Here is a 118,409-nt window from a genome sequence, read left to right as displayed (position 1 = left end):
TTGCCCCCAGCATCGGCACGCCACCCCTAGGCTCATCTCTAGCGAGCCTGGTTTTATCCCCTTCCCCCCTCGAACCTAGTTTAAAGCCCTCTCAATGAGCCCTGCCAATTCATGAGCCATGATCCTTTTTCCCCTGTGAGACAGCTGGACTCCGTCTGTCACCAGCAGGCCCGGTGCCATGTAAACCTCCCCATGATCAAAAAAACCAAAATTCCTCCGATGGCACCAGCCCCTGAGCTACATGTTGATCAAGTGTGTTTTCCTGCTCCTTTCAGTATCCTTCCCTGCCACTGTAGGGATAGAGGAAAACACTACCTGTGCTCCCGATCCTTGAACCAGTCGCCCCAGTGCCCTGAAGTCCCTTTTGATCACTGCAGGACTTCTCTCTGCAACCTCATCACTGCCAGCCTGTATAACCAACAGCAGGTAGTAATCAGAAGGCCGTACCAAACCAGGGAGCTTCCTAGCGATGTCTCTGACCTGGGCCCCAGGGAGGCAGCAGACTTCCCTGTGGGACAGGTCCGGTCGGCATATCGGGCCCTCTGTTCCCCTCAGAAGGGAATCGCCTATGACAATTACCCTCCTTTTTTTCTTAGCGGCGGCAGTCATAATGCGTGGGGCTGACTGCCTCACCCTAGGCGACCCCCCGGATGGACCTTAATCTACATCCTCGTTTGCCTGGCCCTCAAGTTCCAGGGCCCCATATCTGTTGTGTAAAGGCAACCGGGAAGGTGAGGGAGGCCGGGTGGGGGTTCGCCTGGTACCCCGAGCAGGGACCCGTTTCCATCCCCCCCCCGTCGCTTAGGTCCCCTCTTTCTACCTGGTGGCAAGAAGGCAGGGGATCCTCTGCCCCTCGCGGAGCCTCCATCTGCTGCCTTTGCCTCAGGGACGGTAGGGTGCGGCTCCACCAAGGTACTGGAGGGTCCGGTCTCCTCAAACCTTTGGGTTTTGCTCCCTCTTCAGATGGGTCAAGGGTATCCCTTTGTAATGAAGGTACCAGTTCATTCTCCCGTGCCAGTGTGCTATCAGCCCTGCTCTCTAAGGAGTTGCTCTCTGCAGAGGACCACCACAACTGCTACAAAATCGCACTTTGGGATCCAAGACCGGGAGTTGACTTCTTTTTCCCACACAGAAGAAAGCTTCTAGCAGGCAGCGGAGACAGCGTGCACACCGTGTCTGAGGTGCAGTGCTGCCACTTGGGGGGCAGTCACCTCCACTTAGAACCCAGATGTTATACCTTCAGTCACTCCAAACCCAGAAAGTGGTTTTATATACACACACTTTCTTCTGTCACTTCTTATCACACATGTGATCCGGAGTCAATATTGCCAAAGGATTGTTCAGGTAAATTAATTCATATAAAGACTGTGATGCTTCTATTAAGATAATGAGTGAAGGCTGCCATCAAGATCAAGGTCTCCATTGTGCTGGGTGCTGTACAAACCCACGCTGGGAGATACCCACTGTCTCCAAAAGCTTACGGTCTAAGTAGGCACCTGAATGTGGAGGGAGACTGAGGCATGTGAAAGAGGAATAATTTATCCGTGGTCAAAGGCTGAGCTGGAATTAGAAGCCCTGTGTCCTGAGCGGGATCTGCTATCTCCTCTTAGCATCACCAGCTACCAATGACTGATACAGTTTGTAGATTAGATATTAGGAAAAATTTCTTCACTGAAAGGGTTATCAAGCACTGGAACAGGCTGCCCAGGGAAGTGGTTGCGTCGCCATCCCTGGAGGTATTTAAAAGACGTGTAGACGTGGTGTTTAGGGACATGGTTAAGCGGTGGACTTGGTAGTATTTAGGTTAATGGTTGGACTCGATGATCTTAAAGGTCTTTTCCAACCTAAATGATTCTATGATTCTATGATAATAAAAAGCCTCCCAGAAATAAGACACACTTAATTCCTGAGGACATCTTGTTCTTTCTCTGGTTACAAGCCATGGGTGGGTAAGGGCTGTTCCACCAGCTGCATGCAAGGCTTTGGATGTAGCAACAACAGGCGGACCATGGCTGTAAGAATGACTCCTGTCATATGCAATCATCTATCAGCACACCCTATGGTGCTAATAAAAAAAGCTCTTCACAGAGTGCACAGTGTGTATTATTGGCTGAAGTAAGAGCTGAGGCAGCATCGCCATCGCTGAGTCGGAGCAGGAACTGCAGGGAAAACACATCCAAAGTTGGTGCCTTCAGTGCCACTGTGCGTTACATATTCCTCTTTGATAACCCTGGTGGCATGAGGTCTGAATCATGTTGCCATATTTCTGAAAACTGAGGAGAGGAGGGGTGGGACTCTGCCTCCAGACAGGTACTGCAATGAAATCTGACAGCAGAAAATCTGGGAGTTAGCACATCTTTCACAGTGGCAACAGGTAAGGACAAAACTACCCAAAGTACATCATTCCAGAAAATACCGCCCAGTGATGGATTAATATGAACGTTAGTTTCTTCTAATGTGGTGGCGGTTGGGGTTTTTTGCCGCCTTCTCTCTTGCTGTGGCAATGAATGCTTTGTCCTCTAAACACAGGGCTGATTCCTACTTTGCATGTGTTAATGTGAAACCAGTGCAAACATCGCTGTTGTTTTTCATTCGGAGACCAGATGCAGGTCACCGTATAAACTCTGATGTTTGGGAAGAGCTGACGTTATACAGGATCCTCATTTGCTCCTGATGGGGTGCCATCCCAGTGTACTGGGGTCTCAGCCCCCAGCAACCTCTGGCCAGAAGCCAGGATGTTCTTGCATCTTCTTCGGTAGGGTACCCCCCTTCTCAGCATTGACATGTCGTAAGGGTACCCTCAGCCCCCTCTCCCTCTCCCTAGTAGCAGGCTATGCTCTGGTCTGTTTTCGGCTCAGATGTATCATATGATACACAATCTCGCTGCCTGAGTCTGGGCAAGTCATTATCTGTGCCATGCCTCAGTTACCAGCCTCTAGTCAACAGCTAACACTTCGTAAGTGTACTGAGAGGTTGCAGTAGACCGTGTCCTGGGATGCTGCAGTGATGGAGGTCAGATAAGGATGACTTTGTAAAACATTCATACAAAGCAAGCTTGACTGCTATCAGTTACAAGAAATGAATGTAACCGGCCAGAACAAAGTTCGCTGTCATGCATTGACTCCCCTCAGCAGCGCCTGACCAGCATGAAGCCCTCTTTCCTAGCTGTGCTTCAACAGTGGCACTCAGAAAAGGGTTGCTATTTCTAGCCACATTTCTCCTTCCTTCGCTCTCTGGGTCTTTATTTTTTAGGGTTCAATGGAAAATCTTGATCAGGCCACAGACCATGCTCTTAGCCTGTAACCAAAATGTCTGGTCCTTTTAGACAGGAAAAGAAACACCTCCTTCAGAGAGTGTTATGCTTCAATAAAGCACCTCTTTGTGGTGGCCCTCATCAGTGGTGAAACCTCATCCAGGTTGACAGTATGACAGCCAAAGGGGCTTGTCCCCAACAGGCCAACAAAAGTGCTGCTTTACTATTCATGCAGCAGCCTGTTTCTTGGGACGCTTATAAAAGAGGTCAGGGTTGTCCAAGAACAGAGTGTCCGCAATATTTTTCCAACAACCATCAGCAAAAGTGCCTCATGCTTAGGATTTTGACAGGAAGCTGGATTCTGGCTCTGTCAAGCAACGGCATTTGCAAAGGATTGGTGATAGATTTTGTGGTGCCAGTTTACCCTGACCATCTTGAAGCTGTTTCTTCATCTTGGGTGTCTGATTCAGCCTCCAAGCTCCTCATCATCACCATTTATTGGGACTGACTGACTGTTTTGGCAGAAGAGATGGTCCCAGTCAGTGCAGATGACACTAGGGCATGCTGGAGCTGGAGCCAGATCCTGAGCCCTGGGTTTTATTGGGAAATGATTCAGCTTTCCTTACAGCTTGCTGGGGGCCACAGCACCCCATGGGCTGATCTGATGCTCACCACTGAAATGCATCCACTCCCAAGGTGAAGAGTAGCAACAAGTAACACACTGAAGGCCAAGAGAAGTTCTTGGCCAAGGACAGAGCAAAGAAGATCCAGTATTTTAATGTATGAACACTGAACATGTGAGATCTCTTGGGCAAACAGCAAGGACTCACGCTCAGCAAGTTTTGGACAACGCAGAGAGGTCCTACGTGCCTTCTCAGCCTCGCTACCTCCTGTAATTTATGGCAAGCCTTTTGACATTCGGTGTTCATTAGAAAGCCCAATCACTCGCAGCCCAAGACTCTCAGCTTGCCTTTCATGCAAGAGAACAGCATGTTCCTAGCCCTGCTGATTCCAGAGGAAACAAGCCTCAAGAGTACCTTAAAGGCTTGGACACAAATAGCTCCCACTGTGTGTTATTTTCAAGCCAGTCTCATGATTTTGCAGGCCTGACTCATTCCGGGTAAATGCCGAGGGTTAGTCGTGTTAGTCATCCATAGGCAAAGAGGAAGGACCTCACTGGACTTACGCCAGCGCAGTTTTTACTGGTTTTAGGGCAAAGAACTGAGCCAGATTTGCAGGTCCCTGGCCTTGGGATTTGTCCTAGGACCTGTTAGGGGGCACACCAGTGAAAAAGTGTGGATCCAGATCGTCTGTGCATACCGCTGATGGCTTTACATCCATCTCCTTGCTGAGGGTTGATGAGCACCTGGTCTTTCCCGAGTTAAGGCCAGGTGTCGGTAGAAGACTCAGCGGCTGCCACGGTGGCTGGCCCACGGGGAAGTGTGCTGCAGCGCACGAGTGGCGGCTGCACCCCGGTATGCTGCGGCAGAGAGCTCACAGCAGGGTGCTCCAGCCGCCAGCGGCTCTGCACCACAGCTGTGAACACTGAACCATTCATGATCATCTCTGGTCTTAACCCATGCTGAGGCCTCAAGGTGCTTGGTCTGGAGAAGGAGGGAGGAGGAGAGGAGATTTTTTAAGCCTGGATCCCCTGCAGAGCCTGTTGTCTGTGCTGGACACGGCAATGCCTGGCACAGGAGCGTTTCCCTGCACGCCTGTGATCCAAGGATGCTCTTCAGCAGCAGCGCTGAGCCCCAGCCCAGCTGCAGGCCAAGCCGGGAGCACCATCTGCCGGCTGCGAAACAGCGAGCTGGCTCACCAGAGGGACAAATTACAGGGTACGGTCATTAGACCGCGTAGCAAATTAAGAGATGAAAAAGATCACAGAATTGTGTAAAACCCTCAGCTAAACCTCCTCCTGTCTGCATTACAAAAGGCACTCCAAACCAATCTCTCTGCACTAGAGCCAAGCAAAAGCGCTTGGGTGAAGGATAACCAGTTGTAAGTCAGCTGGAGCTATTTACAGCTCCTGCAGAGCTCGCGGACGGTTTCAGCTAAAAAAGATCAAAGCATGTCGCTGGGCAGTTTTCTTAATAAAAGGGCTTGATTTTGTTCCATTTGAAATGCGGTTTTGTTTCCAAATATTCCTGATAATAATAATATTGAGGGGAGCACAGGGAGCCCGAAAGGGAAACAAAATGTATGACTCTGGTGCAACAGTGGAGCCATTTAAGCAGCTCCCATGTAGATTTCTCTTGGGTTCCTCAGGTCTGCCAAAGACCCAAGCTAGCAATTATTTACACCGCACTGCTGAGCCATCTTTCTGCTTTACGCACCTCATCCTCTGGTCCACTGAGCTCCACACACCTCTCAAACCCATAGCCCTTTCCCCCTGCAGCTACTAATCCTTCTGGCCAGTACAGAAGGGTGTCTCTGCCTTTCTTCTTTTCTTTTCTTTTTTTTTTTTTTCCCCATGCCCCAAATCTTCATGTGCGGGGGCCAAGCATGTTTCCCCCTTGAGAGGCAGAGCCCTCGTGGGTGCTGAAGGGAGGCTCCTTTTGCAGAGCTGCCTGCATTGATGCCCTGTGACCCTGAGCTTGTCTGTGGTGGCCCGAACAAGGCTCTCTGAAGGATGGTGGCTGTGTCCAGGATGAGCAGTAGCATGTGGCCTGGGCTCCTGGTCCCCAAAGGGCCGTGCTGGGGAGAGCTGTAGCCACCGCTCTGTGTGGGGGGTCTGGCTTTCCTTCGAGGTGCACGGGGACAGGAGCGAGGTGTGGCTGGCAAGCGGCCAGGGTATGTTGCTAGACCTGGGAGCTCAGTATGGCCCCTCTCACCTCCGGGGTTATCTCGCCTTCTGCCAGCCAGCCAGGAATGTGCTTCGACTCGCTCAGTCCTGCTCGTCCTAATTACACCTTCCTGGAGTGCTATACATAATTTCCCTCCCACCCTCACAGTCCTTTTTCTCCAAGGTGATCCTGCTTGTCCTTTAACGTCATACCACCTCCTCACTTTCCTTTGATTTTCATCCCCAGATACCCCGCCTCTCAGCACTTCTGTCCCTTTCCCTCTCGCAGCTCTCAGCCGCCTGGTCGGCGGGTGCTGAAAAAAGATGCCCCGGACCCATACTTGCTTTCTGGACTCTCAAAAGAAATACTTTTTTGGCCAACACAGCGTGAGCCTGTGCAAGTCACTGCCATGGCAAGTCAAGACCATTCAGAGGGAATATCCTCTAGTGCTGTAACTGAGAATCTGTGATAAAGGAATCATTGTAGCCCAGGCTAAGGATGAACCGGAGCTTTTGAAGTGCTCTAAGCTCACTTGCTCCCAGGCACGGCCAACTTCTACGTGCCACGGCTAAAGAGGATGTTTCCTTAGAGACCTTTGCCTTTCCCTTGAAACTGGCTGCCTTGAATGTCAGACTAGGCAGATGGAGGCTGGGGCCAGCGTAAGGCGCAGGAGGCTGGATCTATCCCCAAACTGCTGCCCGGCTCCAGGCCTCAGTTTTGCATCCTGTAAAATGGAAAAAATGGGGGAGCTGTTTCGCTGAGGCACTTTGAGAGCTGCAGGTGGAAAACGCTTTGCAGGTGTCCGTGCCTTGAACCTTGAACTGACCCTCTATAGCCATTGCAACATTTCTGTCCCTTCTGATGTGAAATAATTTTCTTGGTTTCTTGTGCACACCTTAAGCTTTTCTCCAGCAACTGAAGAACAGCCTAAACGTCTGACCCTCCTGCCTTTCCCCACAGTTTGGCAGAAGTCACTTCCTATGAGATGTGTGATGGCTGTGTCCAGTCACACAGTTCACTGCAGTAGGCAAGGATCCCCTGAGCTGTCCCTGCGGGAACCGTAAGGAGAACCTGCAAATGCGAGGATACATTCAGTACTGGTAAAGCGCAAGCAGACCTTACGGGAGGCTGCTCAGCATGCGTCACCCATGCAGAGAGCAGCGTTGGGGAACATAAAGGTTACAAAGTCAAGCTTACAGTGAAGAGATCACGCAGCCGTTTGCGTGTCCTGGTGTGTCAATACCATCTTTAACGGCACAATCTCAGATTGCTATAGATAAAAAAAAAAAAATAAACAGACGCTTCTGGGCACACCAGCACCTTTCCTGCCTTTTCAGAGCCAAAATGCTCAAAACACCTGTTTGCTTCTTCCACTGCATATCAGTCAATCTAATAAAAGTTATTAAATTTCCCCAGCCTTTGTCTGGCTTTGTTTCTGGAACCATTTGACTGTAGGAGCAGAATAGCACAGGGCATGTTCAATACAGGATTGCAAGCAACATTTAGACTTTCTTGGGGTGCTGGGGGATGTTTTGACGGGCATTAGACACTATTGAAGCTGTATTTAGCTGGTGCAAAAGGCAAAGCTGCAGTCAAGTGAGTTGAAATCTGCTTACTGCACTGGGAAGCCAGACCTTCTTGAGACTTTTTCAGCTCTTTCAGGGTTGAATTCTGTGTGTTCCCTAGACAAGATTAATTTCTTTTTATTTTGATCTCATACCTTTTGCATATCTTTTAAAATAAGAGACTTTGAATTCCTTCTTGACCTTTTTAATGGCCATTTTGTTTTAAAAAATCTGTCCTTTGGGCACTTTGCATTGACACAAAGAAGCTTTTGAGATATCTGTGAGCCAGACTTGGAATTTTTACCCCCACTTCTTAACCTCATTTTTCAAATCCATCGGTTGCATTGGTACCAGGGTGGAAGGCAGCAAGAGCATTAGGGGCTTTATTTTTTACTCTTTCTGTGATTACTTGTACAAGCTCTTTAAGGACAGTTCAGATCTTCTCTGTACTCTGGAAATTAAACCTAGACATCTTATATTAATGTTTTGGTTTGTTTTTTTTAAACAAACTGGAACAAATCACCACAGATGGTGGTGGGTTCTCTGCTTCCTGTTGTCCTCAAACCCTGCCTGCTGCTCTGGGAGATGAGCAAATAGTCAAACACACGTTACAGCACTCAATGCAAAGGTCAACAGAGATCTGTATTGGCCAACGGGTCAGATGGGATAATATACCCGTCCTTCTGGCCGTAAAATGTATTTTAATGCTCTCTGGGCCCATTTTAGAAAATTTACAGAGCTTTCGTCTGTAACAATAACAAAATTTGAGGAACATCATAAACCAATTTTGCATCCCATTTCTTTATGAGAGTACCTCACAGAGTCTATTAAACAGCCTTTGAGAGCTGTAATTAAGTGCTTTAAAACATGTTTGGGACAGTTTTGTTTCAGGCTTCGCCTCCAGCCTCTTTGGCTTGAAAAACATGCTTGTTTCCAGGAAAGTGACTATTGCGTTTAATTGAAACTAGAAGTTGACTAGGGAGGCTGCTGGCTCCGAAGCGCCCTGGTGCTGCTGGTGCTTCTGTGAGCTTGGAGGAAGGCCCGGCTGCCTCTTGTAACAGCTAATAAAAAAATAAATTCCTCCTCTTTATTTTGGAACCACCTACAATTATTTTTTTCTGCATTTTTGCAATCCCCTTATTTAATTTGTCTTGGAGTAAACAAAAATAGCTCACCCCAGCAAACCCAATGGTGTCCGTCCTTTCCAGTTGGTCAAGACATGTCTGAAGTGTCGCATGATTTAAAATGCTGTCGCTGCTGGACCTGAGGAATGAGAAAACTCTGGTTCAAGAGTCCTGAAACAAACATTTGGAGACTTACAAAAAACAACTGTAAATTCTTCTTCTTCCTGCCATTGGAAATAAATGCCAAGTGCAGGGTGGCAGCATCCCCCGCATCCCACCAGCGCTGCCCCGGTGGGGCTGAGCCCCCTCAGGGCGGGCAGCTTCTCGGCCGCCCCTCAGCTCCCCTGGGGCAGCATCAGCCCCTGCAGCTGCTCCCTACAGCAGGTCCAGGACAGCCTCTTCTGGCAGGGAGAGCACGGCCACCCCCAGTACTTGAATTAGGCCACCAAAACCATTGAACTGTGCTAAACATCACAGCATTGAAATTCTATTTCAATATGATAAATAATTAAAACAAATAAATAAATAGATAAATAAATAAATGGCTTATTTCCCTCACCTTTCAGTTTCTGGGGTTTTATCATCTACTAGATAAATTTTGAAGTTTTTTCTCAGCGTACATAACACCTTGTTTTTTAAAATGCTCAGGGCTCCGGGAGCTGGGGCTTTAATTAGTGCAAATACCGTCAGCCTTGCTGTAATAGGATGCAGCTGGGAGGCACAGCTGGCCCTGGGATCAATTGCTGGCGGCTGCATTTTCTCCTCACCTAGGTGCTTGCAAACCGCCCAGCCACCCCCCAGGGCAAGGGGCCCCGTTGGCTGGCTGGGCAGCGCTTGGGACAAAGGTGGTGTTTTGCCAGCGATGCCCTGCGTGCTGTGCCCCGCATGCGCCCGGCTGGAGCTCCCTGGCCTGGGCAGAGCCGGTTTTGGCATGGCCAAAGTCTGGCTGAAAGCAAATCTCTGCCGGGCAGGTTTCCCTCCTCGAGACTGCGCAACCCAGGAGGCCCAGGAGGGACGTTTCATCTGCCTGAGGTGGCCCTGAGCGAAGCTCAGCCTCCAGCCAGCCCTGTCTGATGGTCCAGCTGTGGGGTCTCGCTCCCTTTCAAATCTTGCCCTGGTCCAGCCCTTCTGCCCAGCAGCTGCACCCCGAGTGAAATGAGTTTGACTGGTCTCAGGCCACGTTTTAGCTGATTATGTCCGCAGCACGAAAATCAGCTGTGCAGCGCAGAGAAGATGCTCCTATGGCTCTGGGACAGGGTGGCGCAGCTGGTCCTCTTGACCTAGGGCTGGTCAGAGTGGCCGTGGTGGGCAGTGTGACAGTAACTGGGATGTCCCACACGGCCAGGAGGCACAGGCTGGGTGCACTTCTAAGTAGCTCCAGCAACTCTTGGCCTGGGATACGCTCTCGTTGAGACACCACTGACCCTCCCAAGCCAAAGACCCCCTCCTGTGGACTTCGTAGGAAGTCCCAAAAGCAAAAAATTAAGGGGAAAAGGGAAGGTTTAGTTAGAGGCCTTTCTCCTGGGGTGCGGGTGGCGTGTTGCAAAGAGGAGGTGGGAAGAAAGAGCAGGTCACTGTGATGAAGGAGGAGCAGATGGAGGTAGGAACTTGTCCCGATTCCCCTTAAACACCTGGGGGAGTCTGAGGCAGAGACGATGTTCACATATATGTTTCCCAGCCTTCTCCCTGAAACATGCTGCATGGCCTCCAAGCAGTGGGCGCGGGTGGCCCGAACCCAAGCCCCCATCCGGAGCACCCAGCGCACCCCGGCCCCAGCAATGTCTCCAAGGCAGGAGGAGGTGAGGGCACACCAAAAGCAGCCCTTCCAGTTGCCTTTGCGGGGGATGGAGAGGCAGGGCAGTGCTGGTGGAGATTGAATCTAGTGATTACTTTAAGGGATTTGCTGTCTCTTTCTTTATCCCTCTCTCTCTCTCTCTTTCTTTCTTTTTTTTTGTTTTCCCCTTTTCCCTCCCTCTTATCCCTTTCGTGGTGCATTTGTCTTCGAGGAACCTGGGGTGTTCTTTTCATCAGTTCAATCTCTCTCTGGCACTTGAGTCCTGATTGGCTGAAGGACTTAGGGAAAAAAAAATCTTTAATTAAGTAGATAATCTCTTCTTAGGAAGTTCTGCGGCTCCATTTCACCAACCCCCTTTAGCTCTTACTTTAGGATTGGTTACCCTTCGCAGAAGTTGGGATTCAGGGGGCATACGCCTCTTCATCACACCAGGAGCGCCGGGTGGAAAATAACTCCATCACTTCCCTAATTTTGTTGTGTTTCTTTTTTCTTTTTTTTCTTTTCTCTGGTGGTGGTGGTACCCAAGGTTGTTTTTTTTTAGGATCTCCTTTCTCCCTCTTTATTTGGATTTTATATTTCACATGGACCCTTATCTGGGCATCTTCTTCCTCACTCCCTTCTTCCAATCCTGCTGTGCCTGGTGAGTATCGAGAGCACCTCAGTCTGTGTCACAGGCAGGTGCTCTTCCCGGACACCCTAAGGAAATTCCTCTTCACCTTCCTAAATGTCCCCTCGTTTCCACTTAGCGCAATTCTGGTCTTTAATGGGACCAGATATTTAACTAAGTCCCAACACACTCATTGGCAGAGAGGTTAGATCTGAGCAGAGAAAGTCCCCTTCTTCCCCCTCACCTCCCAGCAGTAACTCGATGAGCCAAATCCTGAGCTGGGGTAAAATAGAGTAGAGGAGAGCGGAAGATCTAGCCCCTCACTTCCAACTGGGAAGATAACCCAATGGCAGAGCCAGGGATTTCTGTTTTTGCAAAGGCTCACAGTCTGCTTGTCTCTTGTCTTAATCAAATCAAGTGGGGCCTCTCCCATGCTCCCCAAAGAAGACAGTCCCTGATTAAGAGCTCAGAGCCAGCAGGGGTGAGTTAGATCCACAGGACCATCACTCCGGATGAGCAGGCTGAGACCCGGGCTCCTTGGCAGGCACAGGGTCAAGATTACACACGTCTGAAATTCATGTATTAGCGTTTCCTGGGGAGAAGCTTTCGATATGGAGATTGCTACGGCTTGGTTCCCAACCACCTGGGTCCCGTCAGACCAGTCCCACCGTGCACAAACCTGCGGTCATCTCCTGTGGGCCTCTTGCTCTGTCCTAAGGGTGGTTTTAAATTTATTTCCAGAAATGTTTTGTAAGGGTGAGCAGAAGGAGATTACACTTGCATCAAATCTCATATCATTCCTTGCGGAATATATCTATCCCATGCTCAAATGGAGATGGACTCAAATGACCTGGCTCTGTAGGTATTTTTTCCTATGTGATTTTTGCCAAGTACCCTAACTTTATTCTCCATTTCTGTGATGCCCTCGGGAATCTGCTCAGTGCGTTACAGACTTACCTCTAACAGCAAGGAAAGTCTTTTGCTGTTCAATTACTAAAATCCCCTGCCTCCCCCACAGCAGATCTCCAGGGTTATTACCATGGATGGAGAAACCAAAATTACAGAAAGAGAAACTCAAGAGTAAATGAGAACTCATTCCTGTTAGGCTGGGAGTGAAATTTATGTTCTTTCAGAGATTTTCTACTCCGTTAAAAGAATGTGCAACAATTTGTATATGTCTAAATATACAGTAGCAAACTCAAGATAAATCTCCCTTCTGGAACAAGAGGAATATGTATGTTATGCAGAGAGGCTAGGCAAGAACTCATGCTGATTTTATTTTTATTTTTCTGCTCTTCCCGTGTATGTCTCTTGCTTAGAGGTGTAAAATACATTAAAAGATAAAACAAAATCAACATTTTAAAGAAACAGTTCAAAGGGGAGAAATTTCAGAGCACAAAGTAGAGTTAAATACAGAAATCCCAGGCGTTTTCAATGGAAGTTGGATGTCTAAATTCCCTGTCTGCCTTTCAGAAGTTTTTATCTAAGAGAAAAGTTTATAGATCAAGACAGCCCTGCTTCTCTCCGTGTGTTGCTCATAGGTCATGATTTCCTGAGAGAAAGGAAAATTGCAAACTTTATTCAAAATGATTGTATTACAGACTCTGTCCCTTAACTTTTGAGGAGAAAAAAGCAAGGTTTGTGGGAATCATGCAATAATCCTGCTTGCAATTTTTGCTGGTCATCTTTATCTGATCCAACAGCTTAAAATGCAACAAGGTTCTTTTTTCCTGTAATTTAATCATGAGAATTGGGAGCAGGGGGCAATATAGATCAACAATAACTTTTTTTTATAGATATGTATGTGGCCACTTCCCTTCTGTGAGTGTGGATTAGATTCTGCCGTGTCAGCTAGGTTGAATGGTCAGCGTGTTTCTAGATGAGCAAAATTTCAGGGTTGCATTTAGGAACTAAAAAACAAATAAATACAACAAAATAGAGAGAAATGAAGGGGAAAAAAAGGTAAAGCTCCAAATGTTAATGAGTTGCCTCCCGGTCTCCTATCCTGTGGGAATAATGTAACAATCTCTAATACAGCAGCTTGTTTCTAAATGTTTTTTTACACTTCAGCTGTGGGATTGCCTTTAGTTTCCAGTGTCACTGGTTTTCTAAAAACTCGGGAGAGTTTGTACTTGAGAACGAAACTCAGATCCAAAGTGAAATTATATCCATTTTCTGTATTTACAATAATGACAGTAAAGATCTAAGTACAGCTTCATAATTTTCTAAAGAGCTGAACCAGCAGCACAGTAGCATGAGTTGGTGATAAGGTATCAAACAAATACTTTAATGGGAGATTTGATAAGGCTTTTGGGGCATATTAAACTGAGGAGCGGGGTGCTGTTATTGGTTAAAGTTGTAACTGAGCAGAAACTATCAGAGGCTTATTAGTATTTGATAAGCGTAAAATATAATGGGACAGCTGCTTGGCAGCGTTGTTTACTTTCGGGTTCAAGAAAACTATGATAGAGAACTCCTGCTATAGATATTCATCAGCTTTGAAATAATTTCCTAATATGGGATGCAATGAAAATCACTTGCCCTAGATTTGCTTTTTACCTGGATGCAATGAGGGAAGCAGCGTGCCCTGCCCAGGGCCCTGCACGGGCTGGGGAGCGGGCTGGAGGTCTCGGTCGGGCTCCTCTCTCTACCTGCTGAGGTCTGCCTCTGCTCCGCTTCAGCCCGTGTAACGCTGTCCTGAAGGTGTTTGAAGGTGGAGGGAAAGGGGTTTAGATAGCTAGAAACCCTGTAAGCTTTGTCGGAGGAGAGAAATAATTTCAAGTGTTTCCTTTCATGTGTGTGGTTTCAAAAAGTTTTAAATCAGCGTGGTGACACCGAAGCCATGGCAAGTGGGCTGGTTTACACCCATTTGTGGATGTAGCCAGCTAGTTAGTTTAGAATTGCATTCTTTTTCCTTTACAGTGGTATGGAAAATTAGTAAAAATAAATAAATGAATAAAAATCACACTACAGAGACAAAAATGAAGAGAGATTCATTTTCGTAGTGATTCCTATTTGCAGCACAGGGATGATTCTAGTGGCATTGTCACTACATCTGTGGAACAAATGGCTGCATTACTCTCTGTCCTTGCTGGAGCCTATATCCAGATTAGAGATGCATTTTTTCTTAGCTAGATCATATGGGCAAAGACAAAGCGCACAGAGCTGGTCTCCATTATTATGTTTCCTTCCCTCTCAGCGTAAATAAGAAAAATTCCAGCTACCCTCCAGCCATACGACAGCCCATTCTGCAGCACACAGCACCCTGATATTCAAACTGTCCCATCTCCCCTTCTCCTGAAGCTACTTGCAGCTGCAAGAGTTAAATGTGGGGGGTCAAGTGTACCAGTCTAAATGAATCCTTTACTTGTCTAAGTCCTACAAACCCGCCCAGCAGCGTGCCTGCCTGTTGATCGGAGAGCTCAGGGAAAATGCCTTCTGTCTCTCCGACTTAATAAAAATGTTTAGAATATCCTGCTGGGAAATTGCTACTGTACCATTTGCTCAGCTGCAGATGGTGAATTGGTATATCCTGAACTTGGCCTTTTTGTGAACCTTGAGGTTTATCCCGGGAGGAACAGATCCTCTGCTTCAATGCAGTTATGTCAATTGACACCTGCTGACAGGCTGGTTTGCTGTAAACCCTGAACTTGTGGATTACTGTCCTCCTCCTAAAGCCACCCCTGCAACTGCTCAGCAAGGGTTTGAAACAAATCCTTCTTGCACACTGTGAATTTGGCTTTTCCTACCCAGGTGGGAAGCAATGCAGATGGGATGTATCTCTTGTTTTGGCCACAATGAGAGCACTTGCAATTCTCTAGATCTTGCCTACACAGGGGCATTTTACCAGAGTTTTCTCACAGCTGCTACCAGGGGCTCAGATTCACGCTGACACCATCCTGAGTGTGGTCCCCATAGCAAAGCGCTTAAGGTCAAGGCAAAGGACAGGAGGGAAACCAGATGGAAAAATGACTTGTTCATGCTGCTACCCAGTTGCGTTAGGATGGGGACCCATGGAGCTTACACAGTCTGAATAGCCCCAGGTTCATGGCCCTGTATGATTCAGGTCACCCGATGCTCTAATCACCCAGCTACAGATGCCGTCTCTCCAAGTCCCAGGAAATATTTAATTAGCTGTACAATGCAGAAGCAGCTCCCAAAGGAAAATTCCTCTGCAAAACAGCCATCGACTTCGTGCTAAAGTACCCACAGGGGCTGGAGCGCAGCCGGGTCTGAATCCCAGGCCTGGAACAAAGGGAAAGGATCTCCTGCTCTTGCCGTGCCCTGGCACAGCCCTCTCCCTCCCGTTTTGACCCAGGGGACTCTTTTCCAAAGCAAGCTTCATCAAGATGGACACATTTCCACCAAAAAAAAAAAAAAGTTAGACTTGCCAGAGTGAAACTTTGCAAACTAGTTCTTTCAACTCTTTCTAAACTGTGAGTAATAGCAAAGATCAGGTTTCTTGCAATTTTGACCAAGCTAAAATAACAAGACCTTTTTGTGGTGTACCTCAGAGAGGATCTCTGTGAAGGCAGTTCTAGCGGAGGTGAAATGGGCTCGCTGACTGCAGGAGCGGTTTTCCAGGGCAGGGAAACATCCTCTCTAAATCTCTCGTGTCTGATGTCTGGGCACCAGTCCTGCCACCCTGTCTGCCTGTGTCCGTGGCAGGGCTGCAGCATGGCTAAACTTTGTCCTCCAGCTTGAGATGGCAGTGCCTGCTTCTGCCTGCGCTCGAGCTCACCCTGGGATGCCCCTGCACTCTCTGTGCTGGATTTGTAGCACAACAGGGCAGTGCTTTTCTCCCCCTTACCAGGGATACCCGTGGCTCCAGACAGCATCCCTTGAAAACACACAGGGAGGAAAAACCATACCCTAACCTGCAGCTTTCTCCCCCGCATCCAGCCATCGTCTGCCCAGCTACTGGGATTTTCAGGGAATGGAGAAGAGCTAGAAAAGCAGCAAGCATCACTGCATGCCAGGTAGTGCAACCGCAGAGTGGAGCATGCCGCTCCGCTGAAGGGACAGAGTGCGGGTTAAGGCTCTGGGAGGGCTAGCTGAAAAGGAGAGGCATCCTCCACTGGGAGACATCCAGCATTTGAAGCAGAACATCATCTCGAAAAGAAGCTGAAGAGCCCAGTTTCTCTTGGTGCATGCTCTAGCTTTTTCCCAATCACTCATTCACTGCAAGGTCTCAATCCACTCATGCTACCTCTCTGGCCTCAGTGTCCTCCCCTGGGGATAACAACACTCACCCATCTCTCTGGAGTGCTGGGGTGCCGGCAGGGGAGGCGCTCCGGAGACTCACCAGAAACAGTAATGAGGGTTATTTTGCAAACCTGGAGAGACTGGAATGAGGTGTTTGTAGGAGAAACCTCCCTTTTCTTGCTTCATTTCTGGCTTGGAATATTTGGGCTTGGCTCTTGGGCCTTTTTAAAGCCTCAGTGCTTTCTGCCACGACACAGCTAAGCTGGATTCACCCAGCCATCCTCCAGATTCCTAATGGTGATCACTGCACCACATGGAGTCCTAACGCTGACTGACCATTTGCACTGAAACAGTCTTTCTTGCTGGAGAAAGAAATCTGCCAGCAGCAGCTCTGCAAGCCCCTGGGGAAGAGTTATGGAGACCAGCCACGCTGCATGGTGGCTCTTGGAGATGATCCCTTCACACCTGCAGTGGGAACACCAGAAAGTTTCATTTTGGCTAGGACCACCCCCCCACCCCGTACCCCCACTCCCCCCCTGCGCAGTGCCCAGGAGGACGGGGAGGACAAGTGTGTTTGTGCACAACCATCATCATAACGTGACCAAGAGGAGAGTGTGGGCAGCCAGAGCTGGCACCGCAGGAAAACAAGGGACTGTGAACAAGGGACCGGGGGGATGCTGCCGGGACACACACTATGAAGGAGCAGCGGTGTGACCTCCTCCTTCCCTTGGCATGGTCCCACAGGGAGAGCGGTGCTGGCACGTGGTCCAGCTCCTGGGGCTGGGGGCGACACTACCCTGAGTTAAGCCGAGCAGCAGTTTGGTCAGGTAAAAGCAAGGCTGGGGGAACAGGAAAGCACTAAAAAAAAAAAATGGGGGGATTGGTATGAAGGGCAGTTGTGTGGAGGAAAGCAAAAGGAGGGAGCAGCGAGGGGGTTGCAGCCTGGCACAGCCTGGTTGGGGGAGCGCGGTGGTGGGAAGGAGAAGGTACCGTCCTGGCTTGCAGGGAGAGAGACCAAAGGTGCCTGCAGCCAGGAGACAGGCAGGCTGCAGGGAGCAAGAGGAGAGTCCTGGGATGCCAGGCATTCCCCAGGCGCCTCCGCTGTCACCCCCTCCCTGCTGACACCGTCTCTGTCTTCCAGGTCAGTGAATAATTTCCTGATGACGGGCCCCAAGGTAAGAGAAATCCCTTTGATCTCTGTCCCTGATTCCACTAAACCCAGGGAGGGAGGAGCTCCGCCTTCCCACTCCTCTCCATCCAGCCTTGGCCAGAGCTCCCCTCACCCCCAGGTTTCCAGCAACAAGGCAGAGGAGGGCCAGGAATGACCTGCTATAAGCTGCAGCTCCTTGGGACACATTAGCCCTGAGCAAAGTTGGCGTGGGGTCCTTTTAAGCTGGTTGGGGCCAGATTTTGGAGATCTGTCTATTGGCACCAGCTGAGGCTCTCACCTGTCATCTGTTGTTCCTGATGATCAGGTTAGCATCAGGACCCACATTCATCAAGCTGGAAAGGTACTTTCTGTAGGTCCTGCAAAAAATACTTCCCCGAGGAGCATAACTGGAATTGCCAGGACCTTGTTCAGTATTTTTGACCCCCTGCCTCCTTGTACCCCTCTTTCAGAGGCTTTTTTTCCAAGCCAAGACCAGTTGTAAAATTCACCCAATTTTTGTTCTGGCTGTTCCCCAGGAACACCTCCAAGCCCATCTAGCTCTTTCTATAGCTCTCAATGCTCTGGTGAAGCAACCTTGCCCCAAAGCACTGGCTGTCTTCCTGGGGCTGCAGTAAAGGAGGAGGCAGGCTGAGGCACCTGCTGGCCTGGAGCTCCCCGGTCTCTGAGGAGAAGGCTCTGCCTCCTCTCATGCTGGAGAGATAAGGGGTTCCCCATTGCAGGGGCTGGCTGGCATATCTACTAATGTGGCTAACAGCCAACAGCTCAGCCTTCTCCCCCTGGGAGGCTCAGGCTCTGACCCAGCACAGCAGAAAATGCATTTGCTGCTGCTGGTGTCGAGCTCCACTCCCCAGGGGAGCAAAGCCTGAGAGACCTCCTCAGCTCTGTACATCTTGTCTCTGTAAGATGGCATGCAAGTTATTTTCAGTTGAATGCCAGCCTCCTTGGGAGCCTGTGGCCATGTTCTTCCTGGTGTTTTGCACTGTGCTTCTCCATCCATCTAGACCCCAAAGCAGCAGGACCCACGATATGCAGCGCAGGGCAGGAAAGCTACGTCTGCATCAGCCCCACCGCTGTGTGGGAAGCGGCTGTGGCTATACCAGCTTTGCACTGCCTGCGATGGAAACTAGAGCTGCTGAGTGACTCTCCTGGACCCTGGGAGTAGCCTGGGGACATTCCCAGCCTGTCGCTCACAGGGCTGTCCCTGCATGCTGGCCAACACACCCTGACTCAGTTTTGCGAGTTAATGCTGGGGGAGGCTGAAGCGGGGCAAACACCATCCCCTCTCCTGATCTGCTGCTCTGCTCCTAGGCCTATCTCATCTACTCCAGCAGCGTGGCGGCCGGGGCACAGAGCGGCATCGAGGAGTGCAAGTTCCAGTTCGCCTGGGACCGCTGGAACTGCCCCGAGAGGGCACTGCAGCTCTCCAGCCACGGCGGGCTGCGCAGCGGTAAGGAAAGCATTGGATACCACTACTGGGACCCCCTTGCTACAGGTTAGAGCCCCTCTTCTCTTCCCAAGTGCCTCCTTTTCTTCCCCATCCCCACCTGGGATGTGCCTCTCCCAGAAGTGACCCAGAGGGATCTTTACAGAAGACCCCTTCACCCATCAGCTCCCAGACACGCCCTGGGATCTAGCCTTGCAATGCCAGCATCGCCTCCGGACCCGCCGAGTCCCAGCTTGCGCAGGACAGGAGTGTCCCACCAACCCTCACATAACTGGCTCCCCACAAGGATGCACCACCACGACGTGCAGCATGGGCTGCTGGACACATCATGCCTAGGTGGTGTCTCTCGCCAGGGTGTCCCAGGGAGGCTGAGAACCAGCACGGGGTGGTGGGGTAGCGAGCAGAGGGATATGGCTAAAGGGACCAGGAAAGAGTTCATCAGTGGCTGTGCTCTGGCCAAGAGGCAGGAGAAAAGCCTTCCCACAGCTTCCAGATGTCAGAGTCACCTTGAGCAGAAATCCAGCATCCATGACCTGTGCCACTGCAGAGCATGGGGCTGTGGTCATTGTCACTGTATCCCATTCCTTACCCGTTTGCAGGTGCCAGGAAACGTTTCAGTGCATACCTGGTCCTCTAGACCCATGTATGATGCTGGGCTGAGCTCATACCTGCCCTGTGCAGGCAGGAGCTGGATATGGAGGAGAGCCTCAGGCCTCTGGTGGGAATGGCAGCAGACGAGGGACCAGGGCCCCAGGCAGAGGTGGACAGAGGTTTCAAAGTGGGGCCTTGAGGAGGCAATTGCAGCGCAAAGTAACACTCCGGGACTGGGAGCAGGTCCCTGAACCATTCCCGTCAAGGTTATCTGCTCAGATCCAGACCTTGCTGGTATTAAATGAAAGCCAAAGGCTCAGTGAAGTCAGCTGATGGTCACCACACCGATCCTGGTGGGTAGGTATAGTCACTGTGCTGAGCCCTGGACAGTGTCCAGCAGAAGGTAAGGCTCGAGGGGGCTGTGGGGAAGGAGCTCTTTGATTGTTGGAGAGGGCCCCTTCCCCTCTGGGGTGTATTGGCGAGACGTGGGGAACATTTGGCTGTCTGTGCTGTATCCCCACTGCTGAGCTCCCACAAGGACAGCCAAGTGCTAAACTCATCCACACCTCTGGAAATGGCACAAGTCAGTCTGGATCGAATTTGGGAGCTTCTGTCTTTGTGCAACTCAAGCCAAAACTAAGCTAATCTGACATGTAGGGCCTGCTCTCCACCCCACAAAGCCCTGCTCATTGCAAATCTCTTCCTACGCAGTCTCCTGCATGGCAGGAGTCGTTTCTAACACTGGTCTCACCGTGAAATCTTTAGCACATCTGCTCTCCTTGTATTCCCACTTGACAGCAAACCGAGAAACCGCTTTTGTCCATGCCATCAGCTCTGCGGGCGTCATGTACACGCTGACCCGGAACTGCAGCCTGGGGGATTTTGACAACTGTGGCTGTGACGACTCCCGCAATGGACAGCTGGGTAAGGAGAGACGAGCTGCCGTCCCTCTCTCACGTCCCAGGCGGCAGGAGGCAGCTCTTCTCCTCTCCTCCGCTGAGGCCTGCAGAAACAAATCCTCATCCTGGTCCCCACACCTGGAAATAATGCCCAGAGCAGAGCTGTGCCTGGCTCAAACCAAAGTAGCTCTGTGGAAGCTAATGGGGCCACGTCCAATTTACACCAGCTGAGGCCGAGCCCTCGATGTTTTCCATTACTTTCTAAATGAGCAGGAAAGTAGAAGAGAGTTGCAGTTTCCCTGGTTCAAATCAAGGCCAACTCTGTTTAAGCTGCTGGAGGAAATGACTGTATCATGCAGGCAGAGGAGAGGATCTGATGCCGTGCGTCTAAATGGCAGGTCTGGTTAGAGCAGCGCTGATCAGGGACCTCAGGGCTCCCAGGGTCTGCAGGACCAGGGTGGCTCCAGAGCAGAATTAGCGGGAGGGAAAGCAGGGTGGCATTCATAGACCCCTCCAGCGTTTGTCAGCGTGGCAGGTACACGAGAGCACAACCAGAAGAACTGCTGTGGCAGCACACAGCCTTCACCCCGTTCCTGTCGCAGCGGTACCCAGGCCCGCAGCTGCTAAGGCACCCCTGGGTGGGGAACCCCGCGCTGCACCGCCCCAGCTCTCTGCTCAGCTTTCACAGAAAACATTGACATTTCGGTCTTTTGTTTTGAATGGAAAGAGGTCAAATTTCAAATTATCAAAATCTTTTAAAAGCCATTCCCCGCCCAGCCGCACTGGGCAGTCAGTACGTGTCAGTTTATGACAAAGTCCTCTGGAGTGTCCAGTATTTAGTAATTTGCTTTATTGGCTAATAGTTTTTAAAACAGCCACTGCTTCTTAGGTGTCCGAGGGATGGGATAGCCCATCTCCAGCAAAGCAAGACTTTTGGGCTATGACACACCAAATTTTGTCTTCTCTGGAAAACTGAGTTAGTCACGCTACACTTCTTTTCCCCAAAACATATCTGGTTTTCATGAAAATTTTCCATTGTGAACTTAAAACCTTGGAAGGCAAAGGAAACTTTTGGGCTTGTCCAAAACAGCATGATTCAATTCTAAATGCCGTTGCACTGAATCCAAGTTGGTGAAAGGTTTCCATTCTCCCTCCGGTCCCAGCTCTTGATTTGGACTTCATCATCCACTGCAGTTATCCACCTCCCATGAGACACCCCTGCCTTTCCCTGGGAGAGGGGATTGCCATGCTCTGGGGAAGTCTGGGCAAGGGCCGGGCCTTTCAAGAGAGGCACAAGGCCATTAAACCACAAGTCCCAAGATGTACCGTCAAGGCACGTTAGGGTCAGAATGTTCCAGATTCCAAATCTTCATAAAGATTTTGGCATTTTTCTCTAGGAGGAAAAGAAGCAAACAACATGATGTGTTTCCAGTCAGCCAAGCTGTTATTGAGCTCCCATGCAGTTAGGAAAAGTACCCTCCACATCTTGCTGTGCAGTATCCCAGTTCTGTGCTGACTCCTTTGGTTTTTTATGATAATTGGAAAATCAGACCCTTCTGAGATGCCAAACATCATCCCAGGATTCTGGGTGTACCAAAAAGAGGGCCTTCTTGATACATGTGTGCCAGGCTTGGGTTGTTTCCCAGCGGAGGGGAATCTGTTCCCTTTGACCAGGATGCCTCCATCAGTTCGCTACTCCATGTTAGCAAGATGCTGTCCCTGCAAGTCAGACTGAACCAGTTCAAGTCAGGGTTTGAGGGAAGGTGATTAAAGACCCAAAGCCTTTTCTATATGGCTGCTAATGCATGATAATTAACAGCTGCTGAATCCTGCTCTGTAGAAAGCCTGGAAATCCCTGGGTTTGTCACACAGGACATACCCCTTCGCTGCCTGCATGAGCCATTTACTGTCCAGGCCTCAGTAGAAATGGCACGAGCCCAAGGGGAGAGAATCGGGGAGTATCGCAAGGCAAAAGGCTGGATTTGCCCCACAGCCTCTGTTCCCTCCCATCACTTCTGAGACCCTTTCTTGTCCCCAGAGCCACAAGCCAGGCAGGCGAGGGGCTGGTTCCCTGACAGCACACATCTCATCTCCTTTCCTAGGGGGGCAAGGCTGGCTGTGGGGAGGCTGCAGTGATAACGTGGGCTTTGGGGAAGCCATTTCCAAGCAGTTTGTGGATGCCCTGGAGACTGGACAAGATGCCAGAGCTGCTATGAACCTGCATAACAACGAGGCAGGTAGAAAGGTGAGCCCCTCTCTCCCTCCAGACCCGACAGCGCGTACCAGATTGGCTCTGGCCGTTCACTGTGGAGAGTCACAACTTGCTGTGGCTAAAAGCACGTGTCCAGAAGAAGCAACTACCTTGCCGAGGAGAATGGGATGGCAGCAGTACTGACGTGATGGGTGGTGTTTGTTCTGAGGTAGCAAACCTTCCGTGATTACAGTTAATGGCTTCCTGTTGTCCTCTTTCTCCCAGTTCAAGTAGGGGAGTACCATGGAGAAGCAAATCTGCGAGCTTTAAGCCGACAACCCCTGGGCAGGACTAGTGTGCAGGGAGGGTCGATGGCAAACCCCTCCACAGGCCTGGAGCCATGTTTCTCCACGTGCTGCAGCACAGAAATGACCCCTCTGGGCTTTTTCCTGAATCCCCTCTCTCTCCTCACCCTGTAGGCTGTGAAAGGGACCATGAAGCGGACTTGCAAATGCCACGGCGTGTCGGGGAGCTGCACCACCCAGACCTGCTGGCTGCAGCTGCCCGAGTTTCGGGAGGTGGGCACTTACCTCAAGGAGAGGTACCACAAAGCCCTGAAGGTGGACTTGCTGCAGGGGGCAGGGAACAGTGCTGCCAGCCGGGGCGCCATCGCCGAGACCTTCAGCTCCATCTCCAAGAAGGAGCTGGTCCATTTAGAAGATTCTCCTGACTACTGCCTGGAGAACAAGACGCTGGGGCTGCTGGGCACGGAGGGCAGGGAGTGCCTGAAGAGGGGCAAGGCGCTCAGCAAGTGGGAGAAGCGGAGCTGCCGGCGGCTGTGCGGGGACTGCGGGCTGGCGGTGGAGGAGAGGCGAGCCGAGATGGTGTCCAGCTGCAACTGCAAGTTCCACTGGTGCTGTGCCGTGCGGTGCGAGCAGTGCCGCAAAAGGGTCACCAAGTATTTCTGCGTCCGCAAGGAGAAGCGGGAGCGGAGCGGGGGTGGCGGGGCCAGCCGCAAGCTCAAGAGAAAGCTCTAACTTGCCTCTGCTCCTCCATGGTCCTATCTGCCCCTCTCCTCTCCTGCCCTCCCCATCTCCCCAGCAGCCCCCTGGCACCATTCCCCTTGTCTCATTCCCAATACCACCTCACTGGGGCTTGGGCACTCCTGCGCCCCTGGGCCTTGGCCATACAGGGCATTTCCCATTAGTGCAGTGGGTGATGACTTCTGGGAAGACCCTCAAGTGTTGACAGAACAAGGTGAGATTTGGTCCCTTCAACCCAGAGTCACTCTATCCAGTGACTATGGTTTTATCGCTGAAAACACAGGTGGTCTCAGTGGCTCCTGCTCTTTTGAGCTTGTCTGTTCCCCAAACAAGCACCTGCTCTGAGCTTTTGAGCAAGCGAGATCAACACTTAGGAAAGCATGAGGAAGCTGAGATGGCACCACCAGAGTTGGGCAACTCAAGAGCGGTAATCCCAAAAACAGAAGAGGCTTCTAGTACCCTAAAAAAATAGAGGCACTAAAATAAAATTGTTACTGCCTTTTATTAAGCCCTACACTATGAGGGAATAGAAAAGGTGTGCAACTACTTCCTGCAGCAAGCCAGCCTCCAGGAGGCCCACAGCATCACTTCCCATCCTTTGACAGCTTTACTGAGCTCTCTAGTGCTTTACTTTGCATTTGAGATGGCAGCCGCAAGATTGAAGATGCTGCTTGACCTGCCCATTAAACAGCTGTCCAAAAGAAGAGCCCCATCACTTGCTTTTTACACGCTTTCTCTGTATCTTCTAAGCCTCCTGGTCTGGTCTTCCTTTTCACCCCAGCGTCCCTGCCAAAGCCCTTGATTGATGCCATAAAGATGCCCTCACACTGCTCGAGTCCCTGTTCCCTCCCAAATCTCTCCCAGAGAGGAGCTGCCAGCTGAGCCCATTCCCCACCTCCTGGTGTACTTGCCGAGCACTCTTACCCTGTCAGCTAACTAACTAAATACTTCCTCCTAGTCTGAGAAAATAATGTCAGTTACTATTTAATCGTGTTGTAAATAGGAAAGTGAAGCACTTTGAAGTTTAATTTATTGCACAGTTACTGTGATGTATACATAACAGTTTTTCCTCTACCGCTTATTGTATATATTCTATAGGCTAAGCAAGCAGCAGGAAGATTTGGTTGATGCATCTCTGTTCCCTTGCCATGGTTGGGGAAGGGAGGGAAGAAGCTGCCAGCTGCAGGACCTGGGGAAGCTCACTGCACCATCACAGTGATCTCCCTTGGGCTGTGAGGTTATCGTCTACTTTGCTGTTTGAAGTGTCCTTTAGACAGATGAGAAGCCAGCAGAGCTAAGTTACCGGCCATTAGACCTGTCTTGTAGCCAATATTTGTAAACCAATAGCCAATGCAATAAATCAGTAGCCAAGTGCTTGCAAAATACTGTTGTGTCTAAGTAGTTGGGTGGTTTTTTTCATCCAATTGCATGTGTGGATGTACGTAGTTACAGTTCCGGTGACTAAAACCCAGCCGCTTACCCATCTGTTGAGCATAAGAAGAGCTGACCAGTTCCCTCCATGCAGCACCACCTCGGCCCCTACCAGGAGGGGGACAGGCCTGCTCTCTCCTGGAGCGAGCCTGAGGTTGCATCCAACTGCAATGCAGCTGCCAGGGGTAAAGGGGATGGGAGGGGGGCAGACAGGGGCCCAGTTGCCCATTTCAGAGATGATACATTAATACAGGCTCAGCAGTCTGTGTGTGTCTCTTAGTTATCAAATACCCCCTCAATCCCAGGACTACTTCATGGGGGGTGGGAATTTGGACCTACAGCAAGCTTGGGGTCTCACCAGAGCAAGAACATTCACGTCAAGCAAGAACAGTCATGTCAAGCAAGAACAGTCATGTCAAGCAAGAATCAAGCCCTTCAAAAATTGCAGGAAACAATCTTGGCCCATTCTCAGGGAAAGCTGTAACACCCGCTTCACACACGAACCACCAGCTGTTTGCACAAAGGTTCTTATTAATACAGTGACCCTGCCCTCGGTCTCCCTTGCATCTCCACCAGCAGTTCCTCCGCCTCCCTGCGGTGGGGATGCATCCCTGGGCAGGAAAGCAAAGAGGTGGCGAGAGCCTCTCACCCAGCAGGGAAAGCTCCAGCACGGGCTGGCTTGAGGACCACTGCATGGCAGAGAGGACAGCTTCTACCCCCTTGGCCCTCTGTGCCCCCCATTCCACGACCAGCTGGAAACACAAGAAAAGGAGAAGATGTGGAAGCTGTTTCCCATTTCCTTCCCCTCCCCAGCACATGGCAGGCTGTGCTACCCTGTCCCTCACCTGCTGACACTATTGCCCCACACGATTGCCCCGTGAAGGCCACGGCACAGCCCAGGATGTGCCCGCTGGGCGCAGTGACGCCTGTTGGTGAAGGGGACATGCGGGGAGCATTACAAGCGGGAGCCCCACTGCCGCATGCTTCTTTCTCTGGGAGAAAATGGCGACACCGCAGCTGCAAAATGTGCTGACCTCAGCAGCGGGTCAGGGCCCGGAGGGGTCCCCCCTCCCCGGCACAAGGAGCCCTTAGCGGTAAAGGCACTGCTGCCATTGTGCGGCAGGATTGGATGCTTCCATGTATTCATTTCGGTTTAATGAAGGCGCATTCCTCAGAGGAGAAATATTTACATTCAGCTTCCCAGGTGGTCACCTTCGCCCAGATGACACACAAACAGGCAGCCCCCCGCTCCTTTTTCCAATCCAAACCTCTTTAGAGGGCTCAGGGAGGAGGGGAGCAAGGGGAGGGGGGCTGCTGGGGGAGCAGAATAGAGAAGGGAACAAAATGCTAATAAATCAGCCAGCCAGCCCTTTTCCCCTCTCCTCTGTGGAGTCAATGGAAAGTGTCATTTCACATGCTAATCCCCCTCCGCTCTCTTCACAACACCTTTTCCGAAAAGTGTTTGGGAAAAGTCCTTGTGGCCCGTTTACAGCTCCCTGCCGCTTCGGATTCCTTCTTGTCTAAGGCCGCGGCCCCCGTGTGGGTCTCTCCCTCCAGCAGGGCTCCTTACAAAAAAATCTCAACAAAGACTTTGGAGTTCATCAGCCTCCCACTGAAATTCACAGCTGCTGAACAAACTAATCCCCTCTCTTGGCCTTTCTTCCTTTCAATGGGTTCTTGGCTTCAAAGACACTTTGGGAAAGGACTTTGTGGGGACTCACACTGCTCCCTCAATAGAAGTTAGTGCAAGCATTATCTTCAGAGCAAGTGGCTTTACAAACAAATACTGCCTAACAATCTCTGCCCCTCCAGCTCCCCCAAACACACACAAGCCTAGCCTGCAGACATGATGTTATCTGCAACAGGATTAGAGCTCTGCTCTCTGTGCCCAGGGATCCTTTCCTACCGCCCCCCCAATTCTTTGTCAACCCAAAGGCCGCCTCACCCAACAGAAAACGCTTGCCCTGTCGAGCGGCGCAGGGATGCTGTGGTAGCATGTGCCCACATACGAGGAGGCAATGCCGAGCAGCCGCTGTCCGTAGACCAGAAACTTGTTACCAGCCAGCAGAAATAGTGCTATAAATGGAGGAGCGCTTTCCAGTGGGGCTTGCGAGGACACATACCACACCAGGGCCACAGAGACGGGGCTTCCGCCACAAGCCCCTCAAAGAGCCTCGAGTGGGTCACCCCACTTCCCCCTGCCTGGTTTCCCTACCAAGAGTTTTAGGGACAGTGCTCGCTGGGGTAAACCTGAAGCAAAACTGAGCAACAGTGGGACAAAGGGGCAAGCAGGAAGGACTCGCAGCAAAGGCAGGATAAATAGCCAGTCTCTGCATGAGTCCATGGGTAGCGGGAGCTGTGCGTGCCGGAGGGAACTGAAGTCAAATGCATCTGAGAAATACATGGAAAATCCGTGCTTATTTCTCAGTGGTATAAGCGGCCTGAGTTAAAGAAAGAGAGGGGCTGGACTGCACAGGGTACTATAACTGGATCCAGAAAGGCAGAATCTAAGAAATACCAGGCTTGTTAAATGATCTTAGAAAGCTAGGACTTTCCTTATATGCTCGTTAAGCAAATGTATGCCTCCGGGGCTACCTGCTTACTCATACAGCATGAGAAGGGGTCGTAACACAAGTGCTGCCTTTGAAAACCAGCTTGCATCTCCCTAATGGGGGACGGCTGGGAGGCCAGACTGGTTGCTAACTGCTCCCAGACCAGGCTGCAAAAGCTCTGCAAGACTCCCTTAAACTTGGTGTTTGCCAGCAGCAGAACTAACAAAGGCTGGTTTTGCCTGAACGCGTGTGCTGTGTCCGTAACACCCCAGAACCCTCATAAACCCTGGTCCCTTCCCAGCAACAGCCCTTCAGATCTTCCCCATCCAAACAATCTCTCTCAGCCTTTACTTCCTCCCAAGTCCTCCAACCACAAGCCAAGTAATAATAAATAATAATAATAATAATAAAACCACAGTCCTGCATATTTCAGAGTTTCATGTGTGTTGACTGGCTGGCCTGTACATATATACTGGCTAGCCAGCTGACAGCAAATGGAAAACAGAAATTTTTTGAGATCACATCAGTCTTTTTGCAGAAGCTAGTTTGGTTCCCCCTCAACTTTATCTCAGTACAGATGTTTCACTTCACTCTTACCTCCTTAAAAGCTTAACTGAAATCAGCCAACAGATTCAGAAGTTATTAACTAATGGTAAGAACCGACAGTTCAATGGTATAAATCTGATTTCCACACAGCTCAGATCCTCATCCTAGTTTAAGTGGCATGGCTTCACTGGTATAACACTGATTTCCAACAGGAGAGGATCTCATCAAGGGCTCTGTGTTTACTTACTGACATACTTGCGACTCCCGATATCAAGTGTAAAATCCCCAACACTGCTGTGATTCCCCAAGAGAACCTCAGCCATCCTGGGGACCTTCTTGTGTCTGATGCAGATGAACAGTCACAACTGAGGCGGGTGATCTGGAGAAGATCAGTTCTCTGACCCTGCAGCCTTAGGGAGTGGGTAAGGCCTGAGATCTCACCACACCAGGACGGTTGCTGCCCACACCAGCAGAGCCCAGAATCTGGTTTGCCCCACACCGTTCTCGATTGCCCCCCTCACCAAAGCTGAGAACTCCGCTCTCAGTGGGTGGCCCTGCAGACTGAGGGAAGTCCCCTGTAGCCAGAGGTGACAAGCCTATGAAAAAAAGCTAGCAGCATCACAAAACACAGCTTTTATTTCACTGTTCTGTAATCTCTCAGTGCATCAAACCGCAGCAATAGAAACAACACAGCAGCAACAAGGAGGCACTTTGACCTGGAAAGGAGAGAATGAGACGTGTCCTCTCCCTCCCTTCTCTGATTCTCCTCCCTCCTAAGTCTCATGGTAGAGCAGGCTGATTTGTGTAAGTCACTGAACCACAGGCCCACGATGGCATTATCACTCAAGCAGCAAGCAGAGGAAGCAGGGCTGGCTGCAGCCAAATGTTGGGAAGAAGCCTTGCTCCCAGCTAGGGCCCAATGGTTATGCTGCCTGGTTGGCATGAAAGAGGTTGAGAGAGAGGAAGGCAAGGAGGGAGGAAGGGAGGGAGGGAAAGACACACACACACCACACAGATATGCCCTAAAATCCCATCTGCCGTCCCAGACTTCTTCCCCCAGGACAGATATGTTTCATTCATCTGTTTTACCGCAGAGGAAATGCCACAGTGATGAAAAGCCTCAGCACAGCCATATCTCGAGACCTGACAGCATCACCTCCTGCAGCATACTCCTACCACCATAGTGCCAAGGGGCCTTTGAGAACCACCTTTGCATGTATCAGTTACTGTAGGCAGAATGAACGCCTACAATTGCACCACGCTTGGAGCAATGAGCTGTCTCCCCCTGCTCAAGTCTGGGGTGGTCAGAGTAGCTCAAGGGGATTCTTTATGGGACCTGAACAATCCCTGCTGCTTTTAAAGCCCCTAGACTGTCTGAAAAGCCCGATGTAGGAAGCCTTTAGATAACACCAGTGGGCAAAAGGCCAACTGTGCTAACATAAAGGAAGTGAAAAAGGCCAGGAGCCAGAGAGAGCGGCTTTTAGCCCAAAACCAGGATGCGACCGGCTCTGGGGAGCAGCGCACAGAGCAGTTCAACCTGCTAGCGTTTCTGAATGGGAGACTCCCAGGAGTTGGAAGGGGGAATCAGCCCTGGGCCTGAAACATAAAGGGCTCAAGCCCACAGCTTATGGGGGAAAAGCTATAAAGGAAGGGGGATAGAGGGTAAACAGGAGACTTGACTATGAAAAGAGAGGGCTGGGTGAAGAAGAGAGAGAGAACCAAAGCTAGCCCAGAGCAGGCTGGTAGTTAGCCCTAGTTGTAGCAGGATATGGGTGCAGGGCGGTGAGAGTGCGAGTCAAGGATGAGAATGAAGAGAAAGGAGGAACCAGAGGAGAGATCCTCACTGCAGCCCAACAGAGCCGGGACACCCCAGCTTAGGTCCCAAGGGAGCCCAGCTATCACTCAGGCAGTTTACACTGCAGCAGGGAAGAGCGAGGCTCTTCTGTCTGGTGGCGCCGCAGGTGCCAGCCCTGTTTGTGTCCTAAAAAAAAATAAAGCAACGTCAACCTGGGAGGGAAGGAGTTTCCCCTTTGTGCCAGGGATACAGGGAAGAGGGAGGATCTCTGTGCAACCTGGACAGCCTGAAATTGCGATCCCTGGGCTGGGAAGTGGCCTCGGGGTAGTAAGAAAGAAGAGAGAGAAAGAACAGCTTCCAGAGCCCCAGACACCAGTGGGCTGTCTGGAGAGTGGATGGGGCCAGGCGTGCTGGCCCAGCACAGTTCCGGGCACTGGCACAGACTTATTTCTCCAGAGTCAGAAGGAGAGTCCACAACCTGCAGTACATCAACAGGTGAGGGAGTCCACCAGCTCTCAGTGTGCGCTGTTCCAGCTGCTCCACACTTTACACGTTCAGCTTGCCAGCAATGGTCATGAGGACTTTCAGGATGGGCATGAAACCAGACACCTCACTGAAACTGCTGCTGCTCACCACTTGGGTGTGAACCAGGAGACCCTGCTGGTAGTTCCTAGCCTCAATGCAGCGGGCAATTTCATGGAGACCCATGAGGATGGTTGGAGAGAGCTGTGGGGAGGGAACAGAAAATGAGTCAGCATGCTCAGCACTGTAACACAGGCCCCCCTCCCTCCACACCCTTCCCTCCTGTTCTCCACCTCATCCTCACCAAACAGCACCTACACAGTCAAGCACTGGCAGGAAGGATAGCCTGCTTCCTCCCTCAGTTTCTCAGCCTACAACAAACATTCATTTAATGCCCAGGCTGGGTTACAGTGAATGCAGGTCCTAAGTAATGACATTTCAGCATTAACTGAATATCTGATGTATCTGAGGAGGTCAAAGGTCCATCTAGCATAGAATCCCATCTCTGTTCAGGCCTAATATGGACACTCAGGGAAAGGGTGTATGTTAAAAGGATTCTTCCCTTGATAGCTATCCCTCCAGCAATTTGCATCAGCAGTTTCAGAGTTTTCCAAGCGAGAGGTTACACTAGGTTCACGCTTAACACCAATTGCCCCTTCCCATCTGGAACCTGCCTATATGCCAGTATACTTCCTGGGGGTAAAAGCACCCTGCAAATACCTCCCCAGCTTTTCCTTACACTATGTCTGGGCCAAGGTTAAGGAAGAAGAGATAAGGCTGGCTGGATTCAAGGTGCGTTATAAAGTTTGGCAATCCCCTAGCTTTCTCAAGAGGATATGTGCTGGTAACACTGGGACAGACACAACCAGTGCAAAGGTGGGATCAGGAACCCGGCTGGATCACAGGGGATGGTGGCATCTACTCACCGCCTGCTCACGGAGCTTCTCATACAAACACTCCAGCCGCTGCAATGCATCCTCCAGCTTCCTTCGGGTTTTCTGAAGTGAAACAGGTATTGCTAGCTCTGCCACAGCTTCAAAGCCACCTCTCCCAGAACCAAGTTGTTCTCGCTCAGTCCCTCCCCTCCTCTGTTCTTCCCACAGCACCTTACAATTCAGCTGCATCTCAGCCTCTGCCAGCCAGGGACTGTGATACAAGCCAGCCATGCCCTCACTGTGCACATACACATGCACACGTTCTCTCCCCAAGATGGGAAGATGGATTTGCCCCTTTTCCCATCTCCCAGCCTAAGCGTTCCTCCCTTCTGCCAGTGCTTGCAGACCACAGGACAGAATGACTACTTCCAAAGACTGAGAAACATCCACTAGTTGATCCACAGGGCATTCAGACAGCCTCACCCTGGCTGACCTAAGCAACAGCTTCTTCCTGGTCTTGAGGAAAAGGGAATTATCCTTCCCACTCTAGGTAACCACCAAGGAAAGGGCCTGAGTACTGAAGCTCTGGTGGGACTGACCCCATTAACCCCGCCTTGAATAATCCACTCACAGGTAAATTATACCGTGGATAGAAATGCCTGGCTCTGGGCAACACTGGGACAGGCCTAGCAGCCTTAGGAGCTCAGGTGCATTGCACTGCTGTACCAACCCAGCTATTCAACCTCCATGTAAACCGAGTGCTTAAGCCCAAACCAACAGGCCTTTCTGTCCATAGAGGGAACCTTTAGGTTATCTCCCAGAAATTGCTACACTGCACTCTCAGAAAGCACAGAGCAAACATGCCAAAGCTGCTGCTACACACAAATTGTCTGACTCTGGGATAGCAGTTTGGGCTCAGTGCTCGTCCCAACACCCACTAAGCAGAGGTATTCCGGAAGGCTTCATGGTGCCCCCAAGCTCTGGGAAGACTAACATGATGCTGCAAACACTGCTTTTCTGCTTCCAGACAGTCTGGCCTGATACATTCACACAACGTGACATGTAGGCCAACAGTCTTCCAGCAACCAGGGTGGAGAAATTACAGTGACTCGGACACAAAGATTGTCTGGCTTTCTCTTCCAGCCAGGATCTCTCAGCCTTTCCCTCTAAGCTCTGAGGATAGCTGGTAATACCAGCTCTGCAGGAACTATCTCCAGATCAAGTCAGTGAAAAAGGAAGCTGAATTAGCTGGGTCATTTTTTCTACTTTCCTCAGAGAAAAGAGCCAGGAGGACAGAACCATTGCTCTAGAGGGGCAATGAGAAGCAGTGGATAAATGCTAGAGAATGCATCTCAGTTCCCAAGAGATGGACAAGCCTACGGCCTAAAAGAAGGAGGCAGATGGAGATTAACTTGGTTATAGGGACAAGACTCTTCCTCTCTTTTCCCAACCAAAAGGAGGAAGCAGCAGTCAAACATCTATGAGGGCAAAAAAGCCAAAGATCAGAGAAGGGAGGACTTACTGGATCAGTGGCGACAGCAGAGCAGCGTTGCACCAACCCTTCAAATGTGGCCTTCAGAGCCTGGTGCTCAGGGGGCACCTCCTTCCTCTCAACCTTCTCCATGGGTAGCTGGTGATACTGACAGAGAGAGAAGCAGCTGAATAAATGCAACAGGAGCATGAAAGGCTGGAGCACGTAGAATCCCCTCCTGCAACTATGAACAGAAAGAATTTCACCCCTTTGCAAACCCTGAAAATACCTGAAAGCAGAGTTAGACTGACATCTTCAGACTGTGGTATAGCTTCAGGCCTCTGTGGATTCCCAACTCCCAGCAGGCTGACAGCCTGCCTGGCCTCCCTCCCTCTCTCCCAGCCATACTCAGGTGTCATTTTCCACCCTGGCAATTCCTCTAACACTCAGGCAGAGATGTCTTACAAGGGCTAGGGAGCAACATAAACCCTGCAGCTGCCAAGTAATAAGAATCTCAAAGGCTGAGTTGTTTTTCTACTTGACAAGGAGCTGGTGGCTGGGAAATGCCCCACTTTCCCTGGGTACCTGTAGGCTGCCTTCCTTGGGTGCTCCTGGGGGTGACTGGCCAGATTCTTGCAACCTGGACAGCTGAGGATGGATCCCTTGGGGCTCAGCGGGCAAGCTCATTACTGGAGCTGTGATGGGGGCTGGAGGAGTAAATTTCTCGGGCAACTGTCAGCAAAAGGAAAGAAAAGAAAATTAAAAAAAAAATCAAGAAAACCAAGTCCAAGGAAGGAGGGCTGGTTACACTCTCCGCAGTCAAATTCAACTTCCTTTCTAACTTGCAGAATGCCCAGTTCTCAAGACGATGTGTAACACAACCCTGTTCTTTCAGCCCCCTGACACAGAGCGTGGGGCCCTTCCTCTTGCATCCTAGATGAACAGTCAAAGCGACAGCAAGAAAACTCCTCTGGAATTGTTCAATCAAACAGATCCGTTGCCCCTGAAAGCACTGGTCCTCAGAAAGCTGCCTTGGCTCTGCGACGGCACGAGTCCTGAATGTAGAGATTAGCAGCAGTAAAGTGTCCAACAGAGCAAGTGTTGGGGAAAATCCCACGACATGGGGGAAGAATCCTCTTGCAAACACTTCATCGTGCCCCTGCTAAGCCAGAGAGTCAGGATAGATTCGCTCTGACGGGGCTAGATCAAAAGGAGATGGCTTTAACAAGAGGCTAATCCTGTTGTAGTGAGCACAGCCTGAAGCAGGTTCCCAGCTATGCTGCCAGAAAAAGGGCGAGAAGTCTGTTCCAAGCTAAAGAAGAGGAGTGGGGGGTGGGAATGGTGCCAAAGAAGCTTCTCATCACACCTGCCAGCAGGCAGCAGTGATAGAAATGGGGTACTGAGAGCATCTGTTGCAAAAGAGCTTAGCTCACAGGTCCTCCAGTGCAATCACTACAAGGCAGAGAGCAGCAGGGCCAACGTGGCAGGCAGCTCACAGCTACACCTGTCCCAACTTCTTTCAGAAGCATCTTACCAGTTGGTATCAGCATCTGAGGAAAATCACTGCGTCTCACTGTGCTGAGGGGAAATGCTGCCCCCAACTGTCAGGTGTGAAGTGAGCGTGATCTCCCCAGCCACTATCAAAAAAGGTATGTGGGCCAGGGGCTAAGATTAAATCCTTATTTCTAGCAACAAGTGACTATAGTCAGCCTGGGAAGTACTGACAGAGGATGCAGCATCACAGATGATAACCATGTTCCAAAACAGCCACCCTGGAGAATGGCATGCGAGTTTCGATGGCAAAGGGTCAAGATGCCTTAGACTCCAGTCCTATGCATGTAATGCAGAAGTAGACAGACCAACATGGAATGAGACCTGCTGAGTGAGACAGGGAGCATTTATAGGAATGGATCTGTTGCATGGAGCTCGCTGGCTAAAAGACAACCAACACACGTTGCAGCTGAAAGCTTACCTTTTTCTTTTGAAGGCCTCCTCTTACAGCAGAGGGATCAGTCCAAGATTCCTGAGCTGCCAGGAGAGAGAACAAGACACAAATGTCAGACTTTGAGAAGGTGGCCACAGCAGCAATTCATGATTGCTTGAATAGTTTGGAACTTCCCTCAGCGAAAGGGCCCATGGCTCCAATTCCCCCATCACTGCACCTTCAGTTCATTTCAACCGAGGAATTTCAGACCCAGCTCACAGGCCCAAGAACTGCTCTTGCTTCCCTTTCTCTTTCTTAATTACATTCTTAGCATCCGAGTACGTGCACAGGCTTCACGAGGTTATGTCTGATCAGATTGAACTGGCGCACACCCACTCCCACACAGAAAGCTTTTTCGCAGCTACCTGAAGCTTTCCACATTCTGCACAGGCTGCGGAAGTCAGCCTCAGAGTCAGGACTGAACCTTGGTGGGGACCTGCATGTGTGTGCCCATCAGGGTTCAGGGAGCTCCTGAGGTTCCCCAAACAGAGAATCTAGCGCTGTGATACCACGGCGAGGGCTATGTTATGGGTGAGAGCGGGCTTCTCACCAACACTCGCAGGAGTGCCTCATGGTGGCAGTCCACAGCAATGCAGGTTGCTGTGATAAAGGAGGGAGAAGTTAGGGGTGGGTTGAAATTTTCCCCTTCCAAAACAATGTTCAGAACCAAAGCTTAGCAAAATTTGCTGGCTTTCCAACTAGAAGGGAATAAACTTAACCAGTAAATGCCTTGGGAGCAGAGGGGTGTCTCAGCAGATGCTTCTGTGGTACCTAGCCTCTAACCTCACTCCAGGTAATTAAAAATCCATCAGACAACATGACATCAAAAGACTTGTGATCACACTTCATTCTGCGAAGGTCAAATTCCAACTACCTTGTCTGCTGCTGTCCTGTAAGGGTACCTGCATCTCTAGACAAAACCCCAGTGCTTCTTTTGTCACCCCCCAGTATTAATAACCTCAAGCCCATGAGACAGGAATAATCTGTGAGAAAGTAGCATAATTCTAAGGGGCAATATCAGAATTGCTGGAGCTCAGTGCAACACTTAATGAGCCACTGATCCTGAACTGAGCTTTAAAAATCACAGGGGAAAGATGCAAAAGGTGCTTCATTACTTTAATTACCTTTATTATTAAAATTCTGGCAGCCTCTTTTTGCCCTCCCTTTTCCCATGATTTCAAGACTCACTCTCTGATGAGTTTGGATCAGTAGTTTAATTAAGTTGGCACTTACTTCTAGCTTGGGGATTCTGTGCCCTAGAACTCTGCTGGCCCCCACCGAGCCTGTGGACTAGCAGTCCTTGGCACTATTCCAACCCAGTGGCACTCTGAATCCTCACAGGAAACAGCTATTTAAATTATAGCCTTCAAGCCAGGCACTTAATCATCAGACATGAGACAGCAGGACCCTGCTGCATTTTGCTGGGATGAAACTCTGACTATCTTGCCTATGCTACTCGTGAAATAGGATTTCTCACCAACCCTGAAAGGAGTGCCCCACGGCGGCAGCCTCCAGCAATGCCTGTCCTAGAAAAAACAAGACCATCACAGGCTGGAGTCAGGGATTATACTGGCCATAAAGGAGATCAGCCAACATGCTGCTGTCGTTCACCCTGTCCCTAACACTCCCCAGGAGGGTGGGATTTCTACAAGTGGAGATCTCTCTTCATTGCACTAGTGAGAATGTGTTCATGAGCTGTTCAGATCATGTTCAAGAATTTCCAAAGCAAGCAAGTTTGGCCAGTCAGATTGAGTGATCTTACAGTCCCTTTCCAGGCTAAAGAAAAGTACCCATCAAAACCAGAACAATAACAGCAGGCAAGAAAGCACTCTCAAGGAAGCCCGTTTGCACTACTGATCTGGGCCTGCCATATGCTGCCATTAAAACGGGGTAAATGCTGCCAGGAGAAGGGAACTTCCCAGCAGTGAATTCCCACAGGGCATCTTCAGCCTGAGGAAGTGATTGAAATCCTTGCCATGGAATCATCTTTCCTTTAACAGGGAAACACTGGGGTCTTTTGTTTCTCTGCCGAAGGGACAACTCCCTTTCTAGAGTCCCACTCCACACAGCAAGGCTTGCTTGGTGGTTTAAGTGGCTACTGAGTACTCGGATTTCCTAAATAAAGCTGAGACTCCCTAGATAGTCTTTTGTGCCTGGCAGACGGTCTTTAGTGCAAGCAGCAGTCACTGCGCAGAGACAGCCCACTAAGTCATTGAGCCTCACCCCACTGACAATGTGGACTGGAAGATACCTAGTCTTCATCATCAGTGAATCCCAAGGGGAGAAATCAGTACAAAGCATGAGTCAGAAAACCTCTACGGTCCAAACTCTCCTCAGCAGATGGACTGAGATTCAAAACCAAACCTTGCCCTGTAACTAAAAGCCAAAAGAGCTTTCCGGTTCCCTTTGGAATAGAGCCCCCAAATTCTGCTTGGGAAGCTCTGCTCCACCACTGCTCATGCTGGCACCCACCTCTTCCAAACCACCCGGGGAAAGCACAAGCAAAGCCATGCATAAGGCACCATACATAAGGCTGCGATTGTAACAGGGAGAAAACAAGAGATGAGTTACAACCACTGGCCTGTTCCTTGCCTAGAGAACCAAGAAAGGAAAAGGGGCTGCTTCCCTGTCCTGCTGCCCCAGCAACTGCCTGAAGAGACACAGAGACTGAGAATGCTCTAATTCCTCCAGGACTGGAGGAAAGTAGAGAAGGAAGAAGCTGGAGCGCCTGCTTTCTGTACCCAAAATCATCAGTAAGAGCACAGTGCTTTCATTTCACTTCCAACATCCCCAGCTGTCACTTGCTAGTCCTCAGGACAAGTATGTCCACTACCCCAGCTGCATAGCTCCCCAGGCATGCAAGGAAACAACAAATAGCAATGAGCATGCACACACAGTAAAACGTGCGCACACACCCCACATTTCACTGGAAGCAGCAACATTGCCTCCCCCACAGGTCTGGAGGCTTCTCTGGGTACTACCTGCATGATCCATGTCGGGATCTAGCCAAGGGAAGAAACCTGAAAATCAAGGCAAGGTGGGAGAGTCATCATCACCAACAGCTTTTACTCAGTGAGTAATGTCCCTGGACTACTATCCCTGATAGCTTTTCAGAAGGAATTTGTCCAGCCTTAGCTCAGAGCCTTTCTGTGTAATCCCCACAGGCTTCACACAATGGGATTTGCTATCCTTGGTTAAACACGGCTCAGCAAAGGATTCCAGGTAGAGGCAAACCTCAAAGCCTCAGTTCCTTCACTCTCAGAATACTTATGGCTTGGAGAAGAACCGCTCAAAAACCTAAGGATTGTCAGCCTTGTTGTTAGGGATCTCCACAGCCGGGCTAAACCTGTCCTGTGAGACAGCAAAGAATTAACAAGCACCAGATGTGGTGATGTTGTGGGAAATACAAAAAGGGAATGCCCATCCACTGGGAACTAGGTCCAACAACACTTTCCTTTTCTTCATCATGCTAGGAAGGACTTCACAGTACTTGCAGGCTGGGCTGGATTCAAACTACAGACCCAGAGGGGAAAGGCTCCAGGTCTAGAGCACTGCACAGAGGAATCCAGAAGGCAAGCACTTTATAGCAACAGGAAAAAAACGGGGAGAACTAGAACACAGCAGACAGAGGAATTTTATCCTGAAGCTAAGCAAGGGGTATCCCATGGACAGAGAAGCAGCACCCTGCTCTCCCAGCACGTCAAATGCACTTCTTGTGTAAGTTACATAAGCAGGGTTGAGATCAGCAAGCCTTCCAGCAGGCATTCCCTGGGACCACCACCCTTTCAGTCAGAGCAGATGCCTCTGGAGTGGATGCCTACTCAGGGTGCACTGGGGACCTGAAGAGACAGCATCTTGTAACCACAACCTGGGGGACAAAGCAGCTGAACAGGCTGAATGAAACTGTCATCATTGCTGTATTTCACCACCACAGCAAGACTCAGCACAATGTGCCTGTAAGGTTAGCCTCAGCACCACATCCAGCCTTTATGGTGACAGACCAGACCTCAGAAGGTCCATGTCCATTATGTACTGCAAACCCCGTCCAGGAGTGTCCTGGACACACGAGTCACACAAGCAGTACTTACCTGTGGGAGGAGGAGGAATGCTGGCTGCTGGCAGGGGCTTAGTAGATGGAGCTCCAGGACCTCCCTGAGGGTAACCCATGTTCATGGGACAGTTGAAAGGTGCTGAAGAGAAACCTAGAGGAGACTGGCTTGCCAAAGGGAGAGGACAAGCTGCAGGAAACTGAGATGATGGGACTGAGGCTGGAGCGAAGAGGGCAGGTCGGGGTGGTGGAACACCAGGAGATGTCATGGGCATGGACTGTCCTGGCAGAGAAGGCTGGCTGGGGAAGGGAACAGGACCAATAGGTCTAACTCCTGCTGGTCCAACTCCTGCTTCTCCGAATGGCTGAGACTGTGACACAGCTACAAATGAGAAAGAGAGTGTATCAGCATCACTTGTTTCATGTGCAAACTACTCCTGATGCTCTCCTTCATGCTAGTAAGTCTGCCCTTCTCCAAGCCATACCCTAGAATATCCATGCTAGGTGTATCCCCCCATAACCCAAGCTACATCAGTCAAACTCTGCCACAAAGTTAGCTGTGGCTTCTCCACCCCTATATATGCTTAGTATCAGTGAACGTGCAGCAACAGCTGCTAGAACTAGATGTGTCAGAAGCACTGAAAAGCCTCTCAGACAGCTGACTTGTTCTTTGCAAGTACAATAGGCCTGTGAGGAAGAAAGTAGAGCAGCCATCCATGTTGAAGGCTTTAGTCCAAGAAAACCTGGAGAATGGTTACGACTATCAGACAATGCTTACCTGGCCCTGAAACAGTTGCTGGAACCAAGCCCAAGTTGTACTGTGGGTATGGGGGCCCTCTGGAATAGACACTTGTTTGTGGGCCCGTGCTGGCCTGGGGAGAGGCAACGTGGTGAGGTGTCATAGACATCGCTGGCACTGGCTGAGGCATGAAGAGGGAAGGCACTGAAGACTGAGAAGGTGCTGAAGGGGCAAATGATGACTGATAGTTGGGCTGCAATTAAAAAACAAAGAACTTGCAAATGGCTGACACGGTCATGTGCATACACACACAAGCAGATGCACTTTCTATCCCTGTCACTTCTCAGGCAAGAGAAGATGATGCTGCTGTCAGTGCCCTGGATGGATTGGATCAAAGGCCTTTCCCACCACATAACTTGCTCAACAAGCTGGGCACCACACTTCAGAGTACTCTCCGGCTCTCAGAAGAATTAGTCTTCAGGAGCCAGTTCCCATACAGTGACTTCCTGGAAGCACAACCAGAGGAAATAATGAAGGGACAATAATAAAGTAATAGAGGCTGGAAGCAAAACTTCCTGAACAGTCTTCTTGTGCAAGAACTGAGATGAAGCCATACTACACTAATTTTACTGAGATATGAGGGTGAGATGGGCATAGGAGAGTGAACCACAGCCCCCTTTTCCCTCAGTATGTGAGACCTCAGTGGATCACTGCACCTGTAAGTCTCCTCCAGTGACTGCATGTGGGACAGGGCTTTGTGAAAAGATGCCAGACAGCCTACTTTTGGATTATCACAGAGCTTGTGTTTGCTCCAGTGAAGGACATCACTCATGAGTTCCTCATGCCTGCAATCTGCATCATCTCATATTACTTCATGTGCCTTCCACAACCCGGTAGCCTTCCTCCCTCTCCCCAAGCCATGAATACCTGAGTTTAAGGCCTACCTTCTCTGGATGTCTGGGACCCGTTTTGTGGGCTGCTCCTTCAGGGGCGGAACCACCCTTGGCTGCTGGAGATGTGTGTTTAATGACACCTACATTGACACGAGTGTAGGGAAAAGGGGGTGGCTGCTGATCACCCACATTCTCTCCTTGAGCATGGAAGAGCCGGTCTCGGAGCTGTTCAATCAGGAGCTGAAACAAACTATGCTTTAGGAGAAGTGTCTTGGGAGTCTCAGATGGAAGGTGCTGGGGAGGCATTCAAAGCAGACCCTGACCCAAAGCACTGAGCATCACCCTGCAAAACTAACCATTTCCCCAATAGCCACCAGGAAAAAAAAAAAAAACTGTAAGTGACAATCTGGGACATCACCTGCCATATTCCCAGGCAGATGAAGTCTCACCGATCCTTCCTCCAGTCTTTAGAGTATTCCCTCACCAACCCCTACCCACATTTGGGCACTAGACAGATTTGTTTCAAACTACAAGGTGACCTCCCCATTCCCTTCCTCTACCAGCTAGTTTCAGGAATAGATGCAGCTTCCCTGGGGAGCTGCTTCCCAGCGTTGTTCTCCAGGAACCATTTTACAGTTCTATAAGCTCCCTTCCTTTTCCCTGAATCAAAGGCACTACAAAGAAAAAGCAAATGAAGACAAAAGCTGTGTGCTACAAAAACCCCCACACCTCTACTCTCAAGTTACCATTCAAGTTACCACAATTATGGTGAAACCTTAAGTCCTGAGGCATGTCAAAACCCAAGCTCGCTCTCACACAAAGTATCATTTTTCCTCATATGCTACTCTTTCCCACAACAACCCGTTTCTCACTCACCTCTTTAGAGCTGCTGGGTAGGTAATTCATTGCGGCTGCCAAGCATCCTTGTGATGCCAGGAGACTGGCATATTGGGTGATTCGTTCTGCCAAGACCGGGCCTGGCGCTGGTCCTGCTGTGCCTCGGAGCATCTCAATGGACCTGCTCAGCACCATCACCTTCTCTATGAGATCCTGAATAAGCCAGGGGGAGGGAAGAAATAGACCACTCAGAATCTGACTTGCTTTACTGGTCCATCTCATGCTGAGACAATACCAGATGGCTCTCCCCACTTTCAGCTGACATCGGGTCCAACGTGAACAGAAGTTACTCCACTCTGCACCAGATACTATCACTGATGACCATTTCCTCAGGTGCACTCCGTGGAGAAAAAACAGGAACCAGGAAGCAAACCCCGACACCGCTACTTTTATGGTAAGGGAAAAAAGAAAATCAGAAGCCACAAGGACATTTCAATCAACTGTGATCTTTTTACTAGGAAGATTACTACTGTAGCTCTAGGAGTTACAAGCTATCAGCTTGGAAGAGGAAGGATTAAAACCATACCAGGAGAAATTCACTAGGAAAAACTACTGCTGACAAACAGACCAGAAGGTTTTTAGTTATTCAAAGCTCCTTCAACTCCTAGAAATCAAATTAATGTTTATAGCTGTAGCATGATACATGCATCACTGGCTGATAACTGATAACTGGGAGAAGGCCAGTTTCAAACAAAACCAGGAATGCTGAAGATGCCTTTTTGTTGCTGTTATTTACTAGTGGGGTTGCAAAACCAGGGAACTCTGTAGCAGAGGGCATTATCGGCAGATATCTGAGTGGAAGAATTGTCTGGTTCATTCTAGCAAGTGATGGACACAACAGGGGTTAGTGACTTAGCTAGGACTTATTTAAGTGTAACAGGTAGGTAACAACACTAACTTAGAAGCCCTGATTCATCTGCAAGCTGTTACTTCCCATACATGATCATTCTACTTGTAGCGGGAATAATACAGTCTAGACTTTATTTTATTTTGCCAGAGGCTGTTCTGAAGGTACAGCCAGATAACTGGAGCATTACAGTTAGACGTGATAAGCACAGCAGCAAATGTACTCCCAGGCAACTACCAGTAGGGAAACAGGAACAGTCTAAACTTCCCTGACTAAAAGGAAGCTCAGAGATGACATCAGTATACAAAGACAGGCAGGTAGGCCATAACTCCTGTCCATGGCTGCGTTTACGTGCAGTGTAATCAGTACTCTCTAAATACACAAACCCTTAACGTTTAAGAGTGCAAGCCTCCTTTAGATGTAAGCCCATAATCCAGGCTAGAAGGAGATACCTTGGTGACTACGAACTGGTCTCCACTGTTTGCTGGAAGCCAGATACTCTGTTTGACGGGATAATGCAAACAGATCAGGGCTACCAGACTGGCCTAAAGAGGAGTCAAACCAACATTATAGCACCTGTACCTGCAGGGCAAGGGGTGACGAAGTCTCATGGTTTTTTACCCAGCATTCCACCAACCTCTCCACATTGCCTGATGAGATATAGCAGAGGCAGGCATCATTGGACAGGGCTGCATCTCCCTCCAACTCTAGCCGGGCACCCAGCATGTCTAGAGAGGAAGAAATACAGCCAACATTTAACACGCTCTCTTTTTGAAGAGCTCATTAGCCCCAGTGCTCATCTCTTAGCAATCCTACTCTGGCTTGGCATGAAAAGGTGTTGACAGCTTTGGACCTGCACCTAATTAGAATCATAGAATCATTTAGGTTGGAAAAGACTTTTAAGATCATCAAGTCCAACCGTAAACTTAACACTGCCAAGTCCCACTAAACCACGTTCTCTAAGTGCCACATCTACAGGTCTTTTAAATACCTCCAGGGATGGTGAGTCAACCACTTCCCTGGGCAGCCTCTTCCAATGCTTGATAACCCTTTAAGTGAAGAAATTTTTCCTAATATTCTATCTAAACCTCCCCTGGCGCAACTTGAGGCCGTTTCCTCTCATCCTATCACTTGCTACTTGGGAAAAGAGACGGACACCCACCTCGCTACAACCTCCTTTCAGGTAGTTGTAGAAAGTGATAAGGTTTCCCCTCAGCCTCCTTTTCTCCAGACTAAACAACCCCAGTACCCTCAGCCGCTCCTTATACGATTTGCTCTCTAGACCCTTCACCAGCTTCGTTGTATAATTCTTGGATAACACAGAGAAATGGGCATCACTAAGGAATCCCAAAGCCAACTTGGTTGAAAAAAGAAGTATTTTTTTTATACATCTGCCAATTTTTGTATGTCTGCCCAGACATATAAGAGAAAGAAAAACCCTTAAAAATGACAGATTAATTCAGTGAAAAAATCCAACGCTTTTTTTTTCCAAAGAGGTGTGGGAATCTCCAGGCAACAGTAGTGTCCAGTACCAGGGACAGATAGTAATCTGGTAGTTGTCAATGTTTAGCAAATGCTAGGAGGTAAAGGTGAGCTGGAGCTATCTCACTATCACCACCTCCACAGCCACTTTCCAACCCTACAATTTGGTCTGTAAAAGATATCATGTTTTCTTGCATTTCAAGGTGTGTCATCTTACTTGTATAAAGGGCTGGCATTTCTCCAACAGCACTTAGCTGTTCCCGCCAGCCAGGAGCTAGTTCCCAGCTACGCAGCATGAGTAACTTCATCAGATTCAGTCACTAGATTGCCCCCTAGCTCTGACTCTCAGAACAACCAGTTGCTGAGCATGTTGGACTATCAACAGGACTGAGGAAACTACTGAAGCCATCAAACGTTCATTAACCCCTGTTTCTGAGCTTAAAAGGAAGGGGAATGTGCTGGAAGGGGAAACCTCTTTCAGATGGAGTGAAGCCACCTGACCTTTTACTGTCAAGGAAATCCCTTTCTCCCAGGAATAAAATAATAAATATCACCCTCTTAGTGTCTCAGCCTAGTGCCTATCCTATTTTCTCCATGGCATTGGTAGAGGTGACAGGAAATATTAGCATATATAACTTTACACCATGATTCTCAGCTACAGTGTGCATCTATCATTCTCCTAACTCAACAGCCCACACTTATTAAATAAGTTCCAGCTAGCTGTAATGAGTAAGGAGTGCTTTCCTTCCTCAACTGTATCCACTTCTTTCTGTAAGCAGTCCAGAGGTGCCCTCCTCTAGGGGAAATCGTATCAAAACATAGTATGCTGCATACCACAGAGCTGGGTATAGTCCTCATGCTTTGAGTATGTTAACAAGATGGCCAGTGCCTCCTTCCAGCTCTGTAGATCACACGTGCAAACAATATCTTGCCAGTTCTGCTGCACAATGGAGGAAAGCAGCTGTAAGGGAAGCAGAAGGCCTGTCAGTCACTGAACACAAAGATAAGCTGACTGCTTAAGCAAGTGCATCCGCAGGGTAGCTCACTTTCAGGCACACTTCCCGCTATGCAGCAACTACCTCACTGTACATTAAGGTCCATCAATCCCAGCATCCCAATGTTAACAGCAGTTGGAACCCAATGCCTCTAAAGAAAGTAAAAAAGCCCAACAAAGCACTTAAGAGAATATGGAAACAGCCGCACCAGGCAAGACTAAAGATCTATCTAACACATATCCTGTTTCAGAGCAGCTAGTATCAATGACTGGCATATATAGTGTTAGGATATCCCAACCCCTGTTATGCTTCCCCATTTGTAAATTAATAAGCTAGGACCTTCCTAGCTGAGCTGTAAAGGGGCCGTATGCTCCACAGGTTACAAGCACGGGGAGCTGAGGCAGAAACCATTAGATTAAAAAAAAAAAAGGAACAGAAAACACAGACATTCTAGGTGGGCAACATGAAGTTGTCATAAAACTACGATAGATATTAGAGTAAATGTCAAGTCAAGAGGAGATGCACAGATTCTGCTGACATTCTATTTCCTGCCAAAGCATTTCCACATATATTCAGACAAACATCTGCCAAGATATCGCACACCTTCTCCTGCGCCGTGGGTACACAAAACTGTCACTTACCAGGGAGAGTTTTGTCTTCCGCTTGGCAAAGTAGCGCTTCTGGGTTTCCTTTAGGAGGTTCTCCCCACCAGCTATAGCTAAGATGATGGCATCAGCAAAGCGCTCTGCTCGCATGCACAGCTCCACTGCACCCTCAAAATTCCCCAGCAAAAGGGCTTGGCTGATGAGTCCATCCGTATCTACAGAGGTGAGAAGCAGAGTCAACCCATAGGGGCATCGTCCAGATGCATTGATGATGCTTGTTTTAAAGAGTAAAAAAAAATAACATATGGAAGCCCAGCTAGAAAAAAATTTGGAAACCCAAATCAGGTTTTGCACTTCAAAAAAACCACTGACTTGACTGTAAGTCTTCCATCATCTACAAGATTCTCCTATATTTTTAATGGGTCTTTTATCTGTGCAGAGTATTTCTCTGCACAATGCTGAGATATGCTGCATGACACTGAGAGGGGTCGTGTGTTTTAAAAGTATCTATCTGCTGGAGCGGACCAGATTCTTCCTGGTCTCTCTAATTTTCTGGTTTTCCCTCCTCTCCCCTTTTCCTAAGAGGGCAGAAACACACTTCATGTAACAGACCTTCTGTGACAGGAATCTCCAATGTGCTCATATTCTGTGGGATGAGGTTGTCAAAAAAGGCTGAAGAGGAGGAAACAGCAGCTACATCATCACTGGAATTTATCAAAAGCTGTGCAAAGAGTGCAAGAGGTTAATTAATTCATTGAACACACAGATCCTACCCAAAACAGTTTAGTGGATTACAGAGTGGGATGGGGCTGCTCCCCATTTGGCTGGGCATGCTCATATAAATCTGATTTCAACTTGGAAACCCATCATGCCTCCTGTCAGTGCTCTATCGACCTGCACAATTTCACCAGGGCAGCAACAAGAGCAATACTGCTATTGACAAAGCTTAGGATGGTATAAGACATGCAATGCCAACAGTATTGCTGGCCAGCGTTCATCAACTCAACTGCCAGCTCTTGAGCAAGCTGAACAATTTTGGATGGAAAAGGGACAAGCCCAGCAAGTGATATCTGTAACTAACAGGTAGGATCACAGCCATGCTTGGTGGTCGTCTATTGGAATGCAGGACACGATTGCTACCCCTAGAATATCTCAGCCAGTGTTTAAGGTTTGTGAAGAAGATTACTAATTTGAGGATAGCAGTTTTAGATACCTTAGAAGAGCAAAATTTACAGTGCATGGTGAACCAGGCCTTGGAAGGCATCTGAAGATGGACATCCCCAAATCATGTGAGAATACATTTCAAAGGATAAAGGTGAAAAGGAAAGAAATGCAAAAGAAATACCACAGCAGAAGCTTCACAGAGGAAATCCAAAACTGTAGCATAAAGTTAAGATGAGGTGAGGCTAATTCTGTCACTGAAGAAATCAGCACTGGTGAAGCAAGCCTTCTTGCAGTGTTCACAGATAGGAGTCCATCTTTCATCATTTGCTGATTTGTTTTAAAGGCAGAAGGGACTGCTATGATCATTTAGTCTGACCCTGTGAGGGTCGACAGGCCTGTGAACTGCCCTCTGCAATGCCTGCATTGAGCCCAACAACTTGTGGCTGGAATTAAACCTTGCTGTTCATTCTGCCCTCCACTGCTCTCCCAGGCTGGCTAGATGTACAGGACATACCTGATCTGGCTGTGCAGTGTTTGTCTCATCTGCCTCAGGAAGAGGCTGTTTATCTGGGATCCCATTACTCAAACATGAGGCGATCTAGAAAGTAACAGACATGCACAGAGTGAAGCCCCTGTCAAAGTTAAACACCCAGGCAGCAAAGCCACCAAGTGACTGGCAAGACCCAGACACAATTCCCCTGGCTCTTTCACCTGTTTGAAAAGTTCCACCTCTCCCTATTCCTGGCTGGCTGCCTATCAGAGGTTATTTATCCTTTTCAGAGCATTGTCCATGCTGCTGCAAGAGTTTCCTCCCCTGCAGCTCCATCAGTGCTATGCCAAACTGTCTTCATCTGTCACCTTCTTCCTGGCTGAGGAATCCCCTGAGATGCAGAGCGCTGGATGCTAGAAGAAGCTCTCACAACTCCGCTGTTGTTATACACTTCCCAGACACCAACAACTGGAAGCAAGATAACTGGGCTCAAGACCCCTTTGGTTTGATCCAGTACAGCTACAGTTATACCCTTACAAGTGCCCGTATTTCCTTTTTAATGGGGGGTACTTGAGGTGCCTCTCAGCTGAAATTTCATACGGTTTGGTCTTTTGTGTGCTGTCAGATCACTTACTCATTTCCGGTAGGGACCCTACAACTCTCCTGCAGCAGCTTTAGTCCTGTAAAGGTTTGTCTCTATTGGAAAGACCCTTTACCTTTTTTTGCAGTTCCTCTTTACTGTAGCCCAGCAGCTTGAGGAGTTTAGTCCTGGACTCCTGCTCCAGATTCACCTGAGTCCCAAAGGATATTAAAAAGACAAGAAAATATGTAAAATCCTAGACATCTACACACTGCCAACAGTTGGCTGCTTCTGGTAGCAGCAAAGTTTAGAGTTCAGTTTATAGATAAGGAACTCAACTATGACACATCCACCTAATGACTACTGTGGGAAAATCTATGGAATTTAAGTTATAATCATAACAAAAGGGTGAAATTCAAGTTTGTCACAATAGTTACAATTGAGGTACAACTGCGTATCAGGGCTATGACTGTATGCATACCTAGTGTACTTGGCCATTAATTCCCTGGATGGCCTAGGAATTGCCAAGCTAATCTCTGCACAGACACAATGGACTGATTTGAGTCCAGATGAAACTGAGACAAGGTGGTTGCCTGAACTCCTAGCTGGCTTCACAAAAATTAGTTAACTAATTGTTACAGAAGCTCCCTGGGTGGGAATTTCAGACAGTCCCAGAGATTCCCACAGGCTGCACGCAGCCTAATTGATAGGTGCTATTTGTATGCTTTAATGCGTGATTAACATTCTGCAAGGAGAATCTGTCCGTCTCAGTAAGTCCCAGGCTGTTCCTGCTACAGAACTGATCAAACCGTACATGGATAAGGCACTTGTAAACAGTCAGTAGAAACTGTTCTTGCAGATGCAGAAATGGTCATGCAGGACAGTCTTTTGTACAGAAGCTTGGTTTGTAGTTTAAGACAATCAATAGTAATAGATCTTGTATGTGCTGGAGTGGTCTCACAGGACCATGGGCCAGCTGGATTATAAAAATTCACTAGTACAACAGTTCAACATATCTCATCCAATGCAGCTGAAGACATTGTTGCAATGACCCTTGCAATGGAGACTACTGTCACCACCTAGACAACACCCGGCCATCCTATTCAAGAGATATGATTCCCCATGCAAATGTAATACTATGGAAAAGACCCCAGTATTTCGCCCCACACACAGTTTGCCTATGAGTGTCTGTAAACCACTACTAAGGCTAAGCCCTGCCTCTCCAGAAGGGCGGCCACTCCTTATTACCGAACCCTCGTATTACCATTGACATGGTAATATGTCAATGAAATATGTCAATTTCATTGACATATTACCAAATTGTCAACGAAACCATCGTCCTACGTAGGACTACAGTCAGTCCTCATGCCACCGCAGCTCTCTTCCCTTATTACTGGGGAATCTCATTGCCCATTTGGACTTTGCCTTGAGAAATAATAACGGTAGAGCTCCACAGGTAACAGGCAGATATAGCTTGGCAGTGGGTTGAGATGAGAAAATCCTGTTTAGCACCTTGACAGGAAGCCCAAATGAGTCCACTGAAAAGACCATTCCTACTGAAAAATAAGACAACCTCCAAGACCTCACCTGCAAAAACTTTTCTTCAGGCTAGTTAGTTACTTGTCTATTCAGTTCCATTTTATATCTTAAAGAACAGGAATATAAAAGGCTAGAGAGGACCATAATGAACACATTCATCATGTGGACCGTAAAAGAACTGACCTCTGTGTTTCACCACAGCCATCCTACCTTCAAGAAGTTCCAAAGGTTCTCATCAAATGGCAGCTTGGCTGTGTGGATCTTGCCCTGGCAGTAATCAAGGAGGTTCCCTGACTGCAAGGCCATCTGCAGTTCTCTGGATCGAAGCAGGAATTCAGTTTCAGTAGTGACTTGACTGATGAACACCTGGTGTGGATAAGTCTGCTGCATTTGCTGTCCAGGAGCTTTGGTAAGACCAAAGGTAATCAGTTTTCCTCCAAACTGAGAAAGACAGAGGGAGACACAGTAAGCATTCTTATAAACGAAGGTAAAAGCAACTCACTTAGTTCTTCATTTAGCAAGGCGGACTCAAGCTCCAGCTGTGATCACAAGGAACCCAAACAGTTTCATGTGTATGGATGGTAGGGACTTTGAGGGAGTTCACATCACAAGCCCTTCAGCTGAAGGCTGATAACCATGACACTTGTGTATGCGCTATCAGGCCTAGCCAATTGCAAATGCCAGAGAGGCACAGAGGAAAAAGTACCATTTGGAACTGTTTGTTCTTTTCTGACATGGAGAAGCAGGCTGCAATGATAAAAACTATCATACGAATGGCAGGCACTAAACAGGCAGAGAATGAGTCAAGCCACAGGCTAAAAGAACAATTCAGCCTTTCAATTTAGGAGCAAAGAGGTGAAGAAAATTAAATACCAGGATAGGAAGGAGAAAGAGGAGAATGGGAATGCATGTCACAGCCTACAAGGACAGCTTTTATAAGTCTTCCTTAGCTTTGTTAACTCCTACTTATAACCTCCCATTCTCTGCTACAGGACTCTTTCTTGTTGGAAATATATCTGGATGTTGAGCAAAAGACCTTCGCTCACTGCACCTTAAACAGGCATTAAAACAATAGCAACAGGAAGATAAAGGTTTCTCTAGCGAAAGAAATGGATCATGTCACAAGACAACACATCTATTGCATTTTAACCTAAGGATGCTCCATTCACTTACTGCAAATGAAACCCCCACAGGTCTGCGAATCCACTTGGGTGGCTTTTTTAATGGTGGAATCAAGGTGGTCTGAGCTACTTGCTCTGGCACTTGCAGAGGAGGAAGGATCTGTCCTGTGCCAAAGGGATCCAGGTTATTGAAGGAGGAAGAGATCTAGAATCAGATGGAGAAAGGAATAACATATAATTCAATTCCTCTCTGTACGGAGTAAGCACAAAAAACTATTGCTTAGTAATTAGTTACTTTCCTCGCTGATGAAGAAAGAGGCTATTACAGCACCTCTCCCTGGAATACCACCAAGCCCCTATGTGAGACAAATGGTATTTCCAAACAGTTCCAGAAATTATTTCTCAAGAAAGCTTCACCTTGAGAGATTTTCAAGTAATTTTTCCTTAGCAAGATGAAAAGTCCCTAACAAACACTGCTTGGCCTAGCACCCAGCTCATAAACACAGGAGTTACAAAATTACTTGTTTTATGCAAGACAGTGACAACATATGGTCAAAAGTTGTCCAACTCATTTCTTGTTTTGCTCACAAAGGAATGCTGACTCCCTTTCTGTTGCTGGGGTCTTTCAAATGGGCTAGTTTTAAGGACTGTCTCAAGCTTTTATAGCTTGGATGCGGCTGGTGAAATAATGTCTCCAGACTTTCTTGCCTAGACAAGTGAGTGTCAAAAGTAGCCCCTGATCTGGATTTCTGACATTTAGGAAGTCAGTGAGCATACATATAATGCTGTTCACAAGCATTCTTAATTTTTAACACTGTTGGCATACATTTGTTGTTTGCTAAAAATAACCCTGTTCAAGTTTGACTGGACCATAGGGCATAACTACAAAATACAGCCTACCACCATACCTGAAAGGAAGCAACATAAGGCTGATCAAGCTAAGGTTGCCAAACAAAGAATCTCAGGCAAGACCTACATGTTTCGTCTTTCAAGTCTTTCTTGAGGGGAAACCAATTCCAAAGACAGACCGTTTCCTGGAGGAACAGCTTAGACCTAACAGATCAATCACCCTAAACCTTCAAAAAATAAATACACACTACCAGGGTACCAGTAACATCAACCGCCAGGTCTTCAACAGAGTTTCTGTCCTGATACCATGGAATCCAGAGGAAAGAGACCTCTTGGTCATGAACTCCCCGCCTCCATAATTGTCATTATCTCCTCCTATTTGTGTTCTTACTTGTTATTCTATTTATCTAGGAGTTATTCTACCCTACTGTTCTCCAATTTTGAACAACGGAAGTGTGGTGCATGCACATGAAGAATGCACAGAAAGAAAATTCTCCATGGGTTAAATAAATCCTTAATCTCCTACAGCTGTTGCTTGATAAAGTATTTTCTGTCTCTTGCAAATCCTATGAAGCTGAACTCAGTCAGCTGTAAATGACTATATAAATAACACTTAAGCCAGCTCATACGTATTCTCTTAAAATCTGTATTGTAAGGCATTTGTTGGCTGGGAGAGAGGGAGGGAATTAAAAGACTAGACACCAGATTAAAACTAAAATTTTAGACAGTACTGACATTTAATCTGTTCAGAGTTTGCCGATCTATTCATTGGCCAAGTAATGGGTTTCAGTATCAAATATTAACATGCTCCAAGTTATAGTCAATTGACTTGAGGAAAATTGCTAATAGTGGCGTATAAGCTACTTTTTAAAATTCTCTTCTGAACTGATAAAGAATAACGTATTGTATTAATTAGTATCAATGTATTTAATTTTAACCTAATGATAAGACAAGCTTGTTGCTCTAACAGGTGTGCTGCTTTATTTTTAGTCTAGTAGTAATAACCATAAAATATATATAACATCAAAATTACACTTGATCTTGGTTCTCTTTACACACTTTAATGAATTTTACAAGAAATACTGAGACACCTTTGTCAAGAGGCAATGTAGTCCCTTTGGGACTTGGTGGATATTAAGTCCCCACACAGGTAGCTTCTGGTTCCCACACCATACAGCTATACGTCCTGGTGGGTGGGACAGACTGCATTGCATAAAAATCATACTGTTATACATGTGCGCTTCTAACGGGCTCAGAAGTCAGGTGAGTAACTGCCAATCTGTCAAGCCATAACATGTTCACGGGACTTTACCTTGTCAGCCTGTGTCTTCTGCTGAGCTTCTAAGTTCCCACCCATAACAGAATAAATGTTGATCCACCCATCGAAAGTGGCAGCAGAGAAGACCGAAGGATTCCTAGGACACCACTGGACATCAAAGCACCACTGACTCCGAATGGGCAACTCATAAACCACCTATCACAGAAAGAGAGAAGGCAGAAGCACAACATGAATAGTCCCCTGCTTTCCCCAAATTACTTGCCAACAGCAAGCGTGGCACATTTTATTTACATATCACTATTGTATACAAGTCTCTTATTTTTGCTTCTTGAAGGACGCATTTGCAACCAAGTTATAGCACATTGAGCCCAAGCAGCAGAAAGCCACAGACAGCTGCTATACAATAGGATTCTGATTGTAGAACAAAATCCAAAAGCAACAAGTCAGTTTTGATCTGCTTTCTAAGTATTACTGTATCAGAGTACTATAGTATCATCGCACCTGCTGTTAACCAAGGGAGACACACCAGAAAACAACACAAGAAAAACAGGAGCCAAAAGGCAAGAAGGTGTCATGAGCAAGAACATGTAAACAGAAAGAATAGTCTGGAATAACAAATTTGACAAGGAAAATAAAAGCCTACAGAAAGAAGTAGAACAACAAAAGAGGTCCGTAATAGCTACAGATGAACTATGAAGGATATTGCAGCCAACAGGTTTCTGGTCCAGCACTCAAAAATCCAAAGTTCAATTCATAGCCCAGTCACGGACTTCCTCCCTGATGTTGGGCAACTCACTAACACAGCCTTGACTTTGAACCTCCAGTTTGTAAAATGAAGAGATTTCCTTTATGCTTCACAGGCACAAAGCACAGAGAATCACAGCTTCCTTCTCTATGGGAACACGATCTGCATTTCCTGTTCCCAGGTATGAAACCTTGCATTTACTTATATTAAAATCTAGATTGCTAAATTAAAAAAAAAAAAACAAACCAAAAAAACAACAAAAACCAAAAACCCCAAACATCCCCAAAAAACAAAGAGAGCAGCCCTTCCCCCAAACTTACCAGATCAGCCATTCTGTATAACTGTACTGTCCTTACTACTGAAAACCTTCCCAATTTTTGTATCACCTGAAAATTTTCTGTTCATTGGTACCAAGTCAAGAGCAGCCCCCTAACAATAGTTTATGCATGTCTAACTTGAATTTGGACTCTGCAAATCTACAGCAGCATGCATAAAGATGAACCAGCTGCACTAAAATTGTTGTTTTACATTTTTCCGCTAAAACACAGTGAAAAGACTTTTGTAAAAATTAAACATCAACAATGTTTCAGTCTGATTCTCTTCTAACCACTAGACATCTGTACAGAGTGAGTGTCAAATCCCATGAAACCACAACAGCAGCATTCCATGCATTTTATGAAAATGAATTAATTTTTTCCATGCCTCCAAGGCAAAGGGGGTCAGCTAAGTGAAATTGTCCCATGAAATGAACCCAGCCTGGGGCTCCCAGCTGGACTTGTACAGTATTGTTAGAGTACTTTCCCCATACTATCATCAAGATCAACTGCGTGAATTTTGTTCAAAGTTCAAAATTCAGTTCTACCCAAAAATTCAGCATTGAATGAGTAGGTGTGCAGAAAATTTTTTTACACAGTCCTATTTTAATTCAGGTGATACCTAAATATTTCAAAGATGGTAATTTTGAGATACATAACTAGATAAGAACATACATGTGAAACCACTGTACTATGAATAAAGTTTACACACATATTTAATTACATTGTTCCCCTCTCAATGGCCCTAACAAATGGTCCTCATTCTCCTTCAAGTTTCCCCCCAAAAAACATACGACCCTAGGAGAAGGAAGAAGAAGAAACAAATGGACACAGAGAACACTACATGCGTGAGCGTAGCAAAAGTAATCATAATTAGCTGAAACTAGGTTTTAGTTAAAGCTTTCTTCCCTCTATGACCTCTGGATGCAGATATATCAGAGAAAATCTCTGCCTGTCTCTGTTGTTTTCAGTCTGGATATGGACAACACTCTCATTCACTCCAGACAGGAAGAGTGCAGAAGACGTACTGGAGGAAATTACATCGGCACTCCACCGGGATACAGAGAAGGGACACACACATAGCATAGCACACAGCTCTATAAAGCAGAACATGTGTACTTGTAGCTGTGGTTATGTACCTCCCCCATACTTGGGTTCCAGCATAAGATCCGGTTGTCTTTGGCGCTACTCAACAGCAGTTCAGGGTCAGCCTGGCACCAAGAGACAGAGAGAACTCCCCTAAGATAGAACAGAAAGAAATCAGTCATATTTCATAGCCAGTCCACTCTCCCACCCTGTCACCAAGAAAGCAGCATGCACCAGCACTTAAGCTCAGAAATGCTAGTTCTCATCTCTACCCTCAACCAGATTCATCTCTGAAACAAAGCAGGCCTAGCAAAAAATCATAGTTCTCCTAAGTCCAGTCTCCCAGATGTCTGCCTTTTACACATAGAGATCCTTGAAAAGGCAACACAACAAGCAGGCCCTCACCTCGTGTGCCCTTCCAGCTGGCTCAAAGGAGAGGTAGCAAAACGTAAGTCCCATATTTGGATCACTGGCAAGCGGTCATCCTCAGAGGAAAGGACTAGCTGGGTTGCAACTTCTGGATGCCAGGCCATTCCTGAGCAATGCATCTACGGACAAAAATAGCATAGGCTGAAAATTCAGCAAAGCAAGCTGGCAATAGCACAAACGGCTTAGAGCCACATCATTCTGCACTTAACTCGCCTAGAATGCTTGACATAAAGCAAGTCTAGCAATGTCTTGCTGTGGGAAGCACGTATTTCTACCTTCTCTACACAGCAAAAAACCCACTAACCATACAGAAGTTGAAGGACTAGTTCAAAGTTGAACTCTGAAGACAGTTGGGATTAAAACACAGGAGGCTTCTCATAAATGAGCTGTGAACATAAAAATTGAATGCAAGTGTGCCCTAATTTTAGGAACAGCTACAGGTCTTGTTTCTCCATTTCATTAGGGGGAAAAGAAGAAAAAAAAGACAGAGGTGCTTTGAGGCTACAGCTCCAAGAGAACCAGTCCCAACAGCTCCCACAATAAAACCACTTGATACCAAGAGCCTGTGCCACTGCTTTGCAGTCACGTGTGGCATGTTGTAAGCTCGTTAGAATCACAGCCTTTCCTCCACTCACTCTGTTGCTGTGGTCACTGACTTTGATGATAGGCTCATTCTTCCTGAGGTCCCAAACCACAGCCTTGCCGCTGGGGTGAGCAGAGGACAGGATATGCTGCACCTGCTGATTCCAGGACACCACACTGATGTCTTCATGAGGCTGCCAAGACAGGAAAGGCCACACATTCATCATCCCCCTGTTGAGGGAACACTAATCACAGGATTCTGTCACTAGCATAACTATGGGATTTGATGATTATATAGATTCCTCTCTTCAATCACTGATCAGCTAACTGGAAATATCAGCAGCACTAACCAGAAAGACTAGGGAGCATGGAAAGCCCTTTACTCACAGAGTACAGCGGACAGTCAAATTCTATGGGGGAATGTCACCTGGAAAAGCACCTTTGCATTTTGGAAGCAGGTACTGGATTCTGCATTGGCCAAATGTGTTATAAATCAGTCCAGAGAGAACTGCAGCTGAGAGAACATAGATGCTTCTACCCTGACTCCTGGGATGAACTTAAATGGAAAGATGACCTTGTGCAACATTTTAGGAGTGCAGTGAGATGGAAAATGATGAAGCATTCAAGGCTAATTGTCATTACTGTATCTACTGCAATGCAGGAGATAGGCAAGGAAACAAATAGGCTTATTGGAGGAAAAACTTGGCCTGCTTTTAGGCAAGTTTACTATGATTTTTCCACTTTCAGGAGTTGATTGCCCTGAATAACATAATCAGCATCAGAAGATCAGAAGCTTCTTCCTCTTCAGACTCAGGAAACATTATCTAGGAGTAATAGCCAAGATGCATTAAATGGCTCACTGGCTCTGTTAGGGATATTACTTTCATGAGATATGAAAAGCTTCAGCTGAAGCATGAAATAAATTCATTCCTCAGAGAAGGTCCAATAAACCTTCTTAATCCATGACACATGCCCCAGCTGGATCACAAGATAACATGGTCAGTTACTTGATTCAAATCCACAAAGAGCTTACCCATCCAGGCAAAGTGCATCCTTCCAGAGCTTGCCAGCCTACCTCCCCTCCCTTTACAACACTCTTTCCACCTCCCCAGAATGAAGCCGATCAGTCACTTCTGGTTCATTTTTCTCCTGACAGACATCAAGGTCATTCCTCCCTCACAGACTTACTAGACCAGGATGACTCCACACACTCACATCTTTTTGCCTTGCCTACTGAGATATAAAACTGCAGGGGTATTGCCCAGAGGAAAACTCATTTACCTGTGATTTAGCCCCTGGAGTCATAGGCACACTGAAGTTATTCAAGTCCCAGATGAAAATTTCAGAATCATTGGCTCCAGAAGCCAAGAGGTTACTCTGTAGGAAAAAAAAAAGCTCACCTGAGTTTCCTGCTCCCAGGGAAAGAGGACTGATATCTTAAAAATAAATGTAAGCAAAAAACCCAAAATCTTCCGAAGTCAGACGAGAGCTGCATTTCACAGCCACTGGTAAGCAGAAAGATATAACCAGACTATAAACCAAGCACATCTCTGGCCTCTGTGCCTTCAGCTCTGCCATGGTACAGACCTGTTTAAAATTTGTCTAGCAAGCTGTATGTGCAGGTGGCTGCTGTTACCATCATGAAACTCTACCACAGGCCTGGAAGCCACTGTCTCTGGCCAGCTGAGCCTTTGCCCTGCATCCTGGCACCAAGGACATTTCTTCTGAGAAGATGCAGGCTTCCCACAAGGGTCTGCAGACAACTTTCAATTTGCCTTTGTGCTACCATGAGAACTTGTGTTCTGTTCACTACTTGCTTATGTTGCAGTCCCTTCAAGTGTGATCAGAGACCCACTGAATTAGACACCAACTGAACAAATGAAAACAAAAGAAGTTCTGATTTCAAATGGGTAATGGTCTAACATGTAACAGTACTACAAGACACGTTTTTACAGAGAGCTAAGAGACTTGATCAAGGTCACAGGGGAATTCAGTGGCAAAGCTGCAAACAGAACCCAAATCTGAATCCCAAACCAGCCTTCTGTCAAAACTACCATGCCTCTTTCAAGTTAAAAAGTGTTCCTTCAGTTTATAAATCTCTATACACAAGGGAAAAAATGTATTTTTTAACACGGAAGTTAACTTTCGTCTGGTTATAAGTATCTTAATGTTGCATACCTGGAAAGGGTTGAGGTCAAGGGCTCGAACAGGACCTGAATGCTTCTCTGTCTGCCCAATTACAGGCTCGCTCTTTGAAGCCAAGATGTGGTGCACATTGTACATTGTCAGTACACCATTATCCCCTCCACCAATGATCACTCCAGAGGACTCCGGAGAACCATTTCCAAAGTTACCCCAGATCAGCTTATGAAACCTAAAAAATAAGAAAATAAAGCTGGCGTAGGCCACAATATTTGGTGGAAGTCAAGACACTCTCTGCATTACCAAAAACCACATCCATGTTCCGACCTATCAAACAGAACCATCAGTCTGCACCTTAACCATTTCCCTTTTAAGAGGACTGTGGCTCTTGCATGCAAAAACAAAAAAAAAAAAAAAAAAGAGAAATGAGCTTCCTTCCAAAGACTTTTAAAGGGAACTTCACAAAGGAAGAGCTTGTGTCTCTTTGTTTTGTTTGTTTAAAATGTTTAGGACCTCACATGGGATTTGGTGGGTGAAATCCTCTAACCTACACTATATAGAAAATTAGATTAGAGGACTATGTGCCTTCTTTTCCAGAGCTGTTATCTGAAAAATATGTTTACCCCCTTTAAAACCTGCTAGTTAGAAATCAAGGCTGTGTTTTATACTGGGTGCAAATCTCACCCACACTGATAAGCCTAAGAAACCACCTTGTCTTAAAAAGCTGGAAGATAAGTTTCACTCTGCCTCTAGTGTCTTTATTGCAAATCATTAGCTGCAGCAAATTCACATGATACAGAATGACTCTACTGACTGACTACCACATAAGTCCTTTCAGATTTCTCCAATGGTCCAACTGCTCTACTTTTACACCCAACATGATCTGTGTCGACAAAAACATTCAATTCTTGAAGACAGAGGTCAACTGATCCAAAAGGTCACTTTATACCCTGAAAACATGATCTCCTCCTCTCCTTTCTTGAACCAGAAAAGCCCTTTTCAGTTCCACTGACTGACACATCAGTATGAGCCTCTAGTACCTGTTTGAGGCAGGAAGTGTTCCTTTCTGCTTCATGTCCAGGGAGGGATCCCTGAAGTCAACCTCAAATATTTCCAAGGTGGCATTTGTACTGAAGGATGCATCCAGTTGCTGGGCAGATGTTCCTAGCAGAAGTACAAGGGCAACACAAGTGGGCACTTTTTTCAAGAGCACAAGATACAAAAAGAGCAAGGCACTGGAAACCTACTTTTCGTAGACAACACAACCTTGGTGTTGTGCCCGTTCAAAGAGAGGACATGTCTGAATACCTCAGAAAGAGGAACCAACGATTATGACAAAGACTTTGAAAGAAATTAGAACTTCTTCAAGAAATTCTGGGCACCAGGGTCACTTGCACAAATAATTTTCTCTCTTGGGATAGATAGAATTCATATATCCTCTTCCAAGCAACCACAGCTTCTGATATTAAGTCCTTATCTAAATTACAAATGTAGTCGCATCATGAAACCCAGCTACAATTATGATCCCAAATACTTCTGTATACTGCTCCTCAACCATGACCAGATGTCTTGATCAGACCTTCTAAACCTAGTCTACAGCTAAAGTTCTTCAACCTTAGCCAACCAAACACACCCCAACGACCCACAGACAGCTAGCAGTCACACAGTGGTGGCTTCCTTCCTTCTCCCTAGCTTACAGAATAAAAGCTAAAAATTGATTTAACGTTGCCTAATGGGACACTGCCAGGCAAATAGTCACCCAGTTACCACAGGGATGCTTTGTAACTGCCTGTGGCATAGAAAATGCCCAAGAGACTATTAAAAAGCGGTACAAATTATGAAACTATGCAGTTTCTGATCTAAAGCAGACTGGAGCCAAGACCTTTGGTCCAACCAAAACTCTGGCCTTATTAGCGAAACACAAAATAGACTATCTACCCCAAAAATGGTAAAGTTGCTTTTAAGGCAACAGTTGAACTTTTGTCACTTTCTTTTGACAGTCATCCCTGGGAAAAAGAAAAAAAATCAAAACAATATGGCAGTGCTGCACAACCCAGGCAGGAGACAGAGCTGACCAGTTCTCATATTGGGCAGACAACTGTGGTGGGTTGACCCTGGCTAGACACCAGGTGCCCACCAAAGCTGCTCTATCACTCCCCCTCCTCAGCTGGACAGGGGAGAGAAAATACAAGGAAAGGCTCGTGGGTTGAGGTAAGGACAGGGAGATAACTCAGAAAGTACCGTCACAGGCAAAACAGACTTGACTTGGGGAAATTAGTTTAATTTATTACCAATCAAAATCAGAGTAGAATAATGAGAAAATAAAACCTAAATCTTAAAACACCTTCCCCCCACCCCTCCCTTCTTCTGGGCTTAACTTCGCTCCCGAATTCTCTACCTCCTCCCCACCCAGCGGTGCAGGGGGACGGGGAATGGGGGTTGCGGTCAGTTCACCACACGTTGTCTCTGCTGCTCTTTCCTCCTCAGGGGGAGGACTCCTCACACTCTTCCCCTGCTCCAGTGTGGGGTCCCTCCCACAGGAGAGAGTCCTCCATGAATTTCTCCAACGTGAGTCCTTCCCACAGGCTACAGTTCTTCAAGAACTGCTCCAGCGTGGGTCCCTTCCACGGGGTCAAAAGTCCTGCCAGCAAACCTGCTCCAGCGTGGGCTCCTCTCTCCACGGGGCCACAGGTCCTGCCAGGAGTCTGCTCCAGTGCGGGCTTCCCGCGGCATCACAGCCTCCTTCAGGCATCCACCTGCTCCAGCGTGGGGTCCTCCACGGGCTGCAGGTGGATATCTGCTCCGCTGTTAACCTCCACGGGCTGCAGGGGGACAGCCTGCCTCACCATGGTCTTCACCAGGGGCTGCAAGGGAATCTCTGCTGGTGCCTGGAGCACCTCCTCCCCTTCCTTCTTCACCGACCTTGGTGTCTGCAGAGTTGTTTCTCTCACATATTCTCACTCCTCTTTCTGGCTGCAGTTGCTGTCGTACAGTTGGGTTTTTCCCCCCCCTTCTTAAACATGTTATCACAGAGGTGCTACCACCATCACTGATGGGCTCGGCCTTGGCCAGTGGTGGGTCCATCTTGGAGCCGGCTGGCATTGGCTCTGTTAGACACAGGGGAAGCTTCTAGCAGCTTCTCACAGAAGCCACCCCTGTAGCCCCCTGCTACCACAACCTTGCCACGAAAACCCAATACAACAACCCAAGCTGTCAGTTCCACACAGACACTAAACTCACCTACTGCCAACTCAGTGAACCGACTGACTTTGTGTTTCAGGAAATAAAATTACTATAATAATAGTGAATAATGAATAATATCAACAAACTGCAAATTTAAGGTTTTGCAGAAGTATTGAAAATTGAATGTTAACCAAAACAGGCAACTTTAGGGAGAAGAGGTTTCTATTATTTGATTGTCAAGCCATGTGATAATGGCTGAAGACCAACAAAAGTAAAAGTGAGCTTAAATGAACATAACTAGAACGAATTTTTTTTCCCCCACAGACATACCAAGTATGTAACCTTATTTTGTTTTATTTTTCATAGCAAGCAGATGTTGGAGTTCATACAGACTTAATCAGAAGTTAGATCAAAAAAGCCACGTATTCACGCTTTGAAAAATCACTGGACTTTAAGGTGTCAAAGTTGGACATAAAAGTAATCCTCTACCGACCACTTTAAAAAAAAATAAAGGCTGTAATGTTTTCGGTATATTGCTTGTAAGTTTGCCAGAGATTATTAAGGCGGGAATTGTTGAAAGTTAAAACCAATACAACTCTACATAAAATCTCTCTGTGACTCATACTTTAATATTCATGAATTGCGAAGAACTTTACCTGTTGCTAGATAAATGGGGTGGTTGTTTGCTGGACTCCATGCCTGGACAGCTGTTCGCTCAATTTCCTTTAGCTTCATTTTCTAGGCTCTAAAAGAAATTTCACACAGTGGTTAGAACAGCCAGATAAAGTCAACATGAAAACAATCACACCAGTAACAAGATATCCCCCTTACCAAGATACCACAAGAATAAATCGCTCTCAACAGGAAGAAGTTACTTGCCACTGAGGTAGTGGATACAGTTTTACTGGAACAAATTAGGCTATTTTAGAATTCATAAAAAACCCCCACAATCCCAGCCGTCTGACCCCAGATTTTCTTTCATATATAGCTCTCTTTTTCATATACTCCAATTACAGGAGAGTTTCAGAAAAAGGAAGGGGATCTAAATTAAACAACATACTCAAGTCTTCAGTCCAGGACGGTTTAAATCAGCTGCAGAAATTAATTTAAACAAATGTATTTGCAAAGCACTAGTTGCTCTCTCTGAACAAGCTGATGTCAGTATATACATAGGCAAAAAGGGAGCAGGAGGAATCTCAGGGCAGGCTAAATTCTAAGCAGAAAAGTGACGTGGCAACAGAAAACAAAGTGCAATGCTATCATGTGCCAATTCAGTTAATGTACTTTGTTCTCACTCCTATGAGAAGCGAAAGGAAAAAATCATTTGACTTTCTGCTTAAGTTTGTAAATGGTAGGAGAAGGTGAGAAGAAGTGATCCAGAAGTAACTACTGGGTTTCAATCTCAGCTCTGACAACAATTCTTTTTATTTACTCTGGATAGATCAACCGATACCTGTAAAAGAGGAACACAACTTCCCCATGTCACTGCAGAGAGGTTAGTTGCACAATAATGAAGCAGGATAATTGAAAGTCAAACATCAACAGCAGGCAGCCAGGAGGCTGCAAAACTGAATATAAATACTAATTATTGTTCCACGCAGGATCCCATTCTTGCTGAGCAGAAAGCACCCAGCACCTCCCCGTCCCAGACTATGCCCAGGCCTTCTAGGCATGTCAGCAACATAAATGATGTGTGGACGTATCATTCACAAGCTAGCGGGGTCACTCTCATGAGCAGTTCCTAAAACCTTTCGAGCGTGGCTGCAGTGCAGTCTTTTAACTCTAGCTGAACAGAGCTGCTAACTATGCACTCAGATGATATCATGCTGAATAAAGTAAAACTGTCAGCAGGCAGCACAGCAAAACACTCTGCATCTTGCCAGCTCGCTGTGATTAACCTCTCCTGGTTACTTGACGCTGTTCGTGTTAGCCAGGCTGACGGTTAAACCACAGTCTGCATCTCGTGGCCCCCTGTTCAGATGCAGGGCTACAAGTGTCAGCACTTCAGAGTTTGGCCTTACTCAGGCCAGAGTATGGATGATTATTAGTAACCAAATTCATAAAGGTAGCTTGCTGTGGCCAGCCCACTGTCTGGCCAAACCATCCAAAAAAAAAACCCAACCCAGTTTTGAAAAAGCCTTCTGTCATCTTGTGGCTTACATGAAGCTATGGCCTCCCGAGGCCCACACAAGGGGAAATCTGGTTAGCGTTACTTCTTGGGCTTGGACCTCCTGGCTAATAACTCCACACCCTTTTTAGGGTTTCTTCTCCACCACCAGTCAGAAGATAAGGACATCCTCTCTCTCCCCCATGCACTATCAGGATATGCTGTTTGGTTAGAATTTATTTAATGCTTTTTAGCATTAGTCTGCAGCAGTATCCCCCAAAGCTCAAACTGCCTATTGCTATTCTCACATTAACCTTATCCCAACTTAGCTGAGGCCCTGAGGGATCTGAACAGAACTCGCGTACAATAGAACAAGTACAGCTCTTTCCTCATGCAGCCTAGGAACAGGTGGAAAAGTCATCTCCTCCTCATCACCATAACAGACCTCTAAAGCTTAGTTTCCAATCTTCCAGCACACACTTTGTGGGGTACTCATTAGGGCTCCATCACATTCTCTCTGCCAAGAAGTTCCAGCGCCTACTCGTCTGTCTCCTGTACTAGTGCAGGAACATTGTCCGGGTCTCCTGCCTGCATCAGCAGTGGGGGAATGAAAATATCCCCAGGAGGAGTCAGGTGAACCTGCTAGCAACAGCCTACTGCACAAGGCACTACCTGACTCCACTGATGTGGGGGAGCAGGACAGCTGGTATGATCCTTACCAGTCCCTTTCTTGCCTCTTCCTCCTCCAGTTACAATCCATCAGCTGTAGGAGCTGGCTGTACATACAGGCCTCACTGCTTGTTGTTTTTTAAGAGAGCAACTCCCCTGTGAACATTATTAGACAATGGCCAAGAGACCTCTTCCCTCTAGTAAATTAACTGGTAAGAAAACAATGAAGAGTGCAACCATCACAAACTTAGCCAGGTGAACGGTACAAGCTCCCACTCCTTACCCTCTGTCCTGGACTGACTGCATGGCTGGTACAATTTGCATTTAACACGCAAAGAAAGATAAGCCACAAAAAATGGGCAGAGCAGTATTGATCAATTGTCCAGCTTTTCTTGTCAATAGAGCATTTTGCATAAGAAAGTCAACATTACTGTTCTCTTTTCACAAACTTAAGTCAGGACAGAACGTGAAGGTAAAGTGTCTTGCCCGTAACTCACCTAGACATAGGAAAGCAAACAAGGCACCATTTAGAGTGGCTCAATATCAACAGAGTAACTGTAGAAGTGCTGGATCATAAGTATTGAACAGGTACACTGTGTCCCTGGTCCTCAAGGCAAAGCAGCAGTAGTGCCAACAGACTTGAGAAGGCCCACAGGAGATGCGTAAGAAGCCAAAAGATCACAGTATCACACCATCTCTTAAGCACCTCCTATCAGTTCAGCTCCATTGCAGCTGAGGTTCTGCAGGGATGCAGCAGCACCTCCTACTTAAGTCAGTGGGCTCTGAGTTTGGAAGGGGAAAAAAAAAAAAGCCTGATTTGAGTCTTACTCTTAGAGAAGTGATCCTTCTATACACTGTGCATGTCTATATCCAGGGACAGGACTCACGATCCTTAAAGCAGGAAAAAGTCCTTCTTTAGCAACCTCTTGTGGCTGCTTGAGAAAAATTCAGAAGTATTGAACTCTTCCACAGGAGAATTTTTAGGGAGAGGTTGCCACCTGCTGCCATCTCCCAAAATAGCATCTAAGACTTCTGAGAAAGCTCGTGCTTTTCTCAGGACCTCTAATTAATTAATCATGACAATTCTTCCTCCTCCTCCTTCTACAGACATCCGATTACAGATCTAACGTTTTAACGAATCTCAGCCCCAAAGGGAGTCGCAGGACAGAAGCAGCATTTCCCCACAGCCTCCCCCAGCCATGGTTTCCTGCACAGTGCCCTTAAAAGGCAAGTGCCTGCAAAGCAAAACCCAGCAGGCCAGAGCGCTCCCCACCACTGGGAAATGGAGAGCACACAGCTAAACAGTGAAAAGTAAAAACACATGTTCTCAAATCGTGATGGACCATGCAAACAATGCTGACAGAGGCAAGAAATTCCTCACCTACGTTAACTTGAAATACTTGTGGCTTTAGAGTGCATTGCAAAAGACCATGGTGGTTGTTGTATCAGCTAATTGACCCTCAAAGCTGCCATGATAATCATCCCTGGTATCACTCTAGCGAGGCCTTCTCTCTCTTGCACCACCCAAATACTGTCAATCAGAAATCCCCTCCTACTGACTTTCCCAATCCTCCTGCTGCCACTGGGCACCCAACCATTCCTCTTCAAACAGTTCCTGCTGATACTGGACTTTCAGCACAGCACAAAAGGGAGCCAATAGCCTGAACCCCCCTTAGCTAAAGGTGAAACTTGGGCAAAACAGAAGAGACTTGTCCAAGGTCACCCAGGTGACAAGCAGCCACCCTAAGAATTGAAAAGGGCCTCTCAGCCATGACACAATGGTTGATACACAAACCGCCCTACAGCCTCCATATCCCAGCGTCAACTTAAAATCTTTGTACTGCCCCTTCCCTTTGCGTTGCTCTGACACTCTCCTTTCGCAGCTCCCCAATACCCTATAGCCAGGCTGTTCTCGTAAGCACTTATTATAAACCCCGATTACAGAAGGCAGAAGGCACAGAGACGCTAATCTCAGCTAATCATTGGTGTTTGCAAGGTGGGGTTGTTGCAGGGCACGGCTCAGCACATTCCTCCATGACAGCTCCCATAGCATATAAAGAAACTTCTTGTGCTCTGAGCACTTTCAAAAGCTATTGCTAAGTGCCACAGCACTGTACAGATGGGAGTGCGTATACACGTATCTAGTCAGCTTGCTCCGCACAACAGCATTACGCTGTATGATAGTGAAAAAGAGGGGAGGTCTAGGAAGAAAGCATTGACCTCGGACACCGGGTGTCACAAACAGGCTCTCGGCTACGCCAGAGGCCTCTCCGCGGCCCGGGTCAAACAGCTTAGCTCCCCCCAGGCGCTCCTCGCCCGCCGCTGCCCAGAAGCCGGCCCGCCGGTGGAGGGGAAACAAGCTCCGGGGCTCCCAGGGCACAGGGGTAGGGACAGAGCCACGGGACCCGGGGACGGAGCCGGCACAGCGACGCCGGGGCGGGCAAGGTAGCAAAGCAGGCCTGGGCTAGCGGGGGAACGGGGGCGAGGAGCCCGGCGCCGGGCCGCGGCAGGGCAGGGGTTGCCGCAGGCGGGGCTGGGCTGGGCCGGCCCGGGGGCGGCTCCCGGGCCCGGGCCCCTGCCCCTGGTAGCGGGGCTGAGGGGCGCGAGGGCCGGGGCAGGAGCAGCCGCTCGCGTCAGGCCGAGCAGAGCGGAGCGGAGGCGGCGGGGGAAGGAGGGAGGAGGAGGCGGGCGGCGGCCCTTACCGGCTCGCTGGCCGTCCCCGCCGCGCCGCCGACCCGAGCCCGAACGGCTCCTGCAGCTGAGCCCTCGCGACGGTGGCCGCCGGGAGCCGAAAAGCCCCCGCCCGCGGCCCCGCCCCCTCGGCGCCGCAGGGAGCGCGCGCCGCCCGCCCCGCCGCGCCTGCGCAGGCTCCAGCCTCAGGCGGCGGCGGGAGCTCTCGCCGCTGTGGTACCGCCGGCGGCCCCGGGGCCGCCGCGCAGGGCGGGGGCCGTCACCGCCGGCAAGGTGGGGGAGCCCGTCCCCTTGGGAGTTTGGCCACTACCGTCCTTCGGGTGCGTCCCGAAAGTGTGTGTGTGGGGGGGGGGGGGGCGGCTGCTTTCAGTCTCTCCTGACCAGGTTCAGGGTGTCTCTTCCTCAGCCGCGGCACCACGACCGGGGGCCTCAGCACCGCGCTCCCAAGCCAAGAGGCTCTCGGGCACCTTTTCTGTTTTTAAGGTGTTTGAATTTGCTCCATCCGCTCGTCCAAAATGGTTCATGCTGTAGGCCAAGGAACGCCATAGCTAGCCTCAGCTTTGCCTCAGCTACAGATTTAAGCCTTCCTGAGAGGGCACGCAGAAGGGAAAGGCGCATGGCTTAGGAATATATTTTCCTAAAAGCATTTTAGTTGCCAGGGAAAAAAAAAAAAATGCGTAAGGGCCCAGACCTCCTTCCCTCACCTCTCTCCTGTTCTGAGAAAATTTGCCTACACTACAAACCCCATTTTTAAGGATTTCTGAGCCCTATTCTCTGCCCAACCCATCATACCGTCCCCATGAAGAAAAACATCATTAAGTTACTGGTTAGGCACGGACTGGGTGTGAAACTCCCCAAAGGAGGAGGCAGCAAACACTGCTGGGGCAGGGCAGCTGTGTGGTATGCTGTACAATAAGCTGGATGGGCCCCAACCTGCCTCTGTGCAACTGCTGCATTATCATTTTACGTACACCAAGATAAGGCTCCTATTACTGCTCAGCTCATTTTCATTTCACTTGAAGACTTACAACTCTCACAACATTGCATGTAGTGCTGTCACATAACTGCTGTGGAATGGTAATTCCTACTCAAGTATCCCTAAGGAGTGGTTTCCTCTGCTTAAGACTTTGTAACAGAATTCAGTTTCAAGGTCCCCACAGCTCAAAAAATACTTTTAAACCCCTTCTGGGGTAAAACATCATTGTCTGCAATTTAAAAGTAAGCAATTCTGTAACTAGAAGAGAAGGTGACAGCTTACAAAAGCCAGGAGGAATTGTGTTTGTTCACCACCTCCAGAGAGGTTAGTTTTATTTACACATACATATTTGTATGTCCTAGCATTCAATCATGTAACTCCCTTGAACGTACACCCTTATAGAAACCCCTACACAGAGATCAAGCTAACTGTCCTTTAGCATCTGGGGTTAAAAATCTTCATAGATTGAAAAATCATGAACCACCATCTTCAAATACCTGCTTCTCAAAGCACAAAACTGAGTCATGACAGGGTGTTGAGAGCGGAGCACAGCATCCAGTTTATAGGAAGCTCCCAGAAGAGCCCAAGCCCTTAGCCTGTGATCACCCACTCCTGCAGCCAAACAGTGGGGTCTGAGACATAGCACCGGGGAGTTGAGAGAACTTTCACCGTAAATCAGTACTGAAGGCACTGTCTCCTTCAGTAACAAGGGGAAAAATTTATGTTAAGGGAAAAGCGGAGCTGGAAAAATCTAGGAGCTTAATAAAATTGTATGTATAACTTTCCCAGACAAACTGCCGAAGCAGCCATAGGAGGCCCTAGATCAGTGGTTTGCAGCAAGACAGGCAGACTTCATGGGTCAGAAATAACTCCAACCCTGGTGGATGAGCTCAGGCCATACAGGAGCAACCCAGGCATCTGTGCGCTTGGACCAAAGCCCAGGCACAGCAGAACAGGTCTGGCCGGAGTTGGACTTGCTCATGAGCCTTTTCGTACCGCTACCATCCACAGCTCTGCTGTCAGCTTCAAGCGATACGCTGCAAAGCTCCGTGTCTCACTAGTGCTCCCTACTGCTTGTGCAAGCTTCACTTAAGAGGGCGTCTAGACCAGGAAGAGATCAAAGCCAAATCCCAGTAAGGACGGACAGTTATTCACACAGTATGAGTCTCCCAAGCACTGGCGCTTGCCAGTCTGGTTCTGCCTGTCATTTCACATTAAACGATAAAACTCTAGTTCAACTCCAAGCAGCACGGGCAGTAAGCCACTTGGTAACAGGCCATATCTCCTACGTAAACAGGCTTAGCTAAGGAACGTTTGTGCACAAGGTACATAAGCTAGCAGCAGTCCTAGGACTGCACTCAGAACTTCGCCCCACAGACACTAGCCCATTTAGAAAAATGGCAAAGGTCATTCAATTTCATTGGCCATTGTTCAGCCTTCTCAAACCAACAGAAGACAACTAGCACAGTAGGTATCATCGATATATTTCACTGCAGTTAGTGGTTGAACGTTGAAGAACAAGGGTTAACATATGCCACAGTGAACACTAGAGAAGATGCCATCCCCAGCAGAGCTGACACAGGAGAAACGTAGCACTTCAACAACTTTCAGATTTCATAGTGCGTCACCACTGGTGGCTCTTTATTGGGGTCTCCTCCTCTCTCCAGATACAGGTCATTGAAGGGATATTGCTTCGGTCCCTACAAGCAGAGATAAAAGAGCGGCAAATTCACCACATTCACCAAGAAAATTAAGGGGTAAGGGGAAAATGTCTCATCTCATCCCATCCCCACCCAAATCAAGGCTTGTCATTTACGACTTAAATTTCTATTTCTTAAGTGCTTCAGCAGGAACATTAGGCTACAAGGAAAGTAAATTCAGAGATAGAGTTCTTTGTATAAGCCCATGTCCTTCAACAGAAACATCAAGGTGGTCCTGCATTTAATCTTAACCAAGAGTTCATCTCACAGCATGAGGAGGACATATTGCATAAGCTGTTTGTGTATGCAGATGTTATTTTTCAGAAGTACATTCCAAATGATCCAGATCGTGAGATATAACTAAAAACACAGCGCAAGAGAATGAAGCATCTCCCTCAAGCAGATGCACACAGGGAAGGAGACTACCTAGACCAAAGAAGGGATACTGTAAGAAGCATAGCTTAAAATTAGTGCCCCGTGAACAGGAACCGCTCACTGTGAAACAGAACCTGTGAGCTGAGCCAAGCCGGTCAACAGAACAACTCAGGCTGGATGAGGCCACAGGACATCCCTTGGCCCGTCCCCTGCCAGCGGCAGGGTTTTGCATTCACACTCATCACTCGGCTTCAGCAAAAGCATTCTTCTGGGCATCGGCAGCGACAAGAAACACAGCTGCTTTTCCTCCCTTTACCCAAGGGTGTCACTCACCACAGGCCTGTAAGACGGATAGATGCCTCCAAGACCAAACATGATCAGCATGGTACTCAAAAAGACAAGGAAGTGTTTGCGCATGGTGTGCCAGGGAACTGGAGTGGGAGATGTATCAACACGGTTCCGAATATACATGTCAAAGTCCCAGTGCATCTAAAGAACAAAGGAAAACCGCTGCACATTTACCAACAGTGCTCAAGCTGCTTTTATCAAGGGAAGGAGTGCTTTACAGTATTCACAAAACTGCCAGAAGCGGTTTCATCTCCTCATCGCAAGTGGAGATAAAGCCACAGAGGAGAGAAGTGATTTACTTACAGTCACAGCAAGTTGTCACTTACAGTAGAACTCAGGACTCCAAATTCCATCCTACACTATAGCAGGCAATATGCTTAATTATAGGATAGCAGCAGCTTTTATTTATATACATAATCACTCCACCTTACATTTGTTCCCCAGCACTGCTGAAAAGGCAGTATAAAGGTATAAATCGGTACCCTCATTTACGGAAGTTCAGTCACACACCCAAACAGAAGTTGCAGTGTTATTTCAAACAAAGAAACAACTGCCTGCCACTTAGAAGCTGGTTCCTCAAAACAGGTAGAGCACCTGCCGCTGTTGCTCCGTGACAAGAGCAGGGCTGGTAGCAAGCTAATGCCCTTCCTGAGTGAAGCAGAAGGGTATTTAAGCTTCTGCCTTGAAGTATACCTAGGGAAGTCCCAAGCGTGTTCTGCCTATAGTCTCCTTTCACATTAACGAAAGCAGAGAACTCATTAATTCGCAGCACAAGTGCTGCCTCTAGCTCCCCAGCTTTCCCCTTTGCACACAGAGCCCTTTGCTATCAAACCCAGAGAGCCAGACTGAGCAGATTTCAGTTGTCTCAACAGAGGCATCTGCTGACACCTGGAACGCACCAGTATATTCCACTCGGTCCCCACTGCCAACCCCCTGCGCAAGGGTACCGATACAAGCCTTCCTGTACCGAGCACCACAACAACACAGAATCACCACGGGTGTTTTCATGTGCTTCTACGGTCATTACAACATGCAGTTTACTGTGGTACACGTGCTGTGATGCTCTGGCATGTTTATACTACAATATATTACATAATCTCTGCTTTTAGTAAGGAGAGCTCAAGCCAATTACCAAGTTCAGTAATCACAGTTAGGTTGCAGTCATTCACAGAAAGACCATGCACTAACTGAAAAGTTACTCCTGACAAGGAGTTTGAGGAACTTGGATTTTGAAAGTTAACATAGGTGCTCTATTCATCCATTTCTCTTAAGGATATCTTGCAAACTTTCTTCAGAGAAAACCTCCTTATTTGTATTCTATCCCAAAACAACCCTGGAGTAATAAAGCAGCAATAGCTACTTCCATCGTACTAAAAGGACTTTAGTCAAACGATGGCTTCTTTGCTAAGTGATTCTGAACTAAGCTCTCATACTGAGTCAGATCAGGCAAAGAAAATGCATGAGACTTTCCTATTCCTACAGAGAAACTTAAGTTTGCAAAGTCTCCCTCCTCGTACGTAGTAAGATGTCAACATTCCTCAGCACTTTCAAAACATTTACCCTGACGGCCACAGCCCAAGTTTCCCTCCAACTGACTGTCCCTGCTTGCACTGGCAACACACACCTGCACTTGGGGATGCAATTGCACAAAGGATTAAACAGAAAGCACTAACAAGATGTGCACGTTAGCATTTAGTAACAGTAGCACTGCAATCATAACGAAAAGTGCTACTAGCATTCCTACCGGCTCTCCCCAGTTATGCCTCACGTCCGGCTGGTCCCACTGGTACCAGGGGTCTCTCTCATGAACGGACTTATCAGGGAGCTTGGGATAGTCACCAAACCTGGGAGAAACAGACAAAAAACCAAACACGCAAGAAATCTGTATTAATTTAGATACGTTTTGTAGGAGACACCATAGGATAGGCCTATGGAAACAGAAGAGTTAAACTTTACTTTGTTTTTATAGCTCCTATGTATATACATTTTTTAAACGCATACATGTGGCTAGCACAACAATCATCACCTTGATACCAGTCATTGCAACAAACAGCGTTCCTCAGAGTGGCCTTTTGGGGCTATACTAGCTAGAAGAAAACGCAAGCTTAACTGAAATACAGAACCCTAGTCGCCTTGCATTACAACAGCGCACAAAGTCCCTCATACAGTGTCTTATTCACACAGGCCTCCAACTCATTCCACTTGTTCCAGTTTTAAAACACCCATGCGTGCCTCCAAAGCCCTAAGCTCACAGCACAGCATCTCCAGGCGTTCAACAGAGACTACCAGCCTGCAGCACCTCCCCACAAAGCCGGGAGGTGCTGGCCTTGGCCCGCTCCCCGGCTGCAGGGGCACGGGACTCCCCCCAGCTCACCCAAAGCCGTCGTCGGGGTAGGGCTCGTAGTCTTCCACCCGCATGTTGTACTTCTTTGCAGCAGCCGCCCGCTCCTCCGGTGTCCGGGGGTACGGCCCGGGCATCAGGTCCTTGGACATCTCCGAGGCTGGCGGGAGAGCAACAAGGCGGGGTGGCCGCGGGCCCCGCCGGCAGCCGCAGCCAGGCCGGGAAGGTCGCGCCGCCTTCACACCCCGGCCCCGGAGCCGCCGGCCCGCCGCCCCGAGGACACCCGCCCCGCCGCCGGCCGAGGCCCCCCGCTTCCGTCTCCCCGCTCACCCGCCCGCGCCCCTGGGGGCGCCGCCCGCAGCCGGGCGGCCGCCCGCTGCCAGAGGACACCGCGGAGCCCGGCCGCCGCCATCGCCTCCACCGCGCAGGCGCGGCCGACGGTGGCCGGTAGGGACAGAAGAACTCGGGGCGGGGCTAGCGCGGGGGCGGGGCTAGCGCGGGGGGCGGGGCGACCCCAGCCACCGCCTGCGCTGCAGGGTGCAAATCCCCGTCCGGGGCATTAATTAACCGGCCGCTGTTATGACAGTATTGACGTAAGAGCTAATGGGCGGAAAGGGCATCGGTGCGATATTTCACTCTGGCTGTCACCGTCTGAAGCGGGGTAAAGGGAATTTATGACAAACCCCACGGAGCCCGGCTAGCTCAGTCGGTAGAGCATGAGACTCTTAATCTCAGGGTCGTGGGTTCGAGCCCCACGTTGGGCGTCCCTTTAACGGCTGGAGGCGGTGACCTCCGCGGTCTTTTCCAACCGGAACGATCCGATGATTACCTTCCAGGCGCGGAGCAGCCGGGTCGATGCTCAGTCGGATCGATGCTGGGGCCGGTGGCGTTATGCAAATTGCCTTCTTTATATCAGTATCAATATTATTAAAGTTAACAGCAGAATGTCATCGCCTTACCTCCGTGGAGCCAGGGAAATGCAAGCGGCTGAAACGGCATGTTGATTTAGTGACGCTATTCTTCAAATGCAAGCGATATATTATCGTAGATAAAATCGATATGAGCAGTAAAGGATTTTGCAGTTTACTTCATTATGTAAACTCTGTGGTAGTTGAACTCATTTTCCTTCAGTTATTCACACCAGCCGTAATGGGCAATGTCTCTATAACGATCTCCATTATAAACCTTTGTAGATCAAAAACTATCATGGACAATTTGTCATTAAAGTCATTCCTTCTAATAACAACGTTAATTGTAAACCCACTAATTGAATGAAGATAGTGATGAACCACAGAAATATATCTGAGATGGAGCGTGCCTGAGGTGGGGGCACTGTCGCGGGCTAGAATAGGATCCTTCCGCTTATCCCAAAGAAAGGCCTCGTCGTGTCGTTTTAGGGACGATGTCTTAATTCAGCCACCTCCCTTTCAACCGAGTGTGCAGTGAAGTTAGTATGTCAGTTAGCTATTCAATGAAGTTACTAACCCGGAGCCCAACCCTCCAGTGCAGAGGCTGCTGGTGTTTTCCGTGGAGCAGCGCTGGGCGCCTGTCCCACCTCTGCAGCGCGCGGCGCTTTGGGGACAGCAGCGTCGGGCTGGAAGTGGGGACCCTCGGTTCTCGGCTGCGGTGTCGGTCTGGGCTCAGACCTCGCTGCAGGCTCGGGTCGTGGTCGGCTGCTTCTTACATCGGCTCTTCACCACTGGGTATTTACTTTCTGGCTTGATGCTTGAGTCTTCCGCAGACGTGGCTCAAGCTTCCTAAGCACCCAAATACGTTTGCAAATGCGTTGTGAAAATTTTGCTTAACCCGTACAGGAGTGGTGCTGTAGATTTAAAGGGCGAGCGGGCACTCGTTTTCCTAGAAACTAAGCGTATTAGTAACTTTTGGAAGGACAGAGGAAAACAGATTGCATTATTCTCATGAAGGCAAAGCTCTACGCAGCTAGAACACCAAATCCATCTGCTGCAGGATGAAAACCACTGAATGCCAGAGACCAAAATTTTCTCAAGCGCTGATGCCTCATGTGGTACTCACGCTTGGGAAAGAGCAATCATCGTTCCCGCTGCTTCCAGATTAAAAGCAAAATGTAGACTTTTTCTCACGTAATAAACATACACTAAGAAAAAAAAAATTCAGTGGCTCTGGCCCTAGGCACGCAATTCATGAAATCCCGCTGAAACGGTGCAGTCACACGATGCCCGTTCGCCATCGGAAGGCAGCGGCGAGTTACGCTGAGCAGCAGCTACGGATTTTTTTTCTTGTAGCCAGCGTTAATTAAACTTCTAGTTTCCAGGCGCGAAACACGGCTGTACACTTCCCCTAGACGGGCTGAGGACAGCGGGCAGCCGGCCGTTTTCGCTGGGGGCACGGCAGGGGAGCAGCCCCGGCGGAGCGGCGCCCGTGCCCGGCCAGCTACCGGCGACCGCGCGGGCGGGGTGGCGCGGGGCCGGGCCCCGAGGGCCGCGAAGGCCCGCACGAGGCTCCACAGACGTGCCTTTCCGCGTTTTGGGGTGGGCTTTTCCCCGGCTGTGTTCCCAGCTCCCACCGATGTCCAAAAACCTTGGAAAGGGGCAAAAGGCGGAGGGGAGCGGAGGCCGCCCCCAACCTCCCCCCGCGCGGGGGCGCTGCTCGCCGCCGCCGCCGCTCCCTCCTGCCCTCTCCATGGTGCCCCCCCCCTCTGCCTCCCACCTGCTCCCTTCGCTTCCGGCGCCGCCATGGGCGGGCAACTTCCGCTTCCGGCTTTCTAGTTCCGGGTTCTCCGGTGGAGGCGGCGATGGCGGCGGCCTCCTCCTCGGCGGCGGCCGCGGGCTGCCGGGAGGGCTCGGCGGTAGCGGCGGGGCCCGGCTGGAGCGACTCCCAGTTCCGTCGTTACTCTTTCGAGACGCGGCCCATCCCGCGGCTCAGCCACAGCGACCCCCGCGCCGAGGAGCTCATCGAGAACGAGGTGCGGTGGGCAGCGGCGGCCTGGCCCGGCCCGGCTCGGCTCGGCCCGGGGGCTGCGGCGGGGCCGGGGTGGGGGGTGTCTGTGCTTCGCGGCGCGGGGGCTGCCAGCCCTGCCCGTCAGGCCGGGCGGAGCAGGGCCCGCTGAGCCGCTCTCAGGGTGCGGGGCTCTCCTGGGTCCTAGCGCCGTCCCGGGCGTGCTCTCGCCGCCCCATCCCGGCTCTGTCCCTCCGGGCTACCGCGCTGTCTGCCGCGGAGCGCCCGCCGTGCCCCCTCCCCGCGCGGGCTTGGTTGTTGCCGTTGTGCCGTTCCTCTCAGTTGTAGCGGACGCTTCTTTTCGGTGCCACGGCGTTGAGTGGAGAAATCTGCAGGAAACGTTTGCTTTAAGTGCTTTGTGGTCCGGATGGAAATCGTGGAAACGTTGTGTAAAACCGTGGGCACACCTTCGTTATTTCCTAAGGGAGAGTGGCCACAGATGTGAAGGTTGCCTTGCAGTAGCGGCTCTTGTGTTGGTTCTGGACAAGCTCAATCTAGTTTCGGTACGATTGCTAGTTGTTTTTTTTAAAAGAAAGCCTGCAAGAAGGGAAGTTGTGCGTGCACGGCTTAGAAACACAGCAGCTGTCATTCTTGTTTAGGTTGCTTACTATTTATAGGCGATGTCCTTTGCCATCCTTTTGTAGTGGTTCTTTTTTTGGTGTAGAAGAGATGGGGTAATCTCATTTTTTCGATGGCTGAAGGTTATCTGCGATGTTCTGAGAAGAGAGATGAGTGCTGTCTCTGTTTCTGGATTCAGAGGTATCTTTCTGCCAGCATTTACCCCTTCATAGCTGAGGCTGGAAGTGACCAGACAGAATCTACTGTGTCTCCTTGCTACGTGGCAGGACCAAGTAGGCCTAAAACTGTTCCCAGCTAATGTTTGTCTAACCTCACGTGTTGAAGATTAGCTAAGTAGATAGTGGAATCTGTCCCGTTGCTACCAGGAGCTTGCTGTAGGAGCAGGCCACCACTTTCTTAAAACTTCCTATCGTGTTTTGCATGGTTTTGTCCCCAGACTGAGGTATTTGATTACTCTAAATGCCTTTCCCAATTCCCTGTTTTCAGAGAGAGTTTGTGTGGTTGCAGTAATGAATGTGATCGTTCTCAAGTTCAATCAATTGAACCAATAAACTTCCTGTTTCTCTCCAGGAGCCGGTGGTGCTGACAGATACGAATCTGGTTTATCCTGCTCTGAAATGGGACCTGGACTACCTCCAGGAAAACATTGGCAATGGGGACTTCTCAGTGTACAGTGCCAGCACACACAAGTTCTTGTACTACGATGAGAAGAAGATGGCCAATTTTAAGAACTTCAAACCCAAGTCGAGCAGGGAAGAGATGAAGTTTGCTGAGTTTGTGGACAGACTCAAAGAAATACAACAAAAAGGGAGTGCTGAGAGGTAAGTGGTACGTGGAGGTTTCTCCATTTCTGCAGGTCTAAGTAGGGGGTAAGTTTCTCTTCAGCGAGTGTTGATGATTAAAACCTCCCAAACTTTTCATTTTTTTTATAGCCCTGCTGTTCCTGCAGGGCTGCTACTTGACAGCAGCCTTGTTACCTGATAAAAAAAGTCATACCATTAGTTTATCAAACTGTTCACATTGTCTGCAGAGACTTATTTTTCTTCTTCTCTGTCCAAGGCAGCGTTTGGATAGAGAAAGCCTAAAGCTTCACTTTCTTTTGGCAGGCTATGGTATTGGTAGAGGAGCTTAGTTATCTGATTAAAAGGTACAGGCTATAGCACTCAGCCTTTTTTACAGAATACCAAGGTAGCTGGTGCTAACCCTCTTTCAGAAAGGTGAGAAAAGGTTGCATACATGCAGTGCATTTGTTGGTGGTGATGGCCTATACCACTAGCAGAGCTGTAAGTTACTGAGAGGAGCTTCATGTTTATACGGAATATAACTATTAGCAACTGTACTTAAACCCTCAGTTAATTTTATCAGTCACCAACCCTCTAAAAGGATTTATGGATGCTTGATTGTGTCTTAATTGGAAGCAACTCTGTGTCCACGTTCATTTGTCGTCTGTGCCTTTCTCTTCTTTCTCAGCTTTGGGTGTGCCTTTTCCAAGAGAGAAGGCAGTCCTTGAGCTAAAAAATGCGTTTTTCTTCCAGCATTGCAGACAGTAGTCTGTAATACCGCAATTGTTAATACAGACGTTTGATTCCTCTGATCCTCTATGTCTAAATGTAAGAACAGCTTTAAAGTAACTTGATACTGAAACGTGCTGGGTTTCCCGAGCCCTTTTTTGCCCTCACACACTTTTAATAGAAGAGGTAACTCTTACCGCAGATGAGTTAAAGTGGTGGCATTTATCGGGGGATTATTCATGAGTGTGTTTGATATTTGATAGTGGCCAGTCTATTTACACTTTCCTCCTCCTGCACCGTGAGGGGGTTGTTCTTGCTCTAAAATTCTCTTTTTCCCTTGTGATTGTTAAAGCAGAACTGAGTTCTGTTCCCTTCTGTACCAGGAAATCTTTCAGCAAAATTTGGGGACTCTTTGAAACTGTTTCCTTCCACAGTTGTTTATGGTGTGTGGTGATAGAACAGAATCTCTACGAGTTCTGTCTCTTTGTTTTGAAATCTTTCTGAAGAGATGCAGAGGTATGTCTTTATGTTCATGACAAAGCTTAATACTTAATTTCTGCTTGTCTCTGGGAAAATACAGGCTATATCTGCAGCAAACCCTGAATGACACAGTTGGAAGGAAGATTGTGGTGGATTTCCTTGGCTTCAACTGGAACTGGATTAACAAGCAGCAAGGGAAACGTGGCTGGGGTCAACTGACTTCTAACTTGCTTCTTATTGGCATGGAAGGTAAGCAGTTTCCTCTGACTGGAGGAGAAGGGGAGAAGATTTGGTCAGCAGTTCTGTATTTCAGTTCCGGAAGGTCTTTCAAATGGATTTCCCACTAGTTTCTAAGTGTTCCTTCAGAGCAGGCCATTTAGAGCTTTGTGTTGGGAGGGGACTGTTGTCACAACTTAACTTGGGTTATAGAGGGAAACAACCAAAGGAATAGCTTGCGTTTCCCCAGGGACGTACTGTGAATGCCTGGATGTAGTCTGCTCATGAAAAGGCTCTGTGTGATGCTGGTAGGGCTGTGTTTTCAGTAATTGCTAATCATATTCTGAGACCTGTTTCTTGTTTGAATGCTTCAGATGCTGTCGATTCAAAATGCTCAGTGTCTGCAGATCTAAAACGCAAAAGGGTTTGCAAGTTGAGGCAAGTTAGTCTTCTGCGCTTTTCTTAGCATGTCCAATGTCTACCCAGGAGGAAATGTTGATTATTCTGTGAAGCATTTGTTCTTATTTGAGCTGGTACACTGTGGCGAGGAATTCTCTTTCAATTAAGAGCTGAATTTCTTCTCGGAAGGTTAGAGGGCACTGGAGAGCTTGGAAGATGGATAAATCCTAAAAATATCTGGATAGAGCGGAATCCCAAATCCATGTGGAGACTGACTCATAGGCAGGTGCCTTAGGAGACAGAGGTACTGCTACGCTGTTAGAAAGGACAGCATTCTAGTAGAAAGTAATCTCAGTAACTGGGCAAGGAACGTACGCAGTTTTGTGAAGTGGGATGGCCTATAATCAGTGTGGCCGTCACATCCAATTATAATTGTCCAGTTATAATTACTTGGCAATTCGTGGCTGTTCAGTTCTCACAGCAGATGTTTTTTCCCCTTTGCAACAAGTCATACTCAACTTATGGTAGTTTGCCACTTGTTTTACTAGCTGAGAGAAGAGAACTTCATATAAAAGCACTGCACCAACACTGCACCAACGCTTCCCTACAGGTCATAATATGATCACTAAAATCCTATTATCCACAGGTTATGCACAAGAACCAAGGAATTGTCTTGAACCAGTGTGTGCTAGAAAAAGGAGTGTCCTTACAGGAGCACGTGATTGTACGATCTATTTAATGAAGTTACGGGGTTAACTGTTATCTTAATTCTCTTTAGTGAAAATACATATAAAAAGCAAGCTAAAAGAGTAATAACTGAATTGGCAAACAGCCTGAAAAACGTAGTTGTAAGGGGTACAAAATGACCTACTGTATTTAAATATTTGATTAAATTTAAGACCTAGTGGTGACAGTCAAGCTTCATAACTGTTAATCAGACTGAAGAGGTGCTATTGGAAGCCCCAGTGACAGAGATTTGTTTACTTGTTTTCTTGCAAAACTACTAGGACTTTTTTCAAAATCGGACTGTTAGACTCCTTCTCTCTAGACTAATAATTTTTGAAAGTCCATTCCACAACTTGTCATCTAAACAGCATTTTATGAAAAAGCTTCCTGTCAACATTCACCATCTGCTGTTCATGGAAACAAGCTGGAAATCCTAATCCTGTAGAGCATAAATTGCTGAACATGGATTTAGAATGGAAATTAAGTGGGATAGCAACTGCTCAATAAAGGCTGAATGATAGAGTGATCAGTTTGTAACGTTCCTATGGTCATTTTCCTTGTTTAGTTTTCTGAATATGTGGGAGTGTATTTACTGTCAGTAACAAGGAATATAAGTTGCTTCCGTCTTTCATACCTGTACGTGAGAGTGTCTTGATTATCGTCTTTTCTCTCTGTGTAGGCAATGTGACACCAGCTCATTATGATGAGCAGCAGAACTTCTTCGCTCAGATTAAGGGTTACAAGAGGTGTATCCTGTTCCCTCCTGATCAGTTTGAATGCCTCTACCCTTATCCTGTGCACCATCCGTGCGACAGGCAGAGCCAGGTGAGAGTAGCAGATCTGTTCTCTGCTCCATGCCAAAAAAGGGCATTTGTGAAGATGCTAGGTGGGAGGAAGCTGCACTGGAATTAAAGCTGCATACCACTTGCTGAGCTTTTGCAAAACCCGTGTTCAGATCTGTTAACTGGTGAACACGTTGAGAATAGCCGGAAGGGCTGGTGGTGTTTCTGTTTGTGTCTGGTCCTGACTTGCAAGTGCTAGGGCTATACACGTCTCCTTGCTGATAGCACAACAGTTGCTGCCTTCTCTGTTCTGTTTCACTGATCACTTGGTCAAACACAGACTTGCTCAGAGACAAACTGCAGGACTCCTGTCTAAGTTGGTGGTACTTTGGGGGTACTGCAGGACCTCGCGACGGAGTTAAGACAGGAATGGGAATGTACAAGCCACATAGGGAAGATCAGGAGGATTTGATACTGAGAGCCAATAATGAGGACTGTCGTTGCAGGAAGTTATTCTGAGTTTCTTAATGTTTTCTTCCGTTAGGTGGACTTTGACAATCCTGACTATGAGAAGTTTCCGAACTTCCGGAGCGTGGTTGGCTATGAGACGGTGGTGGGCCCGGGAGATGTGCTATACATACCTATGTACTGGTAAGAAGGATGGTGGGACTGCACAGTGACCAGCAAACAGAGGTTTAAAAGGTCTTCTGCTTAAAGCGTTGGGTTGGCTCTTAAAGAGAATTTTGTTTGGACTTCTCCAACAAGTGTGATATTTTCTGTGATATTTTGGGCCAATCTGCTTCTACTTCCTATCTGTTGGATGGGAGCGGTAATTCTCCCTGACACTACATTATTGTGCGAGTAATCCACTAACGTGTGCGAGAAAAGGATCTGTATTTAAATTAGGAGAACTTCCCGGAAGTTCTGAGGTCTTGATGATGGAGGTACAGGGCAAGGCTTGTCTACTGCAGTCTGAACTCATCCATCCAAGGTATTTCTCTGTAAGCTACAGCAATAGTTTCTTTTCTTTTTTGTGTGGTTTCCGTGCAGGTGGCACCACATTGAGTCTCTCCTGAATGGGGGGATTACCATCACTGTGAACTTCTGGTACAAGGTGAGTACAAGCACCTTCCTGCGCAGCTTGGATAGCTCTATCCCAGAGGATTTTTTTCAGGTAGACATTTATTAGCACATGTTGTTAATATGAGAACTTTGTTGCACCAAATCCTTTGCTTTAAAGCTGAAAGCTACTTTCTCCCTTTCGAGTGGCGTGTGAAGAACTGGGTGGCTGGGAAAAGGTGGAATAATCTGCCAATTCAGGAAGCATGCAATGAGCTATTTTTGATATTTCAGGGTGCCCCAACCCCAAAGAGAATTGAATATCCGTTAAAGGCTCATCAGAAAGTGGCGATAATGAGGAACATTGAGAAGATGTTGGGAGAAGCCTTAGGAAATCCACAAGAGGTACAAAAAAGAACCATATAGTCACTGCTGTTGAAATCGTTGTGGCTTAATGCAAAACTCGAGATGCCAACTATTTGGCTCTGCAGGTGTCACAGTGAGGGTAGGAGAAAGCAGGGTTGCTCTGTTGCTGTGAATGGTTCTTCCTCCCGTCTTCAGAAGGTCCTTTGGCTACAAAAAGGCAAGCTCTTTAAATTATAATTCTGGAGAGGACCACTACAAACAATGGAGTAATTGTTCTTGTATGTGGGGGAAGGTGTACTTTGGCTTTGGGCACTGCCAGGGAAGTGTTACTCCCAAACTCTCCTTAGCCTTCTGTGCAGCAACAATACCCAGTATTTGCCAAAAAAATGAAACTGTTTTACCTGTTGAATGCAAATCTCTTAAATAAGAGAAATCTTTTCTATTAAGTCATGCGCTTCCCCCTTAATGCACATCTCGGTCATCTCTGAATTCTTTGCAATTTTAACCAACGGGTATTTCAAAAAAACAGATTGAAGTACTAAGAGTATGCTTTTGAAGATCTCCTGCTGACGTGAAAGTGGAAATACTGGATGTGAAAAGAAATGTTCTCATGGTCTGTAACCCTTACCACTGTGCAGGAACTCCTCTTTAACGCACTCATGTGAGATCATGCCTCTCCCCTGAGATTATCTTAATGCCATAGCATGCTGAACTTCCCTCGGTGATCAGGCAGTGCTGAGAAATGGGAGTGGTCTTGACTGAAAACAAAACCTTAGTAAAATTGTTAGTCCTAGCCTTCCTTCCAAGTGACCCCAAGGACCAGAGAAGATTCAATGAGTAAGGATGTTCCTTCTCTGCCCTGCAAAAAGCAACTCCTGATGACTATTGGCTCCTTTTAATAGCATCTGCCAAGAAATCACAAATCTAGTGTGGGAAGTGAAAAAGTTTCAAACAAATACCGTGGATGCAATGTTTTGATGACAACTAAAGTTGGGTGTTGGCATAGAACCACGCAATTTTGGTAGGGTGTTTGAGGATGTGCTCAAGGGTGCCCCAGTGTTTTATCTAGAAAATACTTTGAAACTGATTCGGTGTACCTTAGGCTCAGTTTGTGCGCTGAGATCCTCTGCCCTGGGCAGCTCAGCTCATAAGGTGGTGTGATGCAGAGGGAGCAGGCTCTGCAGCTGCCATTTCTGTGTAACTGTCCCGGCTAATGATCTGTGTTTGCTTTGAACAGGTGGGTCCCTTGTTGAATATGATGATTAAGGGACGGTATGACTAATGCCTGGCTGCCCGGGTGACTGATGTTGGAGCTGCTTTGTTCACAAGCAATGGAAGATACTGAGCGCTAGTATTGCACGCAGCACTTAACAGACTGATGGGTTTCCTGGCCCATCCCTGCCCCACTACAATAAAGGGGGCTACTGGAACTGCAAAACCGTTAGTACCCCACTCATCCTCCACTCATCTAACCGAACCTCCCAAGAAAGAGTCTGCACTTATTGGAAGCTGGATTTATGCTCACTAACTTGTTTTTTCTCCCTCTGCCCTGTTTGCCACAACAAGGAGCATGGCTTCTGGCACTTGGATGCGTTGCTTCAGGATTTTCAGGCATTTGAAGAAGAGCTTGGAGGGGAACCAGGAGTGATCTTGTTTCCTCAGCCTCATGGGGTTTGGGCCTCCTGGCTGGGTTTTTGTGTTGGTGCCTGCAGTGGATATAAGATGGGAAGTGATAGCTTTCACAGTCCTCTGTTGTTAGAGGACATGTCCATGCTCAACTCTGGCACCTGCTCAACTCTGGCACCTTTTTCTGTAACGGAAATGAACATGTGAGATGGCCTGTGTGTGAGGAGCAACGGGACAAACGATTCAATTTCTTCAACTTCAGACATCTATGCTTTGGACTTAGTACAGGGTAGAGATCAGTGAATTCATTTAGTGTGTGAGTGCCAAATCCTGTGCTCTCCAAATAACATCTGTGGTGTAGGAGTCTAGATAAACCTCCTTTCTGACCGCTTTCTCTAGGGAGTGAAGGCTTCTCTCCCGCTCTTCTGAAGCTGCAGTGTGATTAAAAGGGGATGTAGCGTTATGAAGGGAGATGCATAAATGCCAGGGCACTCTCCAAGTCTTGAATGATTAAGCCACATTTTTAAATTAAAACCCCCAGGGGTGCCGAGCTAGACTATCAAAATGCAGTGTCAGATAGGTACAGAGCCTCCCTTCCCACCAGGGGTGTTGGCTCCTCGGACTAACACGGGAAAGTGCCCTTTTTATTGAAACTCCAAGAACTCAAGTGTGTGTGGCTGCGCACAGGTGCGCATGTTTGTGTGATGTTGTGTGGCTCCTGTCCATCAGTTAAATCCATGCCAGTGTGTGGTTCCCTTCCTTGTACAGTCACGTGAAAGAGGTCAGGGCTTTCTGTTTAAACGTGGTTAAGTTTATCTTGATCCTTTTTGCGTTCCAGGACTTGACATGGCAGGTCAGGAGGTGACAAGACCAGGGCATAGGAACCAGACAAGCCTCTGTTTGAGTCCTCAGCAATCACTCTGAAAAATCATTTTGCTTTCCTCCTCCTCCTCTTCCATGGAAAAAACCTTAGGCTGATATGGAGGCTGGCTTTTTATTCCCTGAGGTGTGCTGCACTGCTGTCCCTGGTTTTGGGGGTGGTGCAAAGGTCTTGTATATTTGATGCGGTTGTAATGGGTACCAAGAGCTAGAGGTGGGAGAAGCTGTTTCATAGCCCGTATATCTCGTCCCAGAGAATAGCGGGGGATTTGTTCTGTTGAGACTTCCCATTGTTTTCCCCCTTGTTCTTCGGGGCTTGTTCTGACATGGGATTCTGATAAATGTCTTGAGAACATGCTGTTCAAGAAGCGCTCCGTCTTTGGCCTCGGGCCCCATCTTTTGCTGGGACAGCTCATGTGCCACTTGCTGTGAGCTTGTCTTGCACAAAGGTGAAAGGCTTCTCGAATAGGAGGTCCCAGGGGCTAGTTTTCTAGCTGCTTTACAGGTCAGAACAAATGAAGTGTAATTGGCAGCTGCAGGGTCCTTGTTTAAGAAGTATGTCCGTGTCACTGAGTAGTCTGACTGCCATGTTACTTGTTGCAGACTCTCCAGAGCTGTGGTTAGATCCAGACGAAGGTCACTCAGCTGGATACTTACCAATGCTCAGCCTTTGGGCAGGTGGGGAAGAAGGCTAAGCTGCTGACTCTGGCCAAAAGCAAGGCCTTCCCAGGAATCCTGGGCACGTGCCCTTGGTTGAAAGATGCTCAAATGAAATCCCATCTCTGTGCTATTTATTCAGCACATGGTAGTCTCCAGTACTACTTGTTAGGCACCATCAACTCTTGAAGCTCAGGGTGGGAGTTCATATCCCATGTGGAGAGAGAATGGTACTTACAGAACTTTAGGATCCTTTCTTTTTCTTTATTTGCCAAAGGTCTAACTTTTAAAGTGTCTGAACAGGTTTTGCTGCACTTGACTTCGTGAAAGCTCATTTACAATGCACTGATGGACTGACTCCTCCCCTTCCCTTTTCACCTTGTGCTTTCAATGCCCCTTGCCATGGTATTGGGAAGCTGTGTGTGTTCTCTGCTAGGGGTGTGTGTGCAGGGGGTGGGGTGTGACAAACACACGGTACCTTCTGAAGTGTAGTTCTTAAATACAACCAATGTTGAACAACAGAACTGTGTGGCTTTTATTTTCTGAGTGGCTGTACAGGAGAGCTGCATAAGGAGATGTGCATGTAAAACTACCTTTCGGTCTTTTTAATAACTCTGCTTGTGTTCTTCACTGGTGAAAGCTGCTGGTCTCCAGAACTGCCTTCAAAACAGCAATACCAACTGCATTATGGTGTGCCTTCACGACTTTCCCCATACTACTTCCGTAAGCCTGAAAGGAAAGCTGGGAATAAAATGGTATCCTTGAACCCTCTCAACCACAAGTGTTGGTGGGGAGGGAATAAACTCCTCTCCCTGCTGACCTGAATGGTGTCACCATGCTCTGGTCACTGATGGAATGACAGGGCAAACTACGCTATCAGGTCTAATGAGTTCTATCAGTTGCTTATCCTTTGGGTATCTTGTCCTCCGTTTGGTCCTTTACCCGATTCATACTTTGGTCAAGGAGATTTTTGGGGGAGGCTTCCTCTGTGTACCTCTGCTGTATGTTAGCAGCCTTGGGTGATGGAGTCCTCTCTACCTAATAAAGACGCAGGTTATTTTATGGTAATATTAACTCTACAGCAATCTTGTCATCTAACCACGAGTGAAATGTTGGCTAAATCCGAACAAATTTCTAATGTGTAGTAAAATGGGGAAGAGTTGAATAGAGATTAGGGATGTTGGGGGGGGGGGGGAGAGAGACACAGCTGTCTGAGCCTGGGGTACCACAATTGGCATTCTCTCCTTACACCCTTGGGGGACAGGGTGAATGTGGAGGGAGTAGGAAAGACAGGTGGATAAAGTCTTCTGTGACCATGGGTGTTCACCCTTCCCTGCTGTGCCTGCTGGAATCATCATTTCTGAACACGCAGTTGCTTCTGTTCCACTGAACTTAGTTGTCTGTTATGTCTGATCCTGTCGTCGTTCTGTTGTGCACGTGCCTCTTGGGTAACATGCACGGCTGATACCACAAAGCTCAGAAATGTCTCGGGTTGTGCAGAGAAGCAGAGGAAGCTGAGGTATGAGAACTGTGTCATTTGAAAAGCAGATCGGACTCCAAGATTTTTCACTTGTACTTTTGGTGTTTTTCTTGTTTGCTTTTATTACCTTAGGTTCTGTAATACCTTTCTTCTCTTTTGTTTCCCCCATTTCTCTGTTCCTTGAAAAGTGAGATTTTCCTAAGGAGAAGTGATGTCTCTCCTAATCCTTGTAGATTATGGCTGCAGGATCTTTCCCGTAGAAAGAGAAGAGCGTGCGTTTTTAGACTGATGCACTGTTTTACCCCCTTGGTGATCAGGGTCAGGCTCAGCTCAGTGATCACCCAGGAAATTTGGAGTGATAAAGCAGGTCCAAGGTGAACCCGGGATCAGGGCCAGGATTGAGGAGGTATGAGACGCAGCTGCGAAGCAGGGGCAGTCTAACAGGTGGGGATGAAGAGGGAGACCCTCAGCATCAAGCAGCTCTTTCCCTCAAGAGGGGGAGGCCTGGGCCGAGACTGCTGCTGTGCTTTTCTTTACAGCAGTCCTCACCAATGAGCAAGCCAGCCTTGAACACAGCCAACTGCTCTTTAAAGTCCTAGAATGGGGACGGTGCACTCAGGGTCTTGACAATCTCTTGTCAGGCCTCTGTGTTGATGCATGGTCAACCCATGCTGCTGTCCCAGCCCTGGAAGCAGAGCAGCAACTGCAACAGGGAGTACTGCCTTTGCACGTGTTTTTTCAAAGCGCTTTTCTCTAAGCCTCCCTTCTGCCACGTGTGTGGGGAGCTTCCTTGCACGCTGGTTTATGCTTTTCGTCTTCCGTTCCCGTTTTGGAGATGGCACCTCTCCCGTCAATATCCTGGGAAGTCCTGAAGTCACCATCTTCCCTGGGTGCTTTTCTGCACTGGTGCTGCCTAGAAGGAAAGGGAAAAGAGATGCTGTTACTGTGACAAACACATGCAAAGTAAGTTCTAATTACTGCCTCGCAAAGTCAAATATTTGTTGCAAGCAGAGGACTAATTGTGGGGGGAGGGAGCGGAAGTCGAGGCTCTTGGAGTGTAAGTGGAACAGATGCCCGGACGCCTTGGGGAAACGCAGCTTTCCTCTACAAATCAGAGCTTTAAATTACAAGGCTTTTACCAACGAGAACAGTTGTGGGAAGTCGTCTGCTCTCATTTGCGTAATGGCTTCTGTCACTGGTGATTAGACACAGGATGAAGGAAAAGAAATTTGACAATTAGGAATGAGCGATCATTAATCAGAATCTTTGTTAGAAGGAGGGAAGGGGGGGAGAATATCCCGCAAACAATGGAGGCAGCCACTAGAGCCATAGTGAAGTCCATGAGATGCGTAACTGAGTGCTACCTACTCCACCTAGGTACGGAGCAGCAGCAAGGGTCTTGGCTTGGTTGGAAAGCTTGCGGAGGAAGGCAGCTAGGCAAAATCCTTCCCATGCTGTTCAGTGGTTCTCAACTACCTGCTTAGTAAGGGAGAGAGCACATCTTGGAGCCCTCTCCTTGCCCCATCAACACCTTGCACTTCCTTCTCAGTGCCTGGCTGCAAACTGCCAGCAAAAACCACAGAAACAACTTTCTTAAATCTTTGCAGTCTCCTTTCCCCACACCTTGCACGCAGCCTTGCAGTTTTTGGTGCGGAGGAGAGCAGGCACAAGCCTTGACTGGCATGCAAAAAGATTAGGACGAGCAATGTGAAAGCAGTTCCAGGCTCTTTTCCTGATCATGTCGTTTCCTGCAAGAGCATGGAGGAACATGATGGACTGCATGACAGGTAAATAAAAGAAGGCAGTTGTGACTTCTCTGTGTCTGTTGTTTGCTGGCTTAGCTCATCATCCAGCCATGTACAATCCAGTATATGCATTTGTTTGGGTTTTTTGGCTTTTGATCAAATTATCGGTGCACATGAAATCTGTTACCTATTTTTCCTACAGCTGTCATTCAAAGTCTTGTCAGGTTAAACATTTTGGTGTAGTTTACACTGCCTCTGATGAGATCAACAGTTATAATTTGGGGGGGATGCCAGACCATTTGTGGGGCATATAAGGTTGGTTGGTGCATCTCAAGTCTTAAGCTTACTGGATTAATTGATTTCAGTGACAGCTCCTGTCTTTGCAAGGCTGGGTCATTCACTTGAGGCGTAGGTCTCCATCAGGGTAATTATTCTTTCTGTGACTGGAAATCAAAGCAGATACCTTCAAAGGGGAGAGCTGAAGCCATGTTGTCTCATTCCCAGCTGGCTCCAAGCTCAGACAAATGACAGCAGCTTGGATTTTCAGCCTCTTCCCGTGGCTAGTGGTGTTCACCACAGGAACTCAAAATGAAAGAGAAAACAGCGGATCTCAGGACAGTATCTAACAGGGCTTTTCATCCAGTGCTCATCAGGAGAGAAGTCAGGGGAATCATTGGTCGCATTGCTCGGCGTGGGGAGATGTGTCAGGTAGTGACTTTTATCCCCTCTTAAACACGTGAGGGGAGGGCTGCTTCCCATGCACAGCAACTTTTTAAATGTATGTTTAAATTTGGAGGAGTGCACCTCATGCTTTTTGTGGATGATAAGGCAGCTTGTGGTGATGTAGGGTTGCTGTCAGAATTCACCTCACAAAATTGCTGTTAACCCTGAGAAAGCCCAGAATTTGACACGGCAGGTTATTGCCCTTGCTGTAGGAAATGTCACTGTGCTGGATGGCAGGAGCCACAGGTATGACTTTCATCTCGGAGGTTCAGTTGTGTTTTTTCCTGGATAGTCAGGGTTCGCCATTGAATGCCTTGACAGGGAGGACCTTTGGATGTGACTTGAAACCCCTTGGGAAGCCAGGAAGGGAGGAGAGCGCGTGCTATCCTGTACGTAGGTAATCTGTGTTACGAGATCTGCTGCGCGCCCTCTGCTCCCTGAGCTGCTTAAGCACCGCTGGCCTCCTGCAGTGAGCTGTGTGAGGACTCTAGCTGAGCTGAAAGCAGCTAAAGGAGTGAGGTCAAATCATTTGCTTCTATAAAAGGAGATATAAAAGTCCCCGTGTCCACAGAGAGGGCACAGGGGGTTATAACAGCATCCAAGGGGGTAGTTTCTGTGGGAGAGCTTAGTACCACGGGCGATGGACTGATTCCGCCCAATTCCGTCTGCTCCAAGTTCCTCTGCCAGGACCTTTGACAGTCTCTCAGAAGCTGGTCCTATCCATCTGTGTTTCATTGGGGTAAAATGCTTCTGGCAGCAAAGAATTACTGGTGCTGGTGGGTATTCAGGTCAAATGCCAGCCACTATAGGCTGTGGAGCTGGAGGGTACGGGGCGGTAAGGTCTTGCTTGGCGTTTGAGGTAATAAGCTTCTGGTCTGTCAGCTCACGTGAACCGCAGAGATTTGTAGAGCTGGGGAGTCGCAGGGCTGTGTTACTTGGGCTGTCAGGTCTGACACCGCTCTGGCAGGGCAGACCTTAGTGCTCTTTGAGCCTGTGTTCGGGGGTGGTGCCGACCTGGGGGGTGAGCAGGGGCGAGAATCTCCAAGTGGAGTTTGGGGCTCTGAAGGACCCGTTCATCTGCCATCAGTTTACTCCAAGCACAGCCTAGGGCCTCTTGCTTCCACCTCCTCCCCAGCACAGAGGCAAACCTGTGTCTCCTGCTTTTGCTGTTTGTTTATAGCTCTCCCCATCCCATCTGTCTTTCTCTCCTCCTTCCTCCCCTTCCTTTTGCCTCCCTCTCCCTCCTCCCCCTCATTCCCTGTAAGCGATTAATCATTTTGACAGGCTCGGCGATGGCCTTTTTTTCCTTGAGGCGGCCAAGAAATGTCTGTGAGCACCTTCTATGACACCCCTCGTGTTCTCTCGCCAATCAGATCAGCCACTTTGCTTGGAGTGCCACCAACAGGAATGCGGGGAGGGGAGCAGGGGGGGAAACTCCAGCAGAGCCAGCTGGGAAGTGGGCAGTGGGGCAGCATCCAGTTGGGGTGCCATGTGGGCCCCCCTTAGCTGTGATGAATATGTCATTTCACTATAGCTTGAATGTGTCATACTTCGCTCCCTCTCTCTCCCCAGGCTCCCCTTCAAATTTTGGTTTCAGTGCGAAGGCAGTCGGGAAGAAATCAGGCTGCTCAGAAAAATACCAGCCTCCAACAGAGTGACTGGAGGGAAAAGCTGTCGGAGAAGAAAGAAGAGCAGGCTGGGATCATCGAGGGAAAAAGAATGGGGATGATTTTGTAGATGGATGTGGAAGCCTTCCTGGGAAACTCCCCTTTGTCTTGTGCAGGAAAGAAGTTGCCTCTGAGTCTCTGTCATGGTTCACCTGGACTTGTCATGTTGTCATGAGGATGTCTTCCATTCACCTGCAGCCTGGGGAGCTCTCGGGCCATGGCACGTGCTATTGCAAATGCTCTGCTACCTAACTGGAATGAAAATGGGGTAGATCAGGGTGCATGATGTTCCCAATAGGATTTTTTGCTCTAATCAAGCTTTACAGCATCCTCCGTCCTCTCAGCATGGAACCAAGGAATGCTATACTTCAGGAGTTATTCTTCTTCCTCTTAGCATGAAAGCGGATGTCCTCCACAGTGGGAAGGAGAGGCCCAGGAATAACCATTCTGTCCAGGGCCTCTGGGGATGTCTAGACACCCTCTGTGCAGAGCAATGGATTGTAACTAACATTTACAGAAGCGGAGGAGATAGTGAAAGAGAAAAAGAAGTTGAAGATGATGAACTAGAAGCCAGAGGGAATGTGATGTAAAGATCTTGCATAAGGTGGTCAGGTATCGTAAGGCAGGAGACTGGGCATAGTGACCCAAGGGATCCTCTCCAGTCTCGTGCTCCTATTAAACAAGCAAATAAGCCTAGAAGACAGTGAATAGACTCATCCTGGATGAAAGGCCCTAGAGTAAGACTGTCCCAACTCTTCAGGAAGAGCAGGGCAGATGGAGTGAGGGGTCTGTGCTTTGAAGTCACCAGCTCTTGAGACGGGACAAGGCAGCAACACAAGGCCAAACACCCTAGCTCAATGCAGCTACGCCTCTGGGAGGAGTAGCCAGGCAGGTGATAGCTCCCAGTTGACTCTGGGAAGCTCACACCCTCTTTATGAAACATCACTGCTCACTATTCACCACATGAGCTTGAGTTCTTGCCCTACATGAAAGGCATGAGAGTCAGTTTTAGCAGCAGGCTGGATGGGTTCAGTGAAGATGCTAAGGAAAAACCACAACCTCACTCCTGCACCTCCCTGTTGTTTGTTTTCTCCTTGTGAAAAGGTTGCCCTTCAGGTGCAGACCTAAAAGCTGATACAGCCTAAGTCCAAAGGGAGGGCAATGAACTCATCTGGAATAAACATCTTTGCCCCTTGTGGGCTGACTGCATCAGATCTCTGGGAGGTAGGAAGACTCGAACTAAAGAGGAGTTAACAGGCCCTTTCCAGCAGACGAAAAGGCGGTGTGCGCTCCCTCTGACAGACATGCTGCCCCATGTCTTGCGAGTGACCTCTGCCAAGGTCACTGCTGACTTTCTCTAAACGAGCATTTCTCTCAAGGAAACATTGATTTTGTGCTGGTGGTGCTAAGCACTGTTGTTGAACGAGAGGCTATAAATGCTTGGCAGAACAGTGGTGGCCCTTCTTGGCAGCTAGACTCACTGATCTGGCTTGCTTTCTGCAGGCTTGTGCTCGTGTCCAGGGTGAGGAACACTGGCTTTGTGCTTCCAGGCTAGTGACCACTAATATCTTCAGTGCCTTTTCTCCAGTGTGAGGTAGTTATGTTTGCTCCCTTGTGTTCAGTCAAGGACGGGAGGTGTTCATTAGCAGCAGAAAATGGCCTGTCCCTGGACAGTTTACATCCAGTAACAGGTTTCTTTCTTGAATATAACATAAGAAGGGAACATGGCAGAGGTCTTAAACAGTTTATCTCACTGCTGGGAGTTTTCAGAAAGAATGTATGAGATCTTCAGAAATTAAGTCCAACCAATGCAGTTAATGCTGGCTATCCTAGAAAGCCTGTTTTAAATCACGAACAGCCCTAGTGAGATCTAGGTCTTTAAGGGTTCCTGCCTGTTGCATGCACTCAAGGCTTTGAATCGCGTGGCACTGCAGTGACAAAATTTGTGCTTTTGCCCTCCCAAGCCATAAGCAGCAAGCAGAACACAATGCTGTCTGTCTGTCCTTCTTCTTTACGAGGCCAAACCATGGAAAGGGGAGCCCGAGAATTTGCAGCAGTGGGTTCTCACTGTTGCTTTCATCTGTTAAATTCACCTTTGCTTGCTCAGAGAGGTGGTTGTGTCTCCATCCTTAGAAATATTAACTTGACTGGCCAAGGCCCTGAGCAACCTGATCTAATTGTACCTGCTTTAAGCAGGAGGTTGAACTAGATGATCTTCTGAGGCCTCTTTCAACCCAGATTATTCTATGATCCTATGGGTTTGCCCAGGAGAACTCATCACCTGATGTGCTATATTTCATCCCACCCCTTAAAACAATTATAGAGCCCAGATAACCCAGAATGTAAGGGAAGTATCAGATTTTTTTATTTCTCTATATAGAAGCCTTTGTGGCAGGATGTTGTAGGCTACTTTCCTTAGTCTCCGGAGTTATGAAGAGTTTCCTCACTGAACTTGCACCGTGTCTGTCAGCAGAGCTGGTCAGTAGGGCAAGCTCAGGTAGGTGGTGATGCATTGAGAGCTCTTGATCATCGCGTGGCAGATGCTTGTCCCTTCCCCCAGTGAGTGTCCATACCATGCAGCAGAGAGGGTGGTACGTCACAGGGCGAGGGCAGAGCTGTTTGACTGCAGAACCGAAGCAGTGTTGCCACATCAGCATAGTGCTGACGCCCCGAGCCAGCTGGAGTTAAGGGGAGCCCTGTCCTCAGGCAGGGGCTGACCTTCCTGCCAGGGTGCTACGTGCTGTGATGAGGTGACTTGCCTAGTTGCAAATGGGAAGGTGTTGCAATCAGGAGCTGCGATCCCCACTACGGACAAGCTGGACTGTGCCCAGTTAGCTGGAGGCTGAACAAGAACTTGCTCCGCTTTCAGGGATGCAGGATCCAATTTCAGACCAGGTCTGTGTTGCATGCTGCGCTGTTGCTGTCCCTATGGATTTCTGCAGCTTCGGGTTCAGGTACTAGGCATCCTTGTAGTGGCCTGGGTCATCCCCTGTCTCCCGGAAAATCTGAGATATCCTTGTTTATTGGCAAGCATCTCCATGTTGTGCAGCTGTTCCAGACTCCTGAGCAGCACTCGATGCTTAATGGGAAAGCGGGAGCATGAGGTTAACTTTGCATGTTCCTTTAGGTGACAGAGGTGTTTGTGCCCTTGGGGACTTCAGAATTGGAGGTTGGGTCGGTTGGATTTAGGAATCTCGCATTTTGAGGTGCCCTGGCCGGTGGAGACATTTGTGTCTGGGCTCTGTCTGTCTGGGCTGCTCTGAACGTTATGGATGTGTTGCTGCTGTCTTTGCGGAGTGGATGAAAGTGTTTGTGGTAAAATGTAATCAAGTGGAAAATTGCAGTGCATATAAACACATATGGCACTCAATGACTGGGCATTAGGCACAGTGACTGCAGGCAAAAAAAAATTATCTGTAAACGTTTCGCAGCAAGTTTCGAAATCTTAAAGAACAATAAGATATTAGCAATTTAATGGGGTGATTCAGCGAGGCAGCGATCCTTGGGTTGGGAGAACGAGGATGCATGCAGCTGCAGTGACGGGAGCGGCTGGGATTACTCAGCCAAGCTCAACAAGCCCTGTCTCCCAGCACAAGACAGCTGCCAAAGGTTTCCTTCACATGGCAAGGTGGCTGTGCTTGGAGAGGAGGGAGCCAGGAGGTGGCCTGTGAACCTTACCAGTGCCACCTTCCAGCCTCCTCCAAGAGCCTGCTGTTTACAGCAGCATTTGGAAGAGGTTGCGTGCAGTCGATGAGGCAGAACTGATGGGCTAGGTGGATCAGGCCTGGCTCAGGTTGGGAGCCGCGGAGGCACTGCAGGTTAACGGCTGGCTTGGCCTCCCAGATAAGGGAGTGCTGGGTCCTGTTCACCTCCTGTGCCTCCAGGCTCCATCTGCTTATGCTGCCCGGGACAGCACTTTCCCAGCTATTGCAGAGCCTGCAGCAGTCCAAATCCTTCCTGGGGGCAACTATTTTGCTCCCTGCCAAGGATCTGTGTCATCTACTGGAGCTGCATTTGGGTCTTTCACATCTAACACCGTGGGACTTCACTGCCTGAGCTGGTTGTCTGTCTCCAAACCTCTCACTTTGGTCCTGCTGCTTGCAGGGGAGAAAGGCATGTCAGGCCAGTGTATGAAAGCGATTTTTTGCTAAGTAACAGAATTACCAGAAAGGTGTTTTTCTCCTCTTGCCATCTGCTGACTTCCCTTTTTCTGACATGAAGAAGGTTACCTGTGAGTGGGAGGAAAAATGCACCTTGCCGGTGTCACCTGGCTGTACCTTTCCCAGGGGACACAGGAAAGCAGCTTGAATACTAGGAGGAATGTAGCCTTGGTGGCTCTACTGACTGCCCTGAAGTCCTGGATCTGGCAGCCAAACTTGCTCAGCTGTTGATTAGGGAACAGCTTCTGAAGAAGGAGTGAGGAGGGCACCAAATGGGAAATCCCAAGGGTATTGGCAGCTTGGTCCAGCAAAGCCCGGCTGATTCCAATCCTGTCTGGGCAGAAATCTTCCCAAACTAACCAGTGACAGTAAGAACTGCCCAAATGAAAGAAAAATAGACAAAATCAGTGTTTATGGGCTGTAAGCGACGGCTTCCCAGGAATGTAAGGAACGTAGTGGGGCCCTAAGCTGATGTGAGTAGAGCAGTAGGTTCTCTTAAGCTCCCTGCATAGGACCTTTCATTTTCATGCTAGTTTGTACACAACCATGAGAACATGCCTTTTCTTGGATCTGATCCTGGAAACTGCCACACTTGTGTATTCAACTCTGGATAGAATTGGCAAGAATAATGGTGGGAGAAGCTTTTAATGACTTGCTTTTAAAGAACGTTTATTTTCATTAATGTTTCTATCCATTTAATAAATTCCTTCTTTTAATCTTATCTCCTTAAACATGGTATATTGGAAAGAAAGATTGTTTCTTGCCTTGTGTCACCTGCTGGTTTAGGCACTCGTGGTGTTTACATCTATAAGCATGCTTGCTCTTGCTGATATATAAGTACCATAGGGAAGTCATTGTCCTACTAGCAAATTGAGCTGAGGCATGCCTACCTCTATTAAGTACAGATACATTTGCCTGCAGAATTCCTCTTTCTTAATAACCTTCAGATGAAGCCAGGCTTCAGAGGACTACCCAGAAAACCCACAAAATATTCTGCTATGGTCAAATTCAAATGTGAAGTCCTCCTTGAGACTTGTCCCTTTTAAAGTGCTCTGCATTTGTTTGAACTAGCTCCCTGCCTATTCCATTCTCTTCTTTGCTACCTATGGACTGTAGCTTGTTGTCAGCTTGATCTTTTCTCTGCATATTTCCGTGCTGCTGCAGCACTAAACCCAGAGGGTTTGAGCCTCCCTTCTGCACATGAGAAAAGGGGTTAATAACGCCTGTCCTTTGCCTGCTTGATCTCATCAGTCTGCACATAGATCTGGAGACCAGGGGTCTTCTAGACCATGTGCATAGGGTGCCCAGAGCAACAGTCTTTATCTACCTACCTCAGCTCTCTGCTGAGAACACCAGCTCTTACCTCCTGCCAGCTGAGAGAGAGGATCATGTCTGCCGGGATTTGGGTGGAGACAGAATGCCCAATTTCCACAGGGAAGTGTGGGACTATAGAACAATAAGGCTTTCTATTTCTGGGTACATTGGTATCATCAGTCCCAGCTAATATCTGGGATGCCCTCTTCTCTGTCCATCACGTAAATCCTCTTGTGAGCCTCGCAAGCATGGTACTACATGAAAATTCATCCTCAGGACCTATGGACCACTCAAGGCTCTCCACTGTGATCTGTGTTTGCTTCAAGTTCCCTGGATTTCAAATACATCAGAGGTGCGTAACTTCACCCATCCTACCGTAGAGATGGAGTGAGATCACTGGTAGGCAGGAAGCCTCCGGGTGAAGGGAGCAGAGCTGTGGTCCGGGGTTCAGGGGATTCAAGTGCAAATGGAAGTAAATGTGTGAGGGCTGGATTTTCTTGGAGGTGTTTATTATGGCGTGTTTGCCTGAGGTGTGAATTGGCCTTGCTAGAGGTCTGGAGTGTCTGGTGTCCTAGGGGGCTTCTACATGAGCTCTCAGTCATGGCATTGCTCTTCAGCATGAGTGAATTAACAACAGGCTGAAGGAGGGCCCTGCACTCATGAACTTATGTGTACCAGTTTCCTCAGGGAGCCGCTGGGAACATGTGAGCTTAGTTGGGAAAGCGTTTGCTGAGCTGCTCACAAGGGTGAGGTACTTCTGAGGAAGACTAATGGAGGGGGGACTTTATGGCTCCCTGTGGACAACTGGTATCTGCCCCTGGGCCTGAAGTGCAAATAGGTCCTACTTGCATTGGCAGCTGCTTCTGTGCCCAGGGGTTACAGAGCAGTTGCTGTGACTCTGGTGAAGGTCCTCTAGAGGATGACACATGGGTCTTCCTTCTGGTTTATGACCAGAGGAGGGGAGAAAGTCCATGAGAAACTGTGTGAAAGACTGCAGGTAGCTGGTGAACCAGAAGACTGCTCCCTTTGAGTAGGTACAGTCACCTCCACTGCTCCCGTGGCTCAACTGCTCTTCTGAGACAGGCAACTGGTGGTGCTCTACACAGGTCAAGAACAGGAACACACTCCTCTTGCTGTAGCAGGTGGTTTGACACTCAGATAGGCAAACTGGAAATGGTGGGGTTGATAGAGTGCACGTGCCAGCTGTTCCTACGACAGATTATGAAGCCATTTGTGTTATTGTCCCATTGTCCCCACCCACATGGAGGCTATGGTACTGGAGGCAGGTCTGCCTGTCATACCTGAAAGAGCTGTACAGCTCAAGCACAGCCAGGGAGAGATTTTGAGTCAAGAAGCAGCTGTTCAGTCACTCAGTGTAAGCTTGTGGGTAACTGAGGAAATTCTCCTGGTTTCTTTCGTCTAAACCCCTCCTTCCCAAAGGGCATCCTGTCAGGGTTTGAAGGCACTGGGACAGAAAATCTACTGCTGCTCTGAGGAATTTGCTCCAGAGGTGAAAGGCTTCCATCGCTTCATGTAAAACCCATCACTGGATCGCATTTTTGACTGGAATTTGTCTGGTTTTATTGCAGGTTATTCTCTTTCTCTGTCAGCATCAGGAACATGTGTAGAAATAGGCACGCTCCCCTGGCCCCCAATACTCAAGTTGCCTTTGACCTCTGGGTGCTGTTCCACCCACTGGGCTGATTTTTGGTTTATTTGGCCTGCAGCTGCCCTTGAACAGCAGCCAGACCTTGCAGGTCAGCCCGGCCCGGCGTGAGGGAGGATTTGCCGTCAGGCTGGCTGCTGCCTCTATCCCCGCTTGCAGCCTCTGGCGCTGCGATGACAACCTGCCTGGGTTCCCAAAGTGGCTCTCCAGCTCTGCGAGGGTCACTCTGCTCCTCAGGAGAGTGAGTGGGAGACACACCACTGTCTCCCCTGGTGTGGCCAGCCAAGGCATTGCTGTCACCTCTGTCAGTTGCTGTACAGCTGTCGGACCCTCTTGCTCCTTCCCGAGCAGGGCAGAGCAGCTGCTAGCGCCTGCTGATGCTGGTATTGCCTCCTGCGTCCAAGAGGCTGGACAGTTATTGCTGGTTAATTAGATATTGCCCTGGGAAGGCATCATCAGACGCTAGCCTTCCACCCTGGGCACAACCAGTCAGTCACTGCCCAGCAGTTTCCAGGCACTGGGGCAAAAATATCTACCTGATGCTGGATGTGTCTGCCAGCGCCCACGCACACTGGGAGAGCAAAAGAGCAGGGGTGGGTCGGCAAATTCCCACGGCGATCTCTGGCCTCAGGGTACGGCCCTGCATGGGGGTTACAATAAAAGGTAGTGGCTGTGGTGGGATATGGAAGCCCCAGGATCTGACGGCTCAGGGCATGGCATTGCTTTTCAAATGCTTAAAGGCAACTGAATAATCGGAGAGCAAGCGAGAGGGGAACCGTCCTGTGGGTCCAAGAGGGGAGAGCTCAGACCCAAAGGGGCTGAGTTTTGGAGTGTCTGGGCTGTGATCAGGTTTGGGGACACCAGTGCTGGCGAAGAGCGAGGTGTCTGAGGTAAGCAGAGGAGGAGAGCAATGAAAAAACCCTCCTAAGAGGAAGGCACAGACGGACAAACCCACCACCCTCCCTTGTGAGAAAGACGGCAAGAGAAGGGATCGGGACCTGCAGCTACAGCGGGGTGTGCCAGTGGCATAGGGGCGGTCTATGCGTGGGCACAGCCGCGGGTGGCCCGCCGGGGGCGGGGGGGGGGGGGCGCTGGCAGCCCCGTCCCGGAGCTGCCATGTGCTGCTGCGGTCTGGCCACAGCGTGGAGCCCGCGGTCCGTGCGGAGCTCGGCGGAGCTGCCCACGGGGGACGGGGCTGCCCACGGGCGGTGGGGGCTGCTGGGAGCCCTGAAGGGGGGGGGATGCTCTCGGCCTGCAGCTGGGGACACCCGACTGAGATCGCCGGTGGCTCAGAGCCTTGGGGATGGCCCATGGGTGACGGGTTGGCACAGCCCGGAGCATCCAGCTCTTGCCATGGGTTGAGCTGGGGGAAATGGGGCAGTGCTGTGGCAAGGTGCTCCTCGGAGCACAGCGAGAAACACGGCTGTGCAGACAGGGAAAGGTGAACCAACGGCCTCACCTCCTGGGCTTTGGACGGTTCCTGGGGGTCAGGGCTGGGGGAAGACGTTGGGACCGCAGGTGCCAGAACCCCTGCAGGGGTTTCGAGCTGAGCTACCAGGAGGGTCGAAAACCTAATTCTGAACTGAGGTCTCACAGGAGCAGCTTTCCCATGAAACTCCTCTCCCTTGGCACAGAGTTCTGATGTGTCAGAGGCACCGGGCATGAACTTGAATCCAGTTTCAGCCTCAGCTTTGGAACCCAGATGCTAGACCTAGATTGGGCTTGCCTATTCTAGACCATACATACAGGTGCTGGGGATGTACATGGGAACAGGTACCTACACTTGAGATGTTGCAGGATGGATGCTGACTGCTGTGCTAGGTGCTGTACAATTACAAGCGTATGATGTAAGTCATATTTTCATTGTGCCACATATGTTGTCCTAAACTAACACAATCCTGCTGAGGTCTGTGTGTACTCTAGTCGCACTGCTGGGAAGAGATCTTGTGTGTGTGAGAGCTAACGTTGGCTACTCACATTTCCCTTGGTGTGAGGGTTTTTTTTCCCCACTACCATAAAACAAAAGAAAAGTTCTTCCCTGTTTAATCTGCTTCTCTAGCAGGTAAATCAAGTCCAGGCCTGTTTTCCATCGCTCACATTGCTTTGTTTTTTTGCACCACTGGCTGCTTTTCCATCTTTCCCAGCACTAGTAATAACACTGGGGTGCACTTCAGGCTTGGAAGAAGCTTTCAGGGCCTCGCTGTACTCACAGCTGTTCATCAAACACCCGCAGCAGCCTGTGGACACATTGGGCGCAGCTGTGATGTCTGCCTGTACAGAGGAAAGGAGGAAGGACAGATGACCTGTGATGCCCCTTCCAAAGCGGAGGTGATGCTCTAGCTCCTGTGATCTCTGGCGCAGGGGATTCTTGTTCTTCACCCTCTTCTGCCACCGGCGGGGTTGGGGCTGGGACCTGCCCGATGCCTTCCCTTGGGGCCCCTCTGAGTGCTCCCTGCCCCTCTTCCCCTGGTCCACACCTAAAGCAGCGAGCTGCCTGCCTTTTCCCCTTGCCCTTCCTCCCGGCAGGAGAAGGCACAACCTGTGCCTAGGCTCTCCGCAGGGAAGGGTGCGGGCGAGGGTGCTGCGGGGGCCGGTGCGGGGTGCGGGGGGGCTGCAATGTGCGCGCTGGACCCGCGAGGGCAGCAAAACACTGCGGGAGAAGCGGGCTCTCCGCCGAGGTGGCCGCGGGCTGGTGACAAAAGGGACCCCGACTCAGGGGTCTTCACAGGCTGGGGGATTTTCCAGGGCTGCTGCCTGGGAGGCTCAGAAGATGCTGTGGGAGAGGTCAGGCACGCTGCTTGCCTCGGGAAGGACACGTTCCCATCCCCTCTTGGGACCGGGGCTTGCCCTGGGCTTGCCCAGGGTCTGTTCTGTGCATCTGAGACTTAGGATGGTAGGAATGGGGCCGTGCCCCAGGCCCTGATGCCAAGGGGATGGAGCTGGCACACTAGCATCACACTGGTGTGCCCTCACCCTGGGGCCTGTTGGAGCACTTCTGGGTCTGCTTTATGCTTGGCCATCAGTCCCCTCGCAGAGCGGGTCTGTTCTGGGAAACACATTGGAAGGGGGTCTGTTTTGGTGGTTTTCTCTGCATCTGCGTGCCAGGGCTCTGTACGTGGCTCTCACAACCCTCACCAAGCATAACCTATGTTTCTCATGGCTCAGGGAAGCCTGAATGCCCTTTTCAGTGCACCTAAGGTGGAGAGCATCCTGCCTCTGGCCAGGTGGTACGGTCGGTGGCTGAGCTCATGCCTTCCTCCTCTCCCAGCAGAGGCAAAGCCCCTCGGGGAGAAACAAGAGGGAGTCAAGGATCTGTTGAACTCCCCAGTGGAGCCACACAGCTCTGGTTCCCCAGAGCTCCTGAGGCTTGGGGATGCCAGAGGCAAAGGTGAGCTCTGAACTAGACTGCAAATACAAAGCCCCAAATAAAGCAAGGCAGTGCTGTGAGGAGCTCATGCCCTTTTCCCTGCTAGTTACGTACCTACAACCGCATCCAGGCCATGGACCTGCTTCCCAGCACCCATTGGGGTGAGCAGCGGAGGGCGGGGAGGGCTACTCGCCCTTCCTTCGTGGGGGAGATGTGGAGGGAAGGTGCCACAGCACAGAGTGTGTAGAGGAGGAGACCTTTGCTTCCACAAAGCAGGGTATGGCGGCTGCGGCGAGCAACTCAGAGACCCCGACAGCACAGCCAGCCACCGCCATCCCAGACCTCTGCTCACCAGGGCTGTGCTCTCTGCAGCCCCCTCCCTTCCCCTCCTTTCCAATCCTCTTGTACTGTTTTCTTGGCAAGGGTGCTGGCTTTCAGCCCCCGCACCTCATGTGCCCTATTGATAGCTGGTAATTTATGTAAATCTCCTAATATATGGATTCTGGGATCAGGACGGAGGGTTTGTGTGTGAGATGAGATTAATATGTTTGCAGATTCTCTCTGCAAAGAGAGGGGGAGAGGCAGGCAGGGCCGGGATGTTCACCCTAGGTCTCTATTAGCACCTCTGCGTGTACCAGCCGTGCCCAGTCTCTGCCTCCCTGCGGCCAGCGGTGCAGGGGACTCTCCCTGCTTTGGCCACCCTGGTCACCCACAGCCAGCCTTGCTGACAAGCCACCCCAGAGAGAGACCGTTTCTGGGAGGCCACAAAGCGCCTGGTAGCGGTTTCCATCTCTGTCTGCTCCCCCGAAGTTTCAGCATCTCCGGAAGGTGGCCGGGATGAGCTGTGACAGAAGCTGCTGCTGCCGCAGGATCGTGTGGCCCTCTGGAAGTGCCGGAAAACTGCGGCTCACTTTATTCTCCCTGTGACAGCTCAGGACAGCGGAGGCTGCTTGTAGCCACTGGCCTCTTGGTGCAGCTGGGGCTCAGGCTCTCCTGGTCCAGGTTGAAATGAGGGATGAGGTGGTTGTAAGGAGCAGGGCGCAGGCTGGGGGGACGGGTGTGCCAGCGGGGTGGCAGGGCACAGGGCCCTGGGCAGGGGGAAGATGGTGACCCCAGCGCCTGGCTTGGTGCCCACTCGCTGGGCTGACGTGACAGGCCGAGGCTGAAGGATGGGCAGGGGTTTGTCACATGCCCCTGTCCTGTCCCTCCTGGGGACTGCAGTCCCTGGGGCGAGAGGTGCTCCATCTACACCCAGCCCTGTCCCGGGGCTGCGTGCCTTATCCGTGCACATCTCCCAGCCCGGCACCTGCACTTGGCTGCCTGGGCTCAGCGTGGTGCTGTGCCGGTGGGTCAGATGGGGAGGCAGAGCCCACCGAGGCACGCTGGGGTCTGAGCGGAGCTGGGGAGCGGGCGGTGGGGAAGGGAGCCGCCCTCCGATTCAGATGTTCCCGAGGAGTTCCCGCTCCACAACTGACATTTAGAAACCAGGAATCCTGCTGATGGATAGGATTTGATGCGGTGGAGTATATTTCACGCTGTGTCATTTATCCTGGTGCTGCCTTATGTGAAATGTCAGCCATCCAGGAGCTTTCCTGATCGCTCTTTGAAGTACTGGTTTCTGATAAACTTGGGAGAAGGATGCTTTTTCCCCCCAGGTCAGGGACCAGGAGTGGCAACAACTTTTCTCCTCTCTGCGCAAGGTGCCTCGGTAGGACCTGCCAGCTCAGCCCCACGTACCGAGGGTTGCAGTGGGGGTTCTGCTGCCCTCCTTTCCCCTGGTGCACCCCTGCCCCTTTTTGGGACCGTACAAACCCCTTTCTCCCACCCCACCTCTCTCTGACAGCACCCTGTCTCATGCTCCCTCTCCCTGCCTGTGTCTGGATTTGTTCCCAACACTCTTTTTAGCCTTTGGAGGAATATTTTTAACTCTCCTGGGGTTGCTGCTGTTGACAATGGAAATCTATTGTGTTTTATGTGCCTGGAAAATGAATTTCCATGTCAGAAGAGGAGAGCAATTATCACAAGCAAGAGAGATCAAATTGGGTCTTTAAAAAGAAAATAAAGTTCAGATCTTATCTGATTAATGAGATTTCTTCCAAACCTTAACAAATCTTAATTACAGTGACTCTGCTGGAAGGGATGAGGTAAAGCTCGGATTGGGGGCTATCTAAACAGAACCGCTCTCTTCCGAGCTAGAGTACATCCCTGCATGAAAGCAGCAGGGACGGCCATTGAGTGCGGAAAGCTGCTCAGCTGGAAATCAGCAAGGCAGGATTCTCCATGGAGCCTGAGCAGCTCCTTCCCCAAAGGCCCGCGGCGCTGGGGGAGAGCCCTGACCGGCAGCGAGACCACTGCCTCGCTCTGTCCCGGATCCTGGCATCGTTTTTGCTTCAGATCCCTCCTTGCTGCTACAAATTTTTCACTTTTTTTTTTTTTCTTTCTGTAATAAGAATGATTGTTCAGTTGTAGAGGATTTTTATTCTCACTTTCCTGATTTTTTTTAAAATAAGCTGAGGGACGCAAAGTTGTTTATTCAGTTTATGCTCACAAAACACTTTCAGATGATTTTACTGGATTGCCTGTGTAACACGGGCCAGAGTTTGTCCCCTTGTTACCCCTTCATTGGATACAATAACTTTCTTCCCGAAAGAATACGAGTCTTGAGCCGAAGCTGTTGAGAAAGGGAGACTCCAGCGCTTCCCGTAACAGCCTGCTCTAATGGTTAATCACCCTGACTTCCTCGGACAAAGTAAAACAAAACAGAAAAGGTCCAGTACTTTATTTTTAATTGGGACTTGTCTGGCTTCAGCATTTATCCATTGGCTCTTGTTATGGCTTTCTCTGGCAGATTAAAGAGGTTTTTAGTACCTGGTATTTCTTCCCTAGGAAGAAATTTATATGCGGGAAGCAAGTCACCTCTTGATCTTTTTAATAAACTAAATAAATGGCTCCCTTCAAATCCTTGGTGTAGTATGTTTTTCCCCCAGTTTTGGGTAATGTTTGGGGCTCCTCAATCCTGTCACCAGAAAACAAGCTGAGAAGAAAAGAGGAGGAAGCAGAAATAAGTCCAAACCCCTGGAAAATCAGACAGCCAAACCCTCCCTCCCCTTTGTCTGTACGAATACATTGTTTCCCTTCCCATTGTCTTTGGAACAAATTTGGGAAAATATCTCTCACCTAAAAGATATTTTCCAAATCTCTGTATGATTTCAGATTAATTATTAACAGCTATTACCAGAGATGGAACCAGCTGTCAGCATTTGAGTGAGGGGTAAAAATGACAACAGATCTGTGTATTTAAGCACACGTCGATTTTCAGGGCGGTGGTGGGAATTACAGGACGGGTTGCGGAGTGCCCGAGCATCTCCTCTCACTCCGCTGTGCTGCTCCGGCGCAAAGCCCGGTCGAGGCGGCGAGCGAATGGGCCCCGGTGGGAGTTTGGTCTCCGGTCGGCTCTGGGAATGAGGCAGCCCGAGAAGCTGAAGTCGTGCGAGAGAGCCAGTCACAGCAGGATCCGAAGAGGAGGAAAATAAAGCAGGTACCAATGATGCACATGCGTCCTCTAAAAACTTTCTGCTGTTGGACACTGAGGATCTGTACCTGGTGTTTCCAGCTTAAACTGCTAGGCACAAATGTTGCTTCTGTCCCTGATTTATTCACCAAGATTTCACCCTCTCTTCTCAGTCCTGCAAATTTACAAAATGTGTGAATAATTTAAATTATTTTTGCCTCATTTCCACTGTCTGATATGATTCTCATCTGCCTGTCTTGTTTGCCTGATTTATGAAGGTTTGGTTTTTTTAGGCATTGCCTCCGTTTTCACTAAGGGAGAGAATTTTTTTATCATGATAAATTTTGTTATTTTACTGCCAGCTTTCTCCTCCAGGCCCTGATTTGGTGAAGCCCTTCTGCAGTTACTCCACTTCAGGCACGTGCTTAAATCTTCTCAGAAGAAATGGTCTTGGGCACAGAATTAAAATTAAATATTTTCCTAAATTGAGAGTCAAATCTTCAGCCAATATGCCAATTTGCCCTCCTCTTAGTTGTGATTACATTTGCAACCTTTAATTTCTTTCAGGACACCGGGAGAGGAACAGCCACAAATACATTTAGACAGAACTGTCATTTTCCTTCAATTTCTTTACACTTTACAACGAAAGCTGCTTTTTGCATTTAAAAAAAGGACACCTCTTCCCTAGTATTAACAACTTCAACTGTTCAAAAATCAAAGAGCAAGCCCTCAAACCAGCAAGATTATAAAAATAACATAGCTGAGATTCTTGTACTGGCTTTCTGTTTTTAGGGGGTGCGTGCGTCACATTTTCAGGCCATTCTCTGCATTGTCCAAGGTTAGAAAGTTACTTTTTAATTGAAAGCTGAATTCCTGATCCTAACACGTGCCCTTTTTCTTCCTGTGCCTCCTTCTTCCCCAAACTCCACATATTAATTTAGCTGGGAGGATCTCATTTCTGCCTGTGATACTGCTCTCCCAAGGTAACGCCATTGGGTTAGGAGCAGGCAACCGGGCACTGAAGCTCACCAAGCCAGTGTGAATCTACAAGCAGAGCCTGGCTTGACCATGCCGACTCTTCAAAAATCACGGGCTTGATCCCCATTCACCTTTCACAGTTGCAAAACTGGCTTAAAAATCACCATGTTAAAAAAAAAAAAAAAAAAGGAATTAGCAAGTGGCTTCTTTTCTAATGCCATTGTGCTGTGGAACAGCAGGCCAGCTTTCAAGCTTTTTGCTGCATCCACAACAAACAGTTATTTCTTAAGAAAAAGGATTAAAAAAGTCTGCACAGAGCTTTGCATATAATCCTATGACTCCAGGACCCAAGGCTTTGAGTAATATCAAAATCGAAATAAATTCTCCCTGTGAGAATCATAAGAATCTGCCAAATTAGTTCACAGGGGTAAACAAACAGCCAAATATTAGTATTCCACACTAAGAGCTAAATCCTATAAGTGGGGCCAGGGTTGCACATGGATTATCCTTTTATAGTTCAGGCATGGATTTACCAAGGGGATTATAGGCCTTCCCCTCCCTCCCTCCCCTCCACCCCGGTGTTGCCCAGCGCTGCACGATCCCACCACACCGCACAGTTCCTCCCGCCGCCCCGACACCTTTCCCCGGGCACGGGGCTGCAGCTGCCCCCTCGCTCCGCCGCCCCGAGCACCCCGGGAGCAGGAGCGAATGGTCACCCCCGCGTTCAAGATGATGGAAGCAGGACCGGGAGCGATGCAGAGGTCGACCGGTTCCAGGTCCTAAATGGGTGCAGCGTCCCGGGGGGATGGGGGATTAGTCCCCAGATGTCCTGACCTCCTTTCTTCCTGCCACTACTTTGCATTGCCCGACGCCGTTTCCTGAATGGGGATAACGACAATTTGTGCTGACACCCTGCTTCAGTTTTCCTTCCCTGCTAGTCTGATATTGCAGTCCTGATGGCTTGTCACTCTTAATATCCTGCGCACTGCCACTGAGTCCCTCGGAGCGTCGGGAGGCTTTGATTGCGCCCAGGATACTTTGCATGATGCCGAGGTGCCACATACTTAGAGATTTGATGGACTTATTCCCTCCTTGACTCTCTCCCTACTGTATGCACATATATATCTCTCTCTGCGTGTGCATGTGCAATCACACACACACGCATTTTATTATCAAAGTAAATACAGCTATTTTTAACTGGATTTTTGCTGTTCTTTTCAGGCAGAAACAATTTTGCAACATCACTTGTTTGCTCTGATCCTTTTATTTGTGTATTTTATAAATTATTACTATTATACAAAAGTGCCCAGTGCTTTACAAGACACAAAATACAGATAAACTCTGTCGTGAAGAGTGCGCAAGCTAAACAAAACAGTCAATGTAGACAGGGCTCCCTGAGAAGCACAGAGGAGTGAAGATTAGTCTTCTTTCGTTTTTATAAATATATTGCTAACATTATTGGACAAGAAATAGACATGTTTTCTTCTTCTTCCCCTTCCATCCTCCCATTTAATATTACTTCCCTCTCATTCGCGCAGTAGTTATGATGCAACATGAAATAAAGCCTGGTTTAGGCTGCTGGCCCCGATTCAACAGCCCTGTATCCCACACTTGCTCCCGAGCGCTCACGTGCTTAAGATTTCTCTGGACTGGTACCTTAGATCATGCGGTCTATTGACAGCTGCCCTTTCGCTTACAAATGAAACCGTCCCTAAATCAATAAGAAAAAAACCTTATTCTCCTCACCTGTTTAATGCCACGGCTGTGGGTTGCTGTAAGATTTGTGAACAAGCTGACGTCTACAGAGGAAGCAGTAAGAAAAAGAACACCTTCCGTACCAAAGGGAGCGGGTGTTCTGTGTTTACATACAAATCACCTTCTGGGGCTTTTGTTGGTTGGCTCTAGAAATTTGCTGGGTGGATTGACGAGCAGGGGCTATTGTCTGGTGTACTTCTGCCCGATGCAGAGCCCCATCGCGTTAAATGGACACTCGCAGCTTGACCACAGTTTTCAGCAAGGCACGTTTTGGAAAGAATCTGCATTTGGGTAATGAGCGTTTCTCAAATCACTTTTATGATTCCTTTTTCTTTTTTTTTTTAAACGAAAGGTCATTTCTTGCGTCCTTCCTCCATACCCCTACTTACCTCCCATCCTAATGGTTTTAAAGATTTGGGGGTTGTAAGGGCAATAGAATTCTGTGATACAGAGGAAACCGTGTACATGGTCCTGTACAAAGGCAGTGGAATAGGGGTTAAAGTCAGTGCCCAAACAAATCAAGTGCAGGTCCCCTGGAGTGGAAGAATTGCCTGGCTGCAGGGGGCTCACCTGGCACTCAGCTGACAGATTTAATGGCATTTTCTTGCTATGTGACCCAGGTCCAAGTCACTGGATGAGTCCTATGGCTCAGATTCCCAGCTGGAAGATAGAGATGTCTTGTGAAGTTAGGGAAGTTCATGTGCACAGAAGAAAAGCAGCTAGCAGTTGAGATGCTTTGCACATGTTTCTCATCTCAGCGTACTTAATTGCTCAGACTTCACTGCCTTCATCTTCCTGGATACAGTGTGTGGAGGGACCTCTCCCCTGGGCATCCATCAGTCACAGAGGTTTGGAGAAGAGGGCTGGCTGGGGAAAGCGCTAGGGGACACCCCACAGGTATCCCTAGGTGGGAGGAAGACACTTCAGGAAGGTACACTGGAAAATGCAGAGATGAAGCCGGAATGTTCCCATTTGATCTCCCCTTCCCGTTTTCCCTGGAGGTGGCACAGCCTGGAGAGATGCGAGTGTGGCAACAGGGGAGGTGTCAGCCAGAGCAGCATATAGGAAAGGTGAGCCTTCATTCATGGGTGGGCACCCATCAATTCACATATGCAGGCATCGTCAAGACAGGTGTGCCCCAAACCCTCTTTCACATGACTTGTGATGCCCAACGAAAGCCTTCATGCTAGTGCCCCAGCCATGCCATGCAGAGCCACTGGCTTGCCCATGCCTAGTGCAGCCACTCGTCTCATGGCAGGCCTGGGATGAACTATTTCTGCTGATGGTCTCCCTGGTGGAGTGGGATAACGTGTGGGACTGCCTTCCAAGTCAAGATTTGGGTTTTCTCTCATGACCCTTCCCCAGCACGACACAAGGAAGCTCCCGGCGCTGGCTGGGGGAGGCGTGAACGCTGTCCATGACTCTGTCTCTGCAGCTGGCTTGCAGGGTGGCCTTGGACCGGTCACTTACCTCTCTCTGTGCCCTCTGCTCTTTCCCTTTTGTTGCCTGCCCTGTTGGTCAGCATTTTGGGGGAGGCAAGTCCTTTCCTTTGGCCATCCACAGTGCTTGGTTGCTACTGAAACAACTAGCGGCACATCTGTGGCACAAGGTCCCCTCCCTCCTCCTCCAACCGGGGCGGCAGCGGGTCACATTGCTGGCATGCCATGGCCATGATTCAGACCTTACTGGTGACCCACATTTGCTTCTGCACCCAAGTTGTGTGTCCTACATCAGACCAGCCACTTTGACAGGAGGTTTTGGCTACTGCCCCGGCGAATTAGATCTCAGACCCTGTTGGTCTGATGCTGAAATCGGGACCTTCTCCCTGGCGGGTGTCTAAGCTGTCATGGCTAACCGGGCCGCCTGTTGTTTTTGCCCATGCACAGTTTCATTACCAGCACATTCTTCTTCTGAAACTGATACATCAGTTTTAATTAGTTACGTTTTTTCTTTCTATCTAGAGGAGCCTCCTGCCTTCAAAGACCAACTTTCAAACATTAACTCTTCTAAATGTTTCCCCCCACATGTGAACCCCTCCCCATCCTGCCTTGTAAATTATGTTCAGTCTTTTACTTTTAGCAGGCAGGTACTTAGTGTGATAAATTCAGGTTAGTGTCTTCTTACGTGTGTGTGTGTGTGTGTGTGTGTATCTGTGTGTGTGTGCATAAAGAAGGAGCAAAATAAAGTTGTATTGAGCCATAAATTACTGCTCCAGCATCATAAATTGCCAAAGGAAAGCTCCATTTTTGGACTTTTCTTTCAACTAAATGAGATAATTAATGTAGGAGGAAAAAAAAATGGGGGAGACCTTCCCCCTCCCTGGAGCCCTTTGCCTTGATGTTTGGCTATGAAACTTCAAGGTTGCAGTGGGGTGGAGATCTCAGTTCTGGAGCGAGGGGAAACAGCAAAGGAGCCGGAGATCTGGGAGGGTGGGGGTCATGGGGACGGGCGAGTGTTTTCATTTTGCCAGGGCCGTGGGAGAGACTCTAATGCGGGCTGTGACCCTATTTAATAAAATGCCTAGGAAAGCAAGGGGCCAGGAGGGGGGGCGAGAGGGAGACGCAGTGGCTGGGGCTGGCAGGAGACTGTCATGAGATGAAAGTGGCCCTTCGTCCATTCCTTTCCTCCCTCTCTGCTGTCAGCACTTTTTAATGTCAAACAGTGCGAGTGGTCGGTGGGACTAGTTTCTGTCTCCACATATGTATTTTTTTCACTTTCCCCAGAACTGCAGCCAGATGAATTCACTGCTTGGGAGCGACTAGAGAGCAGTGCGGGTGGCCCTGCAGGCATCCTTTTCACCAGGACCTTGAGCGGAACTTTTTTTCAGGGCTTTCTCTGAGGCAAAAGCTTGTCAGGGAATGTCTCCTTCCCGCCCTGCCACCCTGAAGTCCTAGACCACCCTGGGTCTAAAACTGGTCTTACACAAGCCGCCACCGAGACCAGTTTGGGCATCACACCGTGAATACTCTCCACATGATAATCTGGTCCCTGCGCACTGGATTGAAATTTAGGGAACCTGAGTGTCTCTGTGGTCCCTGCCACCAGTCTGTTGGGAGACACTGGGTCATCCATCATGCAGTGCCTCCGTTTCCCTGCCTTTAAAATGGGGTTAATCATGACTACTTCATTTGTGATGAACTTTGAGATGTACGAAAAATGCAAGGTAAGAAACTGTTGCTTTTATCAGTTGTGGTAATCTATAGGTGAGCTAGTATCATACAGCCCAAAAATGCCCCTTATTAAGGTGGCTGGCCATGCTGGGACCATGGCAACAGGGGTAGGTGACCCCAGAGCAGCAAGTGGTGGTAAGTGTTGCCACGGGGTCACTACACGTGTGGCATCGAGTTCTGCACACCTCTGCTGTGGCTGTGGACCTTGCTTGGCACGAGCATGCCACACCAGCTGCGCACGGCTGCGGCGTGCTCTGTGCAGGCACCCACGTGTGGGTCTAACTTGCACGTGCGAGTAGCACCAGGTCCTGCTGTGGGGCACCATGCACCCCTCGTGCTGTATGTGAACTACCTTGGGGGGGGTGCTGGGTGCGTGTGTCCGTGGGTGTATGTGCTGGCTGGTGGCAGCCACTCTCAGCTGAAGAAGGGCTGCAGTTTTGGTATCACCATCCCTTGTAAAAGCAGCACCAAGCATCCCGCTTTCCTATGCTCCAGACGAGCACAGCCATGTACCCCTCAGCGCAAGAGCCAGCACCGCTGCGGTGTGTCACACGCATGTACTCTGGCGTGTGCAGGCAGTCTTAGGATTACTCCAGAAGATAAGGAGACCCAGGTTTGGGCTTCACTCCTCTTTTCTAATGCAGACTTTCTACATGCCCTTAGGACCTAGCTCAGCCCTGGTCCCTCTCCTTTTCCCAATCCTGGCCCGGAGGGCGTAGTATCAGACTGTCACAGCAGTGTTGGGACAGTAAATATTTCCTACAGTGGGAGATGCTACAGGCAGGCATCTATATGGTACCAGAAAAGGTGACAGTGGTTCCATGTGTTAGGGATGGGTTGGCAGAGTGTGGAAACTGGCAGGAGGTACGCTGACACTGCTGTTTTCCACATAGACTGTGTGGCCTCATCTGGTAAAACCATGTACTGTGTCACAGTGAGGGACTCTGGGTGTGGGTTCATTTTTGATTGCCCCATGGTATTTCAGAAGGCCCAGAGGGGCTCAGCTCTCATGGGTGAAGACAATTCATCTTTGCAGTGGAGCTGGGCCACCAGACCCCCAAGAAAAGTGATTTCTGCAACTTAGCTGACGGGAGCTACCTGATTAAACTGTGGTGAGCCCATTGCTTATGGTCATGAGCCTGAGCTGTGCTATGTTCTGCAGTTGCAGATGAGGATACATTTTGACACTGATGAAACCGAAACCATCACCTTTTTGTAAGTTTAAGCTCAGGTAACCCAGCCTAAGCAATTGCACTGTCATTTGTCCTCTTCCTCACCACAATAATGTTTAACCTACCGGTCAATGTCAACCGTACTTGACACAAGGACAGAGCCCACCAAACTATTCTGCACCTACGGAATGTGTCAAAATTAATGATGGGGTAAAGAAGAGAGGTTCACATTAGTGCCAACGATGGACTACTCTGCTTGTCTTCTCTGCTGGCCAGCCAACACCTCCATGCCCAGTGGCCAAACAGCACATGGCTTGGAGCCAGTGACAGCACGTAAGCTGAGGGTCCTTCTGGGCCAACGAGAGGCACTGGAGGAGAGGTTGTCCACTGCGTTATTGCAGCGGTGATGGAGGGAGGGCAAAGGAATCAGGACACAAAGCCATCAGAAACCAGGTTTCACTAGTCCTGCTGATCCCAAGACTTGCTTTGTCTTCCCTTTTTTAGGTCTATGGAAAATCCTGCATCTGCTCTCTGGCCTAGCCATGGCGTGTGCTTCAATGAGACAACCTAAAGCTGCAAATCATTTTCTACCTGGCAAGGTGCGGCTGGGAGGAAGGAGATGGGAGGGAGGGGGAGGGTCTGAGCTGGGCACCTCTTTGTCCCTGGTGTGGGGTGCCTGTGGCGGGGGCACACCTGCACATACCAGGGATGGCTTGGGGTGGTCAGAGGTCCAGGTGTGTGTGTGCCTGGGTGGGGCCATTGCCACCTTGGCCATGCCGTGCTGGTGTGGGGCACAGGCCGAAGGGATGCTGCTTGTTTCTTGGGGGTGTGATGTGCGTGGGGCGGGGGGAGCTGGGCTGCCTCTCTGCAGCCGGTGGATGCGCGCTGTGCTGTTTCACAGCGGTGTGTGTTTGGTGAGGAGCTTTGGCTGTCTTAAGCACCTTTAGAATACATTGGGCACAGCTCATTGAATCCTTTAACAATCCGGCTCCTGTCTCCTCTCCCCCCTCTTCCCCACAGCCAGCACCTTTTTTCAAGAAACAGCAGCGACACAGGCTCCCTCCCGCCCATGCCCACACTCCTGTGGGCTCTGTCCCCGTCCCTCCCACCCTGGGACTGTCCCCCCTCGCCACCCCATTTCACAGAGCCACCTCTGAAAAGAGGATTTTGTTGCTAGCGAAATGTTCCTTGCTGGTGAGGATTTTCCAGAACTCAGCAATTCCCAGGCCCTACCCCTGCGTGGAGAGAGCTAGTTAATGGGCCATTAACCAGAGGAAGAGGAACTCTCCAGTGGCTGCAAGCAACAATAACAACAAAACAACCCAAAAACAACAAAGCATACCCAAGAAAAATGCACCAAACATCAGGAGGAGTTTCAGGGAGAGGAGGGGAAAAAAAAAAAAGCAACTCCAGAGAGATGTGGTTGTAACACCTTGGTTAAAACCCAAAGCCTTGGTAAAGTAATGGCCTTCTCCGGTGAAGAAGAGAGGGGTTTAGACTTGACTCACGCAGTTGCAACAGCTCCTCTTCCCCCTGCCCCCTCCAGCCCTGCCCCAAAACACTCACTCCCAGGCTGGGGACACAGCAGGAGGACAGTGAGGGATGGTGCCTTGGGACCCCAGCATTTGTGCCCAGGGTAGCGGCCCAGCTCTGGGAAAGGGAAGGGGGTATGTAGGAAGATGAGGGAAGGAGTGGATACGGGCTCAGGAAGGTGGGTAGTCGGGAAGAGGGTCCTCTTTGGGTAACGCATGGGTATGTTAGCGCTTGGGGGTGTGCTACTGCGTGAGCAGGGGTGCTGAGTGTGTGCAGACAGCAGCTATCCAGGGAGGTAATGAAGTGCAGGGGTTTGAAAATGAAGCCATGCAGGAGCAGGCATGGTACTTGCAGTAGCCACAATGTCCCTGAGCTAGCTAGTGTCAATGGCTTGTAAATCTTTAATGGCCTACCCATTCAGTTGAGCTGTGCACCCAATATAATAAAGCTCTTTGGGCAGGGAATGAGCACCCACTTGGGAATGAGACTTGTGTTGCTATGCTGAGGCACTTGCCTCAATAGCAGGTGCTGGGGAGAAGCTCTTTTGCAATACGATTGTAGAGTGCCTTGCACAGGAGAGCCCCATGGTGTCTGCAACCTCCCAGCACTGCTGCAACACAAACAATGCAAATCATTCTTTCCAGAACTGCATCCACAGTTTCACTGTTCTCATTGCAAATTCACTTGCTTTGCTCTCCAGCTAAATACTTTGCACCTGGAAACATGCACTTGAATGCCATTTTGGTGGTGCTGCTGGTTGGAAATCAATATTAATTTACTTGTGCGTGTAAATACAGAAATGTATTTATAAGTTTCAGATCAGTTGCAAACACATGCAAATTCTGTACATAAATTCTCACTCATTTATGTAATCTGTTCAGTAATATCATTAAAGAGAGCACATCTACTGCCTGACTAGAGTTACATTTGCAATGCGCTGAGATCAGCTGTGACTATTCACTTACCACACTCCCTTGCCCATGCAGCTCCCAGCAGTGGGTGATGCTCTGGCTCCAGGTATCTTCTGCTCTTTTCCCGTGATGTGCTATTACTTTTTTTAAGCTTTTTTTTTTTTTTTTTTTTTTTTGTCTTTTGAGCACAAGAAGGTTTGGTTCAGGATTTTGGGAAATCTGTGGTTTGTGGCATAGGGAGGGATATTGTGGTTTCTTTTGGACTAAACACCTGCTGCAAAGTCACCTGTGATTGTAAGTGCACTGGATGTGATCACATAGGTGGTCTTCTCCAGTCTTGTGTCCCTCCAGCTACAGATCACAAGAAGAGTAGGAAATATTTACAATTCTACAAAAAAGAAACATGGTCAAGCAAGACATCATTAAAATACGCTCTTAACAAGACGTGGTGTGTGTATTTCTCAGAGTTGTCATTTGAGAACTGCCCACTAAATTACTGCTCAGAGAAGTAACTCTGAGTGAAAGGAAAAATCGTCTGGTTAAACATATTGTATGTCAGTGCTGAGAAAATCATTAACATATATATGCTGTAGAGAAGAGAATTCACCAGCTAAAGTCTATCAATAAAGATATACCACATTTTTATGATGCTGGAATTAAAGAGACCTGATTGATAGAAAAATATCACACTCATTTTATTAAAAAATATGGTCTTGTCAAAGCTGTTTCCTTTCCAGGATAAATGAAACTCAGCTATATCAATATTACTGATTTTAAGTTGTCATTTTTAAGTTCAATGCTTTATTATTTGTAATTATTTAATAATTCCAGCAGATGTGAATTGGTCAAACCACTGATTTCTTGGTAAGCCATTTTGACTATTGAAAATACTACGAAAGCAATCCTGAAAAAAGGCACTGAATTTTATAGGCACAACAAAATATTCCTTAGTATTGCCACTTTTCACACCAAAATGTTTTTGAAGAAGGCTTTCGGTTCAATGAATAAGCCTGCATTAAAAGTTGTAAAATGAAGCACACAGGAATGAAGATTCTTCGTTGTATGTTCCTAAGGTGGAAGAAAGTGTCTACTGTGTTGCATTATTTGATAGGTAATATATGGTTATAGCAGCTGACAGAGTTTTACCCCGGGGCAGACTTAAGGCTAAATACTCACTTTGGGCATTTTTATTTCCTGTTGCACAGGATTCTGCATTGCATGAACATGAATTTTTGCATTTGTTTCCTAAACTGTTTTAAAAAAGGAAAAATGAAGCAAAGACAAACAGGAACAAATAAAACTCAAGAGAAAGTGCGTGCTGATGGTGGCTGATTGCAAGAAAAAGGGACTAACAGCTTCAGCCAGCCTATAATAGGTCCAGATACTCAAGCATGTACACGTTAAAATATTCTGGGCGATTACTTAGCCCAAGGAGAGGTACCAACCCACCCTGCTTACAGAAAGCTGGAGTTCTCTCCGCTTACCACGGTAGCTTCAAGACTGAGTTCACGGTAATGTGTCTCAATATAGGGCATATTGGTATTAAAATAACTGCCTTGCAGATATGTTTTATTGTGCGGTGGATACACGAGATCTTTGTTGCGTACACGCTGGCTCAGTTTTTCTGAGCTGAGGACATGAATCGTCCTCCAAACTGCCATTAGTTTTGATGAGAACTGGGTGGCTATTTGACTTGGATGTCTCAGCCGACGACAGGAGTAGATCACACTGGAAAACGTTGCTGCAGAAGCACACACACCCCACAGGCAGGTTTTGCACGCTGTCCTGTGGCTGTGGTCTGGAGCCAGAGGGAAACCAGCCCTGGGCAGGACGGTGGAGAGGTGTGGGGCAATCTTTGTTTGCCCGCACGTCCCGCTGAGGCTGCAGAGCTCCTGCACGTAGAAGGGATGTGTGTCGGTTACACTCCGTACGCACGTGCTTGTTAGCGGGTAATCTGATGGTGCACATTCGTTGTGGCTTGTGCAACTGAATGACTGCACACAGGGGGCTGGGTATTAATTACACGCTTGAGAGACGTGTGTCTGTATGTGTAGCTGTGGTCCCTGGGAAGACCCTGAGTTTGTCGCGTACTTCTTGTGTTTGTGCAGCTGTGGCGTGCGGTGTGGAGCCATGACCCGCTATCTGCACCCTCGATGGGTTTCACAGCCCTCGCCAGGCAGGTTCTGCGTGGGGTGGTGCTACGGCGTGCGCAGGTAGGGTAAGTTTGCTGCCCACTGGGTGGGTTTTATAGACTCTGCGTGTGCCTTCCTGAGCACAGCTCTGAGACTACAGCCAGCCGCTGAACTCCGGTGGTAACAAACAGCCCCATTAATGCAGTGTCACAGATTTCATTAGGGCGTCAGTCCCAACCAACATGGCCATAAATCAGGGAGATGGTACAAGGGCTTGCAGGCCCTGGTTTCAAGGGCCACATAGCCAGAGACTCATAACGCTCAAGAGGAAATGATCATGAATATTATTTAAAAAAATCAGAAATGTATATTAGAAAATCTCTGAGCTTATCAGATGGAGTGAGGTTGGGTAATAGCTGTTATTTATACTGCTTGTGCAGAGTGATAAAGTGGTGCTTTATGACCTGTGGTTTATCACTTAGAATAAGAGTCATGTGACTCCATTAAGGTTCCTTCTGTAGAAATGAAAAAGGGTAAATTAATGTGGTTTTTTTATTGTTAAATATTTGCACTCTCCTAAACCCAGTTTTTATTTTCTCTACTTAAGAAGTAGCATATAAGCACAAATAAGTTTAAGTTTTGATTGATGGAGAGGTGGGGTGAAAACTCCCTTTATGTCAAAGGCTCTCTGGAGTGAGCCAGCCTCCCACCCGCTAATGTCTATCAGCAGGGCTGGGTTCAGAGAGGAGGGAAAGGCAACACAGTCAGCGTGGTTACACCCGAAAAGCCGCTCCCCTCGGCCTCTCCGACCCATCGTCCGCTGGAGAAACACACTGTAGTCCTGCTGCCGCCTCAGACCTCGCCGCTTCTCTGGGAAGGGAGAGGGGGATCTGTGGAGACCAGGGGTGGAAGCAACCCTGGGCGACCTGAGCAATGGGAAGGAAGAGCTGTTGGCTGAGACGAGACACTCCCAGGAGAGCACAGGCTCTGCCTGAGCAAAGAGAAATTGGATTCCTCAATGATGTCTTGAAGTGAGCACTAGAAACTGTCCTTATAGACATCCATATGGACCCTGCCCATGGCAATGAGCTCCATGGAGAGCCATGGACGATCTGCCAGGACAATGCAGTTGCTGGAACCTGAGTGGGAGAGCAAAATCACAACAGCGTTATTCAAGAGGCTATACCATTGCTGTGGGCATACGCCCCACAAGACCTGTGAGCTGCAGCTGCCAGGAAGGCAGTGGGCCCACACAGAGCTGGTGGGCAATGACCAGGTGGCCTGGGGCAGAGGAAAGCACAAGGAGACCAGCAAACTCCAAGGAGTTGCTGGGCTGCCACAGGAGCCACACACAGACTTTCCTTAGGGCTTCTGGTTTAGTCTGAGATGCTCACAGATGGGGTTTCAGGAGAGAAGCAAGTCCGAGCTGCTCAGGAGGAAAGCATGACAGCGGGCAGATGCAGCCGAGGGCTTTGCTGAGTGACAGTGACGGACACACTCCTCTGTCATCTCTGGTGACTCCTGCGTTCGCAGCTCTGCACCACCTACATGTTGCCTCAGGGAAACTGAAGGGTCTTTCCTGTGGGCCTTCTTTAGCAGGGTGATGAGTGTGGGTCAGCAGAGGAGTGGAAGTAGAGTTAGGTTACTAACAGCACCTTTACAGCCCCAGCTTTACAAGGAGATCAGAGCACACCACGTAGCTAATTATGGGACTCTGCAGTAAAAAAGAAGATGCCCCAGGGTGGCAGGAGCCCAATGCTTGGATTCATCTGTCTGTGACTCAGTTTTCCTGCTTGTAAAGTGGAGTTTACCGTGTTCACCTTCATCAGAACATATCTGGCAAGGAAAATTTAAAAAATACCTGTGGAGATAAAAAGGACCTCAAGTGTGCTAAAATTTTTGATAAAATTTTCTCAATTTTTCTCTCTCAAAATCTGAATCTTTTTCTGTTTTGAAGAGCAAAAGTATTTTTGACTTCTCAGAACTGGAGGAAAAAAAGTTTCAGTAAGCTAAAAAAAGAAACAGGTGGAAATGTAAGAAAATTGTCAGCATATTTTTCCCATCTCTCTTCCCTTAGATTTTGAAAGAGTGAGTTTGAATACTTGGTGCTTGTTTTAAAATCCAAGTCTTTAAGAGCGCTTGCAGGGAGGGAGCTGCCTGGCAGTACGAGAGGGATGGTGGACCAAGTATCACAGGCACACAGAGTAATCTCTGCCATTCCCAGGAAGCGTGCTGAAGCGGGGTTTTGATTTGGTGGCCTTCAGGAAGCTCCTTCACCCCTCCTCTTCCCCGCACACACCTCCACGTTCAGGGATTTTCCCCTCCATACCGTGTGCTTGGTTTGTCCATCCGCAGCATTTGTATGCTGGCAGGACCTACAATTCCCAGTGGCAGTGTGGTGCCCACGGCACTGTACGAGGCTACAACAAAGAGGTGGTCCTTCCCTGGCCAGACCCCAGGGCACAGTTCAGAACAAGCACTAGGCGTTGGCTGGTACTGCAGAAGCCACTGCCACAAAACAAAAGAAGGGAAGGGGAAAACAGTGACGGCTTGGGAAAAGAAAATAACAGACAAGCCCGAAATACAAAGAGGAAGATAACCAGATTTTTTTTTTCCAATCTCTCGTTGGTTATGTTTCATCTCTAATGGTAAAGCCTTCTGAAGCTGGCAGTCAAGTGTGTAGCCTTGAGGACAGTTGCTACAACTCTTCCTTGGACTGAGTTACAACTTGGGGTCCTGTTGTGTTAAGAGCAGAGTATCTCAGTGTCACAGAACAGTTCAGGTTGGAAGAGACCCTGGGAGG

General features: G+C 48.6%; 4 protein-coding genes, 1 long non-coding RNA gene and 1 other non-coding gene across 11 annotated transcripts; 4 read left to right on the top strand and 2 right to left on the bottom strand.

Annotated features, from left to right (window-relative positions):
* Window positions 1-11,104: 11,104 nt before the first annotated feature.
* Window positions 11,105-23,668, top strand: WNT8B (Wnt family member 8B). Its single transcript, XM_076338066.1, has 6 exons — window positions 11,105-11,163; window positions 17,477-17,510; window positions 18,815-18,953; window positions 20,340-20,465; window positions 22,543-22,685; window positions 23,111-23,668. Exons 1-6 carry the CDS (start codon window positions 11,105-11,107, stop codon window positions 23,666-23,668), a joined length of 1,059 nt encoding a protein of 352 aa, XP_076194181.1.
* Window positions 23,669-28,821: 5,153 nt separating this feature from the next.
* On the bottom strand, window positions 28,822-66,392 carry SEC31B (SEC31 homolog B, COPII component). Of its 4 annotated transcripts, none has more exons than XM_076338646.1 (27): window positions 66,338-66,392; window positions 61,516-61,604; window positions 58,717-58,840; window positions 57,713-57,908; window positions 56,816-56,911; window positions 55,588-55,728; window positions 54,929-55,071; window positions 54,577-54,676; window positions 52,412-52,573; window positions 50,303-50,455; window positions 49,340-49,570; window positions 47,727-47,801; window positions 47,035-47,118; window positions 45,969-46,077; window positions 45,393-45,571; window positions 44,591-44,717; window positions 42,857-43,002; window positions 41,407-41,580; window positions 40,582-40,770; window positions 39,677-39,890; window positions 38,939-39,280; window positions 37,766-37,870; window positions 34,839-34,894; window positions 33,452-33,598; window positions 32,918-33,034; window positions 31,447-31,518; window positions 28,822-30,724 (listed from the first exon to the last, which is right to left on the bottom strand). In XM_076338646.1, the coding sequence occupies exons 2-27, from the start codon at window positions 61,592-61,594 to the stop codon at window positions 30,545-30,547; spliced, it is 3,741 nt and encodes a 1,246-aa protein (XP_076194761.1). In that variant the 5' UTR covers window positions 61,595-61,604; window positions 66,338-66,392; the 3' UTR covers window positions 28,822-30,544. The 4 variants fall into 4 exon arrangements, with proteins under 4 accessions (XP_076194761.1, XP_076194764.1, XP_076194763.1 ...); XM_076338649.1 differs by having other exon boundaries at window positions 37,832-37,870; XM_076338648.1 differs by lacking the exon at window positions 66,338-66,392 and adding an exon at window positions 61,920-62,000.
* A 2,377-nt stretch (window positions 66,393-68,769) lies between these two features.
* Window positions 68,770-72,478, bottom strand: NDUFB8 (NADH:ubiquinone oxidoreductase subunit B8). The gene is made up of 5 exons (XM_076338645.1): window positions 72,397-72,478; window positions 72,100-72,226; window positions 71,470-71,569; window positions 69,711-69,866; window positions 68,770-69,002 (listed from the first exon to the last, which is right to left on the bottom strand). The coding sequence occupies exons 1-5, from the start codon at window positions 72,476-72,478 to the stop codon at window positions 68,910-68,912; spliced, it is 558 nt and encodes a 185-aa protein (XP_076194760.1). The 3' UTR covers window positions 68,770-68,909.
* Window positions 72,479-72,757: 279 nt separating this feature from the next.
* On the top strand, window positions 72,758-72,830 carry TRNAK-CUU (transfer RNA lysine (anticodon CUU)). Its single transcript has one exon. It is a non-coding gene; the product is annotated as a tRNA-Lys (tRNA).
* A 1,993-nt stretch (window positions 72,831-74,823) lies between these two features.
* HIF1AN (hypoxia inducible factor 1 subunit alpha inhibitor) lies at window positions 74,824-91,355 on the top strand. Of its 3 annotated transcripts, none has more exons than XM_076338642.1 (8): window positions 74,824-75,010; window positions 76,192-76,442; window positions 77,713-77,861; window positions 79,633-79,778; window positions 80,280-80,386; window positions 80,786-80,849; window positions 81,089-81,199; window positions 82,398-84,846. In XM_076338642.1, exons 1-8 carry the CDS (start codon window positions 74,840-74,842, stop codon window positions 82,440-82,442), a joined length of 1,044 nt encoding a protein of 347 aa, XP_076194757.1. In that variant the 5' UTR covers window positions 74,824-74,839; the 3' UTR covers window positions 82,443-84,846. The 3 variants fall into 3 exon arrangements, with proteins under 3 accessions (XP_076194757.1, XP_076194758.1, XP_076194759.1); XM_076338643.1 differs by lacking the exon at window positions 82,398-84,846 and adding an exon at window positions 89,843-91,355 and having other exon boundaries at window positions 74,840-75,010; XM_076338644.1 differs by lacking the exon at window positions 82,398-84,846 and adding an exon at window positions 81,286-82,390 and having other exon boundaries at window positions 74,840-75,010.
* A 12,427-nt stretch (window positions 91,356-103,782) lies between these two features.
* On the top strand, window positions 103,783-111,623 carry LOC143160346 (uncharacterized). The gene is made up of 3 exons (XR_012995367.1): window positions 103,783-103,982; window positions 109,412-109,851; window positions 111,535-111,623. It is a non-coding gene; the product is annotated as an uncharacterized LOC143160346 (long non-coding RNA).
* Window positions 111,624-118,409: the final 6,786 nt, after the last annotated feature.

This window comes from Aptenodytes patagonicus, chromosome 5 (genome assembly GCF_965638725.1).
Source record: "Aptenodytes patagonicus chromosome 5, bAptPat1.pri.cur, whole genome shotgun sequence".
Taxonomy (NCBI): Eukaryota; Metazoa; Chordata; class Aves; order Sphenisciformes; family Spheniscidae; genus Aptenodytes; species Aptenodytes patagonicus.
The sequence above is the reverse complement of the archived record's forward strand: the minus strand, read 5'-3'. Positions and strand labels throughout refer to the sequence as shown.

Coding starts and splice junctions, on each gene's coding strand:
- NDUFB8 (XM_076338645.1), bottom strand. CDS start 72,478: ATGGCGGCGGCCGGGCTCCGCGGTGTCCTCTGGCAGCGGGCGGCCGCC. Junction 72,227..72,396: donor GCCCCCAGGGGCGCGGGCGG/GTGAGCGGGGAG, acceptor CTCTCCCGCCAG/CCTCGGAGATGTCCAAGGAC. Junction 69,003..69,710: donor ATCCGTCTTACAGGCCTGTG/GTGAGTGACACC, acceptor CTCTGCTTGTAG/GGACCGAAGCAATATCCCTT.
- HIF1AN (XM_076338643.1), top strand. CDS start 74,840: ATGGCGGCGGCCTCCTCCTCGGCGGCGGCCGCGGGCTGCCGGGAGGGC. Junction 76,443..77,712: donor CAAAAAGGGAGTGCTGAGAG/GTAAGTGGTACG, acceptor GGGAAAATACAG/GCTATATCTGCAGCAAACCC. Junction 77,862..79,632: donor GCTTCTTATTGGCATGGAAG/GTAAGCAGTTTC, acceptor CTCTCTGTGTAG/GCAATGTGACACCAGCTCAT.
- SEC31B (XM_076338646.1), bottom strand. CDS start 61,594: ATGAAGCTAAAGGAAATTGAGCGAACAGCTGTCCAGGCATGGAGTCCA. Junction 58,841..61,515: donor CCCCATTTATCTAGCAACAG/GTAAAGTTCTTC, acceptor TACTTCTGCTAG/GAACATCTGCCCAGCAACTG. Junction 47,802..49,339: donor ACCTTTGGAACTTCTTGAAG/GTAGGATGGCTG, acceptor TTTGGGACTCAG/GTGAATCTGGAGCAGGAGTC.
- WNT8B (XM_076338066.1), top strand. CDS start 11,105: ATGGACCCTTATCTGGGCATCTTCTTCCTCACTCCCTTCTTCCAATCC. Junction 11,164..17,476: donor TTCCAATCCTGCTGTGCCTG/GTGAGTATCGAG, acceptor TCTGTCTTCCAG/GTCAGTGAATAATTTCCTGA. Junction 22,686..23,110: donor ACAACGAGGCAGGTAGAAAG/GTGAGCCCCTCT, acceptor CTCACCCTGTAG/GCTGTGAAAGGGACCATGAA.